This window comes from Corylus avellana, chromosome 5, assembly GCF_965113065.1.
Source record: "Corylus avellana chromosome 5, dhCorAvel1.hap1.2, whole genome shotgun sequence".
Taxonomy (NCBI): domain Eukaryota; kingdom Viridiplantae; phylum Streptophyta; class Magnoliopsida; order Fagales; family Betulaceae; genus Corylus; species Corylus avellana.
Window position 1 is genome coordinate 14,871,623 of NC_142494.1, and position 120,765 is coordinate 14,992,387.

At 35.5% G+C, this 120,765-nt stretch overlaps 3 protein-coding genes and 4 pseudogenes across 3 annotated transcripts; 6 read left to right on the forward strand and 1 right to left on the reverse strand.

The window, feature by feature from the left end:
• Positions 1-25,386: 25,386 nt before the first annotated feature.
• Positions 25,387-25,530, forward strand: LOC148585826 (U2 spliceosomal RNA; annotated as a pseudogene).
• Positions 25,531-31,989: 6,459 nt separating this feature from the next.
• On the forward strand, positions 31,990-33,819 carry LOC148585827 (uncharacterized). The gene is made up of 3 exons (XM_088516775.1): positions 31,990-32,389; positions 32,474-32,650; positions 33,356-33,819. The coding sequence occupies exons 1-3, from the start codon at positions 31,990-31,992 to the stop codon at positions 33,817-33,819; spliced, it is 1,041 nt and encodes a 346-aa protein (XP_088372901.1).
• Positions 33,820-53,166: 19,347 nt separating this feature from the next.
• LOC132183453 (U2 spliceosomal RNA) lies at positions 53,167-53,311 on the forward strand (annotated as a pseudogene).
• A 13,104-nt stretch (positions 53,312-66,415) lies between these two features.
• On the forward strand, positions 66,416-66,559 carry LOC132183455 (U2 spliceosomal RNA; annotated as a pseudogene).
• An 8,145-nt stretch (positions 66,560-74,704) lies between these two features.
• On the forward strand, positions 74,705-74,882 carry LOC132183456 (U2 spliceosomal RNA; annotated as a pseudogene).
• An 11,455-nt stretch (positions 74,883-86,337) lies between these two features.
• Positions 86,338-91,222, forward strand: LOC132181388 (secretion-regulating guanine nucleotide exchange factor). Its single transcript, XM_059594583.2, has 2 exons — positions 86,338-86,506; positions 89,996-91,222. The coding sequence occupies exon 2, from the start codon at positions 89,998-90,000 to the stop codon at positions 91,039-91,041; it is 1,044 nt and encodes a 347-aa protein (XP_059450566.2). The 5' UTR covers positions 86,338-86,506; positions 89,996-89,997; the 3' UTR covers positions 91,042-91,222.
• A 16,457-nt stretch (positions 91,223-107,679) lies between these two features.
• Positions 107,680-109,341, reverse strand: LOC132181012 (protodermal factor 1). Its single transcript, XM_059594050.2, has 3 exons — positions 109,132-109,341; positions 108,549-109,026; positions 107,680-108,200 (listed from the first exon to the last, which is right to left on the reverse strand). The coding sequence occupies exons 1-3, from the start codon at positions 109,277-109,279 to the stop codon at positions 107,870-107,872; spliced, it is 957 nt and encodes a 318-aa protein (XP_059450033.2). The 5' UTR covers positions 109,280-109,341; the 3' UTR covers positions 107,680-107,869.
• Between the last annotated feature and the right edge of the window lie 11,424 nt (positions 109,342-120,765).

Genomic DNA, 120,765 nt, shown 5'->3' on the forward strand with positions numbered 1-120,765 from the left:
ATATCTGATACGTGTTCCATTAGATCACATGATATTAAATTAATCATTTTATTGGAGGAAAACCCATCTATCTCTTTTCCTAATTGTATCATAATTCCTTACATTGTAAGATGCCAATATCATCATTTGGTCTTCACTGGTTTCCCTATGTCACACTACACAAACAAAAAATAAGAAATATGAAATTACCAAGAATAGCTTTCCAGGCTTTTTGGAGATTTATATATTTCTAGGAGTCGAAAAGTCTTAAATTCTTGCAGGGATCTCATGAATGAATGAACATGCAACCTTAAATTCTTGGTGGTGGTTGGTGACATGTTGTTGATGCTGTTTGTAAAGTGCTTTGGTGTTGTTGGTGGCTTTGTTTTTCGGCCCATGAAGCTGTTGTTAGCTCTAATTTTTGAAGGCATTACAATGATATGTATTTGTTGAATCTTCAATGGGCATATTTGCCTTTTAAGTTGGTTGACTAATAGATTCTTCAACATGAATATTTTTGCTAGTTATTCGATAGAGAAGTGTTTATACTTGATAACTTTTTTATTGATTGTTTATTTGTCATAAGTTGGTTGTCCAACACGTGGAATATTAAATTTAAATGGGATAAATTGACGGAGTCAAGGTTCGATCCCAGAACCCCTGGCTCTAATACCATGTTAAATTACCAATAATCTCAACAGCTTAAGCGGATAGGAAGATGTAAATTTAATCACTTAATCAATACTTTAACAGGCATATGCCATGTTCATTTGTAGACCAATAAAAGTAAGGGGAAAATATACATTTTTCCCTCTCAAATTACTACTTCATTGTCAATGTCTCTCAAACTACTAATTATGTTAACCTCTCTCATAAACTAACAAAACAATGTCAATATCCCCTCCCCACTCCTCCCCTAAAGACAAAAATATCCTTGATTTTTTTTTTTTAATCTTAAAATTATAACAAAAACTAAAAAAAAAAAAAAAAAAAACAAGTATTTTCTTTTTTAGAGTTTTTTTTTTTTTTTTATAAAAAAAAAAAAAAATTATAAGGATATTTTTGTCTAACTAAAAATTTTTAGGTAATTTTTGTCTTTTTGCCAGCATTTTGGGGACAATGTCATTGTTTTGGAATTTTAGGGGAGATACCATTGGTAGCTAGCGGGAACATTGACAATGCTGAGTAAACCAAGTGTTTGTGTACACCATTGCAATTACCATGCAAGATCACATGTGAAAGAAGGGCATTATGGCAAGTTTTGAGTCGAAGTGCTCATGCGACCACTTTTCCATCCAAACTCATGGATTATCTAATGGCGTGGCATTTTTGCCAAATTTTGGTAGTTTGATGTATCAAATTGTTACACTTGTAACTTTATGGGGCTTTAATGAAAATGCCTGGTAGTTGAGGAGGCCTTTTTTTTAAAAAAAATATATATATATTTTTCCCATTAATAAAATATGAACACTTGATGGCTTACTTTGAATCCTTCAATTAAATTTAGGAAAAAAAATATAAAAAAGCCATTTCAACTAACAATCGTTTTTGAAATAGCCCCAATAAATTTAAAGTGTGCGAAAGTGATACATCAAACTACCAAAGTGTGTCAAAAATGTCTGTTTTATTTATTTATTTTTATTTAAAAAAAAAGAAAGAAAAAAGGGGTGGCTGCCACTGGTGAGCCTCCCCAAAGATTGGGGTGGCCCTAGATTTGGTTGGAGGTGATAGCAAACACTAAACCTAGTGTTTATGTAGAACACAACAATTACCATGCAAGAAGATCACAAGTAAAAAGAAGGGTATTATGGCAACTTATGAGACAAAGTGGTCACTTGCAAGGCACCTTACCACTTTTCCATCAAAACTGACAAGATTGCCTAACGACATGGCCTTTTTGCCACATTTTGGTAATTTGACGTATCAAACGGTCACACTTGTAATTTTATGGGATTTTATAAAACACACCTCGTATTTGATGGGGCTTTTTGATATTTTTCCCATTAGTAAAATATGCACACTTTATGGCTTACTTTGAATCCTTCGATTAGATTTAAGAAAAAAATTATGAATTGGTACATATGGTTTGAGGTCCTGATAAATAGTTCAGTGGGGTTTCAAAAGTGACTAAACACTCCGTCTCGTAGACACCAAAAAAACGAAAGAAAGAAAAAAAAGCCTCTTCCCCAAGAAAAGTTGACATAATTTGTTAGTGGGCCACATAAACAAAAAAAATATTATGACCTGTTTAAATTACAATAAAAAATAACAATAAAAATTTAAAAATATAACAAAACACTAAATATAAAAATATAAGATGGGGTGGCCGAAACCACTCATGGCCATTTGAGCATATTTGAGGGTGGCTCTTACGACCATTGAGGGTGGTTTGGCCAATTCAAATGGCAAAAAAATAAAACTTTTAAATTTAGAAGAAAAAAAATTGAGGAGTTCGAATGATCCGTTTTGGCCAAATGGGGGTGTATATATCTCTTTGGCTTTTAAATAAGACATATTTTCTTTGGGGAACCAATAACCATAACACTCACTTTCTCTGACCATATAATATACTAGAGCTATAACTGAAACAATTTGACATAAGTAAACTTGAACGGCATTACGTACCTAAACTAGTGTTGTTTTTACATAATGCCAAATGAAACAGTTAATTAAAGCTGTCAGAAAAAAACAAATTAAAACAAAAAATGCTCAAAAGAGCATATTTGTTAGGTTCTATTAGCAAATGTAAATAGAACCTAACTTAATTAACACCCCATTTTTTTAGTAAATAATTAGGTATTCACTACGTGATTTGTTCATATTTCCTTCAAATAGTATATGTTAAAGAGTTTTTTGGTTTTTTTTATTTTTTTTTTATGGTCTTTCGCCAATAATTTCCACCACTATATATACAGTTCCTAGACACCATTTGAAAGTCACTCCGATTTTTTTCTTTTTTTTTTATAAAACACCATGATCTCATTCAGTAGACTTGCAGTGTTTCTACTAATGTGGCTTACGTTGTCTGTGATTGAGTTTAATAATGTTGCAGGAATTGGGAAACATCACCCAAAAACTGTAAAAATCATTAATGATTTAGGCCATGGATTGCCTCTTACCCTTGCCTGTAAATCAAAGAACGACGATCTTGGTGTCCACACACTGAAACCAAATGGCTTCTTTGAGTTCAACTTTACACCAAACTTCTGGGGGACTACACTATTCTTTTGTAGATTTACGTGGAAAAATCAAAGCCATTGGTTTAATATCTACGACTACGCTAGAGGTGATGAATGCGTGAATTGCACTTGGAAGATTAGAACAACTGGTGCATGTTTCCTAGACCCCAAGAGAAACGAGTACGATTTATGCTATTTGTGGACTGATCAAAACTCACCTGATCGTGCATGATTACAAGCCAACGACATTCAAAATGAAGAGTTTATCAAGTGAATTGTGAAATAAAGAGCAATTGAAAGTCATTATTATTATTATTATTATAGAAAATTATTATTATTTGATCCAATTGTTTCAAAGTTTCGATGGAATCACGTTTATATCTCCGCTACTAGTGCTTTATCAATCACAATCCCCTTCATTGCTTCCACTATAGTGACAATTCTTCTTTATGCCTGATAACTCCTCTGTCATCAGTCGATGTCTTGCTCTTAGAAATAGAACCATAAGAAAACAAAAGACCGACTGGAAACCAATTTCGTTATTCTAAAGGATTCGTGAAAACAAAACCTAAGAAAACGAATAAAACCTCACCCCATAGATCACTACTAAAAGCAGATGTAGAAAGAATACATTCTTATTTAAAAACAACAAAAATACAATAATAAAAACCCAACACACCCTCACGCGTTCCACGCACCACCGCTGATCAGCTATCCGCAGCTAGAAAGCGCCCCGAGGACCATTAACACAAGCACGTTGATTGATCTATGGTGGAGGCAGGAAAATTGAGGGGGAAGGACAAAGGGGGCGTGGAGGAGGGAGTCGTAATTCGCTCACCCTCCCGGCTCTGCTATGCTTTCTCATCGCTGCTCTTTTTCTAGGGTTTGACTGCTCTGAAACAAAAATAAAATCCAAAATTTTCTTTTAATAATTATATTTGTATCTTACTCTTCTTTTTTGTTTGTAGTTTATTCTAATTAATTTTGGGAAAAAATACAAAATTGATCTTTGTGGTTTATCTGATTTGCTATTAACTCCCCGTGGTATTAAAATGAACTCAAAGTTTCTTCAGGTATGTTATAAAAACAATTTAGTCCTTACAGTCAAATTGCGTTCACTGACTTAACAGATTTTGATAGCGTGAAACGTTAGAGCTAATAAAGTTGTGATACTTGTTTGATTTAAGTTAGTGTCACACTAACGGAATCTGTTAAATTAGTTGACAAAATTTTACTATAAGGACTAATTTTTTATTTTTGGAATAACTCAAGGACATTTGAGTTCATTTTTATATTACATAGAACTAATTGTAAATTAGGTTAACTACAACAACTAATTTTGCATTTTTTCCGTAATTTTGAATCACAAATGTGGCTGTAGATTTAATTGTATCATAGTGATTAAGTTGAGCTAATTATACGTCATATATATGGTATTTAAATGAATGATTTGGTTTTAATTACACTAAGATCATATCTAGATATTATTAAATAAACCTGTTAGTTCAAGAGTTGTTGAATTGGCTGGATTCGTGTGAACAAAATATTTGTGTTTAATTAGCTTGTTTGAATGTGCAGTGTGCAAGATAGCAAAAAAATAAGCTAAATAGGTGAATCACACAGGGTCTCGTCTGAAGGCTCGTTTGCACTACGTCCGAACGAGAAGAATGAAATCTTTCCAGAAAGTTTCGTCTGAAGCCCCGTCTGCAACACCGTTCGGACGAGATTGCTATGCAAGAAACCTGAGAGCTTCGTCTGAAGTCTCGTCTGCACCATCGTCCGGACGAGATTGCTATGCAAGAAACCCAAGAGCTTCGTCTGAAGTCTCGTCTGCACCATCGTCCGGACGAGATTGATATGCAAGAAAACCCGAGATCTTTGTCTGAAGTCTCGTCTGCACCACCGTTCGAACGAGATTGCTATGCAAGAAACCCGAGAGCTACGTCTGAAGTCTCGTCTGCATCACCGTCCGGATGCACCGCTCCAGAGAACTAGAGTTAGCGATTTTAACCTAGTTTCGTCCGAACGGTCATTCATGTCGTTCGGACGTCTAGTGCATTGCATGAAATTTCTATGTAGAAACTAGTTCTCGTTCGGACGAGCTTACTAACCGTTCGGACGCCTTGTAGCATATAAGGTTGTTAGTATTTGAATTTGTATTTTAGCTGGACTAGGAGTCCATGGTCTATATATTTGAAACTATGCATAGAAGTATAGTTATGATTTCTAATTAGGTTTTAAGATATTTTGGGCTAAGAAAGGAGCTGGAGAAATCGAAGTCAACCGGAGTTCCGGTGAAGAGAGATCATGTAGAAGGAACAATCCAGATGTTCTGGAAGAACTACTGCCGTAGCAGATAAGTGGGTCACTTGTCTAGTATACTTGAATGTCAAATGCATAGGTTATGTAAGTCTTCGACATTAAGATATTTCTTGTTATTCTACTGATTTAGTTGATTTCCTGGGTTTAGCTGCCCCGGAGAGGTTTTACATTTAGAACGTTGTCTAAATCGTTTCCTCTTGGTAAACAAATCTTTGTGTTTCTTGATTGTTGATTTATTTCCACACATGATTGTTTAATTTGGAGTCTTATTAGTTTTTCAATTGGTATCAGAGCGGGTTCACTTGTTTGGATTTATTTCCTAAGTGTGATCCTAGACTCCTCATAAAATGTCTCATACTGTTGCACCAAATTCTCTTCCCGTTTTTGACAGATCAAATTATTCTTTTTGGAAAATCCGTATGAGAGCATATCTCAAATCCGTAGATGTTTGGCAGAGTGTTGAAACTTGATGGACTCCTCTGGTTAAAGCAATTGTTGAATGGACTACGAATGAAAAGAGTGACTCTTCTGCAAATGGCAAAGCTTTAAATTCCATATTCACATCTATCTCCATCGAAGAATTCTCAAGAATTTCTCGATGTGTGATAGCTAAAGAAGCATGGGAAACATTGGAAATTACTCATGAAGGAACTCAAGTTGTTAAAGCTTCAAAACTTCAGATGTTGGTTTCAAAATTTGAAGAGATTAGGATGGAAGAGGATGAGACATTTGATGAATTTTATTCTAAGCTTAGCGTCATTAGAAACAATACTATAAATTTAGGGAAGAAAATGTCTGATGCTAAAATAATCAAGAAAATTATGAGATCTCTACCTGCTAAGTTTATTCCCCAGATTGCTGCCATACAACAGAGTAAAGATCTAGAAAAAATGAGAGTAGAGGAACTTGTAGGTTCACTGCAAACCTTTGAGCTTTTGTTAACCCAGTCAAAAACCTCAAAAAATGTTGCTCTTAAGATCAAAACTCCTAAAGAAAAATCTAGAGATTCATCCAGTAAGGATTCAGGAGATGATGAAAAAATTGCCTTGATTGTTTGGAAGTTTCGAAAATTTGTCAAACCTAGATCTGAGAATTTTAAAGGTAAGGATCATAAAAAACCTGTGAATGCTAGACATGAAGGTAGAGAAAACTCCCAAGACAGAAATGTCTTTGATCAGAAAGACAAAGTTCCTCGTGGTCGTAAGTGTCATGAGTGTGGAGGTATTGGTCATATCCGTGCTGATTGTGGGAATTTGAAAAAGTTAAAAGGTAAGGCATTTAATGTGACTCAAAGTGATGAGTCAGATAATGATGACTCTGAAGAAGATGAAGAAGAAAATGTTTAACTACTTAGCCTTTACTGCTTCATATGGTAATCAGTCATATACCTCAGGTGTGCAAGATGTTTCTGAATGTGAATCTGATAATGAGTATGATCTACAAACTGCTTATAATCAAATGTTTCAGGAGTTTAATAATCTGAGTCAGCTGAATAAAAATAATGTGAAGAGACAGAGAATGAAAACTTAATTGAAAAAATTAGGTTCCTAGAAAAAGAGTTGAATGAGTCAAAAAGTCACCTTAACAAATTTTCAAGTGTTAAACTTGATAAGATGTTACATGATCAAAAATCTTCAAATGATAGGTCTGGATTAGGTTTTGAGAAGTTTGTACGTTCGAAATCAAATGCTGCTTCTACTTCAAAAATTATGTTTGTTAAACCCAAGATGAAAGAAGTAGATACTAAGTCTGGGTGTTTACCTAAAGATGTGTCTCTGGATAGGCAGAGAAAAGTTCAGTTCAAAATTCCTCAAAAGAAAGTGTCTGAATCTAAGTTCATTCCCACCTGTCATTACTGTGGAATCATTGGACATACTCGTCCAAATTGTTTTCAGCTTAGAGCAAGACAACCATGGTCCACACAAAATGCTCCCAAGAAAGATGAACCTGGGATTGGCAGACAATTGCTGGTGTTAACTGCTCAAGTAAAACTTATTAGTGAAAAATTATCTACTCTGTCTAATTGTTCTGATTTGAAAAATTTTCCTCTCACAACTGATAAAGTTCAGAAAAATCAAGTTTAAGTTAAAAAGAAAGATAATCTACGTCTAGTTGTTCATACTGCCTTAAGTGTGCTTAATTCATGTTTGTGGTATTTGGATAGTGCATGTTCTCGACATATGACAGGTGACAAGATATTTTTTAAGGAGCTCAAAAAAGGCAGAAATGGAAACATTACCTATGGGGATGGCAGTAAGTCTAAGGTAATAGGTCAAGGGATTGTGGAAGTTCCTGGTGTAGCTTCTCCTCAAGACGTGCTATATGTGGAAGGGCTCAAAGCAAATCTTCTGAGTATCAGTCAATTTTGTGATAATGATCTTGTAGTACAATTCTCAAAGAAAGAATGTAGCATATTCGATGCTCAAGGAAAATGGTTAATGGGAGGAGATCGGACATCTGATAATTGCTATGGTATCTCTCCAACCATGCAGACTAAATGTCAAAAAGTTTCTCTAGACATTGGAGAATTGTGGCATCAACGGTTGGGACATTTGAATTATCATGATCTAGTTAAGATAGCTAAGAAAGAAGCTATTAATCATTTACCCAAAATCAACTATCTGGAGAAAGGAAAATGTGGACCATGTTAGCTAGGTAAGCAAACAAGAAATCCATATAAGAAAACCTCGGGTATTTGTACATCCAGAAACTTGGTGCTTCTTCACATGGATCTTATGGGTCCGACACGGACAGCCAGCTTGGGAGGAAAGAAATACATTCTAGTGATTGTGGATGATTACTCACGGCACACCTGGATCAGTTTACTTAGAGAGAAATCAGAAGCATTTGATCAAGCCACTATGTTGTTTAAAAGGATACAAGTTGAACAAGACTGCTCTATACAGAGAATTAGAAGCTATCATGGCAGAGAGTTTAAAAATTCCAGTTTTGAAGAATTCTGCAAAAATTTTGGAATTAAACAGGAGTTTTCTTCTTCTATTACTCCACAACAGAATGGGGTCGTTGAGCGAAAAAATAGAGTGATTCAAGAAATGGCTCTGGTCATGATCCACTCTAAACAATTAGCTCAACATTTATGGGGAGAAGCAGTTCACACAGCATGTCATATCATAAATCGTGTGTTTCTCCGCCCCACAACAGACAAAACTCCATATGAACTTTGGAGAGGGAAGAAGCCAACAGTGAAGTACTTCCGAGTGTTTGGGAGCAAGTGCTATCATAACCAAAGAACCTTCCTCTCGGGTTAAGCTCAATCATCCTCCAGAAAATTTGTTGGGCACTGTTAATGAAGGTAGACGACTGAGAAATAGGGTAGTTAATCAAATGTCATATTCCCGCTATTTATCTCAACTGGAACCCAAGAAAGTTACTGAAGCACTTGAAGATGAAAGCTGGGTAACTGCCATGCATGACGAGCTGAACCAATTCACCTGAAATGATGTATGGATTCTGGTACCAAGGCCAACAGATCACAATGTCATTGGCACAAAAATGGATTTTCAAGAATAAATCTGATGAGCATGGTACTGTGGTGCGCAATAAGGCTCGACTAGTAGCTCAGGGATATACTCAAGTTGAAGGAGTTGATTTTGATGAAACCTTTGCTCCTGTTGCAAGGTTGGAATCCATTAGAATTCTGCTAAGTATTTCATATCTTCTCAAGATTAAATTGTATCAGATGGATGTCAAAAGTGCATTTTTGAACGGAATTCTCCAGGAAGAAATATATGTAAAGCAACCTAAAGGCTTTCAAGATCATCAATTTCCTCATCATGTCTATAAACTCAAGCAAGCCCTGCGAGCATGGTATGAACGGCTCACTACATATCTTCGCAATCAAGGTTTCATCCGAGGACAGGTTGATCGGACCTTATTCATCCGGAGAAAAGGTGAGCACAAGCTAATTGCGTAGATCTATGTTGACGACATCATTTTCGGTGCCAAGATTGACGCTCAGGCACACACTTTGTCTGAGGAAGTGAAGATAGAATTTGGAATGAGTTTGATTGGGGAGTTGACTTACTTTTTGGGGTTTTAGATTAAGCAATCCAGCAAAGGTATTTATGTCTCACAAACCAAGTTTGCTAAAGATCTGGTCAAAAGATTTGGCATGGACGGCAAAAGTCATGCTCGCACTCCTATGAGTACAAGTGTAAAGCTAAGTACTGACTTGTCTGGAAAATCCGTTGATCAAACAATGTATGGAAGCATGATTGGAAGCCTTCTCTATCTCACAGCCAGCAGACCCGATCTATCATTCAGTGTAGGGGTATGTGCAAGATTTCAAGCCAACCCAAAGGAATCTCACATGAGAGCAGTCAAACGTATACTCCGATATGTAAATGCAACTGCTAACTTTGGTGTTTGTTTTTCTAGAGATACAAATCTAGAACTTGCAGGTTACTACGACGCAAATTGGGCTGGAAATGCAGATGATCGAAAAAGCACCTTTGGTAGATGCTTTTATGTCGGCACGAATATGGTGTCATGGATGAGCAAGAAACAAAATTCAATTGCTTTATCCACTGCCGAGGCAGAATACATAGCTGCAGGGAGCTGCTGCACACAGTTGATCTAGATGAAACAACTCCTAGCCGATTATGGATTTACTCAAGCAATGATGAGTATCTGCTGTGACAATACAAGTGCCATCAACATATCGAAGAATCCAGTTCAACACTCTCGGACCAAGCACATAGACATTCGTCATCATTTTATCCGTGACTTGGTAGAAAATCAGGTGGTATCTCTTGCTTATGTGTCTACTGAAAACTAATTGGCTAATCTATTTACCAAACCTGTAGATGCATCTAGGTTTGAGTATCTCAGGAATGCAATTGGTATATGTAGTATGGCATAATCTATAACTTTGCATATCTAGGATAGTTTTTATGTTGAAAATTTTTTTCCTAGTGCCAAAGTTACTTCTGTTAATTTTTTTTCTCCCCTTCTTCGTTTTGTTTTAATTTGCTGCTTTATTTGTCAATTTAATGAAAAAAAAAAGGAAATAGAAAATTCTGTCCATTTTTTTTTTCAGTTTTTTTTTTTTTTTCCCTTTTCCTCATTTTTTTCCTTGAATGCTTTGTACTGGTTCTATGTGTTTATGACCATAACATTTCAAAATCTCATGTGAAGTCATGTCCAGTCATTTGCAAATGGGTCTATTTGGCATAAGGCACTCTTTGAGCTTTTATTTATTGCATGAACTTGATGAATGATTGTGTAGCTTTTCATGTAGGATTTGGTTTATGCTGATCATGCACAATTTAGAGTCTGTCTACATTTTAAAGACTATGAAAAAGGGTTAAAGGTCACATTATAGGCGATGTATGGTTCAAAGACTCGGTTAAAATTGACCAATTCACTAGTTGAACCTATATCCTAAAAACTCCTGCATTGTTGTGCACAAAGCTATATGGCATAGCTCTAAAAGAGCAATTTTGAACTTCAAGGTTCTATGTCATTTCTGTTAAAAGAATCCCTATAGAAAAAGTCAGTGACCAAATCATTACGGAAAAATACGGTTGCTAAAGGATTTGTAATAACCTAATGCGTGCTCTATAAAATGATGTATTGGATGAGGGATTCTAGGCCCTAGCATTATAAGGCTTGCCTTTAACCGAGTTTTTGTTTCCGTCATTACATGCAAAGTTTTTTTTTTAAAGTTTTTTCATCTATTTTAAAATTTGACTGGACTCTCACACACTTCACTTTTCAGCATGAGTATATTTGTCCCATTGGCTAGCTAATGTTCATAAAGTCTTGAATCGTGTATGTGTCTGCTCAAATGGTGTCTCAATGCACAAGTGATTCCATTTTTTTAAAATGAAATCATGTACATTACATGCTATTTTGTCACAAATGCTCTATGCACTGTGTCCCAGGTTTGGCATTTAGGGGGAGAAAGAGTGTAATTTGGTCAGTATTGAAACTGCAAGTTCATAAGCCTCATCCGGACGATAAATGAGCTCGTCCGGTCGAGATCGTGACAGACACATTTTTTTAAAACCCCGCGAACTGGTCTGTCTATCTCACTTTGAATATTTGGTGTTTGCTTTCACCATTTTCTCTCTTCTCTACGCTTCTCCATTGCATTTGTGTGGATCTCTCTCCACCCCAAAACTCCCAAATATAGTTTCATCTGCTCCTGTTTGCATTACTTGGCATAGGTAATTCCAGTCATTTGTTTCTTTCTTTTCTTTCATCAAACTTCCGAAATTAGGGTTTACATTGTGTGCTTATTTCTATGTTAAGTAGTGTCCTAAGATTGGCAGCACTGGAAATTGAGTTCCAGTCAAATGTATTTAGGATGGGTATTCACTTGGGAGCCACATTTGTACATCAAAATTTTTCCTTGCCCACCGAGTGTTTGACAAATTGTCTGAATGGCATTGATTTTGGTTCAAAACATGTCTTGCTTATTCATTTCCCAACATTTGATATGTTTATGCATGTTGAAAGTTCATACACTCCATGTTCGATTATTTGTGTTGGTATTATGCAATATGGGTTCATGTGTATAGGCTATGGCGAGTGGATCTCCATCTCCACGAAAATTACCCATCCGCACAAAGAACAAGGCCCAAAAGAGAAAGACAATGGAGGATGCTGCTCCCATCCATATTTCAAGACCTGATATTGGCTTTCGCTTTCGGAACAAGTTAGCCAAGAAAGCTTTTCAGGATCGATTTCATGACCGCACTATTATTTCAAAAAGACCGGTAAATCTATCTAATCTTCAGGAGGAGCCATTCAATATCATCTCTTAGATTTTCACTCAGCGGCAATGGCACTACTTCATATCAACCCCTGTTCATCCATTTATAAATCTGGTTCGGGAATTCTATGCCAACATGGAAATTCAGCCAGCCACCGAAGAATCTCTCCAGATTGTCACATTTCTTCGGGGTGTACACATTGTCGTCACCCGTGAAGTAATAGCAGAAGTCACAGGCATTCCACTCATTGAAGATTCTAGTTTTCCATTTTCGCAAGATGATTTTCCTTCCAAATCTGCCATGTCAAAACTATTCATTCCACCAGACTCATACAATTTTTCGCGCGACAATATGAATGTGATTCCTCTTGGACATCTGTCTCATCATGTGAAATTATTAGCTAGAATTGTCATGAACAACGTGTTTCCAATCGATCATCATTCGGATCTTGGTGTGGCACGAGGGAGCTTCCTCTTTGCACTTCTCACGGATGTCAAGATTGATTTCGCATCCCATGCTATTCGACTCATGAAGGCTATGTTCATTGAGAGTTCAGTTTCATTGCCATTTGGAAGTCTGATATCGCGCATCATTGCTAAATTTATTCAAATCCCTGACTCTGAACCAACCATCAAGCATCTTGGTCCTTTTTGCAAAGCCACCGTCAGTCGATCCAAAGGTCAGATGCGATTGCGAGGTACTGTGGATTTTGATGACGACACTGCTGTTCCTGTAGCCACTGCTGGACCCTTGGCATCCGCTACTCCGTCTGTCCCTGTGTCTCTCGACGATGTAATGACAAAGCTAAATGCAATGGCATCTCAAATGGCAGGATTTTCTTCCATCTTCTCTCAATTGCAGACATATGTTCATGATTTGAAGAACAAGTTCATAGGAGCCTCTGCAGCCGCCAACACAGTTGCAGGTGATCTTGTTGAGGAGCAATTTCCGAGTGATCCACCTGCTAAAGATTAGTCCCTTTGTTTTTCGTGACAAAAAGGGGGAGTGAAGTGAAGTTTTTGTTTGTGTTTTAGAACTTCAACTTATTTTACAGCTCTTACGGTTTCAATTTTCACATACATGATAAACTATGTTACAAATCTTAATTAAAGTTTGTCTAGCAAATTGATTTAATATTTTGTCAACGAATAGCCAAAGGGGGAGTTTGTTAGTTCAAGAGTTGTTGAATTGGCTGGATTCGTGTGAACAAAATATTTATTTTTAATTAGCTTGTTTGAATGTGCAGTGTGCAACATAGCAAAAAAATAAGCTAAATAGGTGAATCACACAGGGTCTCGTCTGAAGGCTCATTTGCACTACGTCCGAACGAGAAGAATGAAATCTTTCCAGAAAGTTTCGTCTGAAGCCCCGTCTGCAACACCGTTCGGACGAGATCGCTATGCAAGAAACCCGAGAGCTTCGTCTGAAGTCTCGTCTGCACCATCGCCCGGACGAGATTGCTATGCAAGAAACCCGAGAGCTTCGTCTAAAGTCTCGTCTGCACCATCGTCCGGACGAGATTGATATGCAAGAAACCCGAGAGCTACGTCTGAAGTCTCGTCTGCATCACCTTCCAGACGCGCCGCTCCAGAGAACTAGTGTTAGCGATTTTAACCTAGTTTCGTCCGAACGGTCATTCATGTCGTTTGAACGTTTAGTGCATTGCATGAAATTTCTACGTAGAAACTAGTTCTCGTCCTTACTAACCGCCTGGACGCCTTGTAGCAAATAAGGTTGTTAGTATTTGAATTTGTATTTTAGCTGGACTAGGAGTCCATGGTCTATATATTTGAAACTATGCATAGAAGTATAGTTACGATTTCTAATTAGGTTTTATGATATTTTGGGCTAAGAAAGGAGCTGGAGAAATCTAAGTCAACCGGAGTTCCGGTGAAGAGAGATCAAATAGAAGGAACAATCCAGATGTTTTGGAAGAACTACTGCGGTAGCAGATAAGTGGGTCGCTTGTTTGGTATACTTGAATGTCAAGTGCATAGGTTATGTAAGTCTTCGACATTAATATATTTCTTGTTATTCTACTGATTTAGTTGATTTCTTAGGTTTGGCTGCCTCAGAGAGGTTTTACATTTAGAACGTTGTCTAAATGGTTTCCTCTTCGTAAACAAATCTTTGTGTTTCTTGATTGTTGATTTATTTCCGCATATGATTGTTTAATTTGGAGTCTTATTAGTTTTTCAAAACCCGTTTCACATTTGCTTAACTTAGTTGATAAATGTCACTAAGAGGTAACTCAATTGGCTGAGACCGCGCATAATGGAGCGGAGGTCACTAGTTCGAATCCCTCTCCCCACTCTTATGCGGACATGTCAAAAAACAAAAAACAAAAAAAAAGATTCAATGGATAAATAAAATTATATTGTTAGAACATTGAATAACTTTCAAACAAATAAAACAAAAAATCCTAATTAGCCACATAAACACCAATCATGATTCATATTGTGACACGTTTGACTTACAATAGAAAATTAAAAATATATCAAAAAACTAGATAAAAAAATATAAAATGGGGATTGGCCAAACCCCCACCAAATGCCCAAATGGAGGTGGCCGAAACCATCCCTAGCCATCTGAGCATATTTGGGGGCAGACGAACCACCCCTATGCCCATTGAGGGTGTTTCGGCCAACTCAAATGGTGAATATATATATATATATATATATATATATATATATATATATATATATATATATATATATAGAGAGAGAGAGAGAGAGAGAGAGAGAGGGGTGGTCGAGTCATCTGTTTTGGCCAAAAGGGGTGTATCGCTTCGGCTTTTAAATAAGCCACATTTCTTTGTGCAACCACGTACAAAACTCACATTCTCAGACCATATAAACATATTATACCTATAACTGAAACCATTTGATATAAATAAACTTTAATGTCATTATATACCAAAACTAATGTTGTTTTTGCGTAACATCAAAAGAAACAGATAATTAAAGTTGTCTGAAAAAACGAATTAAAACAAAAACGCTTAAAAGAGCATATTTGCTTGGAATACGTATTAAATTAGCAAATGTAAATAGAATCTAACTTAGGCTTTGTTTGTTTCAGCATAAAATATTTTCCATCGTAAAATAGTTTTAGGAATGTCACTTTACAGGAAATTACGAAGAAAACAAATTACGGCGTTTGGCATGCGCACGGAAAACATTTTCAGGGAAGTCATTTTATAGGAAAATGTTTTACGATTAAAACATTTTTCGGCATTTGACGCACGCACGGAAAATCACTAATTTTTTTTATATTTTCATTCAATCATATTAACCTATAAAATAATTTTGAAAAATAAAACTAAAAATTATGTTTAATTAAAATATAGAAATTAACTAACAATAATTTAGTGTTTAATATCATTCTGCGTACACACAAAATACCGAAAAATATTTTTCAGGAAAATGTTTTCTGCTGAAAACATTTTATGATGTCGGGGACCCGCCTGATTTTTCGTTGATGCCCAAATACCGAAAAATGTTTTCCAAAAAATCATTTACAGGAAAATGCTTTCTGCTGAAAATATTTTTTGACAAGTCCTAGGTGGGTCTTGGGTGAGTCTCGGTTAATTTGTTAGTGGGCCACATAAACACAAAAAATATTATGCCATGTCTAAATTACAATAGAAAATAACAATAAAATTTTAAAAATATATCAAAACACTAAATATAAAAATATAAGATGGGGTGGCCGAAACCACTCATGGCCATTTGAGCATATTAGAGGGCGACTACACCACCCTTACGACCATTGAGGGTGGTTCGGCCAACTCAAATGGTAAAAAAATAAAATTTGTAAATTTAGAAGAAAAAAAATCGAGGAGTTCGAGTAATCCGTTTTGGCCAAATGGGGGTGTATATATCCCTTTGGCTTTTAACTAAGACATATTTTCTTTGTGGAACCAATAACCATAACACTCACCTTCTCGGATCATATAATATACTAGAGCTATAACAGAAACAATTTGACATAAGTAAACTTGAACGACATTACGTACCTAAACTAGTGTTGTTTTTACATAATGCCAAATGAAACAGTTAATTAAAGCTGTCTGAAAAAACAAATTAAAACAAAAAATGCTTAAAAGAGCATATTTGTTAGGTTCTATTAGCAAATGTAAATAGAACCTAACTTAATTAACATCCCCTTTTTGTAGTAAATAATTAGGTATTCACTACGTGATTTGTTCATATTTCCTTCAAATAGTATATGTTAAAGAGTTTTTTGGTTTTTTGGTTTTTTTTTTCTTTTATGGTCTTTCGCCAATAATTTTCACCACTGTATATACAGTTCCTAGATACCATTTCAAAGTCACACCGATTTTTTTTTTTTTTATATATAAAGCCAGCGTAGTTTACCAAAAACAAAAACACCATGATCTCATTTAGTAGACTTGCATTGTTTCTACTAATGTGGCTTACATTGTCTGTGATTGAGTTTAATAATGTTGCAGGAATTGGGAAACATCACCCAAAAACTGTAAAAATCATTAATGATTTAGGCCATGGATTGCCTCTTACCCTTGCCTGTAAATCAAAGAACGACGATCTTGGTGTCCACACACTGAAACCAAATGGCATCTTTGAGTTCAACTTTACACCAAACTTCTGGGGGACTACACTATTCTTTTGTAGATTTACGTGGAAAAATCAAAGCCATTGGTTTAATATCTACGACTACGCTAGAGGTGATGAATGCGTGAATTGCACTTGGAAGATTAGAACAACTGGTGCATGTTTTCTAGACCCCAAGAGAAACGAGTACGATTTATGCTATTTGTGGACTGATCAAAACTCACCTGATCGTGCATGATTACAAGCCAACGACATTCAAAATGAAGAGTTTATCAAGTGAATTGTGAAATAAAGAGCAATTGAAAGTCATTATTATTATTATTATTATTATTATTATTATTATTATTATTATTGTAGAAAATTATTATTATTTGATCCAATTGTTTCAAAGTTTCGATGGAATCACGTTTATATCTCCGCTACTAGTGCTTTATCAATCTCAATCCCCTTCGCTGCTTCCACTATAGTGACAATTCTTCTTTATGCCTGATAACTCCTCCGTCATTAGTCTATGTCTTGCACTTAGAAATAGAACCATAAGAAAACAAAAGACCGACTGGAAACCAATTTCGTTATGCTAAAGCATTCGTGAAAACAAAACCTAAGAAAACGAATAAAACCTCACCCCATAGATCACTACTAAAAGCAAATCTGGAAATAATACATTCTTATTTAAAAACAACAAAAATACAATAATAATAACCCAACACACCCTCACGCGTTCCATGCACCACCGCTGACCAGCTATGCGCAGCTAGAAAGCACCCCAAGGACCATTGACACGTGCACCTTGATTGATCTATGGTGGAGGCATGAAAAATGAGGGGGAAGGAGAAATGGGGAGTGGAGGAGGGAGTTGTAATTTGTTCACCCTCCCGGCTGTACTATTCTTTCTCATCGCTGCTCTTTTTCTACGGTTTGACTGCTCTTAAACAAAAATAAAATCCAAAATATTCTTTTAATAATTATATTTGTATCTTACTCTTCTTTTTTGTTTGTAGTTTATTCTAATTAATTTTGGGTAAAAATGCAAAATTAATCTTCGTTGTTTACCTGATTTGCTATTAACTCCCCGCGGTATTAAAATGAACTCAAAATTCCTTCAGGTATTTTATAAAAACAATTTAGTCCTTACAGTCAAATTGCATTCACTGACTTAACTGATTTTGATAGCGTGAAACGTCAGAGCTAATAAAGTTGTGATACTTGTTCGATTTAAGTTTGTGTCAGACTAACGGAATCTGTTAAATTAGTAGACAAAATTTTACTATAAGAACTAATTTTTTATTTTTGGAATAACTCAAGGACATTTGAGTTCATTTTTATATTACATAGAACTAGTTGTAAATTAGGTAAACCACAAGAACTAATTTTGCATTTTTTCCTTAATTTTGAATCACAAATGTGGCTGTAGATTTAATTGTATCATAATGATTAAGTTGAGCTAATTATACGCCATATATATGGTATTTAAATGAATGATTTGGTTTTAATTATACTCATATCATATCTACATATAATTAAATAAACCCGTTTCACATTTACTGAACTTAGTGGATAAATGTCACTAAGAGGTAACTCAATCGGCTAAGACCACGCATAATGAAGCGGAGGTCACTAGTTGAATCCCTCTCCCCACTCTTATGCGGACATGTCAAAAAAAAAAAAAAAAAAAAGATTCAATGGATAAATAAAATTATATAGTTAGAACATTGAATAACTTTCAAACAAATAACACAAAAGATCCTAATAAGCCACATAAACACTAATCATGATTCATATTGTGACACGTGTGACTTACAATAGAAAATTAAAAATATATCAAAAAACTAGATAAAAAAATATAAAATGGGGATTGGTCAAACCCCCACCAAATGCCCAAATGGAGGTGGCCGAAACCATCCCTAGCCATCTGAGCATATTTGGGGGCGGCCGAACCACCCCTATGCCCATTGAGGGTGTTTCGACGAACTCAAATGGCGAATATATATATATATATATATATATATAGAGAGAGAGAGAGAGAGAGGGGTGGTCGAGTCATCCGTTCTGGCCAAAAGGGGTGTATCGCTCTGGCTTTTAAATAAGCCATATTTCTTTGTGCAACCACGTACAAAACTCACATTCTCAGACCATATAAACATATTAGAGCTATAACTGAAACAACTTGGTATAAATACCGAAATACCGAATACCGAAAAATGTTTTCCAAAAAATCATTTGAAAGGAAAATGCTTTCTGCTGAAAATATTTTTTGACAAGTCCTAGGTGGGTCTTGGGTAAGTCTCGGTTAAGTTTTGGGCAGGTCCCGGATGGGTCTTGGGCGAGTCCTGGTCAAGTCACAGACGGGTCCCGATGGGGTCCCAAGCAGGTCTTGTCGGGTTTCGGTCAAGTCCCGGGCAAGTCGTGGTCAAGTCTAGGGCGGGTCCCGAGCAGGTCTCGGTTGGGTCCCGGGCAGGTCCCAGTCGAGTCCCAGCTAGGTCCCGAGCAAGTCTCGGGCAAGTCCCGGTGAAGTCCCAGGCGGGTCCAGGCCAGGTCGGGTCTCAGGACTTGACGGAAACAATTTGATATAAATAAACTTCAATGTCATTATATGTAAACTCTTGTTGTTTTCACATAACTCCAAAAGAAATCGATAATTAAAGTTGTCTGAAGAAATGAATTAAAACAAAAACGCCAAAAAGAGCATATTTGTTTGGAATACGTATTAAATTAGCAAATGTTAATAGAATCTAACTTAATACCCCTTTTCTTTTGTAAGTAAACAATTGGCATTCACTAAGAACACTAGCAACAGATGCCCTATATGCCATTCCCTTCCCTATGCTTAGGGAAAATTAAAAAAAAACCACAAAAACACACCCACATCAAAAACCCTATATTTAGCCTACACCAAAGGATATCTACCGTATTTCCCAACGCATTGGGACACACCGTAGATACCAATGCTTTATTAAATTATAAACAAATCATTTTCTCTCATCTCTCCTTCACGTGTCCCAACAATTCTCCTACCTCTCTCCTCTCTCATTGGTTGCAATGATCCAAAATAATTAGTATTTAATTTAGATAGGAAAAAATAAGGGAATCTATTGTCAAATATTTTTTTTTTTATAGAGAATTAAAAAGTAGTTTTATTCCCTAAATTGAGGGAAAATGGTTGGGAAACTGCTGCTAGTGCACTTGTAGCAGAGGCCATATGTCATTATATGTCCTTCCCTTCATTATGTTTAGGAAAAATTTGAAGAAAACCACAAAAAACTACTCACATCAAATTCCCTACATTTAAACCAACTCTTAAGGGTTGCTACAGTATTTTCCAATGTGTAGAGAACCAAAAATACATTATTTTAATATAAACATTTCTCTTTTAATCAAAACTCACCTGATCGTGCATGATTACAAGCCAACAACATTCAAAATGAAGAGTTTATCAAGTGAATTGTGAAATAAATAGCAATTGAAAGTCATTATTATTATTATTCTTATAGAAAATTATTATTATTTGATCCAATTGTTTCAAAGTTTCGATGGAATCACGTTTATATCTCCGCTACTAGTGCTTTATAAATCTCAATCCCCTTCGCTGCTTCCAGTATAGTGACAATTCTTCTTTATGCCTGATAACTCCTCCATCATTGGTCTATGTCTTGCTCTAAGAACTAGAACCATAAGAAAACAAAAGACAGACTGGAAACCAATTGCGTTATTCTAAAGGATTCATGAAAACAAAACCTAGGAAAACGAGTAAAACCTCACCCCATAGATCACTACTAAAAGCAGATCTAGAGAGAATACCTTCTTATTTAAAAACAACAAAAATACAATAATAAAAACCCAACACACCCTCACGCATTCCACGCAGCACCGCTGAAGCAGCTAGAAAGCACCCCGAGGACCATTGACACATGCACCTTGATTGATCTATGGTGGTGGGCAGGAAAAATGAGGGGGAAGGAGAAATGGGGCGTGGAGGAGGGAGTCGTAGTTTGCTCACCCTCCCGGCTCTACTATGCTTTCTCATCGCTGCTCTTTTTCTAAGGTTGACTGCTCTTAAACAAAAATAAAATCCAAAATATTCTTTTAAAAATTATATTTGTATTTGACTCTTCTTTTTTGTTTGTAGTTTATTCTAATTAATTTTGGGTAAAAATGCAAAATTAATCTTTGTGGTTTACCTGATTTGCTATTAACTCCCCGCGGTATTAAAATGAACTCAAAGTTGCTTGAGGTATGTTATAAAAACAATTTAGTCCTCACAGTCAAATTGCGTTCACTAACTTAACAGATTTTGATTGCGTGAAACGTCATAGCTAATAAAGTTGTGATACTTGTTCGATTTAAGTTAGTGTCACACTAACGGAATCTGTTAAATTAGTAGACAAAATTTTACTTTAAGGACTAATTTTTTTATTTTATTTTTTTATTTTTGGAATAACTGAAGGACATTTGAGTTCATTTTTATATTACATAGAACTAATTGTAAATTAGGAAAACCACAAGAGCTAATTTTGCATTTTTTCCTTAAATTGGAAACACAAATGTGGCTATAGATTTAATTGTATCATAATGATTAAGTTGAGCTAATTATGTGTCATATATATGGTATTTAAATGATTGATTTGGTTTTAATTATACTCATATCGTATCTAGATATAATTAAATAAACCCGTTTCACATTTGCTTAACTTTTTGGATAAATGTCACCAAGAGGTAACTCAATCGGCTGACACCACGCATAATGAAGAGGAGGTCACTAGTTCGAATCTCTCTCCCCACTCTTATGTGGACATTTCAAAAAAAAAAAAAAAACAAAAAAAAAAAAAAGATTCAATGGATAAATAAAATTATATAGTTAGAACATTGAATAACTTTCAAACGAATAACACAAAAAAATCCTAATGAGCCACATAAACACCAATCATGATTCATATTGTGACACGTTTGACTTACAATAGAAAATTTAAATATATCAAAAAACTAGATAAAAAAATATAAAATGGGGATTGGCCGAACCCCCACCAAATGCCCAAATGGAGGTGGCCGAAACCATCCCTAGCCATCTAAGCATATTTGGGGGTGGCCGAACCGAACCACCCCTATGGCCATTGAGGGTGTTTCGGCCAACTCAAATGGCAAATATATATATATATATATATATATATATATATATATATATATATATAGAGAGAGAGAGAGAGAGAGAGAGAGGTGGTCAAGTCATCTGTTTTGGCCAAATGGGGTGTATCGCTCCAGCTTTTAAATAAGCCATATTTCTTTGTGGAACCACGTACAAAACTCACATTCTCAGACCATATAAACATATTAGAGCAATAACTGAAACAATTTGATATAAATAAGCTTTAATGTCATTATATACCTAAACTAATGTTGTTTTTGCGTAACGTGAAAAGAAACAGATAATTAAAGTTGTCTGAAGAAACGAATTAAAACAAAAACGCTTAAAAGAGCATATTTCTTTGGAATACGTAATAAATTAGCAAATGTAAATAGAATCTAACTTAGGCTTTGTTTGTTTCGGCATAAAATATTTTCTGTCGTAAAATATTTTTAGGAAAGTCATTTTACAGGAAATTACGAAGAAAACAAATTCCGGCATTTGGCGTGCGCACGGAAAATATTTTCAGGGAAGTTATTTTATCGTAAATGTTTTACGATGAAAACATTTTTCGGCATTTGACGCACGCACGGAAAATCACTAATTTTTTTTTTTTTATATATTTTCATTCACTCATATTAACCTATAAAATAATTTTGAAAAATAAAACTAAAAATTATGTTTAATTAAAATATACAAATTAACTAACAACAATTTAGTGTTTAATATGATTTTGCGTACACACAAAATACAGGAAAATATTTTTCAGGAAAATGTTTTCTGTTGAAAACATTTTCTGCTGTCGGGGACCCGTCTGATTTTTCGTAAATGCCCAAATACCGTCAAATGTTTTTCAAAAAATCATTTTAAAGGAAAATGTTTTCTGCTGAAAATATTTTTTGACAAGTCCTAGGTGGGTCTTGGGTGAGTCTCAGTTAAGTTTCGGGCAGGTCCTGGACGGGTCGTGGGCGAGTCCTGGTCAAGTACAAGACGGGTCACGACGAGGTCCCAGGCAGGTCTTGTCGGGTTTCGGTCAAGTCCTGGGCGGGTCCCAATCAGGTCCCGGCTGGGTACCGGGCAGGTCCCGGGCGAGTCTCGGTCGAGTCTTAGCTCGGTCCCGAGCAAGTCTCGGGCCAGTCCCGGTCAAGTCCCGGGCGGGTCCCGTCCAGGTCGGGTCTCGAGACTTGACTGAAACAATTTGATATAAATAAACTTTAATGTCATTATACCTAAACTCTTGTTGTTTTCACATAAATCCAAAAGAAACCGATAATTAAAGTTGTCTGAAGAGATGAATTAAAACAAAAACGTTTAAAAGAGCATATTTGTTTGGAATACGTATTAAATTAGCAAATGTAAATAAAATCTAACTTAATACCCCTTTTCTTTTGTAAGTAAACAATTGGCATTCACTAAGAGCACTAGCAACAGATGCCCTATATGCCATTCCCTTCCCTATGCTTAGGAAAAATTAAAAAAAAACCACAGAAACACCCACATCAAAAGCCCTATATTAAATCTACACCAAAGGTTATCCACCGTATTTTTCAATGCACTGGGAAACACTATAGATACCAATGCTTTATTAAATTGTAAACAAATCATTTTCTCTCATGTCTCCTTCACGTGTCCCAACAATTCTCCTACCTCTCTCCTCTCTTATTTGTTGCAATGATACAAAATAATTAATATTTAATTGAAATAGGAAAAAATAAGGGAATTTATTGTGAAGTATTTTTTTATAGAGAATCAAAAAGTAGTTTTATTACCTAAATTGAGGGAAAGTGGTTGGGAAACTGCTGCTAGTGCACTAGTAGCAAAGGCCATATGTCATTATATGTCATTCCCTTCATTATGTTTAGGAATAATTTGAAGAAAACCACAAAAACCTACTCACATCAAATTCCCTACATTTAAACCAACTCTTAAAGGTTGCTACAGTATTTTCCAATGTGTAGGGAACCAAAAATACATTATTTTAATATAAACATTTCTCTTTTCCCTCTCCTCTTTCATATTTTTGTCTTTAATTGAGATTGTATTGGATTTTTGTGAAAAAAGAGAGGGTAGGTAAGAAACTTGTATTTTGTAAAGAAATAATATTTTAATGGTATACGGAAAGGTAATGGAAGCTATTGTGATAGAGAAGTAAAATGCAATTTTGTGCCTTAAATTTAGAAAAAATCAAAGAGAAATTACTGCAAGTGCTCTAAGTGATTTGTGTAACAAAAGAAGATTTTCTTGAATCCTTTTCTTTTGTAGAAGTGATTTTTAAGGAATAAGGAATACATAATATGAAATCACGTCTCCTTTATTGTCTGTCTTTGACTTCCTTTTCTACTTGTTTTCTTTTTCTATATGCTACCAGAATATTTCATTACAAGTTTATCCAAGCTTTTCTTTTCTACAACTTATTTCCTTGACTGTCATTGTACTTTCTTCATGATCCACGGCATCTAGAAAAAAACTTTAAGGTCTTTAGCAGATATTTTTCACCACAATATATACTGTTCCTGGAGACCATTTGAAAGTCCCTCATATTTTTTTAATAAAGCCACCTGGCGTAGACTGCAAAAAAAAAAAAAAAAAAAACAAAAAAACATGATCTCATTCAGTAGACTTGTAGTGTTGCTAGTAATGTGGCTTATGTTGTCTTTGAATGAGTTTACTATTGTTGCCGGAATTGGGGAGCATCACCCAAAAACTGTCAAAATCATTAATGATTTAGGCAACGGCTTCCCTCTTACCCTTGGCTGTAAATCGAAGAACAACGATCTTGGTGTCCACACAATGAAATCAAATGGCTTCTTCAAGATCAACTTTACACCAAACTTTTGGGGGATTACACTATTCTTTTGTAGATTTACGTGGAAAAATCAAAGCCATTGGTTTAATATCTACGACTACGATAGAGACAGTGATGTATGCGTGAATTGCATTTGGAAGATTAGAACTACTGGTGCATGTTTTCTAGACCCCAAAAGAAACGAGTATGATTTATGCTATTGGTGGACTAATCAAAATTCACCTGATCGTGCATGACTATTATTATTATTATTATTTGATCCAATTGTTTCAAAATTTCGATAGAATGCATCACAGTGGTGATACTTCTTATGGGCTTGATGTTCATAGTGGCTAAACCAACAAAATTGAGGTAGTGTTTTGCGTGCAATGACATAAATCCGTGTACTCTTGACCCATAGATCCTTGAAGTATTGATCAAATTCAAAATAAAAATAAAATTATAGTCTATTTTTTTTTTCCCTTTCTAAATTTCAAGTTGACTCTTTTTCATATAAATAATGAGTACCATGTCTATTCTCCTTGAAATCTTTCATTATAGGTAAAGGATTAAATCCTTCTAAGAAATCATTATAGCAATGTGCTTATTGTATATAAAAATACTTTTTTCGAATAGAAATATTGGCCATAATAACTAGAGCTCTGTTTGTGTACCTTTCTCAGTCTTTTGGCTAAGATCAAGTGTAGTATTTGTTCTTATCGGTTTAAGATTGTTAAATCACCACTTGTCCCAACAACTTAAGCTGATAGGAAGAGGTAAATTTAATTACTTAATCATTAGTTTACCACCCCCTTTTTAATAGGTGAGGCTCAACATGTGGAATATTTAATTTAAATGGGGATAAATTAGTGGAGTCAATGCTCGATTCCAAAATCTATGGCTTTGATACCATGTTAAATTACCATTTGTCCTACAAGGTTAAGCTAATAGGAAGATGTAAATTTAATCACTTAATCATTAGTTTAACAAATATCTGATACGTGTTCCATTAGATCACATGATATTAAATTAATCATTTTATTGGAGGAAAACCCATCTATCTCTTTTCCTAATTGTATCATAATTCCTTACATTGTAAGATGCCAATATCATCATTTGGTCTTCACTGGTTTCCCTATGTTACACTACACAAACAAAAAATAAGAAATATGAAATTACCAAGAATAGCTTTCCAGGCTTTTTGGAGATTTATATATTTCTAGGAGTCGAAAAGTCTTAAATTCTTGCAGGGATCTCATGAAAGAATGAACATGCAACCTTAAATTCTTGGTGGTGGTTGGTGACATGTTGTTGATGCTGTTTGTAAAGTGCTTTGGTGTTGTTGGTGGCTTTGTTTTTCGGCCCATGAAGCTGTTGTTAGCTCTAATTTTTGAAGGCATTACAATGATATGTATTTGTTGAATCTTCAAAGGGCATATTTGCCTTTTAAGTTGGTTGACTAATAGATTCTTCAACATGAATATTTTTGCTAGTTATTCGATAGAGAAGTGTTTATACTTGATAACTTTTTTATTGATTGTTTATTTGTCATAAGTTGGTTGTCCAACACGTGGAATATTAAATTTAAATGGGATAAATTGACGGAGTCAAGGTTCGATCCCAGAACCCCTGGCTCTAATACCATGTTAAATTACCAATAATCTCAAAAGCTTAAGCGGATAGGAAGAGGTAAATTTAATCACTTAATCAATACTTTAACAGGCATATGCCATGTTCATTTGTAGACCAATAAAAGTAAGGGGAAAATATACATTTTTCCCTCTCAAATTACTACTTCATTGTCAATGTCTCTCAAACTACTAATTATGTTAACCTCTCTCATAAACTAACAAAACAATGTCAATATCCCCTCCCCACTCCTCCCCTAAAGACAAAAATATCCTTGATTTTTTTTTTTTTTAATCTTAAAATTATAACAAAAACTAAAAAAAAAAAAAAAAAAACAAGTATTTTCTTTTTTAGAGTTTTTTTTTTTTTAAAAAAAAAAAATTATAAGGATATTTTTGTCTAACTAAAAATTTTTAGGTAATATTTGTCTTTTTGCCAGCATTTTGGGGATAATGTCATTGTTTTGGAATTTTAGGGGAGATACCATTGGTAGCTAGCGGGAACATTGACAATGCTGAGTAAACCAAGTGTTTGTGTACACCATTGCAATTACCATGCAAGATCACATGTGAAAGAAGGGCATTATGGCAAGTTTTGAGTCGAAGTGCTCATGCGACCACTTTTCCATCCAAACTCATGGATTATCTAATGGCGTGGCATTTTTGCCAAATTTTGGTAGTTTGATGTATCAAATTGTTACACTTGTAACTTTATGGGGCTTTAATGAAAATGCCTGGTAGTTGAGGAGGCCTTTTTTTTAAAAAATATATATATATATTTTTCCCATTAATAAAATATGAACACTTGATGGCTTACTTTGAATCCTTCAATTAAATTTAGGAAAAAAAATATAAAAAAGCCATTTCAACTAACAATCGTTTTTGAAATAGCCCCAATAAATTTAAAGTGTGCGAAAGTGATACATCAAACTACCAAAGTGTGTCAAAAATGTCTGTTTTATTTTTTTTTTTTTTTTTAAAAAAAAAAGAAAGAAAAAGGGGTGGCTGCCACTGGTGAGCCTCCCCAAAGATTGGGGTGGCCCTAGATTTGGTTGGAGGTGATAGCAAACACTAAACCTAGTGTTTATGTAGAACACAACAATTACCATGCAAGAAGATCACAAGTAAAAAGAAGGGTATTATGGCAACTTATGAGACAAAGTGGTCACTTGCAAGGCACCTTACCACTTTTCTATCAAAACTGACAAGATTGCCTAACGACATGGCCTTTTTGCCACATTTTGGTAATTTGACGTATCAAACGGTCACACTTGTAATTTTATGGGATTTTATAAAACACACCTCGTATTTGATGGGGCTTTTTGATATTTTTCCCATTAGTAAAATATGCACACTTTATGGCTTACTTTGAATCCTTCGATTAGATTTAAGAAAAAAATTATGAATTGGTACATATGGTTTGAGGTCCTGATAAATAGTTCAGTGGGGTTTCAAAAGTGACTAAACACTCCGTCTCGTAGACACCAAAAAAACGAAAGAAAGAAAAAAAAGCCTCTTCCCCAAGAAAAGTTGACATAATTTGTTAGTGGGCCACATAAACAAAAAAAATATTATGACCTGTTTAAATTACAATAGAAAATAACAATAAAAATTTAAAAATATAACAAAACACTAAATATAAAAATATAAGATGGGGTGGCCGAAACCACTCATGGCCATTTGAGCATATTTGAGGGTGGCTCTTACGACCATTGAGGGTGGTTTGGCCAATTCAAATGGCAAAAAAATAAAACTTTTAAATTTAGAAGAAAAAAAATTGAGGAGTTCGAATGATCCGTTTTGGCCAAATGGGGGTGTATATATCCCTTTGGCTTTTAAATAAGACATATTTTCTTTGGGGAACCAATAACCATAACACTCACTTTCTCTGACCATATAATATACTAGAGCTATAACTGAAACAATTTGACATAAGTAAACTTGAACGGCATTACGTACCTAAACTACTGTTGCTTTTACATAATGCCAAATGAAACGGTTAATTAAAGCTATCAGAAAAAAACAAATTAAAACAAAAAATGCTCAAAAGAGCATATTTGTTAGGTTCTATTAGCAAATGTAAATAGAACCTAACTTAATTAACACCCCATTTTTTTAGTAAATAATTAGGTATTCACTACGTGATTTGTTCATATTTCCTTCAAATAGTATATGTTAAAGAGTTTTTTGGTTTTTTTTTTATTTTTTTCTTATGGTCTTTCGCCAATAATTTCCACCACTATATATACAGTTCCTAGACACCATTTGAAAGTCACTCCGATTTTTTTCTTTTTTTTTGATAAAACACCATGATCTCATTCAGTAGACTTGCAGTGTTTCTACTAATGTGGCTTACGTTGTCTGTGATTGAGTTTAATAATGTTGCAGGAATTGGGAAACATCACCCAAAAACTGTAAAAATCATTAATGATTTAGGCCATGGATTGCCTCTTACCCTTGCCTGTAAATCAAAGAACGACGATCTTGGTGTCCACACACTGAAACCAAATGGCTTCTTTGAGTTCAACTTTACACCAAACTTCTGGGGGACTACACTATTCTTTTGTAGATTTACGTGGAAAAATCAAAGCCATTGGTTTAATATCTACGACTACGCTAGAGGTGATGAATGCATGAATTGCACTTGGAAGATTAGAACAACTGGTGCATGTTTTCTAGACCCCAAGAGAAACGAGTACGATTTATGCTATTTGTGGACTGATCAAAACTCACCTGATCGTGCATGATTACAAGCCAACGACATTCAAAATGAAGAGTTTATCAAGTGAATTGTGAAATAAAGAGCAATTGAAAGTCATTATTATTATTATTATTATAGAAAATTATTATTATTTGATCCAATTGTTTCAAAGTTTCGATGGAATCACGTTTATATCTCCGCTACTAGTGCTTTATCAATCTCAATCCCCTTCGCTGCTTCCACTATAGTGACAATTCTTCTTTATGCCTGATAACTCCTCTGTCATTAGTCGATGTCTTGCTCTTAGAAATAGAACCATAAGAAAACAAAAGACCGACTGGAAACCAATTTCGTTATTCTAAAGGATTCGTGAAAACAAAACCTAAGAAAACGAATAAAACCTCACCCATAGATCACTACTAAAAGCAGATGTAGAAAGAATACATTCTTATTTAAAAACAACAAAAATACAATAATAAAAACCCAACACACCCTCACGCGTTCCACGCACCACTGCCGACCAGCTATCCGCAGCTAGAAAGCGCCCCGAGGACCATTGACACATGCACGTTGATTGATCTATGGTGGAGGCCGGAAAATTGAGGGGGAAGGACAAAGGGGGCGTGGAGGAGGGAGTCGTAATTCGCTCACCCTCCCGGCTCTGCTATGCTTTCTCATCGCTGCTCTTTTTCTAGGGTTTGACTGCTCTGAAACAAAAATAAAATCCAAAATTTTCTTTTAATAATTATATTTGTATCTTCCTCTTCTTTTTTGTTTGTAGTTTATTCTAATTAATTTTGAGAAAAAATACAAAATTAATCTTTGTGGTTTATCTGATTTGCTATTAACTCCCCGCGGTATTAAAATGAACTCAAAGTTTCTTCAGGTATGTTATAAAAACAATTTAGTCCTTACAGTCAAATTGCGTTCACTGACTTAACAGATTTTGATAGCGTGAAACGTTAGAGCTAATAAAGTTGTGATACTTGTTTGATTTAAGTTAGTGTCACACTAACGGAATCTGTTAAATTAGTAGACAAAATTTTACTATAAGGACTAATTTTTTATTTTTGGAATAACTCAAGGACATTTGAGTTCATTTTTATATTACATAGAACTAATTGTAAATTAGATAAACTACAACAACTAATTTTGCATTTTTTCCGTAATTTTGAATCACAAATGTGGCTGTAGATTTAATTGTATCATAGTGATTAAGTTGAGCTAATTATACGTCATATATATGGTATTTAAATGAATGATTTGGTTTTAATTACACTAAGATCATATCTAGATATTATTAAATAAACTTGTTAGTTCAAGAGTTGTTGAATTGGCTGGATTCGTGTGAACAAAATATTTGTGTTTAATTAGCTTCTTTGAATGTGTAGTGTGCAAGATAGCAAAAAAATAAGCTAAATAGGTGAATCACACAGGGTCTCGTCTGAAGGCTCGTTTGCACTACGTCCGAACGAGAAGAATGAAATCTTTCCAGAAAGTTTCGTCTGAAGCCCCGTCTGCAACACCGTTCGGACGAGATTGCTATGCAAGAAACTCGAGAGTTTCGTCTGAAGTCTCGTCTGCACCATCGTCCGGACGAGATTGCTATGCAAGAAACCCGAGAGCTTCGTCTGCACCATCGTCCGGACGAGATTGATATGCAAGAAAACCCGAGATCTTTGTCTGAAGTCTCGTCTGCACCACCGTCCGAACGAGATTGCTATGCAAGAAACCCGAGAGCTACGTCTGAAGTCTCGTCTGCATCACCGTCCGGACGCACCGCTCCAGAGAACTAGAGTTAGCGATTTTAACCTAGTTTCGTCCGAACGGTCATTCATGTCGTTCGGACGTCTAGTGCATTGCATGAAATTTCTATGTAGAAACTAGTTCTCGTTCGGACGAGCTTACTAACCGTTCGGACGCCTTGTAGCATATAAGGTTGTTAGTATTTGAATTTGTATTTTAGCTGGACTAGGAGTCCATGGTCTATATATTTGAAACTATGCATAGAAGTATAGTTATGATTTCTAATTAGGTTTTAAGATATTTTGGGCTAAGAAAGGAGCTGGAGAAATCGAAGTCAACCGGAGTTCCGGTGAAGAGAGATGATGTAGAAGGAACAATCCAGATGTTCTGGAAGAACTACTGCCGTAGCAGATAAGTGGGTCACTTGTCTAGTATACTTGAATGTCAAATGCATAGGTTATGTAAGTCTTCGACATTAAGATATTTCTTGTTATTCTACTGATTTAGTTGATTTCCTGGGTTTGGCGGCCCCGGAGAGGTTTTACATTTAGAACGTTGTCTAAATGGTTTCCTCTTGGTAAACAAATCTTTGTGTTTCTTGATTGTTGATTTATTTCCGCACATGATTGTTTAATTTGGAGTCTTATTAGTTTTTCAATTGGTATCAGAGCGGGTTCACTTGTTTGGATTTATTTCCTAAGTGTGATCCTAGACTCCTCATAAAATGTCTCATACTATTGCACCAAATTCTCTTCCCGTTTTTGACAGATCAAATTATTCTTTTTGGAAAATCCGTATGAGAGCATATCTCAAATCCGTAGATGTTTGGCATAGTGTTGAAACTTGATGGACTCCTCTGGTTAAAGCAATTGTTGAATGGACTACGAATGAAAAGAGTGACTCTTCTGCAAATGGCAAAGCTTTAAATTCCATATTCACATCTATCTCCATGGAAGAATTCTCAAGAATTTCTTGATGTGTGATAGCTAAAGAAGCATGGTAAACATTGGAAATTACTCATGAAGGAACTCAAGTTGTTAAAGCTTCAAAACTTCAGATGTTGGTTTCAAAATTTGAAGAGATTAGGATGGAAGAGGATGAGACATTTGATGAATTTTATTCTAAGCTTAGCGTCATTAGAAACAATACTATAAATTTAGGGAAGAAAATATCTGATGCTAAAATAATCAAGAAAATTATGAGATCTCTACCTGCTAAGTTTATTCCCCAGATTGCTGCCATACAACAGAGTAAAGATCTAGAAAAAATGAGAGTAGAGGAACTTGTAGGTTCACTGCAAACCTTTGAGCTTTTGTTAACCCAGTCAAAAACCTCAAAAAATGTTGCTCTTAAGATCAAAACTCCTAAAGAAAAATCTAGAGATTCATCCAGTAAGGATTCAGGAGATGATGAAAAAATTGCCTTGATTGTTTGGAAGTTTCGAAAATTTGTCAAACCTAGATCTGAGAATTTTAAAGGTAAGGATCATAAAAAACCTGTGAATGCTAGACATGAAGGTAGAGAAAACTCCCAAGACAGAAATGTCTTTGATCAGAAAGACAAAGTTCCTCGTGGTCGTAAGTGTCATGAGTGTGGAGGTATTGGTCATATCCGTGCTGATTGTGGGAATTTGAAAAAGTTAAAAGGTAAGGCATTTAATGTGACTCAAAGTGATGAGTCAGATAATGATGACTCTGAAGAAGATGAAGAAGAAAATGTTAACTACTTAGCCTTTACTGCTTCATATGGTAATCAGTCATATACCTCAGGTGTGCAAGATGTTTCTGAATATGAATCTGATAATGAGTATGATCTACAAACTGCTTATAATCAAATGTTTCAGGAGTTTAATAATCTGTGTCAGCTGAATAAAAAGAATGTGAAGAGACAGAGAATGAAAACTTAATTGAAAAAAATTAGGTTCCTAGAAAAAGAGTTGAATGAGTCAAAAAGTCACCTTAACAAATTTTCAAGTGTTAAACTTGATAAGATGTTACATGATCAAAAATCTTCAAATGATAGGTCTGGATTAGGTTTTGAGAAGTTTGTACGTTCGAAATCAAATGCTGCTTCTACTTCAAAAATTATGTTTGTTAAACCCAAGATGAAAGAAGTAGATACTAAGTCTGGGTGTTTACCTAAAGATGTGTCTCTGGATAGGCAGAGAAAAGTTCAGTTCAAAATTCCTCAAAAGAAAGTGTCTGAATCTAAGTTCATTCCCACCTGTCATTACTGTGGAATCATTGGACATACTCGCCCAAACTGTTTTCAGCTTAGAGCAAGACAACCATGGTCCACACAAAATGCTCCCAAGAAAGATGAACCTGGGATTGGCAGACAATTGCTGGTGTTAACTGCTCAAGTAAAACTTATTAGTGAAAAATTATCTACTCTGTCTAATTGTTCTGATTTGAAAAATTTTCCTCTCACAACTGATAAAGTTCAGAAAAATCAAGTTTAAGTTAAAAAGAAAGATAATCTACGTCTAGTTGTTCATACTGCCTTAAGTGTGCTTAATTCATGTTTGTGGTATTTGGATAGTGCATGTTCTCGACATATGACAGGTGACAAGATATTTTTTAAGGAGCTCAAAAAAGGCAGAAATGGAAACATTACCTATGGGGATGGCAGTAAGTCTAAGGTAATAGGTCAAGGGATTGTGGAAGTTCCTGGTGTAGCTTCTCCTCAAGATGTGCTATATGTGGAAGGGCTCAAAGCAAATCTTCTGAGTATCAGTCAATTTTGTGATAATGATCTTGTAGTACAATTCTCAAAGAAAGAATGTAGCATATTCGATGCTCAAGGAAAATGGTTAATGGGAGGAGATCGGACATCTGATAATTGCTATGGTATCTCTCCAACCATGCAGACTAAATGTCAAAACGTTTCTCTAGACATTGGAGAATTGTGGCATCAACGGTTGGGACATTTGAATTATCATGATCTAGTTAAGATAGCTAAGAAAGAAGCTATTAATCATTTACCCAAAATCAACTATCTGGAGAAAGGAAAATGTGGACCATGTTAGCTAGGTAAGCAAACAAGAAATCCATATAAGAAAACCTCGGGTATTTGTACATCCAGAAACTTGGTGCTTCTTCACATGGATCTTATGGGTCCGACACGGACAGCCAGCTTGGGAGGAAAGAAATACATTCTAGTGATTGTGGATGATTACTCACGGCACACCTGGATCAGTTTACTTAGAGAGAAATCAGAAGCATTTGATCAAGCCACTATGTTGTTTAAAAGGATACAAGTTGAACAAGACTGCTCTATACAGAGAATTAGAAGCTATCATGGCAGAGAGTTTAAAAATTCCAGTTTTGAAGAATTCTGCAAAAATTTTGGAATTAAACAGGAGTTTTCTTCTTCTATTACTCCACAACAGAATGGGGTCGTTGAGCGAAAAAATAGAGTGATTCAAGAAATGGCTCTGGTCATGATCCACTCTAAACAATTAGCTCAACATTTATGGGGAGAAGCAGTTCACACAGCATGTCATATCATAAATCGTGTGTTTCTCCGCCCCACAACAGACAAAACTCCATATGAACTTTGGAGAGGGAAGAAGCCAACAGTGAAGTACTTCCGAGTGTTTGGGAGCAAGTGCTATATTCTCCGTGATAGAGAAAGCCTGGGGCAGTTTGAAGCCAAGAGTGATGTAGGGATTTTTCTTGGATACTCCACCACTAGTCGAGCTAGTCGAGTATACAATACCAGGACAAAAGTGGTTATGGAATCGATTAATGTTGTAATTGATGATGAATCAATCACTGATCAAACTGAGGGGGAGCAAGCTGAAGTTAATAATCAAGGAAATGGCATCTCTAAAGACATTCCTGATATTAATGACACCACTGGATCATATACCTCTGAAGATATTGGGCACTCACCTCAAGTTGAAGAAGTCAAAGAAACATCTCAAGCTGAAGAAGTCAGAGAAACACCTCAGTCCCCACATCCGGATATCATAACCAAAGAACCTTCCTCTCGGGTTAAGCTCAATCATCCTCCAGAAAATTTGTTGGGCACTGTTAATGAAGGTAGACGACTGAGAAATAGGGTAGTTAATCAAATGTCATATTCCCGCTATTTATCTCAACTGGAACCCAAGAAAGTTACTGAAGCACTTGAAGATGAAAGCTGGGTAACTGCCATGCATGACGAGCTGAACCAATTCACCTGAAATGATGTATGGATTCTGGTACCAAGGCCAATAGATCACAATGTCATTGGCACAAAAATGGATTTTCAAGAATAAATCTGATGAGCATGGTACTGTGGTGCGCAATAAGGCTCGACTAGTAGCTCAGGGATATACTCAAGTTGAAGGAGTTGATTTTGATGAAACCTTTGCTCCTGTTGCAAGGTTGGAATCCATTAGAATTCTGCTAAGTATTTCATATCTTCTCAAGATTAAATTGTATCAGATGGATGTGAAAAGTGCATTTTTGAACGGAATTCTCCAGGAAGAAGTATATGTAAAGCAACCTAAAGGCTTTCAAGATCATCAATTTCCTCATCATGTCTATAAACTCAAGCAAGCCCTGCGAGCATGGTATGAACGGCTCACTACATATCTTCTCAATCAAGGTTTCATCCGAGGACAGGTTGATCGGACCTTATTCATCCGGAGAAAAGGTGAGCACAAGCTAATTGCGTAGATCTATGTTGACGACATCATTTTCGGTGCCACGATTGACGCTCAGGCACACACTTTGTCTGAGGAAGTGAAGATAGAGTTTGGAATGAGTTTGATTGGGGAGTTGACTTACTTTTTGGGGTTTTAGATTAAGCAATCCAGCAAAGGTATTTATGTCTCACAAACCAAGTTTGCTAGAGATCTGGTCAAAAGATTTGGCATGGACGGCAAAAGTCATGCTCGCACTCCTATGAGTACAAGTGTAAAGCTAAGTACTGACTTGTCTGGAAAATCCGTTGATCAAACAATGTATCGAAGCATGATTGGAAGCCTTCTCTATCTCACAGCCAGCAGACCCGATCTATCATTCAGTGTAGGGGTATGTGCAAGATTTCAAGCCAACCCAAAGGAATCTCACATGACAGCAGTCAAACGTATACTCCGATATGTAAATGCAACTGCTAACTCTGGTGTTTGTTTTTCTAGAGATACAAATCTAGAACTTGCAGGTTACTACGACGCAAACTGGGCTGGAAATGCGAATGATCGAAAAAGCACCTTTGGTAGATGCTTTTATGTCGGCTCGAATATGGTGTCATGGATGAGCAAGAAACAAAATTCAATTGCTTTATCCACTGCCGAGGCAGAATACATAGCTGCAAGGAGCTGCTGCACACAGTTGATCTAGATGAAACAACTCCTAGCCGATTATGGATTTACTCAAGCAATGATGAGTATCTGCTGTGACAATACAAGTGCCATCAACATATCGAAGAATCCAGTTCAACACTCTCGGACCAAGCACATAGACATTCGTCATCATTTTATCCGTGACTTGGTAGAAAATCAGGTGGTATCTCTTGCTTATGTGTCTACTGAAAACCAATTGGCTAATCTATTTACCAAACCTTTAGATGCATCTAGGTTTGAGTATCTCAGGAATGCAATTGGTATATGTAGTATGGCATAATCTATAACTTTGCATATCTAGGATAGTTTTTATGTTGAAAATTTTGTTCCTAGTGCCAAAGTTACTTCTGTTAATTTTTTTCTCCCCTTCTTCGTTTTGTTTTAATTTGCTGCTTTATTTGTCAATTTAATGAAAAAAAAAAAAAAGGAAATAGAAAATTCTGTCCATTTTTTTTTCAGTTTTTTTTTTTTTTCCCTTTTCCTCATTTTTTTCCTTGAATGCTTTGTACTGGTTCTATGTGTTTATGACCATAACATTTCAAAATCTCATGTGAAGTCATGTCCAGTCATTTGCAAATGGGTCTATTTGGCATAAGGCACTCTTTGAGCTTTTATTTATTGCATGAACTTGATGAATGATTGTGTAGCTTTTCATGTAGGATTTGGTTTATGCTGATCATGCACAATTTAGAGTCTGTCTACATTTTAAAGACTATGAAAAAGGGTTAAAGGTCACATTATAGGCGATGTATGGTTCAAAGACTCAGTTAAAATTGACCAATTCACTAGTTGAACCTATATCCTAAAAACTCCTGCATTGTTGTGCACAAAGCTATATGGCATAACTCTAAAAGAGCAATTTTGAACTTCAAGGTTCTATGTCATTTCTGTTAAAAGAATCCCTATAGAAAAAGTCAGTGACCAAATCATTACGGAAAAATACGGTTGCTAAAGGATTTGTAATAACCTAATGCGTGCTCTATAAAATGATGTATTGGATTAGGGATTCTAGGCCCTAACATTATAAGGTTTGCCTTTAACCGAGTTTTTGTTTCCGTCATTACATGCAAAGTTTTTTTTTTAAGTTTTTTCATCTATTTTAAAATTTGACTGGACTCTCACACACTTCACTTTTCAGCATGAGTATATTTGTCCCATTGGCTAGCTAATGTTCATAAAGTCTTGAATCGTGTATGTGTCTGCTCAAATGGTGTCTCAATGCACAAGTGATTCCATTTTTTTAAAATGAAATCATGTACATTACATGCTATTTTGTCACAAATGCTCTATGCACTGTGTCCCAGGTTTGGCATTTAGGGGGAGAAAGAGTGTAATTTGGTCAGTATTGAAACTGCAAGTTCATAAGCCTCATCCGGACGCTAAATGAGCTCGTCCGGTCGAGATCGTGACAGACACATTTTTTTAAAACCCCGCGAACTGGTCTATCTATCTCACTTTGAATATTTGGTGTTTGCTTTCACCATTTTCTCTCTTCTCTACGCTTCTCCATTGCATTTGTGTGGATCTCTCTCCACCCCAAAACTCCCAAATATAGTTTCATCTGCTCCTGTTTGCATTACTTGGCATAGGTAATTTCAGTCATTTGTTTCTTTCTTTTCTTTCATCAAACTTCCGAAATTAGGGTTTACATTGTGTGCTTATTTCTATGTTAAGTAGTGTCCTAAGATTGGCAGCACTGGAAATTGAGTTCCAGTCAAATGTATTTAGGATGGGTATTCACTTGGGAACCACATTTGTACATCAAAATGTTTCCTTGCCCACCGAGTGTTTGACAAATTGTCTGAATGGCATTGATTTTGGTTCAAAACATGTCTTGCTTATTCATTTCCCAACATTTGATATGTTTATGCATGTTGAAAGTTCATACACTCCATGTTCGATTATTTGTGTTGGTATTATGCAATATGGGTTCATGTGTATAGGCTATGGCGAGTGGATCTCCATCTCCACGAAAATTACCCATCCGCACAAAGAACAAGGCCCAAAAGAGAAAGACAATGGAGGATGCTGCTCCCGTCCAAATTTCAAGACCTGATATTGGCTTTCACTTTCGGAACAAGTTAGCCAAGAAAGCTTTTCAGGATCGATTTCATGACCGCACTATTATTTCAAAAAGACCGGTAAATCTATCTAATCTTCTGGAGGAGCCATTCAATATCATCTCTCAGATTTTCACTCAGCGGCAATGGCACTACTTCATATCAACCCCTGTTCATCCATTTATAAATCTGGTTCGGGAATTCTATGCCAACATGGAAATTCAGCTAGCCACCGAAGAATCTCTCCAGATTGTCACATTTCTTCGGGGTGTACACATTGTCGTCACCCCTGAAGTAATAGCAAAAGTCACAGGCATTCCACTCATTGAAGATTCTAGTTTTCCATTTTCGCAAGATGATTTTCCTTCCAAATCTGCCATGTCAAAACTATTCATTCCACCAGACTCATACAATTTTTCGCGCGACAATATGAATGTGATTCCTCTTGGACATCTGTCTCATCATGTGAAATTATTAGCTAGAATTGTCATGAACAACGTGTTTCCAATCGATCATCATTCGGATCTTGGTGTGGCACGAGGGAGCTTCCTCTTTGCACTTCTCACGGATGTCAAGATTGATTTCGCATCCCATGCTATTCGACTCATGAAGGCTATGTTCATTGAGAGTTCAGTTTCATTGCCATTTGGAAGTCTGATATCGCGCATCATTGCTAAATTTATTCAAATCCCTGACTCTGAACCAACCATCAAGCATCTTGGTCCTTTTTGCAAAGCCACCGTCAATCGATCCAAAGGTCAAATGCGATTGCGAGGTACTGTGGATTTTGATGACGACACTGCTGTTCCTGTAGCCACTGCTGGACCCTTGGCATCCGCTACTCCGTCTGTCCCTGTGTCTCTCGACGATGTAATGACAAAGCTGAATGCAATGGCATCTCAAATGGCAGGATTTTCTTCCATCTTCTCTCAATTGCAGACATATGTTCATGATTTGAAGAACAAGTTCATAGGAGCCTCTGCAGCCGCCAACACAGCTGTAGGGGATCTGGTTGAGGAGCAATTTCCGAGTGATCCACCTGCTAAAGATTAGTCCCTTTTTTTTCGTGACAAAAAGGGGGAGTGAAGTGAAGTTTTTGTTTGTGTTTTAGAACTTCAACTTATTTTACAGCTCTTATGGTTTCAATTTTCACATACATGATAAACTATGTTACAAATCTTAATTAAAGTTTGTCTAGCAAATTGATTTAATATTTTGTCAACGAATAGCCAAAGGGGGAGTTTGTTAGTTCAAGAGTTGTTGAATTGGCTGGATTTGTGTGAACAAAATATTTATGTTTAATTAGCTTGTTTGAATGTGCAGTGTGCAAGATAGCAAAAAAATAAGCTAAATAGGTGAATCACACAGGGTCTCGTCTGAAGGCTCGTTTGCACTACGTCCGAACGAGAAGAATGAAATCTTTTCATAAAGTTTTGTCTGAAGCCCCGTCTGCAACAACGTTCGGACGAGATCGCTATGCAAGAAACCCGAGAGCTTCGTCTGAAGTCTCGTCTGCACCATCGCCCGGACGAGATTGATATGCAAGAAAACCCGAGAGCTTCGTTTGAAGTTTCATCTGCACCACCGTCCGAACGAGATTGCTATGCAAGAAACCCGAGAGCTACGTCTGAAGTCTCGTCTGCATCACCTTCCAGACGCGCCTCTCCAGAGAACTAGAGTTAGCGATTTTAACCTAGTGTCGTCCGAACGGTCATTCATGTCGTTCGGACGTTTAGTGCATTGCATGAAATTTCTACGTAGAAACTAGTTCTCGTCCTTACTAACCGTCCGGACGCCTTGTAGCAAATAAGGTTGTTAGTATTTGAATTTGTATTTTAGCTGGACTAGGAGTCCATGGTCTATATATTTGAAACTATGCATAGAAGTATAGTTACGATTTCTAATTAGGTTTTAAGATATTTTGGGCTAAGAAAGGAGCTAGAGAAATCGAAGTCAACCGGAGTTCCGGTGAAGGGAGATCAAATAGAAGGAACAATCCAGATGTTCTGGAAGAACGACTGCTGTAACTGATAAGTGGGTCGCTTGTCTGGTATACTTGAATGTCAAGTGCATAGGTTATGTAAGTCTTCGACATTAATATATTTCTTGTTATTCTACTGATTTAGTTGATTTCCTAGGTTTGGCTGCCCCGGAGAGGTTTTACATTTAGAACGTTGTCTAAATGGTTTCCTCTTCGTAAACAAATCTTTGTGTTTCTTGATTGTTGATTTATTTCCGCATATGATTGTTTAATTTGGAGTCTTATTAGTTTTTCAAAACCCGTTTCACATTTGCTTAACTTAGTTGATAAATGTCACTAAGAGGTAACTCAATCGGCTGAGACCACGCATAATGGAGCAGAGGTCACTAGTTCGAATCCCTCTCCCCACTCTTATGCGGACATGTCAAAAAACAAAAAAAAAGATTCAATGGATAAATAAAATTATATTGTTAGAACATTGAATAACTTTCAAACAAATAAAACAAAAAATCCTAATTAGCCACATAAACATCAATCATGATTCATATTGTGACACGTTTGACTTACAATAGAAAATTAAAAATATATAAAAAAACTAGATAAAAAAATATAAAATGGGGATTGGCCAAACCCCCACCAAATGCCCAAATGGAGATGGCCGAAACCATCCCTAGCCATCTGAGCATATTTGGGGGCGGCCGAACCACCCCTATGCCCATTGAGGGTGTTTCGGCCAACTCAAATGGCGAATATATATATATATATATATATATATATATATATATATATATATAGAGAGAGAGAGAGAGAGAGAGAGAGAGAGAGATAGGGGTGGTCGAGTCATCCGTTTTGGCCAAAAGTTGTGTATCGCTCCGGCTTTTAAATAAGCCACATTTCTTTGTGCAACCACGTACAAAACTCACATTCTCAGACCATATAAACATATTATAGCTATAACTGAAACAATTTGATATAAATAAACTTTAATGTCATTATATACCAAAACTAATGTTGTTTTTGCGTAACATCAAAAGAAACAGATAATTAAAGTTGTATGAAGAAACGGATTAAAACAAAAACGCTTAAAAGAGCATATTTGTTTGGAATGCGTATTAAATTAGCAAATGTAAATAGAATCTAACTTAGGCTTTGTTTGTTTCAACATAAAATATTTTCCATCATAAAATAGTTTTAGGAATGTCACTTTACAGGAAATTACGAAGAAAACAAATTACAGCGTTTGGCGTGCACAAGGAAAATATTTTCAGGGAAGTCATTTTATAGGAAAATGTTTTACGATTAAAACATTTTTCGGCATTTGACGCACGCACGGAAAATCACTAATTTTTTTTATATTTTCATTCAATCATATTAACCTATAAAATAATTTTGAAAAATAAAACTAAAAATTATGTTTAATTAAAATATACAAATTAACTAACAATAATTTAGTGTTTAATATGATTCTGCGTACACACAAAATACCGAAAAATATTTTTCAGGAAAATGTTTTCTGCTGAAAACATTTTCTGATGTCGGGGACCCGCTTGATTTTTCGTTGATGCCCAAATACCCAAAAATATTTTCCAAAAAATCATTTAAAGGAAAATGCTTTCTGCTGAAAATATTTTTTGAGAAGTCCTAGGTGGGTCTTGGGTGAGTCTCGGTTAATTTGTTAGTGGGCCACATAAACACAAAAAATATTATGACATGTCTAAATTACAATAGAAAATAACAATAAAATTTTAAAAATATATCAAAACACTAAATATAAAAATATAAGATGGGGTGGCCGAAACCACTCATGGCCATTTGAGCATATTAGAGGGCGGCTAAACCACCCTTACGACCATTGAGGGTGGTTCGGCCAACTCAAATAGCAAAAAAATAAAATTTGTAAATTTAGAAGAAAAAAAATCGAGGAGTTCGAGTGATCCGTTTTGGCCAAATGGGGGTGTATATATCCCTTTGGCTTTTAACTAAGACATATTTTCTTTGTGGAACCAATAACCATAACACTCACCTTCTCGGATCATATAATATACTAGAGCTATAACAGAAACAATTTGACATAAGTAAACTTGAACGGCATTACGTACCTAAACTAGTGTTGTTTTTACATAATGCCAAATGAAACAGTTAATTAAAGCTATCTGAAAAAACAAATTAAAACCAAAAATGCTTAAAAGAGCATATTTGTTAGGTTCTATTAGCAAATGTAAATAGAACCTAACTTAATTAACATCCCCTTTTTTTAGTAAATAATTAGGTATTCACTACGTGATTTGTTCATATTTCCTTCAAACAGTATATGTTAAAGAGTTTTTTGGTTTTTTGCTTTTTTTTTTCTTTTATGGTCTTTCGCCAATAATTTTCACCACTATATATACAATTCCTAGATACCATTTGAAAGTCACACCGATTTTTTTTTATATATATATAAAGCCAGCGTAGTTTACCAAAAACAAAAACACCATGATCTCATTTAGTAGACTTGCATTGTTTCTACTAATGTGGCTTACATTGTCTGTGATTGAGTTTAATAATGTTGCAGGAATTGGGAAACATCACCCAAAAACTGTAAAAATCATTAATGATTTAGGCCATGGATTGCCTCTTACCCTTGCCTGTAAATCAAAGAACGACGATCTTGGTGTCCACACACTGAAACCAAATGGCATCTTTGAGTTCAACTTTACACCAAACTTCTGGGGGACTACACTATTCTTTTGTAGATTTACGTGGAAAAATCAAAGCCATTGGTTTAATATCTACGACTACGCTAGAGGTGATGAATGCGTGAATTGCACTTGGAAGATTAGAACTACTGGTGCATGTTTTCTAGACCCCAAGAGAAACGAGTACGATTTATGCTATTTGTGGATTGATCAAAACTCACCTGATCGTGCATGATTACAAGCCAACGACATTCAAAATGAAGAGTTTATCAAGTGAATTGTGAAATAAAGAGCAATTGAAAGTCATTATTATTATTATTATTATTGTAGAAAATTATTATTATTTGATCCAATTGTTTCAAAGTTTCGATGGAATCACGTTTATATCTCCGCTACTGGTGCTTTATAAATCTCAATCCCCTTCGCTGCTTCCAGTATAGTGACAATTCTTCTTTATGCCTGATAACTCCTCCGTCATTAGTCTATGTCTTGCACTTAGAAATAGAACCATAAGAAAATAAAAGACCGACTGGAAACCAATTTCGTTATGCTAAAGCATTCGTGAAAACAAAACCTAAGAAAACGAATAAAACCTCACCCCATAGATCACTACTAAAAGCAAATCTAGAAATAATACATTCTTATTTAAAAACAACAAAAATACAATAATAATAACCCAACACACCCTCACACGTTCCATGCACCACCGCTGACCAGCTATGCGCAGCTAGAAAGCACCCCGAGGACCATTGACACGTGCACCTTGATTGATCTATGGTGGAGGCAGGAAAAATGAGGGGGAAGGAGAAATGGGGCGTGGAGGAGGGAGTTGTAATTTGTTCACCCTCCCAGCTGTACTATGCTTTCTCATCGCTGCTCTTTTTCTTGGGTTTGACTGCTCTTAAACAAAAATAAAATCCAAAATATTCTTTTCATAATTATATTTGTATCTTACTCTTCTTTTTTGTTTGTAGTTTATTCTAATGAATTTTGGGTAAAAATGCAAAATTAATCTTCGTTGTTTACCTGATTTGCTATTAACTCCCCGCGGTATTAAAATGAACTCAAAATTCCTTCAGGTATGTTATAAAAACAATTTAGTCCTTACAGTCAAATTGCATTCACTGACTTAACTGATTTTGATAGCGTGAAACGTCAGAGCTAATAAAGTTGTGATACTTGTTCGATTTAAGTTAGTGTCAGACTAACGAAATCTGTTAAATTAAAAGACAAAATTTTACTATAAGGACTAATTTTTTATTTTTGGAATAACTCAAGGACATTTGAGTTCATTTTTATATTACGTAGAACTAGTTGTAAATTAGGTAAACCACAAGAACTAATTTTGCATTTTTTCCTTAATTTTGAATCACAAATGTGGCTGTAGATTTAATTGTATCATAATGATTAAGTTGAGCTAATTATACGCCATATATATGGTATTTAAATGAATGATTTGGTTTTAATTATACTCATATCATATCTACATATAATTAAATAAACCCGTTTCACATTTGCTGAACTTAGTGGATAAATGTCACTAAGAGGTAACTCAATCGGCTGAGACCACGCATAATGAAGCGGAGGTCACTAGTTGAATCACTCTCCCCACTCTTATGCGGACATGTCAAAAAAAAAAAAGATTCAATGGATAAATAAAATTATATAGTTAGAACATTGAATAACTTTCAAACAAATAACACAAAAGATCCTAATAAGCCACATAAACACTAATCAGGATTCATATTGTGACACGTGTGACTTACAATAGAAAATTAAAAATATATCAAAAAACTAGATAAAAAAATATAAAATGGGGATTGGTCAAACCCCCACCAAATGCCCAAATGGAGGTGGCCGAAACCATCCCTAGCCATCTGAACATATTTGGGGGCGGCCGAACCACCCCTATGCCCATTGAGGGTGTTTCGACGAACTCAAATGGCGAATATATATATATATATATATATATATATATATATATAGAGAGAGAGAGAGAGAGAGAGAGAGAGGGGTGGTCGAGTCATCCGTTCTGGCCAAAAGGGGTGTATCGCTCTGGCTTTTAAATTAGCCATATTTCTTTGTGCAACCACTTTTCCATCCAAACTAACGGATTATCTAATGGCGTGGCATTTTTGCCACATTTTGGTAGTTTGATCTATCAAATTGTCACACTTGTAACTTTATGGGGCTTTATTGAAAATGCCTGGTAGTTGAGGAGGCTTTTATTTTTATTTTTATTTATTTATTTTAAATATTTTTCCCATTAATAAAATATGAACACTTTATGGCTTACTTTGAATCCTTCATTTAAATTTAGGAAAAAAATATGAAAAAGCCATTTGAACTAACAATCGTTTTTGAAATAGCCCCAATAACTTTAAAGTGTGCGAAAGTGATACATCAAACTACCAAAGTGTCAAAAATGTCTGTTTTATCTATTTTTTTTATAAAAAAAAAAAAAGAAGGAAAAAAGGGGTGGCTGCCACCCCTGGGGTAGCTGGTGAGCCTCCCTGAAGATTGGGGTGGCCCTAGATCTGGTTGGAGGTGGTAGCAAGCACTAAACCTAGTGTTTATGTAGAACACAACAATTACCACGCAAGAAGATCACAAGTAAAAAGAAGGGCATTGTGGCAACTTATGAGTCAAAGTGGTCACTTGCAAGGCACCTTACCACTTTTCCATCAAAACTGACAAGATTGCCTAACGATATGGCCTTTTTGCCACATTTTGGTAATTTGACGTATCGAACGGTCACACTTGTAATTTTATGGGATTTTATAAAACACACCTCGTATTTGATTGGGCTTTTTGATATTTTTCCCTTTAGTAGAATATGCACACTTTATGGCTTACTTTGAATCCTTCGATTGGATTTAAGAAAAATATTCCGAATTGGTACATATGGTTTGAGGTCCTGACAAATAGTTCAATGGGGTTTCAAAAGTGACTAAACACTCCCTCTCGTAGGCACCAAAAAAAAAGAAAGAAAAAAAAAGGTCTCTTCCCCAAGAAAAGTTGACATAATTTGATAGTGGGCCACATAAACACAAAAAATATTATGACATGTCTAAATTACAATAGAAAATAACAATAAAAATTTAAAAATATATCAAAACACTAAATATAAAAATATAAGATGGGGTGGCCGAAACCACTCATGGCGATTTGAGCATATTTGAGGGTGGCTAAACCACCCTTACGACCATTGACGGTGGTTCGGCCAACTCAAATGGCAAAAAAAAAAAAAAAATTTTAAACTTAGAAGAAAAAAAATCGAGGAGTTCGAGTGATCCGTTTTGGCCAAATGGGGGTGGATATATCCCTTTGGCTTTTAAATAAGACATATTTTCTTTGTGGAACAAATAACCATAACACTCACCTTCTCGGACCATATAATATACTAGAGCTAAAACTGAAACAATTTGACATAAGTGAACTTGAACAGCATTACGTACCTAAACTAGTGTTGTTTTTACCTAATGCCAAATGAAACGGTTAATTAAAGCTGTCTGAAAAAACAAATTAAAACAAAAAATGCTTAAAAGAGCATATTTGTTAGGTTCTATTAGCAAATGTAAATAGAACCTAACTTAATTAACACCCCCTTTTTTTAGTAAATAATTAGGTATTCACTACGTGATTTGTTCATATTTCCTTCAAATAGTATATGTTAAAGAGTTTTTGGGTTTTTTTTTTAAATTTTTATTTTTTTTATTATTTTTTTTTTTATGGTCTTTCGCCAATAATTTTCACCACTATATATACAGTTCCTAGACACCATTTGAAAGTCACTCCAATTTTTTTATTTTTATAAAGCCAACATAGTTTACCAAAAACAAAAACACCATGATCTCATTTAGTAGACTTGCAGTGTTTCTACTAATGTGGCTTACATTGTCTGTGATTGAGTTTAATAATGTTGCAGGAATTGGGAAACATCACCCAAAAACTGTAAAAATCATTAATGATTTAGGCCATGGATTGCCTCTTACCCTTGCCTGTAAATCAAAGAACGACGATCTTGGTGTCCACACACTGAAACCAAATGGCTTCTTTGAATTCAACTTTACACCAAACTTCTGGGGGACTACACTATTCTTTTGTAGATTTACGTGGAAAAATCAAAGCCATTGGTTTAATATCTACGACTACGCTAGAGGTGATGAATGCGTGAATTGCACTTGGAAGATTAGAACAACTGGTGCATGTTTTCTAGACCCCAAGAGAAACGAGTACGATTTATGCTATTTGTGGACTGATCAAAACTCACCTGATCGTGCATGATTACAAGCCAACAACATTCAAAATGAAGAGTTTATCAAGTGAATTGTGAAATAAATAGCAATTGAAAGTCATTATTATTATTATTATTATAGAAAATTATTATTATTTGATCCAATTGTTTCAAAGTTTCGATGGAATCACGTTTATATCTCCGCTACTAGTGCTTTATAAATCTCAATCCCCTTCGCTGCTTCCAGTATAGTGACAATTCTTCTTTATGCCGGATAACTCCTCCATCATTGGTCTATGTCTTGCTCTAAGAACTAGAACCATAAGAAAACAAAAGACAGACTGGAAACCAATTGCGTTATTCTAAAGAATTCGTGAAAACAAAACCTAGGAAATCGAGTAAAACCTCACCCCATAGATCACTACTAAAAGCAGATCTAGAGAGAATTCATTCTTATTTAAAAACAACAAAAATACAATAATAAAAACCCAACACACCCTCACGCGTTCCACGCAGCACCGCTGAAGCAGCTAGAAAGCACCCCGAGGACCATTGACACATGCACCTTGATTGATCTATGGTGGTGGGCAAGAAAAATGAGGGGGAAGGAGAAATGGGGCGTGGAGGAGGGAGTCGTAATTTGCTCACCCTCCCGGCTCTACTATGCTTTCTCATCGCTGCTCTTTTTCTAAGGTTGACTGCTCTTAAACAAAAATAAAATCCAAAATATTCTTTTAATAATTATATTTGTATCTGACTCTTCTTTTTTGTTTGTAGTTTATTCTAATTAATTTTGGGTAAAAATGCAAAATTAATCTTTGTGGTTTACCTGATTTGCTATTAACTCCCCGCGGTATTAAAATGAACTCAAAGTTGCTTCAGGTATGTTATAAAAACAATTTAGTCCTCACAGTCAAATTGCGTTCACTGACTTAACAGATTTTGATTGCGTGAAACGTCATAGCTAATAAAGTTGTGACACTTGTTCAATTTAAGTTAGTGTCACACTAACGGAATCTGTTAAATTAGTAGACAAAATTTTACTTTAAGGACTAATTTTTTTATTTTATTTTTTTATTTTTGGAATAACTGAAGGACATTTTAGTTCATTTTTATATTACATAGAACTAATTGTAAATTAGGAAAACCACAAGAGCTAATTTTGCATTTTTTCCTTAATTTGGAATCACAAATGTGGCTGTAGATTTAATTGTATCATAATGATTAAGTTGAGCTAATTATGTGTCATATATATGGTATTTAAATGATTGATTTGGTTTTAATTATACTCATATCGTATCTAGATATAATTAAATAAACCCGTTTCACATTTGCTTAACTTTTTGGATAAATGTCACCAAGAGGTAACTCAATCGGCTGACACCACGCATAATGAAGAGGAGGTCACTAGTTCGAATCTCTCTCCCCACTCTTATGTGGACATTTCAAAAAAAAAAAACAAAAAAAAAAAGATTCAATGGATAAATAAAATTATATAGTTAGAACATTGAATAACTTTCAAACGAATAACACAAAAAAATCCTAATGAGCCACATAAACACCAATCATGATTCATATTGTGACACGTTTGACTAACAATAGAAAATTAAAAATATATCAAAAAACTAGATAAAAAAATATAAAATGGGGATTGGCCGAACCCCCACCAAATGCCCAAATGGAGGTGGCCGAAACCATCCCTAGCCATCTAAGCATATTTGGGGGTGGCCGAACCGAACCACCCCTATGGCCATTGAGGGTGTTTCGGCCAACTCAAATGGCAAATATATATATATATATATATAAAGAGAGAGAGAGAGAGAGAGAGAGAGGGGTGGTCGAGTCATCCGTTTTGGCCAAATGGGGTGTATCGCTCCAGCTTTTAAATAAGCCATATTTCTTTGTGGAACCACGTACAAAACTCACATTCTCAGACCATATAAACATATTAGAGCAATAACTGAAACAATTTGATATAAATAAGCTTTAATGTCATTATATACCTAAACTAATGTTGTTTTTGCGTAACATGAAAAGAAACAGATAATTAAAGTTGTCTGAAGAAACGAATTAAAACAAAAACGCTTAAAAGAGCATATTTCCTTGGAATACGTAATAAATTAGCAAATGTAAATAGAATCTAACTTAGGCTTTGTTTGTTTCGGCATAAAATATTTTCCGTCGTAAAATATTTTGAGGAAAGTCATTTTACAGGAAATTACGAAGAAAACAAATTCCGGCATTTGGCGCGCGCACGGAAAATATTTTCAGGGAAGTTATTTTATCGTAAATGTTTTACGATGAAAACATTTTTCGGCATTTGACGCACGCACGGAAAATCACTAATTTTTTTTTTTTTTTATATTTTCATTCACTCATATTAACCTATAAAATAATTTTGAAAAATAAAACTAAAAATTATGTTTAATTAAAACATACAAATTAACTAACAACAATTTAGTGTTTAATATGATTTTGCGTACACACAAAATACCGGAAAATATTTTTCAGGAAAATGTTTTCTGTTGAAAACATTTTCTGACGTCGGGGACCCGTCTGATTTTTCGTCAATGCCCAAATACCGTAAAATGTTTTTCAAAAAATCATTTTAAAGGAAAATGTTTTCTGCTGAAAATATTTTTTGACAAGTCCTAGGTGGGTCTTGGGTGAGTCTCAGTTAAGTTTTGGGCAGGTCCCGGACGGGTCTTGGGCGAGTTCTGGTCAAGTCCAAGACGGGTCTCGACGAGGCCCCAGGCAGGTCTTGTCGGGTTTCGGTCAAGTCCCAGGCAAGTCTTGGTCAAGTCCTGGGCGGGTCCCAATCAGGTCCCGGCTGGGTACCGGGCAGGTCCCGGGCGAGTATCGGTCGTGTCTTAGCTCGGTCCCGAGCAAGTCTCGGGCCAGTCCCGGTCAAGTCCCGGGCGGGTCTCGGCCAGGTCGGGTCTCGAGACTTGACTGAAACAATTTGATATAAATAAACTTTAATGTCATTATACCTAAACTCTTGTTGTTTTCACATAAATCCAAAAGAAACCGATAATTAAAGTTGTCTGAAGAGATGAATTAAAACAAAAACGTTTAAAAGAGCATATTTGTTTGGAATACGTATTAAATTAGCAAATGTAAATAAAATCTAACTTAATACCCCTTTTCTTTTGTAAGTAAACAATTGGCATTCACTAAGAGCACTAGCAACAGATGCCCTATATGCCATTCCCTTCCCTATGCTTAGGAAAAATTAAAAAAAAAACCACAAAAACACCCACATCAAAAGCCCTATATTTAATCTACACCAAAGGTTATCCACCGTATTTTTCAATGCACTGGGAAACACTATAGATACCAATGCTTTATTAAATTGTAAACAAACTCATGTCTCCTTCACGTGTCCCAACAATTCTCCTACCTCTCTCCTCTCTCATTTGTTGCAATGATACAAAATAATTAATATTTAATTGAAATAGGGAAAAATAAGGGAATCTATTGTGAAGTATTTTTTTATAGAGAATCAAAAAGTAGTTTTATTACCTAAATTGAGGGAAAGTGGTTGGGAAACTGCTGCTAGTGCACTAGTAGCAAAGGCCATATGTCATTATATGTCATTCCCTTCATTATGTTTAGGAATAATTTGAAGAAAACCACAAAAACCTACTCACATCAAATTCTCTACATTTAAACCAACTCTTAAAGGTTGCTACAGTATTTTCCAATGTGTAGGGAACCAAAAATACATTATTTTAATATAAACATTTCTCTTTTCCCTCTCCTCTTTCATATTTTTGTCTTTAATTGAGATTGTATTGGATTTTTGTGAAAAAAGAGAGGGTATGTTGGAAACTTGTATTTTATAAAGAAATAATATTTTAATGGTATACGGAAAGGTAATGGAAGCTATTGTGATAGAGAAGTAAAATGCAATTTTGTGCCTTAAATTTAGAAAAAATCAAAGAGAAATTACTGCAAGTGCTCTAAGTGATTTGTGTAACAAAAGAAGATTTTCTTGAATCCTTTTCTTTTGTAGAAGAGATTTTTAAGGAATAAGGAATACATAATATGAAATCACGTCTCCTTTATTGTCTGTCTTTGACTTTCTTTTCTACTTGTTTTCTTTTTCTATATGCTACCAGAATATTTCATTACAAGTTTATCCAAGCTTTTCTTTTCTACAATTTATTTCCTTGACTGTCATTGTGCTTTCTTCATTATCCACGGCATCTAGAAAAAAACTTTAAGGTCTTTAGCAGATATTTTTCACCACAATATATACTGTTCCTGGAGACCATTTGAAAGTCCCTCATATTATTTTAATAAAGCCACCTGGCGTAGACTGCAAAAAACAAAAAAAAAAAAAAACATGATCTCATTCAGTAGACTTGTAGTGTTGCTAGTAATGTGGCTTATGTTGTCTTTGAATGAGTTTACTATTGTTGCCGGAATTGGGGAGCATCACCCAAAAACTGTCAAAATCATTAATCATTTAGGCAACGGCTTCCCTCTTACCCTTGGCTGTAAATCGAAGAACAACGATCTTGGTGTCCACACAATGAAATCAAATGGCTTCTTCAATGAAAAACGCTATGCCGACTCCAAAAACATGTTTATCACAATTTATGCGGAATTAATATAATGAAGCAATAAACAATTCAATCACCCAAAATATATAAAGCAATAAAGAGGCAGACATAGATATTTTGGTGACGAAGAGGAAACCTTTTAGAAAGCGATCTAAAAGTAAAACCTCTCCGGGGCAGCCAAACCCAGGAAATCACTATCAAAAGATTATCCAGAGATTACAGACACTAGGAACACTTACAACCCTTTGCAAGACCTTGGCTCTGTAAGATCGACAAGCCTACAACTCGTCTCCTTGCTCACAATCTTCTTCAACGTGATTCTCCTTTACCGGACCCTTCCGATACACTTCTCAACCGTAGATTTATCAAAGGAATAACTAAAATTCTAAGAGATTCAATTTAACGCTCACCACATATGATCTCTCTTAGCACAGCCTCCGACGAACTCTCTGGGGGTGAAAATTCGTGCTTCTCTCTTCTATAATGATGTATATATACCCCCGACAAAACCCTAGACCTAACCCACTTAAAATCATGTTTTTGGGCCTGAAACTTACGGGGTGTCCAGACATGTTAATGGGCGGTCCGGACACGGCTTCGCGGAGCAAGATTTTAGTTTCTGGAAATGAGGTCCGGACCCTGGGAATTGCGGTCCGGACCCGACCTGTCCAGTCTTCATCAACAGCTCCGATCGATGGGCGTTTGTCGTCCGATTGAGCTGAAATTTTGCAGGGACGTTCATAACACATGAATCTACATTATGAACGGTGAAGATTGGATTCTGAGTATTCTATATCAGTGTTTGAGTCGTGAACAGTAACATCTGCATTTTGGAATTGAATTAAGCCAACACAAGAACTAACATTCAAGATCAACTTTACACGAAACTTTTGGAGGATTACACTATTCTTTTGTAGATTTACGTGGAAAAACCAAAGCCATTGGTTTAATATCTACGACTACGATAGAGACAGTGATGTATGCGTGAATTGCATTTGGAAGATTAGAACTACTGGTGCATGTTTTCTAGACCCCAAAAGAAACGAGTATGATTTATGCTATTGGTGGACTGATCAAAATTCACCTGATTGTGCATGACTATTATTATTATTATTATTTGATCCAATTGTTTCAAACTTTCGATAGAATGCATCACAGTGGTGATACTTCTTGTGGGCTTGATGTTCATAGTGGCTACGCCAACAAAATTGAGGTAGTGTTTTGCGTGCAATGACATAAATCCGTGTACTCTTGACCCATAGATCCTTGAAGTATTGATCAAATTCAAAATAAAAATAAAATTATAGTCTTTTTTTTTTTTTTCCCTTTCTAAATTTCAAGTTGACTCTTTTTCATATAAATAATGAGTACCATGTCTATTCTCCTTGAAATCTTTCATTATAGGTAAAGGATTAAATCCTTCTAAGAAATCATTATAGCAATGTGCTTATTGTATATAAAAATACTTTTTTCGAATAGAAATATTGGCCATAATAACTAGAGCTCTGTTTGTGTACCGTTCTCAGTCTTTTGGCTAAGATCAAGTGTAGTATTTGTTCTTATCAGTTTAAATATTGTTAAATCACCATTTGTCTCAACAACTTAAGCTGATAGGAAGAGGTAAATTTAATTACTTAATCATTAGTTTAACACCCCCCTTTTAATAGGTGAGGCTCAACATGTGGAATATTTAATTTAAATGGGGGTAAATTAATGGAGTCAATGTTCGATTCCAAAATCTTTGGCTTTGATACCATGTTAAATTACCTTTTGTCCTACATGGTTAAGCTAATAGGAAGATGTAAATTTAATCACTTAATCATTAGTTTAACAAATATCTGATACGTGTTCCATTAGATCACATGATATTAAATTAATCATTTTATTGGAGGAGAACCCATCTATCTCTTTTCCTAATTGTATCATAATTCCTTACGTTGTAAGATGCCAATATCATCATTTGGTCTTCATTGGTTTCCCTATGTCACACGACACAAACAAAAAATAAGAAATATGAAATTCCCAAGAATAGCTTTCCAGGCTTTTTGGAGATTTATATATTTCTAGGAGTAAAAAAGTCTTAAATTCTTGCAGGGATCTCATGAATGATGAACTCACTCAATTTGTTCGGAATGATGTTTGGAATTTGGTTCCAAGACCAAAAGATCAGAATATCATTGGCACTAAATGGATATTCAAGAATAAATCCGACGAGCATGGTACAGTGGTAAGAAACAAAGCTCGATCGGTTGCTCAAGGATCAACTCAAGTTGAAGGAGTGGATTTTGATGAGACGTTCGCACCGGTAGCCAGATTGGAATCTATCAGAATTTTGTTGAGCATCTCATGTCATCTCCAGATCAAATTGTATCAGATCGACGTCAAGAGTGCTTTTCTTAATGGCATTCTTCAAGAAGAAGTATATGTAGCTCAGCCAAAAGGGTTTCAGGATCCAACTTATCCAGATCATGTTTACAAGCTGAAAAAGGCACTTTATGGATTGAAACAAACTCCGAGAGCTTGGTATGAACGTCTGACAACATATCTTCTTAAACATGGGTTCATCCGAGGACAGGCTGACCGTACCTTGTTCATCCGTAGTAAAGGCAGTCAACTACTCATTGTCCAAATTTATGTAGATGACATTTTTTTTGGCTCTACGATCGACTCACAGGCTCATCAATTTTCTACAGAAATGAAGCAAAGTTCGAAATGAGTATGATTGGTGAATTGACCTATTTTCTAGGTTTTCAAGTTCAACAACAAAGGTATCTTTGTGTCTCAACCAAAGTATGCCAAAGATCTTGTGAAGAGATTCAGGTTGGATGGAAAAAGTCATGCTCACACACCCATGAGTACGAGTATTAAGCTGAGTGCAGATGTGGCTAGGAAATCCGTTGACCAAACCTTATACAGAAGCATGATAGGTTGTCTACTTTACCTTACAGCTAGTCGACTAGATATATCTTTCAGTGTTGGTGTATGTGCTCGATTCCAAGCTAATCCAAAGGAATCTCATCTAACAACAGTTAAACGAATCCTCAGGTATGTAAATGGCACTATCAATTTTAGGATTTATTTTTCTACTAATACAAATCTTGAACTTGCAGGATATTCTGATGCTGACTGGGATGGTAATGCTGATGATCGAAAGAGTACATCAGATGGATGTTTTTATGTGGGAACAAATTTGGTCGCCTAGATGAGTAAGAAACAAAACTCCATCTCTCTTTCTACTGCTGAGGCCGAATATATAGCTTCTGGGAGCTACTGCACATAGCTCATCTGGATGAAGCAACTTCTTGCAGACTATGGATTTGCTCAAGGAAAAATGATTGTCTACTGTGACAATACTAGTGCCATCAACATCTCAAAGAATCCGGTTCAACATTCATGCACGAAACACATTGACATTCGTCATCATTTCATCCGTGACTTGGTGGAGACCCAGGTGGTATCCCTTGAATTTATGCCTACTGAACACCAATTACCTGACCTGTTTACAAAACCCCTAGATGGATCTAGGTTTGAGTATCTCAGGAATGCTATTGGTGTATGCGATCTCTCAAGATTGTATACATAGAACATGCCTAGAAATTAAGCATATTGATATTTTTCTATAGCTGTTCTAGGGCATTTTTGTTTGTTTTTGTTTGTTTTGTCTTTATTTTCTTTGAATTTTTTATTTTTGGGATTCTTTTTATTTTATTTGTTTGATAGTCAGTTTCTCATGTCTTGTTTTCAAATGAATATTTTACATCTAAGTGGGGTCAATATTTCTGCGATTTACATCTAATGCTCCATATGTTTATGATCTACCTTGTTCTTCTGAAAACTGTTAAAGAAGTAAGAGTCAGTTTTTCTCATGTTCGAGGTTGTGCACTATTTGCCCCCATTAGGTTTAGATTTTTCATGTGTTTGGGAATTCGGATCAAACATTTTTTTTGGAAGATAGGTAGTGTCAGTTCTATCCACTTGACCAACTCGTTAGTTGAACCTAGCTCCTAAAAATTCCAACATTTTCTTCCATAAAAAAAAAAAAAAAAAGGCATAAAATAAGCTCAGATGACTTAGTTTTGCTTCTATGTGTCCCTAAAGAAAGAATCAATGATCAAATCATTGCGGAAATAAATGATTACTAAAGGACATGGTAAAAGCGAATCATTAGTCGCAGGGGGAGTGTATCGGATGAGGGAATCTAGGTCCTAACATTATAAGGTTTTACTGTGGCTTGAATCAGACTGTTTGTCTTTCATTTACAAAATGTCTGCCCAGATTTACCTTCCACTAATGAAAGCTTATTTAATGGGAGTTTTCACACACTACACCCTCACATGAGATTTCAGATTATTGCCTATTTGACTGAATTCACAGAACAAGAATGTGTCATGCATATGATACATTTATGGTGTGAGTGTAATTTGTTGATCACTCCAAATTGTTAAGATATTCATAAGGACACACATGATTTATTGGATATCTAAACAAGTTTTGTTTTTCTTTTTCTTCCTTTAAAAAAAAAAATGATGAATTAAGTTTTTTTCTTTTATTTTTGTTGAGGGGATGCGGTCCGGACACGGCACTTACCTATCCAGACACGGCCATCGCATTGTTTTTAAAAACACCTGAATTTTTTTTTTCCTTTCGTCATTTCCTGCATCCTCTCTCTCGGCCCAAAGCATTTCTCCCTCAAAAATTTTTTTGTGTTTCATTTTTTTTCTTCTTTCTTTTTCCTTCTCTGTGCTTCCATCTCTTCCACTTAAAGGCTCAATACTTCAATCTTCCAAGGTATGTTTTCTTCCTTCATTCTTTTCAGATTTGATTTCAAATCAAATTCTAGCATTTGAATGTTTGGGTTTCATTTTGCAATTCCGAATTGATTGAGTACTTGATTCACATTGATTATTCTTTCTATCTCATATGATTGTTGCAAACTACATGCACTTTGATGTATTTAGGAATGGTTCTTAATCTTGACATGTGTTTTCCATGCCTACATTTTTTTTGCATACAATGTGTTTGATAAAATGTCTCAAAGATTCCGGTTTTCAACTTTGAATTCTTCAATTACATTGCTATATTTCACTGTTATTGGTCTTTAGATATTGGTTGGGATGTTCCTAGACAAGGTATTTTCAGTTTTCGTGCATTCTTTTTCTTCATGTTATATTCAATACCTTAATGCTTATCACATGTTCGATAGAATGTCTACATGACATATGTTTGCCTCTATCTTCACTTTTCCTTGTGAAATAAATTATTTTTGTTGTGTTCAACATTTATTATTTGTTTCTGGTGCATCTATCTCATTTTTGGAATCACATGTTTCCTATCAAATTTTTTTTTCAATCTAATTTCTTCCAGTGATTTGTGCTATTATTTTATCATTTACTTCCTTCTTTGGGATGTGAATGCAGAAAATGGTGTATCCAATTTTGGAATCCATGCCAAGGAGGAATCGCACTCGAGAAGAAAAATCAATCTTACAAGACAAGATTTTGACACGCAACATTGTGATCGAGCGTGGAGTGGAGCAAACTGATCTTCGAGTGGAACCGTTTCGATTCATTCATGAAATATTCCAGGCCAATCAATGGACCTCTTTGTTCGTTCCTGTTAATGCATACACTCGATTAGTTCGGGAATTCTACTACAACATCGAAGACATTGACTTGGTTGGTCCTCCGTCATTCAAGACCAAGGTCTCCGGGAAAATTCTCAATGTCACTCCTGAGTTGATAAGTGAAGTTACTGGGATTCCTTTGACAAATGAGAAGCCGCCTCCATTTTTGGAGACCGAGCCATAACCAACTAAAGCGGAAATCATGGCAATTCTTAATCCAAGTCGGGAGCTTGTATGGGACGAAGACAAGAACAAAATTCCGACTGGTCATGTACGGGCTCCAGAGAGGCTATTAACACGGATTGTGCTACAGAATATTTGGCCAATATCTCGAAATAGTCATGTGACTATCGAACGAGCAATGATGATTTATGGCATCATTAACCGTGTTGAGTTTTGTTTATGCACTCAGATAGTGTTGACAATGATTGAGCTCCATGAAGATCATTCTATTGCCTTACCTTATGGCGGCCTCATCACAAAGATTTTCCACGCCACTTTGCCAAAAATTGCTGCAAATGAACATGTGGAATCTCCTGAAGGTTATTTTGGCGAAGCAACAGTGATGAAGTCAAATGCCCAACTTAGGCTTCATGCTCCAGTTGCCCATGCTCCACCGATCGTTCAAGATCCTCCAGCTGCGTCCTCCTCGGGATCATCAGATTTTTCAAGTCAATTAAATACAATAATTGACTTACTTCGAGCTCAAGGCCAAAGCATTGACGCTATCAACACTCGTCTGACGACTTTGGAGAAAGATGTGAAGTCTATCAAGGACAGCTTTTGGCAAGAATAATCTTTCCTCCTGTTTTTGCTTTGCATTCCTTTTGGCAAGAATATTTTTTTTGGTTTCTTATGGCTACTTATTTAAGATTTAATGGGTTGTTTTGATTAAACTCTAGAATTTCTTTTTTTTTTTTTTTTTGGTGCTTCCTTTGTCCTTCCGAGACAACAAGGGGGAGTTGATTTTAAGTGTCATTTTCATGTACTACAATTATTTTTCTCACCGAATGGCCAAAGGGGGAGTTTCTTAGTTTAGGTTTTGGTACATTCGGTTTGCATGTAAGTTGTTGAAAATGAGCACCTCAGCATGTCCAGGAAGCAGATTCTAGAAGGCCCTGTCCGGACCCAATTTCAAGAGAATACATGTTGAAGGGCCTATCCGGACCGTCAGAAGCCGGGTCCGGACACAAAATCCACATAGTTGATTTTTATGTGCATGTCCGAACCGCCAAAAGCGGGGTCCGGACCCCATTTCCAGCAAGCTATATATTGAGAGATGGGTCCGGACCGCCAGAAGCTGGGTCCAGACTCAAGTTCCAATAAGCTGCAATTATGAGTGAGGTCCGGACCATCAGAAGCTGGGTCCGGACCCAATTTCCAGCAAGCCCGTTGTGCATGGCATGTTCAGACACATGATTTGGGTGTTCGGACTCCACGTGGTTACGTGTAGGTAACCCTAGCCATGTGCGGACACCTAATTATCTATGTCCGGACATGGTTGCTGAATTATTGTTTTTTCTCTATTTAAACAAAAGGTTTTGCCTAATATAGGTACGTATTTTGGAGAGAAAAATTAGAGAGCTTAGAGAGAGATATTATTCTAGTTTACTTGAGAATTGAAAATACGTGAAGTCAATCAGAGTTCCGGTGAAAGGAAATCGTTTAGAAGAATTGTGCCAGATGTTCTGGAAAGGGCTACTGAGGTAGAAGTCAAGTGGGTCGCTTGTCGTGTACAAGGAAGAGTCAAAGGTTTTGTAATTCTTCTTGTATTCCTTATTTTTCTTATAGTGGATTGATTTCCTGGGATTGGCTGCCCCGAAGAAGTTTTACATTTAGAGTGTTCTCTAAATGGTTTCCTCTTCGTAATCAAATATCTGTGTTCTTGATTGTTTATTTCATATCTGTATTTGGTTGAATTTTAACTGTTAGGTTAGATCTTATTCTGCGTAATTTTTGTGAAACACCTAGACATTTGAATAGGTGTCATCCGGAGTCGTTTTTAGAATTTTCAGAAATAGCCCCAATAAGTTTAAAGTGTGCGGAAGTGATACATCAAACTACCAAAGTGTGTCAAAAATGTTTGTCTTATTTTATTTTTTATTTTTTAAAAAAAGAACGAAAAAAGGGGTGGCCGCCACCCCTGGGGTAGTTGGTGAGGCTCTCCAAAGATTGGGGTGGCCCTAGATCTGGTTGGACGTGGTAGCAAGCACTAAACCTAGTGTTTATGTAGAACACAACAATTACCACGCAAGAAGATCATAAGTAAAAGGAAGGGCATTATGGCAACTTATGAGTCAAAGTGGTCACTTGCAAGGCACCTTACCACTTTTCCATCAAAACTGACAAGATTGCCTAACGACATGGCCTTTTTGCCACATTTTGGTAATTTGACGTATCAAACGTTCACACTTGTAATTTTATGGGATTTTATAAAACACACCTCAGATTGGATGGGGATTCTCGATATTTTTCCCATTAGTAAAATATGCACACATTATGGCTTACTTTGCATCCTTCGATTAGATTTAAGAAAAAAATTCTGAATTGGTACATATGGTTTGAGGTCTTGACAAATAGTTCAGTGGGGTTTCAAAAGTTACAAAACACTCCCTCTCGTAGGCACCAAAAAGAAAAAAAGAAAAAAAAAAGGTCACTTCCCCAAGAAAAGTTGACATAATTTGTTAGTGGGCCACACAAACACAAAATATATTATGACATGTTTAAATTACAATCGAAAATAAAAATAAAAATTAAAAAAAATATCAAAACACTAAATATAAAAATATAAGATGGGGTGGCCGAAACCACTCATGGCCATTTGAGCATATTTGAGGGTGGCTGAACCACCCTTACGACCATTGAGGGTGGTTCGGCCAACTCAAATGCCAAAAATATAAAATTTTTAAATTTAGAAGAAAAAAAAATTGAGGAGTTCGAGTGATCCGTTTTGGCCAAATGGGGGTGTATATATCCCTTTGGCTTTAAAATAAGACATATTTTCTTTGTGAAACCAATAACCATAAAACTCACCTTCTCGGACCATATAATATACTAGAGCTATAACTGAAACAATTTGACATAAGTAAACTTGAACGGCATTACGTACCTAAACAAGGGTTGTTTTTACATAATGCCAAAAGAAACGGTTAATTAAAGCTGTCTGAAAAAACAAATTAAAACAAAAAATGCTTAAAAGAGCATATTTGTTAGGTTCTATTAGCAAATGTAAATAGAACCTAACTTAATTAACACCCTTTTTTTTTAGTAAATAAATTAGGTATTCACTACGTGATTTGTTCATATTTCCTTCAAATAGTATTTGTTAAAGTGTTTTTTTTTTTTTTCTATGGTCTTTCGCCAATAATTTTCACCACTATATATATATAGTTCCTAGACACCATTTGAAAGTCACTCAGATTTTTTTTTTTTTAATAAAGCTAGCCTACAAAGTTTACCAAAAACAAAAACACCATGATCTCATTCAGTAGACTTGCAGTGTTTCTACTAATGTGGCTTACGTTGTTTGTGATTGAGTTTAATAATGTTGCTGGAATAGGAAAACATCACCCAAAAACTGTAAAAATCATTAATGATTTAGGCCATGGATTGCCTCTTACCCTTGCCTGTAAATCAAAGAACGACGATCTTGGTGTCCACACATTGAAACCAAATGGCTTCTTTGAGTTCAACTTTACACCAAACTTCTGGGGGACTACACTATTCTTTTGTAGATTTACGTGGAAAAATCAAAGCCATTGGTTTAATATCTACGACTACGCTAGAGGTGATGAATGCGTGAACTGCACTTGGAAGATTAGAACTACTGGTGCATGTTTTCTAGACCCCAAGAGAAACGAGTACGATTTATGCTATTTGTGGACTGATCAAAACTCACCTGATCGTGCATGATTACAAGCCAACGACATTCAAAATGAAGAGTTTATCAAGTGAATTGTGAAATAAAGAGCAACTGAAAGTCATTATTATTATTATTTGATCCAATTGTTTCAAAGTTTCGATGGAATCACATTTATATCTCCGCTACTAGTGCTTTATCAATCTCAATCCCCTTCTCTACCTCCACTATAGTGACAATTCTTCTTTATGCTTGATAACTCCTCCGTCATTGGTCTATGTCATGCTCTTAGAAATAGAACCATAAGAAAACAAAAGACCGACTGGAAACCAATTTCGTTATTCTAAAGGATTCGTGAAAACAAAACTGAAAAAAACGAATAAAACCTCACCCCATACATCACTACTAAAAGCAGATCTAGAGAGAATACATTCTTATTTAAAAACAACAAAAATACAATAATCAAAACCCAACACACACTCACGCGTTCCTCGCACCACCGCCAACCAGCTACGCGCAACTAGAAAGCACCCCAAGGACCATTGACACACACAGCTTGATCGATCTATGGTAGAGGATGGAAAAATGAGGGGGAAGGAGAAAGGGGGCGCGGAGGAGGGAGTCGTAATTCGCTCACCCACCCAGCTCTGCTATGCTTTCTCATCGCTGCTCTTTTTCTAGGGTTTGACTGCTCTTAAATAAAAATAAAATCCAAAATATTCTTTTAATAATTATATTTGTATCTTACTCTTCTTTTTTGTTTGTAGTTTATTCTAAATAATTTTGGGTAAAAATGCAAAATTAATCTTTGTGATTTACCGGATTTGCTATTAACTCCCGACGGTATTAAAATGAACTCAAAGTTCCTTCAGGTATGTAAAAAAAATAATTTAGTCCTTATAGTCAAATTGCGTTCACTAACTTAACAGATTTTGATAGCGTGAAACGTCAGAGCTAATAAAGTTGTGATACTTGTTCGATTTAAGTTAGTGTCACACTAACTGAATCTATTAAATTAGTAGACAAAATTTTACTATAAGGACTAATTTGTTTTTCTTTTTTTTATTTTTTGGAATAACTCAAGGACATTTGAGTTCATTTTTATATTACATAGAACTAATTGTAAATTAGGTAAACCACAAGAACTAATTTTGCATTTTTTTCCTTAATTTTGAATCACAAATGTGGCTATTGATTTAATTGTATCATAATGATTAAGTTGAGCTAATTATACGTCATATATATGGTATTTAAATGAATGATTTGGTTTTAATTATACTCATATCGCATCTAGATATAATTAAATAGATCCGTTTCACATTTGCTTAACCTAGTGGATAAATGTCATCAAGAGGTAACGCAATTGGCTGAGACCACGCATAATGAAGCGGAGGTCACCAGTTCGAATCCCTCTCCTCATTCTTATGCGAACATGTCAAAAACCAAAAAAAAAACAAAACAAAAAAAAAAAGATTCAATGGATAAATAAAATTATATAGTTAGAACATTGAATAACTTTCAAACGAATAAAACAAAAAATCCTAATGAGCCACATAAACACCAATCATGATTCATATTGTGACACGTTTGACTTACAATAGAAAATTAAAAATATATCAAAAAACTAGATAAAAAATATATAAAATGGGGATTGGCCAAACCCCCACCAAATGGAGGTGGCCGAAACGATGGCTAGCCATCCGAGCATATTTGGGGGCGGCCAAACCAACCCTATGGCCATTGAGGGTGTTTCAGCCAAGTCAAATGGCGAATATATATATATATATAGAGAGAGAGAGAGAGAGAGAGGGAGAGAGAGAGAGAGAGGTCGAGTCATCCGTTTTGGCCAAAAGGGGTGTATCGCTCCAGCTTTTAAATAAGCCATATTTCTTTGTGGAACCACGTACAAAACTCACATTCTTAGACCATATAAACATATTAGAGCTATAACTAAAACACTTTGATATAAATAAACTTTAATGTCATTATATACCTAAACTAATGTTGTTTTTGCGTAACGTCAAAAGAAACAGATAATTAAAGTAGTCTAAAGAAATGAATTAAAACAAAAACGCATAAAAGAGCATATTTGTTTGGAATACGTATTAAATTAGCAAATGTAAATAGAATCTAACTTAGGCTTTGTTTGTTTCGGCATAAAATATTTTCCGTTGTAAAATATTTTTAGGAAAGTCATTTTACAGGAAATTAAAGAAAACAAATTCTGGCGTTTGGCGTGCGCACGGAAAATATTTTCAGGGAAGTCATTTTATAGCAAAATGTTTGACAATGAAAACATTTTTCGGCATTTGACGCACGCACGGAAAATCACTAATTTTTTTTTTTATATTTTCTTTCAACCATATTAGCCTATAATATAATTTTGAAAAATTAAACTAAAAATTATGTTTAATTAAAATATACAAATTAACTAACAATAATTTAGTGTTTAATATGATTTTGTGTACACACAAAATACCGAAAAATATTTTTCAGGAAAATGTTTTCTGTTGAAAACATTTTTTGACGTTGGGGACCCGCCTGATTTTTCGTTCATGCCCAAATACCGAAAAATGTTTTCCAAAAAATCATTTTAAATTTCTACTGAAAATATTTTTTGACAAGTCCTAGGTGGGTTTTGGGTGAGTCTCGGTTAAGTTTCGGGCAAGTCCCGGATGGGTCTTGGACGAGTCCTGGTCAAGTCCCAGACGGGTCCCGACGGGATCCCAAGCAGGTCTTGTCGGGTTTCGGTCAAGTCTCGGGTGAGTCCTGGTCATGTCCTAGGCAGGTCCTGAGCTGGTCCCGGCTAGGTCCCGGGCAGGTCCCGGTCAAGTCCCAACTAGGTCCCGAGCAAGTCTCGGAAAAGTCCCAGTCAAATCCCAGGCGAGTACCGGCCAGGTCAGGTCTCGGGACTTGACTGAAACAATTTGATATAAAAATACTTTAATGTCATTATACCTAAACTATTGTTGTTTTCACATAACTCCAAAAGAAACCGATAATTAACGCTGTCTAAAGAAATGAATTAAAACAAAAACGCTTAAAAGAGCATATTTGTTTGGAATACGTATTAAATTAGCAAATGTAAATAAAATCTAACTTCATACCCCTTTTCTTTCGTAAGTAAACAACTGGCATTCACTAAGAGCACTAGCAACAGATGCTCTATATGCCATTCCCTTCCCTATGCCTAGGAAAAATTTTAAAAAAACCACAAAAACACACCCACATCAAAAGCCCTATATTTAACCTACACCAAAGGATCTCTACCGTATTTCCCAATGCATTGGGAAACACTGTAGATACCAATGCTTTATTAAATTATAAACAAATCATTTTCTCTCATCTCTCCTTCACGTGTCCCAACAATTCTCCTACCTCTCTCCTCTCTAATTGGTTGCAATGATACAAAATAATTAGTATTTAATTCATATAGGGAAAAATAAGGGAATCTATTGTGAAGTATTTTTTTATAGACAATCAAAAAGTAGTTTTATTCCCTAAATTGAGGGAAAATGGTTGGGAAACTGCTGCTAGTGCACTAGTAGCAGAGGCCATATGTCATTATATGTCATTCCCTTCATTATGTTTAGGAAAAATTTGAAGAAAACCACAAAAACCTACTCACATCAAATTCCATACATTTAAACCAACTCTCAAGGGTTGCTATAGTATTTTCCAATGTGTAGGGAACCAAAAATACATTATTTTAATATAAACATTTCTCTTTCCCCTCTCCTCTTTCATATTTTTGTTTTTAATTGAGATTGTGTTGGAATTTTGTGAAAAAAGAGAGGGTAGGTAGGAAACTTGTATTTTGTAAAGAAATAATATTTTAATGGTATAGGGAAAGGTAATGGAAGCTATTGTGATAGAGAAGTAAAATGTAATTTTATGCCTTAAATTTAGGAAAAATCAAAGAGAAATTACTGCAAGTGCTCTAAGTGATTTGTGTAACAAAAGAAGATTTTCTTGAATCCTTTTCTTTTGTAGAAGAGATTTTTAAGGAAGAAGGAATACATAATATGAAATCACGTCTCCTTTATTGTCTATCTTTGACTTCCTTTTCTACTTGTTTTCCTTCTGTATATGCTACCAGAATATTTCATTACAAGTTTAGCCAAGCTTTCCTTTTCTACAATTTATTTCCTTGATTGTCATTGCGCTTTCTTCATGATCCACGGCATCTAGAAAAAAACTTTAAGGTCTTTAGCCAATATTTTTCACCACTATATATACAGTTCCTGGAGACCATTTGAAAGTCGCTCATATTTTTTTAATAAAGCCACCCAGCGTAGATTGCAAAAAAAAAGAAAAACATGATCTCATTCAGTAGACTTGTAGTGTTGCTAGTAATGTGGCTTATGTTGTCTTTGAAAGAGTTTACTATTGTTGCCGGAATTGGGGAGCATCACCCAAAAACTGTCAAAATCATTGATGATTTAGGCAATGGCTTGCCTCTTACCCTTGGCTGTAAATCGAAGAACAACGATCTTGGTGTCCACACACTGAAACCAAATGGCTTCTTCAAGATCAACTTTACACCAAACTTTTGGGGGATAACACTATTCTTTTGTAGATTTGCGTGGAATAATGAAAGTCATTGGTTTAATATCTACGACTACGCTAGAGAAAGTGATGTATGCATGAATTGAAATTCGAAGATTAGAACAATCGGTGCATGTTTTCTAGACCCCAAGAGAAATGAGTATGATTTATGCTATCGTTGGACTGATCAAAATTCACTTGATCGTGCATGACTATTATTATTATTATTTGATCCAATTGTTTCAAACTTTTGATAGAATGCATCACAGTGGTGATACTTATTGTGGGCTTGATGTTCATAGTGGCTACGCCAACAAAATTGAGGTAGTGTTTTGCGTGCAATGACATAAATCCGTGTACTCTTGATCCATAGATCCTTGAAGTATTCATCGAATTCAAAATAAAAACAAAATTATAGTCTTTTTTTTTTTTTCCTTTCTAAATTTCAAGTTGACTCTTTTGCATATAAATAATGAGTACCATGTCTATTCTTCCTGAAATCTTTCATTATAGGTAAAGGATTAAATCCTTCTAAGAAATAAAGTTTGTTTTTTTTTTTTTTTTTTATCTGAATGTGAATCAAACAAACCGAAGGGACCCTGAACTATTAAAAGATTAAGAAAAAGAATCACACATTTACTACTAAACTATACATGTAACAATGTGGTTATTGTATATAAAAATACTTTTTCGAATAGACATATTGGCCATAATAACTAGAGCTCTGTTTGTGTAACTTTCTCAGTCTTTTGGCTAAGATCAAGTGTAGTATTTATTCTTATCAGTTTAATATTGTTAAATCACCACTTGTCCCAACAACTTAAGCTGATAGGAAGAGGTAAATTTAATTAATTAATTATTAGTTTAACACTCCCTTTTTAATAGGTGAGGCTCAACATGTGGAATATTTAATTTAAATGGGGGTGAATTAATGGAGTCAATGTTCGATTCCAAGACCTTTGGCTCTGATACCATGTTAATTTACCATTTGTCCTACAAGGTTAAACTAATAGGAAGATGTAAATTTAATCACTTAATTATTAGTTTAACAAATATCTGATACATGTTCCATTAGATCACATGATATTAAATTAATCATTTTATTGGAGGAGAACGCATCTATCACTTTTCCTAATTGTATCAGAATTCCTTACATTGTAAGATGCCAATATCATCATGTGGTCTTCACTGGTTTCCCTATATCACACGACACAAACAAAAAATAAGAAATATGAAATTACCAAGAATAGCTTTCCAGGCTTTTTGAACTAACAATTGTTTTTGAAATAGCCCCAATAAGTTTAAAGTGTGCGAAAGTGATACATCAAACTACCAAAGTGTGTCAAAAATGTCTGTTTTTTTTTTAATAAAAAAAAAAAAAAAAAAAAGGAAGAAAAAAAGGGGTGGCTGCCAGCCCTAGGGTAGTTGGTGAGCCTCCCCAAAGATTAGGGTGGCCCATGATCTGGTTGGACGTAGTAGCAAGCACTAAACCTAGTGTTTATGTAGAACACAACAATTACCACGCAAGAAGATCACAAGTAAAAAGAAGGGCATTGTGGCAACTTATGAGTCAAAGTGGTCACTTGCAAGGCACCTTACCACTTTTCCATCAAAACTGACAAGATTGCCTAACGACATGGCCTTTTTGCCACATTTTGGTAATTTGACGTATCAAACAGTCACACTTGTAATTTTATGGGATTTTATAAAACACACCTCGTATTTGATGGGGATTTTTGACATTTTTCCCATTAGTAAAATATGCACACTTTATGGCTTACTTTGAATCCTTCGATTAGATTTAAGAAAAAAATTATGAATTGGTACATATGGTTTGAGGTCCTAACAAATAGTTCAGTGGGGTTTCAAAAGTGACTAAACACTCCCTCTCGTAGGCACCAAAAAAAAGAAAGAAAAAAAAAAGTCACTTCCCCAAGAAAAGTTGACATAATTTGTTAGTGGGCCACATAAACACAAAAAATATTATAACATGTTTAAATTAGGGAAAATTCCATATAACCCTCACAAACTACCACTCAATTGACAATGTTCCCCCCAAACTTTCAATTGTGACAATGTCCCCTCCAAATTACAAAAAATTGTTAATGTTCCCCCCAATGACGAAATTACCCTAAGTAAAATTTAAAAAATAAAAAAATAAAAAAAACTAAAACTTCTAGAAAAATCCTAAAACTAACAAAAAAAAAAAAAATCCAAACGTTGGCCATTTTTTTTTTTAAATCAATTTTATAAGAAAAAAATTTCGATTTTTTTATTTATAAAAATTGAAAATTTTCGTTTTTTATTTTTATTTTTGTTTTAGAATTTTATTTAAATAAAAATTTACGTTTAAAAAAAATAAAATTTTCGTTTAATAAAATGAAATTTTTTGTTTTTTAAAACTAAATAAAAAAATAGTTTTTTTTTTTTAAATAAAAATTTCTGTTCTAAAAAAAATAAAAAAATTTTCATTAAAAAAAAAAATTGTTTATTTTTTAAATTAAAATATTTCGTTTTTTTTTTGAAAAATCAATTTTTTTTTGAATTTATAGGGGTATTTTTGTCTTATTGAGAAATCTATAAGGGCATTTTTGTCTTATTGCTAGTCTTGGTGGGGACATTGTCAATTGGGTGATAGTTTGAGATGAGTATGTGGACTTTACCCTTTAAATTACAATAGAAAATAAAAATAAAAATTTAAAAATATATCAAAACACTAAATATAAAAATATAAGATGGGGTGGCCGAAACCACTCATGGCCATTTGAGCATATTTGAGGGTGGCTGAACCACCCTTACGACCATTGAGGGTGGTTCGGCCAACTCAAATGGCAAAAAAATAAAATTTCTAAATTTAGAAGAAAAAAAATCGAGGAGTTCGAGTGATCCGTTTTGGCCAGATGGGGGTGTATATATCCCTTTGGCTTTTAAATAAGACATATTTTCTTTGTGGAACCAATAACCATAACACTCACCTTCTCGGACCATATAATGTACAAGAGCTATAACTGAAACAATTTGACATAAGTATACTTGAACGGCATTACGTACTTAAACAAGTGTTGTTTTTACATAATGCCAAATGAAACGATTAATTAAAGCTGTCTGAAAAACAAATTAAAACAAAAAATGCTTCAAAGAGCATATTTGTTAGGTTCTATTAGCAAATGTAAACAGAACCTAACTTAATTAACACCCCCTTTTTTTAGTAAATAAATTAGGTATTCACTACGTGATTTGTTCATATTTCCTTCAAATAGTTAATGTTAAAGTGTTTTTTTTTTTTTTTTTAGTTTTTTAGTTTTTTTGTTTGTTTGTTTGTTTTTTTTTTTTTTTTTTTTCAATGGTCTTTTGCAAATAATTTTCACCACTATACATATAGTTCCTAGACACCATTTGAAAGTCACTCAGATTTCTTTTTTTTTTTAATAAAGCTAGCCTGCAAAGTTTACCAAAAACAAAAACACCATGATCTCATTCAGTAGACTTGCAGTGTTTCTATTAGTGTGGCTTACGTTGTCTGTGATTGAGTTTAATAATGTTGCTGGAATTGGGAAACATCACCCAAAAACTGTAAAAATCATTAATGATTTAGGCCATGGATTGCCTCTTACCCTTGCCTGTAAATCAAAGAACGACGATCTTGGTGTCCACACATTGAAACCAAATGGCTTCTTTGAGTTCAACTTTACACCAAACTTCTGGGGGACTACACTATTCTTTTGTAGATTTACGTGGAAAAATCAAAGCCATTGGTTTAATATCTACGACTACACTAGAGGTGATGAATGCGTGAATTGCACTTGGAAGATTAGAACTACTGGTGCATGTTTTCTAGACCCCAAGAGAAACGAGTACGATTTATGCTATTTGTGGACTCATCAAAACTCACCTGATCGTGCATGATTACAAGCCAACGACATTCAAAAAGAAGAGTTTATCAAGTGAATTGTGAAATAAAGAGCAACTGAAAGTCATTATTATAGAAAATTATTATTATTTGATCCAATTGTTTCAAAGTTTCGATGGAATCACGTTTATATCTCCGTTACTAGTGCTTTATCAATCTCAATCCCCTTCGCTACCTCCACTATAGTGACAATTCTTCTTTATGCCTGATAACTCCTCCGTCATTGGTCTATGTCTTGCTTTTAGAAATAGAATCATAAAAAAACAAAAGATCGACTAGAAACCAATTTCGTTATTCTAAAGGATTCGTGAAAACAAAACCTAAGAAAACGAATAAAACCTCACCCCATAGATCACTACTAAAAGCAGATCTAGAGAGAATGCATTCTTATTTAAAAACAACAAAAATACAATAATAAAAACCGAACACACACTCACGCGTTCCACGCACCACCGCTGGCCAGCTACGCGCGGCTAGAAAGCACCCCGAGGACCATTGGCACATGCACCTTAATCGATCTATGCTAGAGAAAGAAAAAATGAGGGGGAAGGAGAAAGGGGCCGCGGACGAGGGAGTCGTAATTCCCACCCCCTTCCCATTCTGCTACACTTTCTCACCGCTGCTCTTTTTCTAGGGTTTGATGACTCTTAAACAAAAATAAAATCCAAAATAAGCTTTTAATAATTATATTTGTATCTTACTCTTCTTTTTTATTTGTAGTTTATTCTAATTAATTTTGGGTAAAAATGCAAAATTAATCTTTAGAGTTTACCTGATTTGCTATTAATTCCCCGTGGTTTTAAAATACACTTAAAATTCCTTCAGGTATGTCAAAAAAACAATTTAGTCCTTGCAGTCAAATTTCGTTCACTGACTTAACAAATTTTGAGCGTGAAATGTTAGACCTAATAAAACTGTGATACTTGTTCGATTTAAGTTAGTGTCACACTAACGAAATCTATTAAATTAGTAGACAAAATTTGACTATAAGGACTAATCTTTTTTTTTTTTTGGAATAACTCAAGGACATTTGAGTTCATTTTTATCTTACATAGAACTAATTGTAAATTAGGTAAACCAAAAGAACTAATTTGCATTTTTTCCTTAATTTTGAATCACAAATGTGGCTGTAGATTTAATTGTATCATAGTGATTAAGTTAAGCTAATTATATGTCATATATACGGTATTTAAATGAATGATTAGGTTTTAATTATACTCATATCCTATCTAGATATAATTAAATTGATCCGTTTCACATTTGCTTAAGTTAGTGGATAAATGTTCCCAAGAGGTAACTCAATCGGCTGAAACCACGCATAATGAAGTAGAGGTCCCTAGTTCGAATCCCCCTCCCCACTCTTATGCGGACATGTCAAAAAAAAAAAAAAAAAGATTCAATGGATAAATAAAATTATCTAGTTAGAACATTGAATAACTTTCAAACGAATAGCACATAAAATCCTAATGAGCCGCATAAACACTAACCATTATTCATATTGTGCCACGTTTGACTTACAATAGAAAATTAAAAATATATCAAAAAACTAGATATAAAAAAATAAAATGGGGATTGGCCAAACCACCACCAAATGCCCAAATGGAGGTGGCCGAAACCACCCCTATGGCCGTTGAGGGTGGTTCGGGCAACTCAAATGGCAAATATATATATATATATAGAGAGAGAGAGAGAGAGTGAGAGAGAGGGGTGGTCGAGTCATCCATTTTGGCCAAATGGGGTGTATTGATCCGGCTTTTAATTATGCCATATTTCCTTGTGCAACCACGTACAAAACACACATTCTCAGACCATATAGACATACTAGAGCTATAACTAAAACAATTTGATATAAATGAACTTTAATGTCATTATATTCCTAAACTGATGTTTTTGCGTAACGTCAAAAGAAACAAATAATTAAAGTTGTCTAAAGAAATGAATTAAAACAAAAACGCTTAAAAGCACATATTTGTTTGGAATACGCATTAAATTAGCAAATGTAAATAGAATCTAACTTAGGCTTTGTTTATTTCGGCATAAAATACTTTATGTCGTAAAATATTTTTAGGGAAGTCATTTTACAGGAAAATGTTTTACGATGAAAACATTTTTCGGCATTTGACGCATGCACGGAAAATTACAAATATTTTTTATATTTTCATTCAATCATATTGACCTATAAAATAATTTAAAAATAAAACTAAAAATTATGTTTAATTAAAATATACAAATTAACTAACGATAATTTAGTGTTTAATATGATTTTGCGTACACACAAAATACCGGAAAATATTTTTTAGGAAAATGTTTTCTGCTGAAAACATTTTTCGACGTCAAGGACTTGCCTGATTTTTCGTTCATTCCCAAATACCGAAAAATGTTTTCCAAGAAATCATTTTAAAGGAAAATGTTTTCCGCTAAAAATATTTTTTGACAAGTCCTAGGTGGGTCTTGGGTGAGTCTCGGTCAAGTTTCGAGCAGGTCCCAAATGGTTCATGGGCAAGTCCTGGTCAAGTCCCAGACGGGTCCCGACGGGCTCCCAGGCAGGTCCGGTCGGGTCCCGGTAAAGTCCCGGGTGAGTCCTAGTCAAGTCCTAGGCAAGTCCCGAGTAGGTCCCTGCTGGGTCTCGGGCAGGTCCTGGGCGGGTCCCGGTCAAGTCCCAGATAGGACCTGAGCTAGTCTCGGGCAAGTCCTGGTCAAGTCTCGGGCGAGTCCCGGCCAGGTCAGGTCAAGTCTCGGGACTTGACTGAAACAATTTGATATAAATAAACTTTAATGTCATTGTACCTAAACTATTGTTGTTTCTACGTAATTCCAAAAGAAACGGATAATTAAAGTTGTCTGAAGAAATGAATTAAAACAAAAACGCTGAAAAGAGCATATTTGTTTGGAATACGTATTAAATTAGCAAATGTAAATAGAATCTAACTTAATACCCCTTTTCTTTCGTAAGTAAACAATAGGTATTCACTAAGAGCACAAGCAACAGATGCCCTATATGCCATTCCCTTCCCTATGCTTAAGGAATATTTAGAAAAAACTACAAAAACACACCCACATCAAAAGCCTTATATTTAACCTACACTAAAGGGTATCTACACCAATGCATTGGGAAACACTATAGATACCAATGCTTTATTAAATTATAAACAAATCATTTTCTCTCATCTTTTCTTCACATGTCCCAACAATTCTCCTACCTCTCTCCTCTCTCATTGGTTGCAATGATAAAAATAATTAGTATTTAATTCATATAGGGAAAAATAAGGGAATCTATTGTGAAGTATTTTTTTTATAAAGAATAAAAAAGTAGTTTTATTCCCTAAATTGAGGGAAACGATTGGGAAACTGCTGCTAGTGCAGTAGTAGCAGATGCCATATGTCATTATATGTCATTCCCTTCATTATGTTTAGAAAAAATTTGAAGAAAACACAAAAACCTACTCACATCAAATTTCCTACATTTAAACCAACTCTCAAGGGTTGCTACAACATTTTCCAATGTGTAAGGAACCAAAAATGGTTCCCAATACATTATTTTAATATAAACATTCCTCTTTCCCCTCTCATCTTTCATATTTTTGTCTTTAATAGAGATTGTGTTGAAATTTTGTGAAAAAAGAGAGGGTAGGTAGGAAACTTGTATTTTGTAAATAAATAATATTTTAATGGTATTGGGACAGTTAATGGAAGCTATTGTGATAGAAAAGTAAAAGGTAATTTTGTGCCTTAAATTTAGAAAAAACCAAAGAGAAATTGCTGCTAGTGCTCTAAGTGATTTGTGTAACAAAAGAAGATTTTCTTGAATCATTTTCTTTTGTAGAAGAGATTTTTAAGGAATAATGAATACAGAATATGAAATCACGTCTCCTTTATTGTCTGTCTTTGACTTCCTTTTCTACTTGTTTTCCTTCTCTATATGCTGCCACAATTTCATTACAAGTTTAGCCAAGCTTTCCTTTTCTACAATTTATTTGCTTGACAGTCATTGTGCTTTCTTCATGATCCATGGCATCTAGAAAAAAACTTAATGGTCTTTAGCCACTATTTCTCACAACTATATAAACAGTTCCTGGAGACCATTTGAAAGTCGCTCATATTTTTTTAATAAAGCCACCCGGCATAGATTACAAAAAAAAAAAAAACATGATCTCATTCAGCAGACTTGTAGTGTTGCTAGTAATGTGGCTTATGTTGTTTTTGAATGAGTTTACTATTGTTGCAGGAATTGGGGAGCATCACCCAAAAACTGTCAAAATCATTAATGATTTAGGCAATGGCTTGCCTCTTACCCTTGGCTGTAAATCGAAGAACAACGATCATGGTGTCCACACACTGAAACCAAATGGCTTCTTCGAGATCAACTTTACACCAAACTTTTGGGGGACTACACTATTCTTTTGTAGATTTACGTGAAAAAATCAAAGCCATTGGTTTATTATCTACGACTACGCTAGAGACAGTGATGTATGCGTGAATTGCACTTTCAACATTAGAACTACTGGTGCATGTTTTCTAGACCCCAAGAGAAACGAGTATGATTTATGCAATCAGTGGACTGATCAAAATTCACCTGATCGTGCATGACTATTATTATTATTTGATCCAATTGTTTCAAACTATCGATAGAATGCATCACAGTGGTGATACTTCTTGTTGGCTTGATGTTCGTAGTGGCTACGCCAACAAAATTGAGGTAGTGTTTTGCATGCAATGACATAAATCCGTGTACTCTTGATCCATAGATCTTTGAAGTATTGATCTAATTCAAAATAAAAATAAAATTATAGTCTACTTTTTTTTTTTTTTTTCCTTTCTAAATTTCAAGATGACTTTTTTGCATATTAATAATGAGTACTGTGTCTATTCTTCCCGAAATCTTTCATTATAGGTAAAGGATTATATCCTTCTAAGAAATAAAGTTTTTTTTTTTTTTTTTTTTTGATCGTAATGTGAATCAAACAAACCGAAGGGACCCTGAACTATTAAAAGATTAAGAGAAGGAATTACCCATTTACTACTAAACTATACATGTAACAATGTGGTTATTGTATATAAAAATACTTTTTTCGAATAGAAATATTGGCCATAATAACTAGAGCCCTATTTGTGTACCTTTCTCAGTCTTTTGGCTAAGATAAAGTGTAGTATTTGTTCTTATTAGTTTAAGATTGGTAAATCACCACTTGTTCCAACAACTTAAGCTGATAGGATGAGGTAAATTTAATTACTTAATCATTAGTTTAACACCCCCATTTTAATAGGTAAAGCTCAACACGTGGAATATTTAATTTAAATGGGGGTGACTTAATGGAGTCAATGTTCGATTCCAAGACCTTTGGCTTTGATACCATGTTAAATTACCATTTGTCCTAAAAGCTTAAGCTAATAAGAAGGTGTGAATTTAATCACTTAATCATTAGTTTAACAAATATCTTATACGTGGTCCATTAGATCACATGATATTAAATTAATTTTTTTATTGGAGGAGAGCCCATCTATCTCTTTTCCTAATTGTATCATAATTCCTTACATTGTAAGATGCCAATATCATCATTTGGTCTTCACTAGTTTCCCTATATCACACGACACAAACAAAAAATAAGAAATATGAAACTACCAAGAATAGCTTTCCAGGCTTTTTGGAGATTTATATATTTCTAGGAGTAAAAAAGTCTTAAATTCTTGCAGGGATCTCATGAATGAATAAACAAGCAGCATTAAATTCTTGGTGGTTGTTGGTGACATGTTGTTGATGCTGTTTGTGAAGTGCTTTGGTGTTGTTGGTGGCTTTGTTTTTCAGCCCCTGAAGTTGTTGTTAGCTCTAATTATTGAAGGCATTACAATGATATGTATTTGTTGAATCTTCATTGGGCATATTTGCCCTTTAAGTTGGTTGACTAACAGATTTTGCAACATGAATATTTTTGCTAGTTATTCGATAGAGAAGTGTTTATACTTGATAACTTTTTATTGATTGTTTATTTGTCATAAGTTGGTTGTCCAACACGTGGAATGTTAAATTTAAATGGGGTGAATTGACGGAGTCAATGTTCGATCCTAGGACCTTTGGCTCTGATACCATGTTAAATTATCAATAATCACAAAAGCTTAAGCGAATAGGAAGAAGTAAATTTAATCACTTAATCAATACTTTAACATGCATATGCCATGTTCATTTGTAGACCAATAAAAGTAAGGGGAAAATATACATTTTCCCTCTCAAATTACTACTTCATTGTCAATGTCCCTCAAACTACTAATCATGTCAATCTCTCTCATAAACAAACAAAACAAAGTCAATATCCCCTCCCCACTCCTCCTCCCCTAATGACAAAAATATCCTTTAATTTTTTTATAAAAAAAAATCTTGAAATTATAAGAAAAACTAAAAAAAAAAAAAGTATTTTTTGTTTTAGATTTTTTTTTAAAAAAAATTATAAGGATATTTTTGTCTAACTAAAATTTTTAAGGTAATTTTTGTCCTTTTGCCAGCATTTTGGAGACATCGCCATTTGTTTTGGTATTTTAGGGGAGAGGGGGACATTGATACCATTGGTAGCTAGCGGGAACATTGACAATGCTGAGTAAACCTAGTGTTTATGTACACTATGACAATTACCACGCAAGATCACATGTGAAAGAAGGGCATTATGACAAGTTTTGAGTCAAAGTTCTCATGCGACCACTTTTCCATCCAAACTCAAGGATTATCTAATGGCATGGCATTTTTGCCACATTTTGGTAGTTTGATGTATCAAATTGTCACACTTGTAACTTTATGGCGCTTTATTGAAAATGCCTGGCAGTTGAGGAGGCCTTTTTTGTTTTGTTTTGTTTTTGTTTTTTTTTTTTTTTAATATTTTTCCCATCAATAAAATATGAACACTTTATGGGCTACTTTGAATCCTTCAATTAAATTTAAGAAAAAAAAATATAAAAAAGCCATCTAAACTAACAATCGTTTTTGAAATAACCCCAATAAGTTTAAAGTGTGCTAAAGTGATACATCAAACTACCAAAGTGTGTTAAAAATGCCAATTTTATTTATTTATTTTTTTAAAAAAAGTGTGGCTGCCACCCTTGGGGTAGCTCGTGAGCCTCCCCAAGGATGGGGGTGGCCCTAGATCTGGTTGGAGGTGGTAGCAAGCACTAACCTAGTGTTTTTGTAGAACACAACAATTACCACACAAGAAGATCACAAGTAAAAAGAAGGGCATTATGGCAACTTATGAGTCAAAGTGGTCACTTGCAAGGCACCTTACCACTTTTCCATCAAAATTGACGAGATTGCCTAACGACATGGCCTTTTTGCCACATTTTGGAAGTTTGACGTATCAAACAGTCACACTTGTAACTTTATGGGGTTTTATTAAACACACCACGTATTTGATGGGGTATTTTGATATTTTTCCCATTGGTAAAATATGCACACTTTATGGCTTACTTTGAATCCTTCGATTAGATTTAAGTAAAAAATTCTGAATTGGTACATATGGTTTGAGGTCGTGACAAATAGTTCAGTGGGGTTTCAAAAGTGACTAAACACTCCTTCTCATAGGCACCAAAAAAAAGAAAAAAAAAAAAAAAAAAAAAAAAAGTCTCTTCCCCAAGAAAAGCTGACATTATTTGTTAGTGAGCCACATAAACACAAATAATATTGTGACACGTTTAAATTACAATAGAAAATAAAAATAAAATTTAAAAATATATCAAAACACTAAATATAAAAATATAAGATAGGGTGGCCGAAATCACTCATGGCCATTTGAGCATATTTGAGGGTGGTTGAACCACTCTTATGGCCATTGAGGGTGGTTCGACCAACTCAAATGGCAAAAAATAAAATTTTTAAATTTAGAAGAAAAAAAATTGTGGAGGTCGAGTGATCCGTTTTGGCCAAATGGGGGTGTATATATCCCTTCGGCCTTGAAATAAGACATTTTTTCTTTGTGGAACCAATAACCATAACACTCACCTTCTCGGACCATATAATATACTAGAGCTATAACTAGAACAATTTGACCTAAGTAAACTTGAACGGCATTACGTACCTAAACTAGTGTTGTTTTTACATAATGCCAAATGAAACGGTTAAACAAAGCTGTCTGAAAAAAACAAATTAAAACAAAAAATGCTTAAAAGAGCATATTTATTAGGTTCTATTAGCAAATGTAAATAGAACCTAACTTAATTAAAACCCCCTTTTTTTAGTAAATAAATTTGGAATTCGCTACGTGATTTGTTCACATTTGAAAGTTTTTTGTTGTGCTTCATATGTCCATGTTGAGTCTGATGCTCAGAGTAAACTAGATGGTAAATCTAGTAAGTGTTTCTTCATTGGATATGGAGATGAGGCTTTCGGATATCGATTTTGGGATGATCAAAATTGGAAGATCATTAGAAGTCAGAATGTGACTTTTAATGAGTGTGCTATGTACATGGATGGGTCAAGTGCAGAACCTGAAGTTATAGAGCAGGAACCAAAGAAGTCTAAGTTTGTTAACTTAGATGATCTTTCTAAAAATACAATATAGAAAGAGAAAAAATTTGTGGAGGTGGAGCTTGATGAACAGTGTTTACTCACGGATAAATGTGATGACGGAGAATCTTCAAGAGACTTACAACACCGGGAATAGTCTTATTCTTTAGCAAGAGGCAAAGAGAAACGTGATCGAAAAGCAACAAAGAGGTATAGCTTTGAGGATATGGTTTCTTTTGCTCTGGCAACTAGTAGTGGAGATCCATTGTATGTTCAGAATGGTACACTGTAAGAGTTGGAGTTACTACGAAGAGGTAAACTTTCAGAATCGGCAAAATTACCCAAGGGAAAGAAGGCTAAAAGGGTGCAGATGGGTTTACAGAAAGAAAGAGTCATCAGAGAAAGATGTATGGTCAACAGGACTGGAAGGAAAGCATGGTGTTATGTCTAAACCAGGTCCTATGCTCAAATTCAAGAAGCTCTTGGACTTGAGTGACACTTATGGAGTGTGATTGCCCTTAGGGGCTGAGGCGGAGACATCCGGAGGAGACACATTTTGTTAGACTTGACGAGATTCAAGTCAAGGTGGAGTTTGTTAAGTATGACTTGAATTAAAAGTCTTGGTGGGCCCTGACAACAATGAAAGTAGAAACACTTTTTTCTCAACATTTTTCTCCAAGTTGATGTTGGAATTCCTTTTCTCTCCTCACGTGAACTCCTAGTCTAAGTAGGAATTGGATTTGATATTTGACTTGTATTAAGAGGCTACAATTGATTATGGTGCAATATATAAAGGCGTGAAGCCTTGTGTTTTAGTGTGTGCCAAAAACGTGAATATATGTGAGCACCCAAGGGTTGAGAAAAAGAGAGAATATGAGATAGGAGGTACAAGGGCAGCCATGGGGTTTTCTTCTTGGTGATTTCTGGAGGATCCGAAAACAAGTGATTAGAAGAAAAAGGTGCTGCAGAGTGAGAGAAGAAAATATAGATCAGCCACCATCTGTTCCAGCAAAAGAAGAATTTGTATATCTGTCTTTTGTATTCTATTTTGAGAATAATCTCTCTTGTGTGATAGTGAGATTTGAGTGTATTGGGGCTTTGGGATCTGAGTAATTTTCTCTCTACTATTTTGTACTCCATCTTTTGATAGTGAATTTTCTTCGGCTTAATGGATGTAGGCTTATTAAGCTGAACCACTTAAATCTTTGTGTCATATGTGATTGCTTATCTTTGTTATTCCTCGTTCTTCTTATTTTTTCGCAACTCACGTGTCTTGGGAAATAGGATTAATTTCCCAACAATTGTTAACGTGTGACTTGAATTGACAAGTCTTATTGGGGCCCAACCAACTTTTGGTGTTTTCTTTCTCCAAGTCATAATAGTATTCCTTCACGTGTTGGTCTTTAGAATTCCTATTACTAGTTGGAGTTGGAGTGCTTGTCCCACACAGTTTTGAATTCCAATGTCCCAAGGCTCCCAACCAACTTTGCCTATTATATAAAGGCATGAGCCCTTTGGGTTTTTGAAATGCAAAAATTGAGAGCATCGCTTGAGTGCAAAAAGGGAGAGCTCCCTATGTAGAAAAAAGAGAGGTTTTTTTTCTTTGTTATTATTCTCCTTTGAGTGAAAGTGAGAATTGGGTGTATTGGGACTTTGGGTTTGAGTGGTTTTTCTCACCCTGTTACTCTCTTGTACTCATCTTTGATAGTGAATTTTCTCTAGGTCATCTCCACTAGTGGATATAGGCTTGTTAAGCCAAACCACTTAAATCTTTATGTCGTGTGTGATTACTTATCTTTGTTATTCCGCATTCTTTTTATTTTTCACATCTCACGGGTATTGAAAAATAGGATTAATTTCCTAACAACTGGTATCAGAGCTTTTGGTTCGAGTGGGGGCGATTGCAAGAGAAGAAGGAAAGATAGGGATTGAGAAGTTCGACGGCACAGATTTTGGATACTGGAAGGTACAGATTGAAGATATTCTCTATGGGCAGGACCTCCATCAACCTCTTATGGGAGAACAACCCGACAACTTGTATGATAGCGAGTGAGCTCTCCTTGATCATAAGGCCTTGGCAGTTATCAAGTTATCACTGTCAAAATCAGTCGCACAAAATGTTGTAAAGGAGAAGACCATAGCAAGTCTAATGACGGCTTTACCAAGTATGTATGAGAAGCCATCAACTAACAACAAAGTGCACCTGATGAAGAAATTGTCCAACCTAAAGATGGTGGAAGCGGCTTCAGTGGCACATCATCTCAATAAGTTCAACACCATCACAAATCAATTGTCCTCAGTGGAAATTGATTTTGATGTTGAGGTTCGCACGTTGATCGTCTTGGCATCTTTGCAAAATAGGTGGGAAGTCGTGAGGATGGCTGTGAGTAACTCTACAGGAAAGAGTAAACTAAGCTATGAAGATGTCAAGGATTTGGTTCTTAGTGAGGAGGTCCGCATGAAGGATGCTGGTGAAACCTCCGGTTCTAGTGCAGCCCTAAACCTTGAAGCAAGGGGCAAAGGTCAAGAGAGAAACTCCGTGAGGGGCATATCTAAATCCAGGAAGGGTAGGAGCAAATCCAGGTTTGGACAACAACTTGAGTGTTGGAACTATGGCAAGACAGGCCACTTCAAGAAGAATTGCAGAGAACTGATGAAGAAGACTGAAAATGACGACGCAAATGTCATGGTAACAGAAGAACTGCATGATGCCCTACTTCGATCTATTAACAGTCCTCCTGATTCTTGGGTCTTGAACTCAGGAGCTTCTTTTCACACCACACTGATCCGTGAAGTTCTCAAAAATTATATGGCTGGAGATTTTGGGAATGTGTATTTGGCTGACGGAACGGCTCTAGATATTGTGGGTATAGGCGATGTTCGCATTAGAGTCCACAGTGACTCGGTATGGAAGATGTAAAAGGTCAAGAATATCCTAAAGCTGAAAAAGAACCTGAATTCAGTAGGACAGCTTGATGATGAAGGGCATTCAATTCATTTCCACGGTGGAAAGTGCAAGGTCAGCAAGGGAGCCAAGATTTTGGCTCGTGGTCATAAGACGGGTACTCTCTATATGACGACGAATAGCATGGATACAATTGTTGTTGCAGATAAGGGTACTAACTCAAAATTATGGCACCTAAGGCTTGGGCACATAAGAGCGAAAGGGATGAAGGTACTTCTCTCAAAGGGGAAACTACTAGAGTTAAAGTCAGTTGAGTCTGATTTGTGTGAAGGCTGTATCATAAGAAAGCGGAAAAATGTAAGTTTTGCGAAAGTTGGCAGAACACCAAAGCTGGGAAAGCTGGAGTTGGTACACACGGATTTGTGGGGTCCCGCACCAATGGCATCTCTTGGAGGCTCGCGGTATTACATCACATTTATTGATGACTCCAGCAGAAAGGTATGGGTTTACTTATTAAAGCTTAAATCTGATGTATTTAAAGCTTTTAAGAAGTGGAAGGTCATGGTACAGACAGAAACTGGTCTGAAATTGAAGTGTCTAAGATTAGACAATGGGGGAGAATACAAAGATGGGGGTTTCAAACAGTTTTGTGTGATGAATGGGATTAGAATGGAGAAAACTATTCTGGGAATGCCACAGCAGAATGGCGTGGCTGAGCGCATGAACAGGACCCTCAATTAGCCTGCAAGGAGTATGAGGTTGCATGCTGGACTACAAAAAAAAATTTTGGGCGGATGCAATAAGTACTGCTACTTACTTGATAAACAGAGGACCATCAGTTCCTTTAGGCCATAGACTACCTGAAGAAGTCTAGAGTGGAAAGGAGGTAAATCTTTCTCATTTGAATGTTTTTGGTTGTGTTTCGTATGTCTATATTGAATCTGATTCTCGTAGCAAGCAAGATGCTAAGTCTAGAAAATGTTATTTCATTGGCTATGGGGATGATGCATTCAGATATAGGTTTTGGGAATATCAAAATCGAAAGATCATTAGAAGTAGAAATGTTACTTTTAATGAGATGGCTATGTATAAGAATAATTCAAGTGCAGAACTAGTAAATACAGAGTCTGAGGCTGAGAAGCCTGAATTTATCAACCTAGATGGAATTTTTAAAGGTGCAGTTCAGAGAAGGAATTCACAAGTTGATAAGGATTCAGAAACTGAAAATGGTCTAGAAGTTAAAGAAACAGAAGATCAAGAGACTGAACAGAGTACACCGATAGTGGCTGTCCGTAGATCTACCAGAACCATTAGATCCCCCATAGCATTTTTCACCCTCCCTGTTTCATATTTTGTTTATGGATGGAGGCGAGATAGAGACGTTTGTTGAAGCCTTGGAGGATGAAGATTCAATCAAGTGAGAGTTAGCCATGAAGGATGAGATGGACTCATTATTGACTAACTAGACCTGGGAGCTAACAGAGTTGTCTGCAGGTAAAAAGGCTTTGCACAACAAATGGGTGTTCAGAATAAAGGGTGACCATGATCGTAGCAAACGCTACAAGGCAAGATTGGTAGTCAAGGGATTCCAACAGAAAGAAGGAATTGACTACACAGACATATTCTCTCTGGTGCTGAAGATGACAACCATCAGAATTGTGCTGAGCATTGTGGCGATAGAGGACTTACATCTAGAGCAGTTAGATGTAAAGACAATGTTCCTTCATGGTGAGTTGGAGGAAGAAATTTATATGCAACAGCCACAGGGATTCGTAGTGCAGGGGAAGGAGAGTTTAGTGCGCAAATTAAGAAAAAGCTTGTATGGCCTGAAACAAGCTCCAAGACAATGGTACAAGAAGTTTGACAACTTCATGTGTAGTACTGGGTTCACGATGTGCAATGCAGATCATTGTTGTTATGTTAAGAGTTTAAAGAACTCTTGCATTATTCTACTCCTGTACGTAGATGATATGCTCATTACAAGGGCTAGTAAGGAAGACATCAACAAATTGAAGAACCAGCTGTCAAAGTAGTTTGCAATGAAGGATTTGGGTGCTGATAAACAAATCCTTGGGATGAGAATCATCAGGGACAGGGCCTATAATACACTGAAGATTTCACAGATAGAGTATGTGAAGAAGATTCTCAACAGATTTAGCATGGATGAAGCTAAGTCAGTGAGCACACCCTTGGGGAGTCACTTCAGACTAACCAAGGATCAATCACCGAAGACGGGTCAAGAGAAAGCATACATGAGCAAGGTACCTTACGCCTTCGCTATCGGAAGTCTGATGTATGCAATGGTGTGTACTAGACTGGCTATTGCACATGCAGTGGGAGTTGTGAGCAGGTATATGAGTAATCCAGGGAAGCAGCATTGGGAGGTAGTCAAGTAGATTTTGCGATATCTGAGAGGAACTTCAGATATGTTCCTTTGCTTCACAGGTGCAGATTTGAAGCTGCAGGGCTACGTGGATGCTGGTCTAGTGGGTGATGTTGATAGCAAGAAAAGTACTACAGGGTTTGTATATACTCTAGGAGGTACTACTGTGTGTTGAACCTCAAGGTTAAAGAAAATTGTAGCACTTTCCACTATAGAGGCAGAGTATGTGGCTGTGACAGAAGCTAGAAAGGAGATGGTTTGGCTACAAGGTTTTCTGAATGAGTTGGGAAAGAAGAATGAGAAGGGCATTCTACACAGTGATAGTCAAAGTGTCATCCTTCTTGCGAAGAACCCGGCGTATCATTCAAGAACAAAGCATATACAGTTGAGGTATTACTTTATTCGGTCTTTTCTTGGAAGTGGACAATTGTTACTTGAAAAGATTCATGGAACTAAGAATCCAGCAGACATGTTGACAAAAGGTGTGACTATTGAGAACTGAAGTTGTGCGCAGTTTCAGTTGGTCTTCGTGCTTGAAGATAGGTGGAGGAGACATCCAGAGGAGATTCACTGTGTTGCGACTTGGTGGGATTCAAGTCAAGTGGGAGATTGTTAATGTGTGACTTGAATTGACAAGTCTTAGTGGGGCCCAACTAACTTTTGGTGTTTTCTTTCTCCAAGTCATAATAGTATTCCTTCACGTGTTGGTCTTTGGAATTCCTATTACTAGTTTGAGTTGGAGTGCTTGTCCCACACGGTTTTGGATTCCAATGTCCCAAGGCTCCCAACCGACTTTGCCTATTATATAAAGGCATGTCTTTGGGTTTTTGTATGCAAAAATTGAGAGCATCACTTGAGTGCAAAAAGAGAGAGCTCCCTATGTAGAAAAGAGAGGTTTTTTTTTTTGTTATTATTCTCCTTTGGGTGAAAGTGAGAATGGTGTGTTGGGGCTTCGGCTTTGAATGGTTTTTCTCACCCTGTTACTCTCTTGTACTCATCTTTGATAGTGGATTTTTTTCGAGTCGTCTCCACCAGTGGATGTAGGCTTGTTAAGCCGAACCACTTAAGTCTTTGTGTCGTGTGTAATTGCTTAACTTTGTTATTCCGCATTCTTCTTATTTTTCGCATCTCACAGGTCTTGGGAAATAGGATTAATTTCCTAACAAATTACTTACATGTAGATTCGGTCTGTTAGGCATTGGGGCATAGAAGTGTGTATCCGTTTTTCCGATGGTGTTGGACTAAGTAGTTAAAGTTCCAACATGCTTGAATACTTCAAGTATGAGTCCATACTCATCTCACTTTCATCGTGTTCTTTGTGTTCTTCACATTCTTCAAGAACTTGAATTTGATCACAAGTATTGATATTTTTTTAATATGATCGAGGTTTTTTTTTAAAAAATTTTTTTAGGATAGAGTTGGATTGGTTGAAGAATGTGTTGAACCCTATTGCCCGACCCCATCAAACTACAATTTTGTGGCCAAAACCCTCATTCCGTCAGTCAAAAGCGTTAACTCAGACGGTCAACCATCACTTGGCCCCTATGAATTACAATGCATTATCACTTTGCCCCCATAAACTACAACGCATTGTCACTTTACCCCCATAAACTACAACACATTGTTACTGTGACCGTCTGAGTTAACGCCATTGACTAACGAAAAAGAGTTTTGGGCACAAAATGGTAGTTTGATGGGATCGGGCAGTAAGGGTTGTCAGTTCATGGGGGCAAATGAAAATAAGTTGTAGTTGATGTGGGGAAAAGGTAATTACCCCTAATATTAATCCAAAAATTAATAATAAATAAGTAAAATATAAGAGATTAAAATTAAAGTTAGGAAAAATCTCACAATGCTTTAGAATCATGCAAAAACTTTGTTCTTAAAGGTTGATTCGTGCCTCTCGGAGTATTTAACTCGGTGCAATCAGATTTTTAGACACGCAACATCTTAGGATTAAAGTATAACATCTACCTTCGTTAAGAACGTACTTTCGAAAATAAAGACAAAAAAGACAACCCAATTTTTAAGTGGATAAGGGACTTCAAAATATTTTGTATTAATTAATATGGCTTTATCCCTTGTCTAAAGTTAAACATTGATCCACTCAAATTAACATGCGAATGTTTAATTTGAGTGGACCAACCAGTCCAATTGACATTGGGAGTCCAAACCAGCAATGGGCGCCAGGCCTAGGAAAAAAGAGCCTTGGGATCCACTTGTTTAGGAAAGGCCCATCGAGTATTTCAAGAGCAATTGCCGGGACAAGCGCTTCCCGGGATTGTCAATCGCGAAACTGTACCATTAATAGTAATTACATTTAAATCACATATTAACACTTGTAAAAAAAATTGTAAAACTATCATTTTTGTTTTCTTCTATTTCTTATGGTTTATTGTAGAGTTTTTAAGATTCTAAGTACTTTCTTTAAATTAAATTATTTAAATTGAGCTAATTTTTAATCATGGAATGGTAAACCTAAATGATTCCTAATACTACTTGATCAATTAATTAATTAACTACAAAAAAAAAAAAAAAATTAACATATGATTAATTAACTTCAATACAAAATCATGTAATTCTTTAAATTAAGTAAACCTGAATTCTTTATCAAATTGATCCATTAGAAATAGGGTTCTCTTTATTTATTTATTTTTTAGTCAAAATTTAATTTTGCTTTATTTACGATGGGACATAAATTTCTTCCAAACTAGTGTAAAAAAAATATCTTCAAACCCATTTAAAATAGTGTCTATAAATATTTAAAATGTACATTAAATTCTTAACGTAATTAAGAATAATTTATTAACTTAGATTGAATTTAATGTGTTTTTTAAATATTTATAAACACTTTACACTATTTTAAATAGGTTGTATTTCTTCTAACTAATTTGGAGAAAATTTCCGTGATTTACGATATACATAAACTTTAAATAAGATATCCATAATTAAATTTTGGTCATAAAATAGTTGTTGTCCGTTTTTCGAAATGCTATTCAAACATGATAGAGGGTGTTACAGATGGCCGGATCTACCACTCTCGTCTCCGCGCTAAAACCCACCGGAAATTAACATAACATTGAATGCTCATTTCCAAAACTCAGATCTTGGCTTTCTGTCTCTCTCCGATCAAACTTTTCCAGGTATGTTTTCTTTGTTTATCTTCTGAATTTGGGTCTCAGAACTTTGTTCTCTCTCTCTCTGCTACCAAATAGAAGCTTAAGATTCAGCATTGGAATTCTCATAATTATTGTAGCAGATTCTAATTTTGATGTTTTCTGAACTTTGATGTAATATTTCGAGGAAGTCGGGCAATTTAAGTAGATAGAATGGGTAGAGCTTGCAGATTGTAATGTGTGAATTTCGTCAAGAGACATTGGTTGGGCTAGGGCTTAGGAAAGACTCTGATTTTAGAGTGAAGAAGTTGAAGGTATAGAAGTCTTATGGCCCCCAATTTATGTTGGGCTATTGTTTAGGAAATACTCTGATTTTAGGGTTTATGAGAAAGAAATTTGTGGGATGGTGGATTTTTAGGGTTAGGGGTGTAAAAGTTAAGGATTTAACGACATGCTATGCAAATAATAATATTAATAAATAAAATAAAATCTTTTTTACGTTCTGGATTTTTGTGATTCAATAGTTGATTGTGGTCTTATGTAGTATTAAGATGGCATCAAAGAGAAATAAGAGAAGAAGAAGAAGAAGAAGAAGAAAAAAAAGGTATCTCTTATATCCGCCAGGACTAGGACTTTAAAATTTCAAAATTTACACAACAAAGAGATGCACCAAGGGTGATTTATTGAACTCAATCAAGAACAGAACTGTAAAAGTCTCATGCTGTCAAGGGCAAGTGTACAGGTTCTATTCTTGAGAGCGGCCACTTCTTGCTTAAATGTGAAGAACTTGTTTGGGATTGCATTGGGAAATAGGTTTATATATATATATATATATAGAAAAAGCCTCATTTTCAACCTTACCCCACAAAGTAGTTTTGGGCTTTTTTAGAGGAAAAAAGTGTTTTTTTTTTTTTTTTTTCCTTTTTAAGTTTTTACCGAACCAACATTTTTTTTCCCTTAACAAGCTTTTTAAATGTTAAAGAACTTTTAAGATCCTAAATGTAATCCCAAACAGGCTCCAAGTTAATGACTTTGCCAAAAGAACCCCCAAAGGCCTATCTTGGCAGGACCAACACTGCGTTTTGGGTAAGGACATTTTGTTTGCTCAGGCTAACAAATAGAGCTGAAGCACTACTACAGCCCATGTAGAAAAAATTATTAAATTACCAACATTAAATGACTTGTGAAAACTTAGCATGAGCAAACTTGGTGACTTCTAACATCACGAAAACTTAAAGATCCACTTGTACCTAAATCATATGTTTAACATTTCTTTGGACTCTACGCTTGCTCTTTCTTAAGTCTTTTCTTGGCTGTATCTTACAGATATTTTTGGTTACTTGATGAAAGAACACTTCAGATTTAGCAGTTTTAAACTCATCTGATGTGATTAATATATGATATTTCCATGTGGTAAGAGTTTCATGCTCATGCTTGAAGTAGGTAATCTATATATTTTTCTTTTAGTTGTTAAAATGAGAAATTCATCCGAACATAGCCAAAGAGTTGTGTCTGGGTTATGCAACTGGAGGTTTGTTCCATTGGTTTTGAATTGAAATATTGAAGATCAATAGGGTTCGTTTGGCAAAAGCCATGGCCCAGACACTGTTTAGTGTCTAGGCCATTCAGACTCAACATTTGGCATATTTTTTCCAATTTTGCCCCTCTCTCTGAAATTTTTCCACAGACCGGTTTTCCCCCTAATTCCCACGCTTTGTGTTTATGGGCAGCGTCTCCCCAACACCCCCCGCCCCCCTAACACGCGTCCGAAAGCCTCTCAAAACCCAGATTTTCTCCCCCCCCTCCCCCCACCCCCCTGCGCTAGCAGAATTTCTCCCCCCCCCCCCCCCCCCAACACCCCCACGTATCAGCCCTCTCCCCCACGTATCAGCCCTCAAACAATGTATAATGGCCCAAATTGGTATGTCAAAAATTCAAGCATGGCAGATCAGAAAACGGAAGAATACAATCATAGTTTCAGAGAAACAAAGGTCCAATTAACACTTACTCTTTCCGCCGCCAAGTGCTGAGCTTCCCATCGAGGTGAACACAATAGAGCAACTCCTTATTCGGATACGGCAACACGTTGAGAAACTTGCCGCAGCCACGAGGCAGCGCCGTGGTGAAGAGCACCGTCTCGTACTTCAAATCAAATACCACTAATTCCCTCGGGAATGTCACATACACAATGTGCTTCCACAGCGGCGAGAACGCGACCCTCGCCATGTAAAGTGGGAAAACTGCCGAGGTGGGGGACGCGGAATTGGAGCCAGCGGCGGAGGCAGTGGCATCTCTCTCCAGTCTCTGCAATTCGGCGCAGTCGGTGGGGATTTGTAGCTCCTTGAGGACAATATCGTCTTCAGTCTCGCCCAACACCTTGACGGATAAGAGGAAGCCCTTGAAGCCGAGGGCACAGAAGTGGTTGGAGTCGAAGGGGTCGCGGCGGAGGCAGGAGAGGAACTCGGGTGCGGCGTCGTATTGGAAGACGCAGCGGGCGGAGGAGGCGCTGTAGAGGGAGAGAGTGGAGGGACCGTTGATGGCTGCGAGGAGACAGGAGTCGGGCCGGGCCTGGACCCAGTAGAGGTCCTGGATGCCGGGTTTCGATTCGGAGTTGGTCTCGAACCAGAGAAGCGAGGATCGGTCGCGGAAATCGAGGATGCAGATGCGTCCCTGGCCGTAGGCAGCGGCGAGGAGGAGATGGGACGATGAGGCCTCCATGGAGAGGAGGTCGCGGCGGAGGGGGAGAGGAGTCCAGCGAACAGAGGTGACGAATGGCGAGAGGGAATTGGAGTTGGAGGGGCTGGGAGAGGGGAGGGGGATAGTGGAAATGAGTTGGAGAGAGCGGGAGTCGACGACGGATATGGAGCTGCTCGCGGTGAAGGCCAGGAGGCCCGAGGGGCTCAAGTCCGCCGATCCAAAGTTGTTGCAGCTCGGCGGCCCAGGGAGCGTGCAGTCCCACGAGTCTAGGCCTGCTGCTCCGGCTGCTGCCAGTGCTCCTCTTGGGCTCGACATTGCCGCTTTTTCTGTCGCCGTCGCAATTCCGAGTGTACAGAGATCTCTCTGACGGTTGGGAGAGGTTTTTATTTTATTTTATTTGGTCTGACTTTTCCCTCCAGGGGAACTTCTGATATGATCGCTAGGTTGTGTGTTCAACGGTTGGTTTTTTACTTTGGAAAATGCACTCGCTCAGACACAAGAGCGCTCACTTTTACGAGTCGTGCGCTGAGATTTTTTTGGAGAAACAATTGAAGGGTAATATGGTAAATGCATGTCAGGGAAAGGAGCCACAATTTTGACTGAACAGTGTCTAGGCTGCGTGGGGCTTTTGCCAAACACCACCTAAATTTATTTTAAATATTGATCATGTTGGCTACTGTAATGGTTATAAACCTTAATCATTTACGGCAAATCTACATAAAAATTTATCCACTTTATTTTCATTTATGTCATATTTGTAATTTTAGAGAATTCATTCAGAATAACTCACTCACTCTTTCTCTTTCTCTCTCTCTGCAGTAATGTGGAAGCATGGAAACAGATCGAAAGCTTGGAATGGGCCTCAAAAGTGTAGGGTCTCAATTTTGATCACGTCTCTCATTCTTATTCTTGTAGTTTTAATCTCAATATATCGTGACAATGGTCAAAATACCAGATTATCATCTGGACTTCTGAAGCAAAAATGGAATAGCTTAGAGTCTTTGGTGCAATTTCATCCAACTGCCGAGGTCCAGAATGGAACAAAACTTATATGGCAAATACCTGATACACCTAAGGCTGTTATCTTTCTGGCTCATGGTTGCAACGGCAGAGCTGTTAACTTTTGGGACAGATCTTCTACCTGCCCTAATTGCATAGGGTTACCTGAAGAAAGACTTATCACCCTTCACGCTCTTGCTCGAAAGTTTGCCGTTCTTACCATATCAAGCACGGGAAGATGCTGGACACTTGGGAAGGAAAGATTCATTGTTAAGGATATTATGAAGGGGTGGGTAGAGAAAAACAATCTTCAACAACTTCCTATTGTGGCTTTGGGAGCCTCCTCTGGTGGGTATTTTGTGTCTGTACTGGCCACTGAGTTGAAATTCAGTAGTATTACACTTATGATTGCTGAAGGCGTATTCGATAGGATTGCTATCAGTGAGGATTATCCGCCTACACTGTTTGTGCACATGCCCAAAGATGTATCTAGGCAGCAGAAGATTGATGAAAATTTGCAACTTTTGAGAAATAAAGGTGTTGATGTGGCAGAGATTGAATGCATGGAGTTCCCCCTGTCTCCACATCTTTTATCCGACAGAATCCCAGGTATTGAACAAAGTTTTTCTGCCAAGTTATTTGAGCTTTTCCGGGACAAGGGCTTCATCGATGAAAATGGATATATGAAGAATGATGGGCGTGCAACACGATGGCAAGCAGCTCTCAGGGAGAGTAAGAGTTATATTCCAGATAAGCATTTAGCAGAACACATTCAGGAGGAATTGAATCTTGCATTCGCTTATCATGAAATGACCAGCTTGCATTCTGAGCAGATCTTTAAATGGTTTGAATCTCATATGAGTTGATCAGAACTATGTTGAGCCACATTTTTCCTGAGACTTACAAGATTTTTGTGGAATAAATTGTGGTCAGAATCTGAAGCAATTTCAATGTACAGCTTATTACTAGTTGTAAATGTGGAAGGGAGATGGAAAGTTTACTTGTTACGATTCTTCTTCTGAATCAATTAGAATTCAACTGAATCTTCTTCTCTTGTACAAAAGCCACAAGGTCTCAATCCTTGAAATATAATAATACACACCAGATTATCTGTTGTTGACAACATAGAAGCCATAAATCCAACGAGTAAATGCTTTATGTTGGAGAGTTCAACCTCTCTAAATTATACTACATGCTAAAACATACAATAAACTCCAAAGCTCAAATCCTGGAAAAGATTTATCCCATCTTCCTTGTTACACCATGTAAACCTCCTAACTTTATCTTAATATCTCTTAAAGTTGTATCACAATCACTGCACTTTCTCTAAATGCAATTTGTAAATAATATTGTATTTATGACTTAGTAAGTAAAGTAATGTAAGATTAAACAGTGTGTACATGTGAGCCTTTATTAAACTCTTGAACATAACTTATTTTAGAAGTTATTGAGCATGTAAAGTTTATTGGTAATATTGGAAAAATCTCTTTCATAAAATTTATTTCGTGATAAAAGTATTAGACTAAATGAAGCTTCGAGTTATAAGTAATACATAACTCCCCATCCGACTTATAAAATAAAATAAATAAATAAAATTCCCCCCTTCCCTATCCCTATTCCTCTCCATCTTCCTCTCCCTGGTAGCAGTATCTAGATCTAGTTCTTCATACTCATATCTACTTATTCCGGCCGACTTATCCGCTTTCCAATGCTTCTGCGTCGATCAATCAACGGAGTCTCGTGTGCCGGAGCGTATTTCTCACGCACTGACACTTGGATCTCGTGTCAAGTTGTGTCTTCCTAGAGATGTTTACGATGCCGTGCTCCTCTGCTGCTGCTTCTAGTGCGGTTTTGTTGTTTTTAGTTTGCTGCTTTGATTTATTTTTTGTTCTTTTTGTCCTGGGTTTTGGGTCAAGGACGTGAGTTGACTTTTGACCTTTGGGCCAAAGATGATTAGATCAGTGTGGGGGATTATCTCTCACAGTCGGAAAATAAGTTTTGAAAATTTGGACTACCCATGTTTTAGATCTAGTATGCTCAGAACAGATCTGTTTCTTAACTGAAGTTGTACATGGGTTAGCGGAGGCTAATGTCATAATCTCATAGATGTGATTTTATTGTAAGAATTTTCTAATTGTATCTATGACTTTATAATTTCATAGCATTTGACTATGTTTTATCAGAGTTTTATGCTCTGTGATGTAAGAGATATTATGCTCTTGATCTTTTATCAATGAATTATGAAAGATTCCTGTTAAAAAAAAATAATAAAATAAAATAAAATCTCATACCATAAATACCTTTGAGTGCAACAATATATAACCTTTGCGAGAGAAAAGAATTCATATTAGTAGAAATTAAAGCATAAGGCATAATAATAAAGCCAACCATTTTTGCATGTTAGCTTATCCCGGAAAGACCACTACAGACTCATCCTATGGCTGCAGGAGAGCAGCCTGTGGTGGGGAATCTTTTCTGACTGGAGGACCATGACTGAGCAAAAGACTATCGTCATAGGTGTATAACCAAGAGAAGGCCACCAGGCTGATAGCCCACACCGGCCACACCTTCGCGTGTTTGTCATTGGGTGCGGTTTTTTTGCCATCTGTAAATCATAAGTGTTAAATGATTCAGTACGGGCCATACACATGTCATTATGGCTTCGTTGGTTAAACACTTAAACTTATATACACAGTGCACATGCGAAAGTCTCATAACATAAAGTAATCGTTAAGCACTCAGTTCATTCATAATTGTAGTATGTGCAAAAAATCATGATGGAAATTACCTTCATGACATTTGTAATCACAGCATAAAGCATCATTGCATCTCTAAAATATCGTGGTACTTTCAAAGCATCATTGCAGGAAAGGTATTTTCATCAAAGATGACATTCCTTGACAAATAGACTTTATTGGTGACTAGATCAAGACATTTATACCCTACATTATTGTAACTTAGAAAAATGCAAGGTTTGGATCAAAATTACAATTTGTGTAAACTAAAAGGACAAAAGAGAGGATAGCATGACAACCAAAGACACGCAAATGTTTATAGTCAGGTTCTTTCTTATATAATTTACAGGACGGTGACTCATGTTGAAGGACAGGAGCGGGAAGTTCGTTGCTAATGAAAAAAGCCATGACAAAGGCATCAACCCAGTATTTGTTTGATAAATGTGAGTGAGCTAAGAGAGTTGATCCTACCTTAGAGTATATTCCTCAAATTTTGCTAAGCAAGACTGTTTTGCTGTGAAGTGTGGGGACAAGATTTTTGGTGTATGATCCCATGTTTGGCAAGAAAATATTGTAATTGGAGTGAGGTATATTCACCTCCTCAATCAGATTGAATGAAGTAGTTTAATGGTAGTCTTGGTAGATGAAAATTGATTTTCAGCTAGTGGCTTAAATTTGACAAAACTCTCAAAGGCTTCAGATTTAGCATATAATGGATAAAACCAAGTATCTAATCAACAGAATTTGGTATCAGAGCTTAGTTCAAAGAAGATTTTTGGGCAGAAATTTGAAGAGAAAACGTAGGATAAGCTGAAGGAGAAGCCATGGCCAGCATAAGTAGCAACGTGAATTGGAGCAATGTCTAGGTACCGATTTTTTCTGGTGAAAATTATGATTTTTTGTCTATAAAGATGAAGACCTTATTTGTCTCTATAGAATCATGGGACATGGTAGAATCAGCATATGAAATACCTGAATCTACACCAACCTTCATAGAAGCTTAAAAGAGGGAATTGAAGGAGAACAAAAGCAAGGATGCTAGAGCTCTTGGGATGATTCAAAGGGGAGTTTCAAAAACTATATTTTGGAAAATTATGAGAGCAACAAGAGCTAAGGAGGCTTGGGATATTCTTCAAGTTGAATTTTTAGGAGATAAAAAGGTAAGAGCAATCAAACTCCAAACTCTTAGAAGAGATTTTGAAAATATGAGAATGAAGGAACATGAAAGTGTGAAAGATTATTCCACTAGATTTTTGGAATTGGTAAATCAAATGATAGCTTATGGTGAAGATATGATTGATTGTAGAATTGTTGAAAAAATATTGATAAGTTTGCATGAAAAATTTGATCCTATGGTGGTTGTAATTGAAGAAACTAAAGACCTCTTTAGTTTAGGTGTCCAAGAGTTGTTGCGTTCATTGAAATCTCATGAACAAAAGTTGGAACAACACTTTGAAAAGTCAATAGAGAGTGCATTTCAATCTAAGCTCACTGTTAATGTTAAAAATTATGAAAAGAGAACATTAAGTCATGAATAAGGTGAAGATGACTCAACTAGGGGAGGTAGAAGTTTTAGAGCAAGGGAAAGAGGAAGAAGTCCAAGAGTATGGTTGGCCACGGGGCAGGGCGGGGTGGGTATTGCCCATTTCTAGCACCCGCCCCGCACTATGCAGGTTTGAATATTTGAACCCGCCACCCGCATACAAGAGCCATTATCCGCACGGGGCGGGTTTGCGGGGCTGGTTCGGGTATTATGTTAATGGGCTTTTTTTGGGGTTTTTTTAATTAGTTGATTGGGCTTTTAATTAATGGGCTTTTAATGGTAGATTGGCTTTTCTTTTCTTTTTTTCTAATTAGTTGATTGCGTTGAGTCTGAAAGGCTTTTTTTTTGTTATTTTTTTTCATTTGTCATATAAATAATGGGCTTTTTTTCTTTGTTTTGTATTTGTTAAAATTTTCATAAAAATAAAGAGTTTTCTTGTTGTGTGAATCAAATATGCAAAACAAAAATAATCAAAATGCAAAAATCCAACTACTAGTTCTAGGATGCTACAATTACAAAAAATAAACCCAACTACAAAAACAATTTAAAAGCCATAAACACATAAAATTTAAGAGACATCGAAAATAAAAGTTCAGCAACCAACAAATAAAATTAAGGCTAGTAGCCAACAAAAAAATACTTCAACCGTAGCAGCCACCAAGGTCTAAGGTCCAAGCAGAATGCAACTTCAAGTTGCTAAGACACTAATCATCCTCAAGTAAAATGTTGTTGTTCTTCAAAATTACTTCTACAATGAATGAAACAAAAAAAAAAAAAAAAAAAAAAAAAACATTACAATATCAATTGAAACCAATAAATGAAATTTGTAAATAGAAAAATATATTAAGTAAACTAAAATGATCAAAACGCTAACATAAATCGATCTTATAACTTTCAGCATCATCAACCATATCTAAGTCATAACTTAGGGGTGCTGATCTTAACCAGTTTTGTGAACATATCAATACTTCAACTGTTTTTGGGGCTAGTGAACTTCGAAAAGGATCCAACACATGTCCTTTGGTGCTAAAAGCCGACTCTGAAGCAACTGTTGTAATGGGAATGGCCAACACATCTCATGCTATTTTGGCAATTATTGGGAATTTGGTTGAGTTCACCTTCCACTAATTTAAAATATCAAAATTCGCATTCGCTTTCTCAACATCCTCCATCAAATATCGATCTATTTCCAATTTGCCTTCAATATCACTTTTAGAAGTTAGGTACTTCTGAAACGTATTCATGAAGTAAAGGTTAGCATTCTCATTTTCTTCTATTGTTATTGAGGAACCTTGAGACAATTCACTACCATGTTGAACTTGAGATGCCCTATCTCCAAAGCTGTAGTGATCATATAATTTGTTAAGGATGCACCTCAATTTTTTCATCATTTCAATACATCTATCGACACCAAGAACATCTTTAAACCAATATTCTAATGCCCCCAAAATTTGGTTCGTGGATCAAGTATAACCGCAACAAACATCATCAAGTTAACTTTATCATTGTTATGAAGATCCCTCCAATATTTTTGTTGTACTTCGTCATCATCTTCTCCGCCATAGCACTCAATACATAATCACCATTATCAATATACTCTTGTAAATGCATGTGAATGCCATAAATTTCTTGAAAGTACATATTAGATGTACAATACAAAGACCCCGAAATTCACATTGTGGCATCATAAAAACGTTTGAGAAACTTGAGAAAAGTCCTAATACGATTCCAATCAGTATAAGTAGAAGGCCCCAAACCATTTTTCTCATTCTTTTCCTCAATCAATGTAGGCTTAAAGTTTTTATCAAACTCTTCCATAAGTTGGAAAGCAGCTCGACATTTTTCAGCACCTTCCAACATCAAAAGTGTAGAATTCCATCTAGTTGGAACATCAAGATACAACAAACCCTTGAAAGAAAGTTGTTCTCTTTCAATACAAACCTTAAACTTCTCAAATCTTGCAGGTGAAGACTTCACATACTTCACCACACTTCTAACCCTCGCAATGGAGTCATCAACCTCTTTCAAACCATCAGTCACAATAAGATTTAGTATGTGTGCACAATACCTCATATGCATAAACTGACTTTCTAATATGACGCCCTCCTTACTACAAGTTCTCCTCTTCACTTATTCTAAAGCAACATCATTGGCAGTAGCATTGTCAACTGTGATAGTGAAAATGTTACGAACACCCCACTCAAGCATACATGACAAAATCTTCTCCCCAATGGTATCGCCTTTATGAGTAGGAATTAAACAAAAGTTTAAAATTTTTGTGTAAGTTCCAAACACTATCAATAAAATGGGAGGTGATTACCATGTAATTAAGGTTCTGCACCGAAGTCCACGTATCAGTGGTAAGACAAGCCCGATCACCATTTGAGATGAACATTGTCCTCAACTTTTCCTTCTCAGACATGAAGAGCTCAACACAATCCTTCATCACAGTATAACGAGAAGGAATTCCAAACCTAGGCTCAACTATCTTCATCAAATCCTAAAACCCTTCAACTTCCACAAACCTAAATGGCAACTCATCCTTAATTATCATCTTAGCAATTGCTACCCTTATTTTCATAGCATTGTATTTCGTAATCACCAAATTACCAATAGATCCTTCTCCCACTGCCATTTGTCATTCCCTTTTAACCTCAAAACTTAACTTTGATTGTGACTTATCATCTTTATCAAACCTATCAGGATATTTTTTGCAAGAATTCCTCAAATGCACAAGCATGGATGAAGTACCTAGCCTTCTAGTGTGACAACTAAACAATTTATTACAATACTTGCATTGTGATTTAGGATCCTCAGGATCACCCCCCCCTGGTAAAATGTTCCAAAACCAATGATATTTGCTCAGATTTTTTAGGTTTTGGTGGGAGACCTGAACTAGGGTTTTGAGTGCTAACATTATGACTATGAGTAGATAAAGCAGAACTAGAACCAATATCACTAGTTGAATGACCATCCATGAGTCTACAATAAGTGGTAAAAAAAAAAAAAAAAAAATCAATACTGCATAATCATCTCATTTTTCAACATGAAATCAGTACTACATCATTATCACACTTTTCAACATGAAATTGCATAACAAAAAATAGTAAAAACATCTCCATGAGCAACAAGAGCCTTTTAGCTTAGACAATTACCTTTCACAGAGAAGGTTCACGAAGAGATTGAGTTCTGATGGTCGCTCTGTCGACTCAACTAACGACCTAATGAGATCACGGAGTTATGAATTAAACAAGGGAAAGCGGATCTTATATGGTAAAAAAAATCTTAGCATCAGTAATATCCAAGCTCATTCCCACTAACAGCTAGGAGGTTTCAAATGGCAAAAAATAATGAAGACATTTCTCACACCATCAGAAGGACCCAACGGATTGTAGATACATGAGCATGGTTGCAAGGACATGAAAATCAAACAATACAGATCAAAAAATCATACCTTAACAAAAAATCACTACTTCAACATTAAAATCATTACTTCAACAAAAACCTAAATTTAAATGCAATCCTTAACAAGAATCTAGAACAAAAAAATCCTTAAAAACAAAAAATCCTAACATTACAATATAACCAAATAATACAAATCAGACCAAGAGGTGATTCGGTCACAAAGGTCACTATGAGAGCCAAGAGAGAGAGAGAGAGAGAGAGAGAGAGAAACCTGGGAGCAGACTGCGACAGTCAGTGCTTTGGGAGAGGCGAGAGAGAGAGGAGCGGCGACAGTGAGAGATGAGTGGCAAGAGTGAGAGTAGAGAGAGGAGTGGCAACACCAGCAAGAGCAAGAGTGAAAGTCGAGAGACGGAGAGAGGAATAGGATGGAGAGGAAGGGGATGGAGGTGCGACCGTGCAGCTGATGAGAATGAGAATGAAAGATTCTAGGGTTTTTTAATTTTTAAGTGTATATATATATACACGGAGCAGGGCGGGGCGGGTATCCGCAAAAAAAAAAAAAAAAAAAATCACTAAACCCGTAACCGGCCCTACCTTGCGCGGGTTGGATATTTTCCAACCCGTACCTGCAAAATAATACTTAAAACTACGCGGGTTGGGCAGGTTTTTGCCTACCCCTATCCAAGAGGAAGAGGTAGAGACAACTATGTAAGAAAACCAAGTGTTGAAGGCTCTCCACAAAGATTTAATATTTGCAAGAAAAGTAGTCATGATGAGAAAGATTGTTGGTTCAAAGGAAAGCCTCAATGTTTCCATTGCGAGAAGTTTGGCCACTTGTAAAAGAATTGTAGATTATTGAAGAACAATCAACAAGATAATTTCACCGAGGAAAAAGATGGTGAAGGAAACTTGTTATATGCATGTCAACATGTTTCCGAGAAGAAAAATGATACATGGGTCTTAGACAACGGTTGTAGCAATCACATAACACTAGAGAAGGAAATTTTCCTTGACACTTCATTCCACTCTAAAGTGAAGATGGGAAATGGTGCTGTGGTGGATGTTAAAGGAAAATGCAGTGTTGGAGTTGAAACCAAGAAATGGCTGAAGAAAATTCGTGATGTTTTATTTGTTTCGGAGCTTGATCAAAGCTTGCTTAGCATTGGATAGCTTATCGAGCATGATTATGTTCTTCATTTTGAAGGCCATACGATCCGTACTTGTACAGTTTATGATGAAGGAAGAGAAAAAGTTGGTTGTGGCTGAAGTTAAAATGGCTCCAAATAGAAGCTTTTCACTTACTTTCAAATATGCAAAATACAAGGATTTAAAAGCTGGTGTACTTGATAAATCATGGTTGTGGCATAAAAGATTTGGTCATTTGAATTTTCAGAGTCTCAAGCTACAAAATTAGAAAAATATGGTGCAGGGGCTTCCTATTATTAGTGAAAAGAATGAAGTTTGTGTGTTGTGCCCTTGGCAAGCATCATTGACAATCATTTTCCAAAGGAGTAGCATGGAGGGCTAAAAGATTCTAGAGTTGGTGCATACTGACATTTATGGGCCTATGCAAACTCCTTCTCATTCTCAGAACAGGTACTTCATTCGCTTTATTGACGATTATAGTTGCATGACTTGGGTTTACTTTATGAAACAAAAATATGAAGTCTTTAATATTTTCAAAAAGTTTAAATGTCTTATTGAGAGGCAAAGTGGTTGTTTTATTAAAGTCTTGAGAAGTGATAGAAGGAAGGAATGTACCTCAAATCAATTCCATAAATTCTGTGAAGATTAAGGCGTGGAGAGGCAATCGACAATCTCTTATACTCCACAAAAAAATGGGGTATCCGAGATAAAGAATCAAACAGTCATGGAGATGGCAAAATCTATGTTGGATGAAAAAGGATTACTAAAAGTCGTTTGAGTTGAAGCTGTATACAAAACTATTCTTTCAATGAATAGATGTCCAACCAAGGCCGTGTGGGATAAAACTCCATTTGAAGCTTGGAGTGGAAGAAAGAAATCAATCAAGCATCTCAAAGTGTTTGGTTGTATTTGCAATGCTCAAATTCCAAAGAAGAAGAGATCCAAGCTGGATGAGACAAGTGAGAAGTGCATATTTGTTGGCTATAGCTCAATGTCAAAGGGCTATAGGCTGTACAACTTGAAAAACAACAAAGTAATCACTAGTCGAGATGTCTTATTGGACGAGAAAGCAAAATGGAATTAGGACCAAGGCCAAGTTGAAGAACAATTGATTCCAACGACTGTTTTATAGCAAATTCCAGCCCATGGAAATTCAAGCAATGATGATAGCAGTCACCCATCATCAAGTTCAGCTTCATCACCAAGCTCACCATCATATCCAAGCTCAACCTCAACATCTCCAAGCTCAAGTCCAATGAAATTGAGGAATTTGGATGATATTTATGCAATGTGCAACTTTTGTGTTGTTGAACCTGAAAAATTTGAAGAAGTAATGAAAGAAGAGAGTTGGAGAAAAGCTATAGAAGATGAATTGAAGTTATTGAAGAAAAAAAAAGAACATGGAGGGTGGTTGATACTCAAGACACAAAAAAAAAAAAAAAAAAAAAAATCATTGGTCTAAAATAGATTTACAAAGTAAAGTACAATGTAGATGGGTCGGTTCAAAGAAAAAACGAAAGACTAATTGCAAAAGAATACTCAGAGCAGCACGGAGTTGATTTTCATGAAACGTTTGCCCCAATAGCTCGCTTGGATACAATTAGAGCTCTAATTCTTTAGGAGCTCAAAAGGGTTGGTTATTGCACCAACTTGATGTCAAATCAGCCTTCTTGAATGGAGAGTTGAAAGAAGAGGTGGATGTTGAACAACCTCAAGGCATCCAAGGTGAAGAAGAGAAAGTGTATAAGCTGAGAAAGCTTTTATGGGCTAAAACAAGCTCCTAGAGCTTGGTATAGCCATATTGACAATTACTTCAATGAAAGTAGTTTCAAAAGGAGCAAGAGTGAGCTAACCTTGTATTTAAAGCATCAAAGTAATGTTGATTTCCTTATTGTTTCATTATATGTTGATGATTTGATATTAAGCAAAAGCAATGCTAAAATGATTGAAGAATTTAAGAAAGATATGGTGAACAAGTATGAGATGAGTGAGATGGGACTGCTACATTACTTTTTTGGTATTGAGTTGTATCAAGACAAAGAAGATGTGTTCATTTCATAAAGAATGTTGCTGAAAAAATTCTGAGAAAATTCAGAATGGTTGGTTGCAAACCAATGGCTACACCCCTTGCAGTAAATGAAAAATTAAAGAAGGAAGATGGAGGGAAAAAGTTGAATGCTACTCTTTATAGAAGTTTATTTGGAAACTTGTTATATCTCACTGCTTCAAGGCCTGATATCATGTTTACAGCAAGTTTGCTATCAAGGTTCATGCATTCTCCAAGCCATTTTCACTTTACAGCAACAAAAAGGGTGCTTAAATACATTCAAGACACCACAAGTTATGAATAAGGTATTGCAAAAATTCCTTGGTGAAGTTGCTAGGCTTTTGTGATAGTGATTGGGGTGGCTATATTGATGATATGAAAAGCACCCTAGGTTATGCATTTTCACTTGGATCAGATGTGTTTTCCTGTCCTCAAAGAAGCAACAATCAGTTGCTCAATCTTTAGCAGAAGCTAAATATGTTTCAGCATCATTAGCTATATCTTAAGCAAATTCGTTGAAAAGAATACTTGAAGATATTGGTAAGAAGTAAGAAGAGGCTGTACACTTACATTGTGACAATAAATCAGTCATAGCAATAGTAAAGAATTATGTTTATCACATCAGGACCAGACACATTGCAATCAAGCATCACTTCATTAAGGAAGCTATTGAAGAAGGTGAAGTGGATTTAAAATTTTTCAAGTCAGAGGAGCAAGTAGCTGACATTTTCACCAAAGCATTGCCAAATGAGAAATTTCAGCAACTCAGAGAAGCACTAGGAGTTCAAGAACAACACATTAAGGGGGAAAATGTTATAAATTAATGTGCTTTGACTTATTTAACTTTTACCTTTGGTTGTATTTTACTAAACTCTAGTTTGTTGTAGGTGAAAATGTGTATATGTTGTGAAACTATGTGTGTGTGGTTCTTGAACCTACTTTTGTAAAAGCTTATCTTATGTTTTGTATTGAGGAGCTGTTGAAAATCAAAATGTTAGAGAAGAAGAAAAGTAGAAGAAAGAGCTGAGAGCTAACTTTCAGAAAAATCCCTTTCTCCCATGTTTATTCTTTTGTTTTTCCCCTACTTTGTGCACATTTTCTACCGAAATTCTGTAGCTACTTCCTCTCTTGTTTACTTGTGTTTCCTTTGTCTAACCAACTACCTCATTAAGAGGTGTCTTGCTGGAACATCCTGTCAACACCCAATAACTCGTCGCTTCTCAAAATAGGAACGATCGGAGATAGCCATCTAAGGTAATTATTAGCATCAACAAGTTTGATGGGCATTTGTTATGTGAGGCTAGGGAGAGTGAAAGCGTCTGCTGTCACGGTGCTAGAAGATGCCATGAAGTATTAAAGAAGAAGAAGAAGAGAGAGATAAAAGGGAGGATCGAATGGGTGTGAGCCTATAAGGGCTCTCATACCATGAAAGAATTTGATATGAGGGAGATATTATTTGATAATTTTCATTGAACAATTTACAGCAATATATACAGTCCATAGAGGTTGATTTACATCATAAAGAATTTTAAAAACATAATAAGTCTAACTAAGCAATTTCCTTTTGAGAGTTAGTTTCCTATTGGAGTCATGATCTAGTTTCCTTGTGAAGCTTAAGATGCCTTTCCTGGAGCCCGAGATGCCTATCCTACAAGTTTACCCTTTTTATATAATCTGATGTAGTGTATTCTTTCCTTGTATGTTTAGCTGCACAATATTCCTTAATTGAATTGGCCAACACTTTCCCACTGTGGTTTATTGCCTTAGCTGTCCACTAACAATTTGTAGCTTGATTGTCGCGATCCACATTATTTGCAAGTTACCCACATAATCTGCAACTTGAGTCTCGCCTTATGTAACACCAACTTTGGTTGGAATGCCAATTGTAGAATGGTGTTTAACAATATGTAGTATTGCGAAGAAGTACTATTCTCTTGATTTTTCTAAGTAAGAGAAAATTAATTTGAGATTTCAGTTGATGCATTTTAAAGTTGATGTGCTTAATTATAGTGACCAAAATAATTAAATAGGCCTAGATAGCTTGGTTAGAAGGTTAATTGGACTTTGGGTCACTAGGAACAGTTGGAGGGTACTTTTGGGAATTTTGAGACTCTGGCCGAATGCTCGTGTGGGGACCACTCAAGCGCTCGCCTGCAAATAGTACATGAACGCTTGTGTAGGGACCAGCCCGAGGGTACGTTGACTTTTGGTTGACCATTGGATATTACCCTAAAACCGCTAGGTAAACAATACATGAACGCTCAGCACTATAGTACCGAGTGCTCATTGCACTACAGGACTGCTCTTGCAGTGCTCACAGCTTTTACACCCTATAAATACCTTTCTCTCACGCCCATACCAACCCATTATGCCTTCTGGAAAAACCCTGCTTGTGGGAAGGTAATCATCTCTCTCTAGTGTTTTTCTTAAGATGTTATGCTAGCCTTATGTGTTACAGTAGCTTAGTTGTTAGAAATCTAGTGGCATAGTTCTTAATCTTGTTATAAGCATTTCTTTTCCGTTAGGCTTATTCTTGTTGCATGAAGATGTTGTTTCGAGTTAGGCAGTGTTAGAAGACCCTTGTGTAGCCTCAGAACTAGTTTAGAACAACTTAGGAGAACATTGAACCAAATGAGGTTCTACTTGGACTCTCTGGTCGAATGCTAGGCCCAAAGCCCGAGCGCTCGCCCAAAGCCTGAGCGCTCGCCAAGAAGCACTTCAAGGGAACACCATTTTGGCCCAACATTCTATAGCCCATGTTTTTATGTTCTAGGTTCGTTTTAGTTTGAAAGTAGGACTAATAGTAGGCTTTCCACAGACTTGGAGAACCCGGACCCTTTGGAGGAGTTTTTAGAGGACTTGTACGATCCAAGTGAGTACAAATTCATTACTTTTCCTGCATTGCATGACTATTTTGTGTACCAAACATAGATTTTACAACTCTCATAAAATACATTTTGTTGCATTAAACTCTACCATTTGTGAAAATGTGCTACTTAACAAGATAATGAGACAATGAGACTTGTAATAGCATGCATGTAAAATACGGACAAGACTAATTACATCACATGACATGGTATACCGGTACATACAGGATAACGGCTATGGGCTTACTATACATATTAACTTTATGGTCAAATGCGTGTGTAAATGTGATATATGGGCCTTGGATCCAATGATTGTTTCGTGACAAGCGTAGCCTTAACGGGTGAGTTACTACAGGACGTACATCATTAGTAGCGTGAGCCACTCGAGGTCAGACTCGGTCAGGTTGCTAGTGTGTGGACGGTAGCGTACAATGGTTGGGGCAATGGCATTGTATTACACATCCCTCAGGACAGGGCCAACCCTGCTGAGAAGGGGTAATATCTCAAGTAGACCATACAGTTGAACTATCATTGATTCACAAGAGATTATAGCATGTACTATACCTATATTGTATTCATGGATAACTGTCATACTTAAAATGTTGCATACTTTACCAAACAGAGTTCATCACTAAATGGCATAAGTACTATGTGCATTTTTACTCACTAAGCCTTTAAATTTACCCATTTATTTTTTTTCTCCTCTATTATGTATAATTACGCGGTTTAGCTAGCATAGAGGAGGATGACTACAGACAGCTAGTTAGAAGTGGCCCAGGATTTGATTTGGGTCATTTTTTAGGACATGGACCCGGTTTGGCTCAAGTCCATGTGGAATAATGGAGGATCCACATGGGCAGAGATGATTGAGATTGTCATCATGCTAGCATTACTTAAACTTATGTGTTGATTTTGTTATCTTATTATGGGTTGTAATATATTTGATGATCGGTCTTTGACCAGTACATCTGAGAATCAATTTATGCTATGATGATTTATTGCTACTCCGGTTATTATGATGGTAGTATTTAGTTATTACTTTCTTATTCATGTGGTTGAAAGTCTTCCGATGTATTCTCTCTCTTAGGATAGGTTACAATCCCTGAGTCTTGTTCTGTGAGGGACAAGGCTACAAGGCAAACCATGGAATCAATTACCAGTTAATTAATTTTCACGGGGCGTTGCATTAATCATTAGAAATTAAAAGAATTGTCTTCCATTGCAGAATTATGTTGAGGATTGATAGAGACAGAAAAATTGGAGATATACTATCTTATTGATATATCGATTCATCTTTCTTTTTTTTCTTTTTTTTTTTGACTCTTCCAGTGTCTAATGCACCAAACAAGCATTTTCAGTTATGAAAGTTGTTAAAACAAGACTTCATAATAAAATGGAAGATGAGTTTCTTGTAGATAATTTAGTTGTCTACATTAAAAGAGAAATTTTTGAAAGCTTTAACTTAGATTTGATACTTGATCATTATATTTCTTTAAGAAAGCGTAGGATGTAATTTTAGGTAATTTGCATTTTTCATTATTTTTGTACTAATGCCTACATGTTAACTAATATATCAATTTCACATATATTTATGAATTATGAAGTCAGATAGATATGTTTTTTGAGATACACAATTTGTGTTATAATTTTTAGTTTGAATTGTATTTGCCATACTTTTATATACTATAATAAAATATAATATATAAAGATAACAAAAAATATATTTTATTATTTCATTTTCGCCCCTATTGAGACAAATTCCTAGCTTCACCGCAGAGTGGGCCAATGTGATATATTATGAGTTTAGAAGTGTCCCTTAGGTGTCTCCTGTGAATATTCACCATTGTCAAAAGCATTAAGCAATCTCATAGCAAAAGAGCTGCCAGGTCCTGAGCTAGAAACCTTTCCATTAGCAATACATTTTGCTGAGAAGACCTCAGAGTTTCTGAATTTCCAATGCATGACTATAAACTAAATTTTATCCGTTAGAATATTGTTCCTCATATAACCGAATGATCCCTATCTCGATTTTAAGGATGTTTACCATCACTTTTCCAGAAGTCGTAGCATTTTGCTGCAGGCATGACACGTCAATGGGTGCGGTGGGAATCAAAACCCACCGTCTAAATATTCTAAGCAGGCCAAACAAGAGTGCTGCATTTGTGCCACGACAGCTGGTGGGAGTCAAAGTCAAAACCTACATTCTTTCGACACATAATAATACACTGCAAGGATAAGACTCTATCCAAACCAAAGGAGCATTTACTTTAGTTAATTTACAGATAATATTAATTTCGACACACCCATAAATGTTCTTTGGACACACCCATGGTTCGGCTCCCTTATGGTTGTCTAGATCAGATGGTTATTTATTGATCAGTTATTCTTCAGTTTTATATTTGGTTGATCAATTATCCGTTTGAAATTTATGAGCATTGTCGTGATACGCATGTGGTGATTTAAGTGTGTAATAACTAATAACACCAAGATTTAGTAATTAGTATATATGATGATAATGACACCCATCATCCTTTTATGGCGTAGCCTGAATCTTGTAGGACGACTAGCCTGAATCTTTTCTTTTTTTTTTTTTTTTTTTTTTTTTTTTTTTGTAAGAGAATCTTTTCTTTTGACACCTCTCACTCCAAGCTGTTCAGAAACTTAAATGGATAGCTAAATGGCTTCTAAAAGCTTTTATATATATATATATATATATAATGTCACTTTGCCGCCATTGCTTCGAGTGACAGCTAATGATGGCTATGTGTCATTAAAAGAGAGTGTGGTAAAAAGTTTTGAAAAGAAAAAGAGGGAAAAAAAAAATTGATTAATGTTATATAAAGATAAAAAGAGTTTTTAATTTTTTTGTCAGATAAAAATGAAAAAATAAAATTGTTTAATAATGTAAAAAAAAAAAGTAACTTTATTTTTTCCCAAAAAATTAAAAAAAATTAAAAAAAATTGAAGTACCACATTTCTATATTTTAATTATTTCACCTTAATTGTGTAATTTAGTTATTTTTTACTTTTCAAAGCACCTATATATATTTCAAAATTATATGCATCAATCTAATAAGATATCATTTTTTTTTCTTTTTTTAATATTTGGTGAGTTACCATCACCCAGTTTTAGACTAAGATAAATAGTTAAATTCAACTACATTTTCACCCAAATTTACATCGAATAATTCAAATAACTCTTGACTAGTCAAATGTAAATGCAATAAGTTTTTAATTAAAATCTACCTATCATTCTGACACTTTTTAATGCACTTCATGTATACGACATCACAAGCTAGCTAGCAAAACTGACCAATGTTCCTATGCATAAAGACCGCATTATGTTTTTCATTAATTTAAAGTTGCCTGAGGCAGGCATAGTCATAGTCATATTTATGAAAAATAAATGTTTTCAACTTTTGATGAGAAACATGCGATCAGGGTTTTTTATTTTTTAAGCTACCTAAATAATTAAGTTATATATATATTCTCGAATTTTTATTTATTATATCTAACGGTTCAAACAAAAATAAAAGTTTGTGTGTTACTGATTTTAGTGTTTAACATGTCAAACGATCCATTTGCCGACGTAACACGCAAACTGTGCATTTATTAATTAGAATTGTTCAAAATAAAAATAAATAAATAAAAATAATAAAAAAGAAAAGAGAGAATCTCATATTTTAAAAAATCTGAAAAAATCCTAATTCGTACTTGACATGTAGTGCTGAAATAAATATATGAAAAAGGAAAAGTTCAAATTAACTAAACCATCAATTTATTTATAACTAAGAATAACATGAGATAAAGCATCGAAATTGCTAACATAGTATCCATCTTAATATGATATAATAAGATACTTAACAAAGACACAAAACCCTAATAAAACAACACACAATGCTAGATCTTAGAATATAAACTGATGATGATGATGAGAGGAACCAAATGCTTTCAGGGTCTCGGCTTGATTCGGCCCTCGTTGGCCAGCTTGAAGAGCTGAGCCTGAGCTGCTGCGGCCCTGTTGGAGCCGAGAGCCGACACAAAACTATCCCGGACTTGCTTTGTTGTGAAAGGAAACCTCTGGTTCACCATGGAGTTGAGCAATGAAGCTGTCCCTTCTCGGTAGAGTGCGCCGAGCCCGTCAGTGCGTGTGTTGGAAAGAGCTTGCTGCAAGCTCACGCTTGAGCCGAACCCTGGAACGCTTGTCACGCCGAATGCATTCCCCAAAGTTCCCCACCACCCCAGTAGACCCCATATTACTGCTGGGTGACTCCTCCAGTAACTACATACAAACAAAACAACATCAATGACAACAATGTTATGTATATATATTATATCCATATTGTGTCTTGTCAGTCACTGTTTACCGGGATATTGTAAGTGGCAAAATGGCATTGCTGTTTACGGTTTAACGAGAATTTTAAGAGAACAGTACCAAAAAAAAAAAAAAAAAAAAAAAAGAAATTTTGGAGGTAAAATTTAATTTTATGGAGTTTATTTCAGATGATTCAGAACCCAAAGACTTCTAATGTACTTTTCTTATCGGCTTAAGTAAAGTAATGTTACTGTATTCATTCTATTTGTGAAAAAGAAAAAGAAGAAAACGAAAGAAAGGTGTATAGTAACTTACTTGCATGTACCAGGTGTATTAGGATCAAAGACAAATGGAGGTGAAGGTGGGGTGGGGGTTGTTGGTGGGCTTACGGTGACTGGTGTGGGGGGGCTACCACCTGAATAAGGTGGAGGGGAGTTGTAGTAACCACCAGGAGTTGATGGTGGAGTCTCATCATGATGTGGGGGAGTTCCACAATTTCCGTCTGAAGGGGTTGACGGTGGCGGGTTGTAGTAAGGAGTTGACGGTGGCGGGTCGTAGGAAGGGGTTGACGGTGGCGGGTTGTAGGAAGGGGTTGACGGCGTCGGGTTGTAGCTTCCGCTCCCACCATGAGAAGGCGGTGTGCCTCCATAGCCTCCCGAAGGGGGTGATGGTGTTGGGCCGTAGCTTCCGCCGTCCGAAGGGGGTGATGGTGTTGGGCCGTAGCTCCCGCCACCGTGACCAGAAGGCGGTGTCCCATAGCCACCATGTGATGGAGTGTGTCCATGGTGGCCACCTGTAATGATCAACACATGCAGTGTAGATTGTGGTAAGAAACAAAATAGCAAAAATATAATATGATCACTCTATAAACTGGGAGAAACCACAAGAAAAAAGAGACCTCTAGGGGGATGTGGTTCTGGAGAGTAGTAGTTTTTCTGGTCTTCAACGGCAGTTGACATGACATGGATCATCATGTTGTGAGAGAGCAATGCAGCAACAACACTACAAACGTAAAGAGAAGCTAATTTGCTTGGCACCCTCTCCATCTCTGAGAGCTTGCAAAACAAGATTGAAGGGGAGGAGGAAATATAGTAGGATGAGTGTTCTTGAGATTGCAGAGTGGGGTATATAAAGGGTGGACACAGTGAAGTAAATACAAGCAGGTGAAGGCGCATGGAGTTAGTTGATGTTTTGCAGGGAGCATTTACTCCATTTGCATTGCTACAATAATGCTTGGATTTAGTGCTCATAATCAACCTTTTCTAATACGTTCAACTATTCCCTTAGGATTTTGAAAATGATGTAATAATATATATTGTTTTGATTATTATTAAAGATGTTAGCTAGGTAGTAGCTAGGTAGGATCACTTCTTCAATTCCCTTAAGATTTTGATAGTGGGAAATAATATTAGGGAGAGGTTAGAATATAATTGGAACGAACAAAACATGTACATGTGAAAAATTAGGAAAGGGAAGTGATGATGATATTATAAGCTACTCTTGTCTCTTGGAGAGAAGATTTGAGCGTGTATAATTTATTAATTTATTAATTTATTAGCTGCTGCATGCTGTAAGGATCGGACCAGCCGCGTTCATGCTTTAGCCTTCACAAAATAATTCACTTTTCAGATAATAAATAATAATAATAATAACAATTTTAACATAAATGCTAAATGTATAAAAGTGCTTGACAGATGAAGTATAAGCTAATCTGAATGAGAAAGACTAAAAATTAGCTTTTTATTAGAAATAATCAAACTTGGAAACAAATAGGTGAGGCTACATTTTGAATAAAAATAGCCAGTATGGTTTTAAAAAAAAAAAAAAAAAAAAAAAAAAAAAAAAAAAGAAGATTTTATGTCTTTTCTAATTTAATGAGCGATTTCATACCTTATATCGAACTTTCAAATCAACAAGTTGGTGAAGAAATTTAAATTTGTGAGTTCCCACAACTGATGAAAACCTCAATAAAACGAACAATATGGAAAATTGGCAACTACATAATATATGCAGGACTTCCATCATTGGCAATATGGAAATATATCTGGAAGATCAACATAGTCACGGGATGTAAAGCAATATCCTAGGAAAAATAGTTGGTTTATCTCTTCATAATAATAATAATAATAATATTATTATTATTATTATTATTAGGAGAAACTTTACTTATAAACCTTCTTGAGCTTTTTATCATTTTTGCAATCTCTCTTTCAAAATTACACTCAATTTAGTATATTGAATTTTAAAAAATTTATAATCGCACCATAAATCCTAACAGATGGGTGAGAAATTTTCAAAATATCCCTGTGTATTTTAAAAAAAAAATTGTAACTTAAAGATAATTTTATAATTTCATAAAGTCTATAGGGTATAATAGTCATTTCACCATTTGACCATCTAATTTAACCTCAAAACCTAACCGAATATGGATGAAATTACAAATTTTTTAGAGTTTGATACACTATATTAGAAATTTTTGAACTTTTTGATAAAAAGTTGAGAAAATTTAGTGAAATTCCCTTATTTTTATCATCATATTTTGGGTGCTTCCACTTCCTTAATGCAATGCATGAGCTATTTATGTAAGCTACATGTTAAGCTGACAGCGCAAGCCCCTTGTCATGACATATGGTAGCAGCAGCCAAGTAAACAGCTAGCAAAGACCTTTCCTTCTCTCACAAGCTCTGTGCTTATCAGATTCTTTTTTGCACACCACAGAAATTTGAAGCTTCTTAAAATCTGAATAAAATAGGCAAGAAATATCTGAGAGCCAGTGGAGCCTCTTCCCTTTCCTTTAGGCATGGGCCAAAAGTCACTTCTCATTATTACTCATCTTCCCCTCAAGACTTTTTTCCCATTTTGATATATATATATATAGTTGCATGGGCCAGACCATCCATGCATGGAAACCTCATCCATACCATGTAACATGTTGTTCCTGCTGGAGCTCCCGACAGTTGTCCCTAGATTCTACATGATTTCCTGGATACTTGTCAACTTTGTTTACCCTCAAAAGCTTTAAAAGTTAATAAAATTTTGAGGAGAGAGTTGGGGACCCAAGACATTGAAAGAAGAAGTGGGAACTTAATTAGAGTGACAGAGAAGTAGGTGAAGAAACACAAAGATGTTAGGACAGAAGTAAAGAAAGACAGCACATGTGTGTCATTTTTTGGGTCTGTAAATTAATCACTCTCAAGGCTATAACCTCTCTCTTTGACCATTTCTTTTTGGCATGTTCTATTTTAACTCAAATTTATTGGGTTTGTAAGAGACAGCTTGGGCTGCATACACTTCTTTCTGAGCTGTCGATTAGGGAAGGTTACAGTAAATTTATGGCGAAGAAGGGGAAGGCTATCTAACAGGAAAGCTCTCATTAATATTGTTTGCTGAGAGTTTTTTTTTTTTTTTTTTTTTGAATGACACATTTATGGTCACATGTTTGGAAACAGATGCTAGGATATTTGGTTAGCTAGGAACTTAAGACCTACGGTTATTTTCATATTTGTTAGTTAGGAACTTTTAGTTACTATTTGTTTTTGTGTAAAATATTTTTTTGCAAATGTTTTTTTTTTTTCTTTTTTTATTTAAGTATTTAGTATAGTGTAAAATATTGATTAACTTGAAAATGTTTATAGTTGACCAAAGAAAATAACCTTACTTATCAAAATTTTTTGAAACTTATCAAAAATAAATAAATAAATAACCTTCACGAGACATCTGCGTAAATCAATTTTCGCGGTTCTCTCAAACCCTCGGCCAAGTAATTATGAAAGGGCCCTTATGGGCCGGGCCTACCTGCGCGCCTAAGCATATCTTGGACTGTCCGAACACCTACCTGTGTAAGTGGGCTCTACAAAGGTTCTCTCACATTTGTCTGCCCAAATTACAAGTAATATGAGCAGTAAATTACACTGAATCTCAATTTCACTACCGAGGTTGTTCTATTATCACACACTTTCTTCCTTCGCATCTCATCTTTGTCGTATCTTTCTCTTACTTGTAGCCCCCTCACATTATATAAAAGAGTAATGTTAGAAACCACATTTTTATTTCATAATACTGACGTAGTAGTCTCAACTAACCCTTAATTTTTTTTTAGTTGTTATATATTAATATTTTTATGATGTAAATAAAAGTTAATATTATAAATTATTATGATTGAATAATACCGAGAGGATTATTGTGTCATTAGGTCAAATCCAATAGGAGTAATAATCATCTTGTGAAAGAACCTAGGGGAAAATAAAAACTAATTCAAATAGGCCTAAGACACTTTTTATTTCATCCTAGGATACTATTAATTATAATCAATTCCACTAAATAATTGTAATTGAACTCTAGTATTTTATTTTGATTAATAAAAACTCTCAATGAATTTTTATATTTGCATTTGACCCTCCATGAAATAATCATTAGTCGAATTAAAGTCATTAAAAACTATCACTTTAATTTACTACCTCTTAATCCTTGAATACCCAATTTAATCTCTTAATTATTCCTATAGTTATGAAATCTCATTTCATTTTAGTATTATGTGATTTTAGTAACTATTACGAAAATGATTCACCCGAGATTTTGAATCATCAATTGTCATTAAATTTATCTCAAAAGAATATATCATGTTCTTTTGTTTAAATCAAAGGATTATAGACTCCTTATTGATGAGTAGTGTTCCTACAATGCTACAAGTAATCACCCAATACACCGAGGTTTTGATCAAGAAATATCTTCACTCCTAAATGTATCAAAGTAACATTCACTTCACATTTGAGTTCAAATTTATCTCATGATTGAGATTCAGTGCTACAAGTAGTCGTGGGTCACTTTATTCATTTTAACATTAGTTATAAAGAATAACAACTCATGTAGTTCGTTCAATGTATTATATCCACACCAACATATTAATTAGAAATCTTCAGTTCAAATCATCAAGATAGATCATCATGATTGATATATTATAGTTTACCAAACGTAATGCCCATGCCAATTCCGTTACTGACTACAAACTACAATGTATAAGTTACAAGATCTATGGTTTAAGATATTTGTGTGATAATATCATTAACACACCTTAAATCATATTCAACATAACTTATGGACTTACATGTATTAACAAAATATTAAATGCCTAGATGTAAATAGTTATATGCTCAATGTTCTTGAAATGATTCATCAAGTAAACAACTTTATTTAATTAACTAGAATGTCATGCAACAAAAATTGACTTTTAGGGCATAAACCCAATGCATTCTTCCTATTTCATATTTTTAGGGACCTTCCTCCAATCAAGATAATTAATTAGGATATTGTTCTTATCCCTTACAAGGATGTCCCAAAACTTGTATTTGTCTCCCCCCCACCCCCAAGTTGGTTCATGTTGTTCAATTTTAGATCAACTCTTACTCCAGGTGGGAGGTTCCAAATATCATGCAACCGGTTTAATCCACGCTTTTCTCTTGTTCCGTTGGAATTTATAGAAAATAAAATTGATGTAGTCAAAACATATATAGACAATAATATGTTGCATGCACATCAACAATGGTGACCTCCATAACAAACTCTCATTTATAATATGCTACTCATATCAACAACAGTGACCTCCATAAGAAAAGTGAGACTCTTATTTAACCCCCTCCCCCTTGTCTCAGCAGTGAGGGTGGCTACAGCAACCCTAGCTCGCGAATGGGGAATGGTTGTGATGTCCCCTTGGCAAAGGGGAATGACTATGATGGCCTTTTTGTGAAGGGGAGTGACTATGGTAACCCTTCAGCATAAGGGTTAGGCTATGAATAGTCCATAGTAGTACTACTTTTTTGCGCTAGGGTAATTTGTACCTATACAACTCAAACAATGTGTCAAAAGTATAACAAAAATATGCAATAAACATATAAAATAACCACCAAAAAAAAAAAAAAGTACTAATTAGTTACATCAACCAATCATATGTTAGGAATAATTTCATTTTTCAATCCTTCTAGGGTATCAATTGTTATTCATTTTGTGTCATTTTGAGCCCACACAACACTATCAATGGCACCATCAAGTTCCCCCATGATATTGAGGTTGAACGGCTCATTGTCACAATAGTCAGCCACATCATTGTCATTCACTTCCCTATGACTAACGTCAACACGTTTCTAATTTTTAACTTGAAACGACATTCCAGTTTCGATTTCTTTCATCGGCAACATAATATACTTGGGATATTTGGGAGAAAATTATGAATAGATCATCGGTATTCTGCTCACTGGAGTATATTAGCTTCCAAAAATTCACAAAGTTGAATCCAAATTAATCCCATTGTAAACCATACTTAGAGAATTGATTGTCCTGTCACACTTGAATAACACATATTTAAATTCATCGTAATAATACAACTCAAAGATGGATGTTAGTTTGTAGTAGTAGATAAGGCCATCTACAGTGCTAAACATCATGCCATATATTCACAACATATCGCTTAAATTTTTGAGCAACACATATTGGCTCTTTTGCATGCACCTAAAGTTTACGCAGTTCATTCCTACTTGAATCATCCATGTTCCCAATCTGATATTCGTACAATGTTCGTCAAAGTAAGTATAACGAGCGAAATGCTTAAAATAACACAAATGCATGTTATTTTATTGTACGTAATAGTACACTTATGTAGTGTCGAAACCACTCATAAAATTGATCTTTGTGCTTATTATGTTATTCGTCTTCCGATAATCAATCCCCACGTATGGTTTGTTAGCCTTAGTCATCCTTGTACATCCTAAATATATATGCGACACCACAAATTCATATTACAATTATGGTTATAGAATTTAAAGATACTATGAGTCATAAGATTTAAAAATGCAACTCAAACTTTATTTTTACATGTAGAATGAGAGAATATAAAGAATTTAATATTGGAAATTTTGATAATTATGAAGATTTGAGTTTTTGTGCGCCTAAATATAAGAAAGAATATGGGTAAATTACACAATTATATCTCCATTAACTTCAACTCAATGCAACCTAGACTTTATTTTGAAGTTCCTATGTTAGGTAACTTAGGTTGGTCCCACCATCCAAATCAGCCTTTAAAAAAGCATTGGCAGCAGCTTCTCTTTGATTTTCTATAAATTTAAGGAACAAAACTACTTTTTACTTTCCTATATAAATACACTCACAATAGCTTCCATTATCTTTCCCTATACCATTAAAATATGATTTCTTTACAAAATACAAGTTCCCTACCTACCTATATACCCTCACTTTTTTTACAAAATTCCAACACAATTCCCAATAAAAGGCAAATAGACGAAAGAGGAGAGAGGAGAAAAAAATGTTTATGTTAAAATAATGTATAAGGAAGCTAAAGTGCTACCCAATGCATTTGGTAGCACTCTAGTATTCCCAATATTTATAGAAGCAATAGGGAATAGGGAAGTTGCTCTAGGTGATCGACTTTCTGTTATTATTATTATTATTATTATTATTATTATATAAAATAATAATAATAATAATAATAATAATAGGGAATAGGGAAGCTACTCTAGGTGATCGACTTTCTGTTATTATTATTATTATTATTATTATTATATATGTTGTGCATACACTTGTGAGGTTTGTTTCCCACATTGTAGAAATATAAAGAACAATAATACTTAATATACATAAGTGGACCCAAGATAAGCTCATTAGCTTAGGCTTTTGGGCTAGAAATTGTGCCCTAATATGTGTATTAATTTACTCTTGTGTGACTCCCTTGATGTTTCTCTTTCCAACATTATATATATATTTTGGGAATGAAAGAAGGTATAGAGAAGCGGGTGCTAGTGTTCTAAATTCAACAAATGACTAAATTACTCTTAATATTCATATTCATTTTATATTTGTTTAGCTATAAAGATATTCTGTCTTAATTTGATGTTGAAAATTGACAGAAGTGATATCTGAGAATATGGTTGATGGGGTAAGTTGTTGGGTATCGGTAATTTATAGGAAGAAAAAGTTATTGAAAGGAAATCATTTAAACGGCATATCAAACAATTTTTGGAGAAAAGGGGAGCATAAAGAAAGAGGAAAAAGATTAATGGCCTTCCTTCTACAATTCCTAAATATTATTTTGAGTTTCAAATTATTAATTTTGACGTAATTCTTACTGAAAAATGTTATGCAGACTCTAAGAGCCTGTTTGGGTCTACAGTTGCAGACCCAAAAAGCTCTTCTAAGCCTTGAAAAGCCTGTTTCAGAAAAATTAGGGTCGTTTGGTAAAATCCTTTGAAAGGACTTTTGAGTTTGCAAACGCTTCAAACCCACTTTTAGTCCAAAGCTCAAATTCGAGGCTTTTGACAAAACAGACTTCCAACCAAAATACGTGCCGCAGTTTTGGTTTAATCAAAATCACAATTGGACAAAAATATCCTAACAAAATTCACATAATCACAACAATACTGATATATATATACATATTTTTTCCACGTCTTACATCCTCTTCAATGAATCTGAGAGCTGCAAACCCTTCTACGATTTGGAGAACTGATGAGCTCGTCGCTTCTCTTCGATAGCTGGATATTGTGGTAAGTTTGATCATTCGACTGGGTCTTCTTGGGTCTCAAGACTCTCGACCGCCATTAATGTACGGATGAACTTCCGTTGGAATGATGGATTTTTGGGGTCAAAGATAAAGAGATGAATTTTGGGGTTATTGGTTTCTTAGTACACTCTAGTTTTCTTGGAGCGATTAGAAGGGATTTGTAGAGTAAGAGAGAGACGATGGTTCTTTTGATTTGGGCGAGAAAAAAATTTGTGGCTGAAGGAGAGAGTTCTTGGAGAGGAGAAAACCCACTGAGGACCCACTGATTTTTTTTTTATCTCTATCTCTATCTTTGGGTTTCTCGTTGTGCAGCTTGTGCTGTACCCCTTGATAATCAAAAATAAACTTTATTGCATTGGTATTTGAAATTCCAGCAAAGAAAAGTGTGGTAAATATGGGTTTGTCAGATTAACTTTTTTTTCTTTTTTTCTTTTTTTTTCTAAATTGTTTCTAGAACATATTTGTTTTTTTCTGTTGAATTGTTCCTTTTTGCCCATTCATGTTTCTTTATTTTTTATACTATTATTATGGTTTTGTATTTAAAGTTAAAACATCAATAATCCTACATGTCCTTTATTGTCATTTTTACAACTAAAAGCACATTTTTAGTTTTGTTACCAAACATCAATAATTTTAAAAAAGCGCTTAAGACATGCCGTTATCAAATATGTAAACAGTTTTTCAGTAAAAGTGCTTTTGACAAAAGCTCACAGACAAAAACTCTATATCCAAAAGCTCTACATCTCACCGCAATACCAAACATACTCTAAATACCAATTAATGCAGAATTAACTCAATCACCAAAATATGTAAAGTAGAAAATTACACAGACACAAATATTTTGGTGACGAAGAAAAAACCTTTTAGAAAACGCCTAAAAGTAAAACCTCTCTGGGACAGTTAAACCTAGGAAATCACTATCAGAAAGATGTTTAGAGATTACAAACACTAACACTTACAACCCAATGCAAGACCTTGACTCTATAAGATCGACAAGCCTCCAAATCATCTCCTTGCTCACAATCTCTTTCACACACGTTTAAAAACAAAATCTAACGCGTGGTGTCCGAACAGGGGAAAAGCATGTCCGAACAGCAACTCTAAAACAGGGGTTTGGTGACTTGTTGTAATGCGTGTCCAGACAGCCTAGCAATCTATCCGGACAGCCTTGCTCCATATCTGGATAGCCACTGCGTTGGGGAAAACTGAGTTGCTGAAAATTGTGTCCGGACAGCTCTATCTTCATGTCCGAACACCCTTGTCTTGTTAATGGATCTTGGAGCTTTGTAACTTCCGTTTTGATCACCGAATTAGCCAGCACAAGAACTAACAAACTCCTCCTTTGGCAATTCGGTGACAAAACCAATATGCCGAAACATCTCATCAACTCCCTATTTACTCCCCATTTTCGTCACATAATGACAAAAGGTCTCCATGTTTCTTGAAACACTCACAAAATACATCAAGGTATATGTGGAACATGAATACATAAATAAAACTCATGATCACATATAAAAGAAAATACATGAAGTATAATGCAAGATCATGAAGAAACATCAGCAAAAACTCTCACTTAATGTATGATTCAATATCAATAAGGGAAAAAAATTTTACAAACAGGAGTATTCGTAAGAAGAGTATATCCAATAAATGATCAAAAATAGAATATTAGGATAAACTCTTGTTGAATGTGCCAAAAATACCCAAAACATGCAAGAGTATCAAAAGATGAATAAACAAAATCATTGTTGTAACTCATGGCATGCCATTATGTATCATCACTATTCATGCTATATGTGTTGTATGTGATAAGCCACAATCAAGAGCCAAGCAATGGAAAAACATATATTGACAAAGAAGGCACATTAAAACTTCCAAACCATATGAAAGAAATTCATAGCTTGCTAGGTTATAAGTCAAACCTTACTAGAGCCTAGCCACCCTCATCCAATACTCTCCCCCCAGTCTTATCACAAGCCAAGCACAAAAATTGACACAGTGAAATTTCCTTTTTGAAATATTTTGGCATTTTGAACATTTCACTTTAGACTTTCTCTTTGAGAACGTGTCTTTCACAATATTGAAGTACAAGACATAAGGGTTTGAGCTGGATTTATAGGTTTTAGGTTCAACCAGCATTTGGTCAATTTTAATCCACAAAGAAAATCCATCCTATGCATATGGTTTGTCCAACACAACAAATTTGTCATGGATTGACATTCCTTCTTGAAGCTTAAGTGCATAAAGTACACAATAACACATACTTCAATGGATCAATGATAGTTAATTATAAAGATAATCAACTCAAGCATGATAAGTGTATTGCATAGGTACATAAATTAAGATGATTTCCAATTAAGCATTTAAAGCATATATCCATTTTTCAAACATCTCTGCAACAACAATATACATTTCTCAAATACTTATTAACACAAAGAAGGGCAGCAAAGAAAAACATGTTTGAATTGACAATTTAACAGGCAATACATGAATGTCCTTTAACATTAAACTTCCATCACATCTTATAGATCCCACTACAAAATAATGATTTGGTTTAATAACTACTTCTAGGTCTTCACAAGACATTACACATTTATGAATATTTGATTAGCATGTAGACAAAAATTTTGGTGGTTCGCACACAACATCTCATCTATAAGCCTTTTAAAGATCATGGCATATGAATTTCTTGAAAATTCCTTTATGAATTTGCCTCAAAACAACCATGTATACATTCTTCACACAAAAAGTGTAATACAAACAAAATGCAATGCATAAACAAGAAGAAAAAAAAAATGCAAAACAAAGAAAAACAGCATGATCTAGGATATTCAAAAATAAGCAAAATGATCAACCCTGGGCATGTTATTGACTCACCTAAATTAAGATGAGATCATTACCACTCCCCCTCAATGGGTGAATAGTATAATCCTTCATAACCCACTCTTGAACAATCTTAAGACCAGATTTATGACGCACATGGGATCTCAATTTAAAACAATTCGATCAAATATAACCAACTTTGCCACAATGATGACAGGTGTGAACAAATCTTTGAGAAGGTTGTCTTTCATGAGAAGGGATATAATTAGACTTTGATCTAGGTAAACACAACTCTATATCACATTTTTCTTTCTTAGGAGTAGCCGAGTTTTTCTAAAGTCTTTGGGATTTAAACTGAAAACAGTTTGGTCTGATGTGACCAACTATCCCACAATGGTGGCATGTAGAAACAAACTTAGCTTGAGTTTGTTTCTTAGAAGAAGTCTTGGATTTGGGTTTCACACAATTCTTCAAACAAGAAGTTTTGCCCTTATCCAAACAGACTATATTAGCCTTGACTTCTTTAACATTCACATGCTTAACAAACAAGGTATTTCTTTATGATTTAGAAGCATGTGAAGTAAAGCTACAAACATTATCAACAATCAAATTATGCTTGTTATCAACACACACACAAAAAAAAAAAAAATAAAAAAATAAAAAAACTTCTCAGATTATCTCTAAAGGATTTTTGTAAGAGTTCTTTAAAATCTTTCAAATCATTCTCAAGTGATATATTCTTTTCAACAAGCATAGACATCTTAGAATTTAAAAAATCAATCAAGACATGTGATTTAGACAATTTGGTCATCAATGATTTTTTTTCCGATTCTACATCTTTAAAAATCTTAAAAATCTTTTTGTATTTGTAGGACAGTTGACTATACTCATCAGAGATGATCTTGTACACATCATTAAGATCATTAAAACCAAAAGAGTCGAACTGAGATGTATTCATAGTAAAAAGGAGTCAAGAATCTCACTCAAGAATTTAAGCCAAACTAAGTTAACCAGCTTTGATACCAATTGAAAAACGCTATGCAAACTCAAAATACCAATTAATGTGGGATTAACAAATAAGAGGCAACAAGCATTCAATCACCAAAATATATAAAGCCGTAAAGTACGCAGACATAAATA

What these genes read in the sequence shown, in the direction of transcription:
- LOC132181388 (XM_059594583.2), top strand. Translation starts at nt 89,998, where the DNA reads ATGTGGAAGCATGGAAACAGATCGAAAGCTTGGAATGGGCCTCAAAAG.
- LOC148585827 (XM_088516775.1), top strand. Translation starts at nt 31,990, where the DNA reads ATGAGATCTCTACCTGCTAAGTTTATTCCCCAGATTGCTGCCATACAA. An exon ending in TAAGTGTCATGAGTGTGGAG is followed by an intron (nt 32,390 to 32,473) that starts GTATTGGTCATA and finishes GTGATGAGTCAG; the next exon opens with ATAATGATGACTCTGAAGAA. An exon ending in TCAGGAGTTTAATAATCTGT is followed by an intron (nt 32,651 to 33,355) that starts GTCAGCTGAATA and finishes GACATATGACAG; the next exon opens with GTGACAAGATATTTTTTAAG.
- LOC132181012 (XM_059594050.2), bottom strand. Translation starts at nt 109,279, where the DNA reads ATGGAGAGGGTGCCAAGCAAATTAGCTTCTCTTTACGTTTGTAGTGTT. An exon ending in AGAACCACATCCCCCTAGAG is followed by an intron (nt 109,027 to 109,131) that starts GTCTCTTTTTTC and finishes TGATCATTACAG; the next exon opens with GTGGCCACCATGGACACACT. An exon ending in AATACACCTGGTACATGCAA is followed by an intron (nt 108,201 to 108,548) that starts GTAAGTTACTAT and finishes GTTTGTATGTAG; the next exon opens with TTACTGGAGGAGTCACCCAG.